The following is a 144,179-nucleotide window of genomic DNA, read 5'->3' on the forward strand; positions in this document are numbered from 1 at the left end:
TTTTAACACCTATTACTCGCATTGGTAAAGTGCAAACTAAATTTACACAAGAAAAAAATCTGTGAAGAACTGTATTAATCATTTAACCCTCCCTCTAATTAGCCCATCCCTCCTTCTCTTCTGTAATTCTGATTCTTGTTGCTTAATTCTCAAAAACTGCTAACATGCAACAGCTTAGATAATGTATTTGATTATTAAAACTGCTGACTGGGAATATAGACCCATAAAATTGAATCCCTGATGAATAAATGTGCTCCTTAACATACAGAGAAACCTTGAAGTACATCATAAGCCCTATGCTGTGTTTACAGGAGAAAATTGTTCCTGAGTCATCTCTAAGGCATATGGATGGGATTGCTTTAGATTTGCAGAATGAAACACTGTTTTAAAAGAGCAGCTATTGAAACATTGCTTTATTGTGGAAAGGAGAAAAATCTTTAGAACCTATGTATTAAATTATGCTTCTTCAAACATTTTTAAATTCTTTACTGTTAGAAAGGCTAATTTTATTTACTTATTTCTAAGAATTTCTGCACTGTTCAATTGTAGACTAGTTCTGAGAAGCATAATAGCAGCTGCTCTCTGCTTCTCCTACCCCAGGGGTAGGCAACCTTGGCCCTTTTGTGACTCGTGGACTTCAACTCCCAGAATTCCTGAGCCAGCCATGCTGGCTCAGGAATTCTGGGAGTTGAAGTCCACGAGTCATAAAAGGGCCAAGGTTGCCTACCCCTGTCCTACCCCATTATAGACCATCGGTCTCTCCTCCGAGGAAAGCAACTTCTCTTTTTTCCCCCTAACTTTTTCCTCCTCATCTCATCCTTGCTTCATTCCTCTCTTCTGTTTAGGTTAACCCACCTCCTCCTTTTTTCTTCTTTTGCAGTTTGTGTGGGAAGGGGACGAGGGAGGGGGGTGAGTGTAGCTCGTGCAACTCCTTGCTTTGAGGGGAGAAGGAAAAGGCCACAATGGCAAAGGTATGCTGGATAAATGCCTAGGTCTACAGCTGCAGCATCCTCGTAAGCAAGCAGAGGTGCAGACCTTGGAGAGAGAAAAAGACAACAAGATTTCCTGCAAAAGGTGGCTGCGGGTTAGGATTAATTAACCCCCACAGGCCAGGCAATGGGATAAATGGTGGAAGGAGAACCGATTTGGAAGAAGGCAGAGAGAGCTCGCCCTATCTCGGAAACATGTAAAAGAACCTGATTCTGGGTGGGGCAGAGTCCGGAGAGAGAGTTGAGACAGGAGAGAAAGAAGAGTGTTTGCAACTAAGCCACCTTTCCTGCATTGTGCAGCATAAAAGCTGCTCTGGGGCAACAACGAAGGAGGCCCGGTGGGAAGTTTTGGCCAAGGAAAAGCAGGGCGAGGATAGGCAGTCGCTTCCTCTTGGTGGGAAGGGCTGGGAGGAGATGCTGGGCAGCAGTTTGGAGAGGAAGCTCTTGAGACCAGAGACAGAAGCTGACAGAAGCCCTGCAGCCAAGGAGCAGCTCCAGGAAGCTATAGCAGAAGCTAGGAGAGCCCATTTGGAGAGTGGGCTGGAAAGTCGAGTGTTCCCCAGGCTGCCCCTCAAATACCTTACTGTATAGTTCCTGTTGTACCTCTTGTGTACCTGCACGTCCTGTCTAAGGAGAAAAATAAACACTGTAATAAATCCACAATTAGGGGTGAGATATTCCTTTTCTTACTAGATGGCCCACGAGAAGCAGAAATCACCTGGAAGGGAGGCAGGATTCATGAGAATAAGGCCATTAGTCCCAAAGGTCTGTTAAATCTAAATATGTTAATATGCATGCATAAAATGTCAATGTGCATGTGTATTTTATACATTTTATACAACAATCTCTGAGATGCAGATGATACAACATTGCTCGCAGAAAGCAAGGAAGATCTGGAATGGCTAATCCCAAGAGTCAAAGATGAAAGTGAAAAAATTGGACTGCACCTTAACATCAAGAAAACAAAGATAATGACTGCTGCAGAGAACACACAGGTCAGAGTGCAGCTGGACAATGAGAAATAGTAAAGGACTTCATCTTCCTGGGCTCTAAAATTGATGGACGTGGTAACTGTATCCCTGAGATGAGGTGTATGGCACTTGGAGGAATTATAATGTCTGCATGAATAACATCAGGAAGATAAAGAACAAGTGTATTATTTTGCTTAAAACTCTATCAAGATAGAGGAAGGCTTCCATGAACTTCAATTTCCTATTCCCCCCCCAAACTTGATCCCTTTGGGGCAGGCATGACATCCACTTCAAGCTTCTGAGTAAGACAGGAAATTATGGGGGACTCCAAACGGGAAAAGGTAGTTTTTCAACTATCCTAGCCGCAGATGGTTTGGAACTTTATAATTAAAATATGTGATCTTTAAGAGACATCAAAAAATCACAGCCTGTAGCTTTTCAGGAGCAATTTAATAATTTTACAGCAGTTGAACTACTCTTGCAAAACTAACAAAGGTTCTCTGGGAATCTATGCTCTATTTTTCTGAGAAGCTGACTTTCCATGAGACCACTGATAACTGGACTGCTAATGCAGAATTTCAATCCATATATGTACATTCTGATTTCTCAATAGGAAAAGGAAAGATTGAAATTTGGCAGGGGTTCAAGTTTAAGTTGGGACTATGAGAGAAGGTAAGGGCAAAAGTGTAAAAAATAGATTATAAAGCCGCTAAGGGCAAAAAAAAAATATAAAACAATCTTCCATATAGGAAGAGGAGGTAGGAGGCCAAACTGAGAGGAGAATTTTAACAGCTCTGAAAATACAGTAGGTTGGGAAGGAAGACAAGTTTGGAGAAGGTAGGGTTTGGGGGCTAAAATGTGAAGTAATATGTCTTCAAATTTGATCCAATATTGGAGTTTAACTTCCTGATTCCAGTTGAATTGTTGGCTCACTAAAAATGGTAACAGGCACAGCTGTGACATTTTAAGGCTCTGTTCCTAGCATCTGTCAGAAAAAAGGCCTATATAAAAGGTTAAATGGAGACATACTATAATGTAAGAAGTACACTATTTTAGAATCCCTAATATAAGAGGAGGAATGGTATTTGAAACTGGAAAATTGTTACAATGTTTCAAAATATTGGTATGATTTAATAGCAATTTTTGGTTTGAGCAAATGTATGAAAACAATAATGTACTGTGGCGTTTATTGCATTAGTAACATCCAGATTAAATGGAAAGGGACGCAAGGACAATGTTTCTGGGTGCTGTTAGGGAATATGATAGACTAAAAAGCATTCATAATGTATTAATAATGTTTTGAGCATTTTACAATTTAAAACCCATTCCTTTTGTTAAAATTATCTCCAGCTTCCTGACTGATGGGATCTTGAGATTTGTACGATGCTGCATAACATGTTCCTAATATTGCCTGGAAAGTGGTATATGGTATATAGAGACATTTAGAATAGAATAGACTAGAATAGAAATTAGACTAGACTAGACTAGAATATGGAAGGTGTATTATATATGTAAACAGTTAATATACATCAATTAGCAAGTTATTCCGGCTAGGAAAACATTCTGACAGGAGAACACGCGGGAACTTTGACAGCTGTCAAAGTTCCCCTCACGGCGCAGGCGCAACCACTGACAGCTCGCGGCTGTCAAAACACCGGACCATGCGGAAGCCTGAGCTGTCAAAGTGCAAACGACGCGGATTGGTCCGGATAGACGCGGCGCCAAAATGGACACTCCTGATTGGCCCTCGCTGACAGCTGCCGGCTATAAAAGCCGGACAAGTTATTCTACTGTAAGCTTTTGCTCTAATAAACCTGTAGTAACTAGCCTGTCGTCCCGAGTGGTCCTTCGGCTACTTCACTGGCGACGAAGGTGGGATCGCTCCGGAGCTAAGTCACAGCCGAGGAAGAGAGTTCCTGAGCTGAAGTCACGGCCGAGGAAGAGAGTTCCCGGCAAGAGCTGTCACTGGAAGTTTTAACTTCCATAGGAGCGACCCAGGACCGGACGACATGGCAAACTTCGGGCGTGTGAGGGAATTCGATACCCGCCATCCCGAGAGATGGCAATCACACCTAGGCCAGGTCGAGGGATTCCTTCTCGTCAGTAAAATCACTGACGACAGAGCAAAGGCCGCCGCACTACTATACATCAGCGGACCTCCAGTGTACGATGCTGCCGTGGGCCTGTTCAGCCCGGTGCCCATCACAGAGGTCTCCTACGCGGACCTGGTGGACCAGCTGAACAAGTACTATATGCCGGCTCGCTCAGAACTGTACTGGCGGGTCCAATTCGCTCAGAAGAAACAGCGTCCAGACGAGCCCGCCAACGAGTTCATCGCTGGGGTCAGACACGCCGCGCGGAACTGCTGTTTCCCCGACCTGGAGGACCGCATCAGAGACCAGGTGGTGATCGGGTTGAGGGACGAGAGGCTGCAGAAGAAGCTGACATCCAAGCCCGACATGAGCCTGGCAGAGCTGACCAGAGAAATCATGGCCTACGAGCACAACCACAAGAAGAAGCCGACTACCACGACCCCTGAGAGCCCAGCGACCGTCTTCCAAGAAAGCGCCACACTCAGCGACAGCGAAGAGTCGGTGGATTTCACCGACGGAGAAGCCCTGCAGCGCAGAATGGAACGCAGGCAACCAAGGAGAGGCGACACTTCGGACCGAAGTCCAGAAACCCCCCCCCGCCACCGCCGCATTACGAGCAACGGGCCACCTGCGCCAGCTGCGGGGGCAACCATGCCCGAGGAAGCTGCCGGTTTAGAAACGCTAAGTGCCACAATTGCGGGAAGACCGGCCACATCAAACCGGTGTGCCGCAGCAAGGGCCGTGACAGCATCAATGATTTGGAGGCAAACTCTCCAGGTAGGCCAGCTACCCAGGCCAGCAGAGAAAAACCGCCAGGGCCCCTGGTAGAAACAATTGACAGGGTAAACAGCCTAAGCTCAAAGGTTAAGATCAGGGTAAGAATTCAGGGGGTGCCCTGCCTCATGGAAGTGGATTCAGGGTCAGCAGTCTCCTTAATTTCGTTAAAAACTTATCAGGAGATCTGTCAACAAGGCAAGGAAAAAATTCCTCTGAGGCAAACCCAGGTCCACCTAGCAGACTTCCAGAAAACCCCCATTCCTCTGGAAGGGAGGGCTAAGGTTGTCGTGCAGTACAAAGGGTTCAAGGGTCCCTTAGAAGTCCTAGTTACGCCAGGAAACCGCACCAACTTGATAGGGCTAAACTGGTTCGGGCCGCTAGGAATCGCCATAACGGGGGTAAATGCAATCCAAGCACCCAGCCTAGAAGCCGTTTGCAACAAGTATGCAGACGTCTTCGATGGCACATTAGGGAAATACACCGGTCCCCCCATCTCCTTACAGTTAAACCCAGCAATCCAACCCATAAAGATAAGAGCTAGGAGAGTACCCTTTGCCCTTAAAGAAAAAATAGAAAACGAACTCGATCGCCTCATAGGTCTCGGGGTGCTCGAACCAACGGAAGGGGGAAGCTGGGAGACCCCTATAGTCACCCCTATTAAACCTAACGGGAAAGTGAGATTATGTGCGGACTATAAAGCGACCCTGAACCTAGCTCTCAGCCCCCACGCTTACCCGGTGCCAGCGGTAAGGGACGTATTCGCTTCCATCCGCTCTGGCGCCATTTTCGCCAAACTTGATCTCACGCAGGCGTATTTGCAACTGCCTGTCACTAATGACACCGCGGAAGCCCAGACAATTGTCACCCACCGCAGTGCCTTTAAAGTGAAAAGGCTCCAATTCGGCATATCGGCCGCCCCGGGTATTTTTCAGGGTATCATGGAGAAAACCCTGAAAGGAATACCCGGGGTCTGCCCCTATTTCGACGATGTTCTCATCGCCGGAGAAAACGAAGCAAACTTAGCTGACAGGCTGTCAGCTGTGCTAAGCCGGCTCAGAGAAGCCGGCCTCAAACTTAAACGGGAAAAGTGCTCTATTGGAGTCACATCCACAGAATTCCTAGGGTACAAAATAGACGGCCAAGGCATCCACCCCACCACAGAAAAACTAAGGGCTATTCAAACAGCACCAAGCCCAAGGAATAAACAAGAGCTCCAAGCTTTCTTAGGATTATTAAACTTTTACCATGCATTCCTTCCCCATAAAGCCACTATCGCTGAGCCTCTGCATAGGCTCCTGGACAAGGGAACTGTTTGGTCCTGGACCAAAATACATGAGAATAGTTTCCAATCATTAAAAAAGATTATTTGTCACAGCTCAACAATCACCCTTTTCAGAGAAGACACCCCAATATGCATCGCTTGCGATGCCTCTCCCTATGGAATTGGGGCAGTGTTAAGTCATTTATTCAAGGATGGTACACAAAGACCCATAGCCTTTTATTCACGCACACTGTCTAAAGCAGAAAGGAATTATGCACAAATAGACAGAGAAGCCCTAGCAATAGTCGCAGGGGTTAAAAAATTTCATGACTACCTTTATGGAAGGCCCTTTACTATATTTACAGATCACAAACCCCTTCTGGGCATATTCACGTGGAATAAAACTACACCACAGATTCTCTCACCGAGAATACTACGGTGGTCCACATTCTTATCGGCCTATTCCTATCAGTTAATACATAAACCGGGGAAGGAATTAGGACACGCAGACTGCCTCAGCAGACTGCCCATTCAAAGCAAGGACTCAGACCCAGCCCCAGCAGGACTGATTCTAGCAATCTCTCAACTTCCAGATTGCCCCCTGTCTGCAAACATTATAGCCAACAATTCAGCAAAAGACAAAATACTTAGCAGAATCCTCAAATGGGCCACAACAGGGTGGCCAGCACAAAACCCACACCCCCAATTCCAGCCATATTTTAACAGGAAAAATGAAATATCTACTCATAGGGGATGTCTGCTGTGGGGAAATCGGGTCATAATACCAGAGAAGAACATAAACCAAACATTACACATTTTACATGAAGGACATCCAGGCATTGTCAAGATGAAAGCTATGGCCAGAAGTTATGTCTGGTGGCCTGGCATAGATAAAGAAATAGAAAGATATGTGGGAGGGTGCTACACCTGTCAAGAGACCCGAAACGAGCCACCCCAAGCGCCAATTCACAAATGGGAAACTACGAGGAACCCATGGTCACGTATACATTTAGATTTCGCAGGACCTATCTAGGGGCAAAGTTTCCTAATTGTAGTGGACAGCTATTCTAAATGGCTAGAAGTCACTCCCCTTAGAAAAACAACGTCAGGAGCCACTATACAAGCCTTAAGGAAAATATTCGCCACACATGGCCTTCCAGACACCATAGTTTCAGACAATGGACCTCAATTCACCTCTCGTGAATTTCAGATGTTCACTATGAAGAATTGTATTAGGCTGGTCACGTCTGCGCCGTTCCACCCATCATCGAACGGGATGGCTGAAATTATGGTGCGGTCCACAAAAGAAGCTTTGAAAAAATTCGCAAAGGGGAACTGGCAGCGGCGTCTCAGCCAGTTCCTTATGTCACAACACGCAACTCCATGCACAACAACGGGCAAATCACCGGCGGAACTGAGATGGGGGAGGAGGCTGATAACGCGGCTTGACAGACTGCATCCTGACACATACCCGGAAGAAAAAGAGCACCCCTACCCAAACCGCACACTCAAACCAGGGCAATTGATATGGGCACGGTCATATACGGATAAAAACAAATGGGTCCAGGGGACAGTACTAAAACAAACGGGACCCATTTCCTACCTAATAGCCACACAAACTCACGGCAACATACGCCGCCATATAGACCAACTCAGACCCAGACACCCACCACACAACTTAGAACACCAACCAAAGGAACTCGATCTACAATCCCCCCCAGAAATACTACCTATACCAAACCAAGAAGAAGAACAGCAAGGAAACGAACTACCAGAACCAGACAATCCCCCACTTCCTCGCCGTTCCAACAGGGATCGAAGAGCCCCCGCCTACCTAAAGGACTACCAGTGGGCAGGTTCCGCCAACCAAGGGGGAGGGAACGCTCCAGGGGAGGGGTAAGGGGTGTATTATATATGTAAACAGTTAATATACATCAATTAGCAAGTTATTCCGGCTAGGAAAACATTCTGACAGGAGAACACGCGGGAACTTTGACAGCTGTCAAAGTTCCCCTCACGGCGCAGGCGCAACCACTGACAGCTCGCGGCTGTCAAAACACCGGACCATGCGGAAGCCTGAGCTGTCAAAGTGCAAACGACGCGGATTGGTCCGGATAGACGCGGCGCCAAAATGGACACTCCTGATTGGCCCTCGCTGACAGCTGCCGGCTATAAAAGCCGGACAAGTTATTCTACTGTAAGCTTTTGCTCTAATAAACCTGTAGTAACTAGCCTGTCGTCCCGAGTGGTCCTTCGGCTACTTCAGAAGGGATCTTGGAGGCTTTCTAGTCCAGCCCCCTGCTCAAGCAGGAGAACCTATACCATCTCAGACAGGTGACTGTCTAGTCTCTTCTTAAAAATCTCCAGTGATGGAGCACTCACAATTTCTGAAGGCAAGCTGTTCCACTGGTTGATTTTCCTCACTGTCAAGAAGTTTCTCCTTAATTCCAGGTTGCTTCTCTCTTTGATCGGTTTCCAACTATTGTTTCTCATCCTTCCCTCTGGTGCTCTGGTGAACGTGACCCCCTCTGCCTTGTGGCAGCCCCTCAGATACTGGAATATTGCTATCATGTCTCCCCTATTTCTTCTTTTAATTCTATTTATATCCCGCCCTTCTCCGAAGACTCAGGAAACCCAACTAGACTAGGAAACCCAAGTCTTGCAGCTGTTCTTCGTACTGTATGCTTTGGTCTCCAGGCCTTAGATCATCTTAGTTGCTGTTCTCTGGATTTTTTTCCAAACTCTCAACATCTTTTTTGTGTTGTGGTGACCAAAATTGGCTGCAGTATTCCAGGTATGGTCTCACTAGGGTTTTATAAAGCGGTACTAATATTTCACGTGATCTCGATTCTATACCTCTTTTTATACAACCAAGGACTGTATTAGCTTTTTTGGTTGCTGCTGCACACTGCTGGCTCCACTAGGACTCCAAGGTCCCTCTCACAGCTACTCTTTTTGAGCCAGGTCTTGCCCAATCTGTACTTGCACCTTTGATTTTTCCTGCCTAAATGACATATGTGATCATTTTACTAGACTCCCCCCCATGTATAACTGTTAGGTTTTGTTGCAGGGAAGAAAAAAAAGTAATTCTTTTTTTAGCTGAATCGGAGAAGACTATTGTAACGGTCACATTTTAAATGGTATCTTAAGAGACCAGTTTGTATCTCTAAATATCTCACTATAGATAATCCTCAATTTAACAACCATACTTTTAGTGACCATTTGAAGTTAAATTGGCCTTGAAAAATGTGACTTATGACCAGTCCTCGCATTTATAACCATTGCAGCAGCTGCATGCTCATGTGATCAGAAGTTGGGAGCACGGCAGCCAGCATTTACAATGGTTACAGCATCCCCGGATCACATGAAACCATTTGCAACCTTCCCAGTCAGTTTCTGCCGAGCAAAGTCAATGGGGAAGCTGAATTTGCTTAGCAACTGTGTGCTTCATTTAACATCTGCAGCAATTCACTAAACAATTGTGACAAAGTCAAAAAGTACTTGTAGTGAAAAATCACAAAAAATATCTGGAATTAAGTAGCAGTGGTTTTGCCAAAGTTGGCCAAGGGTCAAGTCTAGATCATGAACATAGGTGGTATGTTCAGGCCTCCATGAGGTCAGATCTGTTCCTGGATTCTGCCCCATAGTTGCTAAGGCTGATGCATATCACAGATTACTGTATTTCAGGAATCTCAAACTATTTTGCTGGGGAGACATATCACAAAGCAAAATATCAAATGGGGTATAGCAGTTGGAGGGTGCCAAGGGATACATTGGTCTCAGTGACATCATACTGAGGACTCCAGCATTAAGCACTATTGGAATTTGTTTGATTTAGCTTATACTACTACGTGGACTCAGCAACTATAGACTATAAACCTGGTATATGATTCAAAATTATTGTAAAACCCAACCATTCTAGTTTATTCAACAGAACCTAGATAAAACAAACCTTGGCTTCATGCAGTGCACGAATTACTGTCAGATGGAATGAAATAATATCAGAATAACAGAGTTGGAAGGGACCTTGGAGATCTTCTAGACCTCCATTATAATGACCTGATATTCTGCTAATTAATTTGCAATAATAATAGAAAACTTTACACTTGCAATTAGATGTAGCAAAAGGTAGATGTAGGAACAATACCAGAATGGCTTCTCCCATTCCTTTAGCTCCTCTGCTGCCCCTACAGCCCCTTCAGCTCCTCTGCTTCCTACTACCCCTACTTACCTTTGTTCATTTTCTGGGCAGGTAAACCCCATATCCAGGACTAGGCTACAGCACCCCATCATTATTTTCTGTGGGGACCATTTGGAACTCAGAGGCATTCTTGAAAATGCCCACCATCAACTAACAGACAAGGAATGGAAATGATGGTGGCGGCTAGTATATTCTCTGTCCCCAGTATTTGATATATTGGGAACTATATATATATATTAAAGTCTCCCTTTAATTCTTTGTTAGCAATCCAAAATATTTATGCAAAATAATGATTGTTGCAGTTGCGACTACCGCCTGTGGACGGCCTGAGTTTGGGCTGATAAAGGCAAAAAAAGATTTGGCCCGTATTTGGGCCGGCAAGGTGTTCAAAACACTCAAGACATATCTCACCTGCCTCTTCTCTCCCTGATGCAGCTGACAAAGTGAGAAAGAGCCTGTGGCCTAGAGGTTAAAACAACTGCCTAATGTGCAATCAGCCCAGGTTCGAATCTCAGAAGGGTGTGGCTGACTGATGAGAACAAATAAGTTTGAAATGGCTATATCAGTCTCCCTTTAATTCTTTGTTAGCAATCCAAAACATTTATGCAATACACACACACACACACACACACACACACACACACACACACTGAGATGTGATTCTTAATTGAGCATGCTTAAAATGTAATATGTATTTGCACTTGAAAAGCACTCCAGTGATTTAGGGAAATTCATCATAACATCCTGGTGTTCTGGCTTTCAACCAGATTTGACATGATTAGACACCCATAACGTGTACTTTTTGTGCAAAGCTAGAAATTAAATAGACAAAATTAGTAAAGTTATGTTTATGCCTTAAGGGCCGCATTTTGGAAGTGCTAAGAAAATTGCAGAATGTTAATTAGAGATATTTTTTCTTATCAGCACTCTTCATAGTTAAATTAGACTCTTGCTTTATGATGTGCTTATTCAATTGGATGTATTGATGCCTGAGGATCTTCACAGCTAGCTGAAATTATGGTAACTTTTTATGGAAGAGATAACATCCTTTCTGCTTTTGTCCCCAGAGGGCCAATCTTAATCAACTTCAAATGATAAAGGAGGATTGCAAAGAGGACTTATGTGAAAGTTGCTATTCCCAAAAATAGATAACTGACAGATTTATTTAAGATTATGATTTGGGGTAAGTTTCCAGTGCTTGACTAAAGAACATCAGAATAAGGCTGAAGATTGATTTCAATTTCCTAAAAACAGATAAAGGAAAGATGTAATTGGTCTGTTCTAAGCAAGTAATACTGAGACTCCATTCATCCAGTTTGTAGCACAGGACCTAATTTCCCATTGATTATCGATTTGTAGAAAACATTCACAATTTTATTTGCATTGCATTACTTAATATCCATAGAGAAACAGAATTATTGTATTCATATGTAAGATGACATTATGAAGTCAACTGAATTGGGTAAAAAATAAATCTAGAAATCTTTTTTTAAATGTTCTATACATTAAAGTTCCATAAGCTAGACAGGTTGGTTTTTGATGCTCGGAAGAAGAAATGTGGGACAGTGATAGAATCTAGATTAAAGTCTAGATCAAATGAACCAAGAAGAAAGAAGGATCAGATATAATAGAAGATGAAAACCGGAATCAAATGAAGCCTGAATTCTCTAAATTTAAATCTAGGCAAAATTGCTTAGAGCCATAGTTTGTATAAAATATTATTTAAATAAGTCTGAAAGTCTTGCTTGGAGGAAATGTGATCTGGTAGATCATAGGATGTAATCAACAGTCAATGAAAATCCAAAGAAATTGTGCCTTGTGAAATTTGGGTGTGACATCAGAAACATAGTGGCTAGATGACTTCTGAAGAAGGGAGGACAGATCCATGTAAGTGGAATTGACAATTGCAACTAAAAACAGGCAGGTGAATGAACAGTTCGCATTCTTCGACCCACTCTGGGCGAAGAGAGGATGCAGGTTCACACAAGCTGTGTTCCCATAGTGCCTATTCATAAAACTTCAAGGCAGCAAACAGGAAACAAGGGAATATAAACTGACACTTCCTCTGCCTATTAAAAATTGGTTATTAGCTACTTTAAAAAGGTTAGGTAAAGGTAAAGGTTCCCCCGCACATGTGTGCTAGTCGTTTCCAACTCTAGGGGGCGGTGCTCATCTCCGTTTCAAAGCTGAAGAGCCAGCGCTTGTCCGAGGACGTCTCCATGGTCATGTGGCCGGCATGACTAGACGCCAAAGGCGCACGGAACGCTGTTACCTTCCCACCGTAGTGTTCCCTATTTTTCTACTTGCATTTTTACGTGCTTTCAAACTGCTAGATTGGCAGAAGCTGGGACGAGTAACAGGCGCTCACTCTGTTACGCGGCACTCGGGATTCGACCCGCCAAACTGCCGACCTTCTGATTGACAAGCTCAGCATCCTAACCTTTAAAAAGGTTAAACACCTTCAAAATAACAAGGCTGGAAAGACCAAATGAATTCTTTCATTCCTTAATATTTCTTAAATTACTTTAAAAGCTTTAAGAATATAAATAGCAAAAACCAAGATGTTTAGAAAGTTTTAAACATATCAAGAGTTCTGAAAAGTTGGAATATTTGATTTTGAATATTAATATTCTGAAATAAATTCTAAAGAATAATTGTATTTTTGTGGAAAAGGAAAGCTATTTTCAATATTGAGACACAACAAGAGAAGTAACAAGATAAGCAACTTGGTGTTCAGAGACATTTTTGAGGAATTGCACTGGGACCCTGAATCATTGATGTCAGCTGTGTTGTTTGTTCTTAGGAACATTCTATTCCCAGATGAAACAGTTTACAGAAAAGGATTTGCAACATAATCTATCTGAGAATGTGAACAAGAATTTGTCATTAGACATAAAAAAAATCAGAGGTTTAAAAAAAAGGAAATAAGAATGCCAATCTGAGAAATTGGTATATTTTTTGCTGAACTTAGAAAAGAGGCTTTTTAAATTTTTGAAGAAATTTGAGACAAGAAACAACTATCATCTGAATGGATTAAAGAGCAAGATTGTTTTATGCAAAAAGTAAGAAACACAGTGTTAATTTATTCAGTCAGGGTTAAAATTGGGGCATATTATTTTGGGTGGTTCTTTTGGGACTTGCTGACATCTGAACTGGAAATGTGTTGGGTATTGGATTTGCTTATGGTTAATATGGTACTTGGGAGAGCCAGTTTTGTGTGGTGGTTAAGGCATTAGGCTAGAAACAGGGAGGTCATGAGCTGTAGTCCTGCACAAAGCCAGCTGGGCAATTGTGAAATTCTGAAAAACTGCCCCTAAAATTGCAGTTAAATTGTTCAAGCAGGCTCCGAAAATTAGGCACAATTGAATGGAAACGGGGGAAAAATGTTTAAGCCTTTAAACATGTTCATGTTACGTATCCTAACCTGACAGCATCTACATTGGCTTGTTTTTTTTATTTAAATTAAGAGAATTTTATGAGGTTGCTCTCTTTAAAGGAGATATTGTCCCCCTTGTCATGTTCAGTTTCAGCCTTTGGTTGGAGGTTGGGACTACTTTATACCTTTTAAATGTGGTTATTCTTAGTTAAGAGTTGAGATATAGAATGATGATTGCTTTAGATTCGTTAGGTAATATTATTTTAGAGATCTGTTTGGATTTTTTGCTTTCAGCTGGATTGGAAAAGATATTTCCTGAATTATAGTTCAATTATGGGATGAAGAGTTTTGTATGTGTTAAGAGGTGAAAAGAGAGAGTAATTGTTTACACTTATGAGAATGGGAAGTTGCTTTCTTAAAAGAGTTGCTCTTATTTTTTCTTTTCTTTTTTAGTTTGTATTACCTTTTACTATTGTAGTACTATTTCTTCATTTACTATCTTCATTCAGAAAAAGGTTTAGGAGATAATGGGAGAAAACCAAGCAATGTTCTCCGCAAGCAGATATCCTGTGATCTGTTCATATTACGCTGTTTGCAAATATAATAAACAGAATAACAGGTTTGATATTTTTCCTTGCAAAAAGCAGCCCCTAAAGGGAAACCAAGGAATTGTATTTGCCTAATTTGGGATTGGGGATATACTAACCACAAATTTGCTTTTTCAATTGTGGTCAATGACCAGCCCACAAAATATATTACATGTGTGGTTAACGCTGATTAGTTCATTAGGTAGAACGCTTTTTTGTAATCACACAAAAGTCCTTTTCTCTATACACAAATACAAATGAATCACATAAATCATGTTTGAATGCTTCTGAACAAAAATATGTTTCATATTAACAGCATATAATTTTATTTGTGGCATTTTAATAGTATACATAATTTTGCAGCACCTGTAAACAAGTCAGTAAATATTCCTGCTTGAAATAAATTTTATTCTTTGGAATGTTTGCATCCAGTCCCATTTCCCATTAACAGAGCATAAAGACAGACATTAGAGAGAAGAGCCATCATTAAAAAAAAAACCTTCATAGTGGCAATCTCTAGGATTTGTTATTATATCAGTCATCATTGCACTTGTTTCTTTATTGCTACAGGAAAAAAGACAATTTAATAATCAACACTTCTGAGTTCCATGATTGTCCTATTTATCTGCTATAGGCTTCAAGATAGAAAAAAACTGTTTTACAGCAACCTATTCTGCCTCACATTCAGGATCTCAATAAGGAGCATATAAATGACTTTTCTTTAATTAAAACCAATTCTTGTTTGCATAATCACTGAAGATTGTAAAGGAATTGGAATCAGCAAAAAAGAAAACCCTCTCAAATTTCAACACTCAAGGTCATTGTTTAATTTGGGATGGACCTGATCAATTAAGAGAGATCAGTACATACATCTATCTCCTCTTATTGAGTGTGCCGTTCCACTCTGCCCAGTTTCGGTACTGCACCAAAACCTCGACTTGTGGAACAATACAATACAGCTCTAGGGAGGAACAGAAATGTGTTTTGACTAGTGCAAGTAAGGCTTTTCTTTTTAAGGCACCATTTCTACTTATTATTTCTGCTTCTGCAAAAATATGAAGGGAAGAGGAAAGCAAGTATTTTTTTCCTTCAAGTTGTTATCAGAAGGAAGAGGTGGATCTTTGGTGGAAAAAAAATCCTTGCAGCTTTAAAAAAAAATCCCCTTGCAGGAGGAAAAAAAAATTATTTTCCTTCTGTGGAGGTATGGAATAAAGAAAAGATGGCTTTGCTCTATGCTGGAATGTTCCCAAGAAAGTATGAACTCTCTCTCATTGCTGGTGCTTGTTTGTTGTTTGTTGTTGTTTTTTTTTGGGGGGGGGGGTAAAACCCAAATTCACGTTTTAAAAATTCCCCATGCTTTCCCAATTTTGTAATGTGAAGTGAGGGGTGGAGGTTAAAGACAATAGAAAGTCAGGGCTGAAGCTGCTTTCAAAAAGCTACCTTGTACTGAAAAAAATAATACTTTAAATGAGCATTGGGAGAGAAAAGGCAGATGGCTTCTAAGCTTCTATTCTGCAAAATTGTGGTTTTGAAAGGACACCTAGAACGTGTAACTGCTGCTATTCAAGGAAATTAAAAAAAACTTGTTTTTCCTATGACCAAGAAAAAAGGGGGGGAAGCTTTTCTGACTACTTTTTAAGACAGGACAGCAGCAACAAAATACAATGGTACTTTAGGTACCTTGGAGGATGGGCAACTTTTTTGTCTGTCAGTCCACCATGCTTGTTGAAGAAGGTGGCTTGTTTTCTTTTTCTCCCAACTGAGCTTTACAGGGGATTGCTTGCAAAAGATCTGTTCCAAGACAAAACATCCCTCCCAGCTCTGAATTCTCTGCAAAATGAGGAGCTCAATAAACACACAAATGAATATTTTGTCTATTAAGCCAAGAATTATTAATCTCTTTATAAATTAGTATAAAATGAATCTTGAGCTAGAAGTTAATAATCTGAGAACATTATTTATTACTACGATTATTAAGGAAAACTGGCAACAGAGAATGATCATTAAGTGATATATTAGATATATGTTATTAGCTCTGTATCCATATAGTAAGCAAACAGTCATCATGATTTTATGCACCTATGTTTTCATTTCCAATTTTCATCCACTGATTTATATTTGGAATTAGAAATCTTATTCTTTTATGTTAAGAACACCAACATGATTTGCTCACATCCAAATAAGACAAATTATTAATGCCTTATAAAACAGGACATAGGCATCAAAACTTTCTACTCTCTTAAAACAAGCCTAAAATCATTCATGAAACATAAAATTAAAACATAAAATCATAAAATTTTAGGATAGCAATGCTAGAAGAAAAAAAAGGCTGAATTATATTTTTATCTTTGGCTTGAACAAAGCACTGAAGAAGTTCACTTTTTCTTTACAGAAAAAAAACCTGGATTTTAGGCTGTAGAAATAACTTAAAACAAGATGACTCAAAGAAACATTGTTCAACATATACAGTAATTCAATTTGAATTCCAAAGCATAAGCCAAATATTTATTTAAAAACTTATTACTGATTTACTGAATACTTTAACAACTATGTAGATGATATACCCTTATTTTAAGACTGCATTTAAAAACTGGCAGCTTTAAACATTTTGTTATGTTTTAGGTTATAGATTTTTAAAATGTTACAATTATTAGTGCAAAGCATTTTAAAGCTGATAAAATTGTAGTGTTAGATTATAATTTGTCAAAAGAAATTTAACACTCAAAGAGAATATTTAACATGTCACATTCTGTAATTAGAAAAAATGTCATACTGTAGGATTGTCTCAATTTTATGCCTTGATTTATCTATTTTAAGTATCCATGTGTTTGTATGTGTCCATGTGTCCTAATTATAGATTGTTTCCATAAATTCTATAGTGCAAGAATCACAGTACTGTACTCTGAATTCTCAGGTAAGGAAATATTACAATATCATAGTGCTAGGGTTTGGTAATCCTTCTGCTTCATAGTGAGAACAAACTCAAAAAGACCTGAACAATAAAACAGCATATGATTAACACCATAATCCCTTTAGCATGGTGAAAAGAGTAGTAACCATACAAAACTATACCATTTTCCTCTCTCCTATACTATATATTTTACAGTTTATTTTCAAAGTTATATTGCCTTTTTTATAGATCTCTTAAAATTAGGGTATATTCAATAAAAATATACTAAGAACCCCTCTTTTATACAGATTCAGTAGTATTCTCAAGCAAACCCTGCCACACTGCATGGTAAGAAATAAGGCCTCTCCTATATTGGCAAGAAACAAATGAAAAAGCTATCCATTTTTTTTCTCATAGCTCACAAAATATAAATAAGATTATATTCAAAAAATTTTAATGGAATGCTATCATCCGTTGGCTTGAGGTTTAAAAAAGTCAATTTCATTTCTGATTCTGCAATCCTGGCACATTAAGGATCAACAGCACGTGTCTTTCATGTAGTTATGACAGCTTTCTTGAGCTTTTCTATTTCCATCTGTGAATGATATAATAGTAAACATTAGTCAAATAGGGAGTTTCATATTTCATACACATTTACAACCCATCAAATATATTTTAAATTTAGGACTACTCTTCATTCTACTATATTCTAGAAATCTGTCACTGGGATAAGTCATTCTCTGCCATGACAGTCTCATGCAGCATCAACACACGACAGCTTCTACCATTTAAATTATTTATTTATTTATTTATTACGGCTGCCCATCTCACATAAAGCAACTCTGGCCAGTTAATGCAATAAAAGCATAAATACAATAAAAGGATGAAATAAATAAAACACAACAGAAAACAAGCAAAAATGAATACCAAGAACAAATACATTCAAGGAATTTCAAGAAACTGAATCCCAGTTTGTATGGTTCTGAAGGCTTGAATTCAGTGATTCAAGGCTTTGCTACTAATGAGTGTTTTGCAAAGTGCCTCATGGCTCTACTCTCTCCCTCCCCTTTTTAATATCTATATGAAGCCACTGGGGTGAGATTATACATTGGTACAGAATAAAGTATCAATAAGTGATCATACTCAGGTGTATGTTCTTGTATACTCAACTGCATAATGTGCAGCGGTTGCACCTGTTCCTCATCAGCAGGCTTTGCTTATGGTCACTGATGCCTTAGTAATCTCTTAACTGCAATGAGAATACCTCTGAAGACTATCTGAAGTCTTAATTTAGTCCAAATGGTATAGCCCAGAAAGTTATGGTGGAGCTCATTATGCCCATGTGTTACCACCACATTGTTAGCTCTACTGACACTCAGGAGGCTTAATCAAGGTGCTGATTAGGATTTTTCAAACCATATTTGGGTTAGGACCATAATATCTGCAGAACTATGTGTTCCCCAAAACATCAGTCTGCAGGACAAACTCCAGGTTCCCTTGCTTAAACACTGCACTCTTACGGGACCTAGGAAGGTACATCTTTCTTGTGCTCTGAAATAATCCCTTCCAATATATGATGGGCTCTAACTCTACTTGCCTTTAAAAAAGTTGGTAAGACTTTTTTTTTCCTCCAGGTGTTTGGGTACAGTTGAATTACTAATTATTTATTTATTTATTATTTATTAATTTAATTTGTATACCGCCCTTCTCCCGAAGGACTCAGGGCGGTGAACAGGGCAATACATAATAAAAACAAGATACAAAAATTAAAAATTATTAAAAAGTAATTAAACAGCAATGCCCGTAATAAATTAGTACAGATTAAAAGTTAAGACCAATTTATAAAACCCAACCCCATCCCATCAGGCCAGGCCAGCTTGTTCAAAAAGGTGGGTTTTAAGATCGCGCCGGAAGGAGCGGAGATCAGGCGCCATCCGGAGCTCGACCGGAAGATGGTTCCATAAATCCAGCGCACCCACAGAGAACGCCCTCCCCCTGGGGGCCACCAGTCGGCATTCTTTGACCGGTGGCACGCTGAGGAGGCCCTCTCTGTGGGAGCGTACTGGGCGGAGGGAAGTTGACGCCGGCCGCAGGTGCTCCCCAAGGTATTCCGGACCCATGCCATGTAGGGCTTTGTAGGTCATTACTAACACCTTGAACCTCACCCGGAAGACAACTGGAAGCCAATGCAGCTCGCGGAGCAAAGGTGTGACATGGGAGTGTCGGGAAACTCCCAACACAACTCTCGCGGCTGCATTCTGTACCAGTTGGAGCCTCCGAGTGGTCTTCAAGGGTAGCCCCATGTAGAGAGTGTTGCAGTAGTCAAGACGAGAGGTCACGAGCGCATGAGTGACCGTACGTAAGGCATCCCGGTCTAGATAGGGCCGCAACTGGCGCACCAGGCGGACCTGGGCGAAGGCCCCCCTAGTCACAGCTACTATATGGTCTTCTAGGGAAAGCTGTGAATCTAGGAGGACTCCCAAGTTGCGAGCCCTATCTACAGGGGGTAATAACTCACCCCCCATAGAGAGGGGTGGGATATCCTGAATATCCTGAGATGCCGGCACGCACAGCCACTCAGTCTTGTCAGGGTTGAGTCGAAGCCTGTTCCTCCCCATCCAGACCCGGACCGCCTCCAGGCAACGGGACATCACGTTGAGGGCATCACTGGGGTGGTTTGGGGTCGAAATGAAAAGCTGGGTATCATCAGCATACTGATGATACCCAACTCCAAAGCCACGAATGATCTCACCCAGCGGTTTCATGTAGATGTTGAACAGGAGAGGCGAGAGGACCGACCCCTGAGGAACTCCACAAACGAGAGGCCTCGCGGTCGACCTCTGCCCCCTTGCCAACACCGACTGCGAGCGTCCCAGGAGATAGGAGGAGAACCACTGAAGAACCGTGCCTCCCACTCCCAATCCCCTGAGGCGCTGCAGCAGGATACCATGGTCGATGGTATCGAAAGCCGCTGAGAGGTCTAATAGGACTAGGACAGAGGAATATCCCCTGTCCCGAGCCCTCCAAAGATCATTCACCAGCGCGACCAATGCCGTCTCCGTGCTGTACCCGGGCCTGAAGCCCGATTGGTACGGGTGTAGATAATCCGCTTCATCCAGGACCAGAGGGAGCTGATGCGCCACCACACTCTCAACAACCTTCGCAAGAAAGCGAAGGTTGGAGACCGGACGAAAGTTATTTAACACAGCCGGGTCCAAGGCAGGCTTCTTGAGGAGAGGTCTCACCACCGCCTCTTTCAAGGCGGCGGGGAAACTACCCTCACTCAAAGAGGCAGATATAACTGCCTGGAACCACCCTCGTGTCCCCTCCTGAGCCGCATAAACGAGCCAGGAAGGGCACGGGTCCAATAAACATGTGGTGGAGCTCAGCCTCCCCATAATCCTGTCCACTTCCTCCGGAGTTACAGGATCGAACTCCTCCCAGGTAACATTGACAAGACCACCCGTGTCCTGATCGTCCGACTCTGCCCAGTCGGAGTCCAGACCGGTCCGAATCCGAGCGATTTTGTCCGACAGATGTTGACTAAACTCCTCGGCACGCCCCTGCAAGGGTTCCTCACTCACCTCCTGATTAAGGAGGGAGCGGGTCACCCTAAACAGGGCAGCCGGGCGATTATCTGCGGACGCGATGAGGGCAGCGAAGTAGTTAGACCTCACCACCCTCATCGCTGCGAGATAAGACCTAATATGGGTTCTTAGTCGCAATCGGTCGGATTCAGATCGGCTGGACCTCCAACCGCTCTCTAGGCCCCGTCTCCGACGCTTCATCTCCTAGAGCTCCGCGGAAAACCATGGAGCCCACTGGGATCTGCGCCGGGTCAGGGGCCGCAAGGGTACAACTCGGTCAAGTGCCTCCGTGGCCGTCCTTTCCCAGGCTTCCACTAAGGCATCGGCCGAGCTGTGAGCAGAGGAGGCAGGTGGGGACCCCAGTGCTGCCTGGAACCTCTCAGGGTCCATTAAGCGCCTGGGGCGGAACCATCTAGTTGGCTCAGCACCCCCACGGTGGGGAGTGGCAAAATGGAAGACCAGCCGCAGGAGATGATGATCAGTCCATGACAGGGGCATAACAATTGGGGAGCCCCCACCAAGATCATCTAACCACCGTCCAGATAAGAAAACCAAGTCAAGGGTGTGGCCTCCCTCATGAGTCGGTCCATGAATTACTTGCGTCAGGTCCATGGCCGTCATGGAAGCCATGAACTCCCGAGCTAACTCAGATGCTCCTCCCAGGGATGGTAGATTGAAGTCACCCAAAACCATGAGTTTGGGGAACTCAATCACCAGCCCCGAGAGGATATCGAGAAGCTCAGGCAGGGCTGCTGCTGCGCGACTAGGCGAAAGGTACACCAGCAGCAAGCCCAACTGTGCCCTAGGACCAAACCTCAATAAGAGAGATTCACACCCGACTATCTGAAGAACGGTGGCCTCCTGCGGACATAAGGTCTCCCTCATAACCACAGCCACTCCCCCACCCCTACCCTCAGTCCGAGGCCGGTGTAGCACCCGGAAGCCTGGTGGGCAAAGATCAACCAGGGGGATACCGCCCTCTGGGCCCAACCAGGTCTCCGTGATGCAGGCCAGGTCCGCATGCTCACCCTTGACCAGATCCCGGACGAGAGGAGCCTTATTAGCGACGGACCTGGCATTCAAGTACACCAGTCGGAGCTCAGGTGGCTGCACATCCCCGCTCCCGGGACCTCGGGTCGAAGACAGAGGGTCGGAGCGCCTCACCGCTTGTAAATAGCGGAGATGCCCTCCCGAAGGTCGGTACGGCCCTCTGATCTTACACCTGTTGCCATTCCCTACCGTCGTGGGAATAGGCAATCCCACGACCCGCTCCAGAGCTCCGGAGGTGGCCAACCCTGGCTCCCTCTCTACGCAATCTATCCTGGACCTGGCCTGAACAACAGTTGGTGGATTACCCCCCATCTCCAACCAACCACAACCCTCCCCCCTCCCTAACCCCACAAAAAATTTGGCTAAAAAAGTAACCAGGGGCCTCTTATTAAATTTATATCTGAGGCCCCTGTTCCTGCCCAGCCATCTCTCAGGGTCCCAACAATCGGGCCCTTCATCAAGAGGCAGAGTGGAAAATGAGGCAGGTCGCACCCAGGATGGGGGGGCACCTCTGAGGGCGAACAGAACGGTACTAGGGTAACTAAGGCGCTTAATAATAATTAAATAAATCCAGCGGTCCACATTGGGCTATTTGTAGGCAGCTAGGTAGTTAGAATAAAGTTAGAATAGAGATGTTAAAGAATATTGTTGACCTTGTCAAGTCAGGGCGGCAAAACATAGAAAACCATTAAGCCAAGCCCGTCCAAGCCAAGCCAAGCCAAGCCAGCCAAGCCAGCTCTACTCTCACCCGAGCTGGCAACAGATATAAAGCCATAACAGTTCTCTCACAACAAATGGCGATACATCTGGGCAAAAACTTGGCTAAAGACAACTGGGATAAATCCACCTCAGCTGATCTCTCACATCAGAGGGTGGATTGATAGTTAATTGTTCTGCCCTCTCACTGCAGACAAGTCCCAGATCTGTCAGGGCCAATTCTTGGCCAACAATAACTCTTGAAGTTGCAGCTGATGCTCCATAACCAAGAGAGAGAGGGGGTGTCGGTCGGCTGCTCCGAAGCATCAGAGTTGGTTCCTAGCCGCCGTATCCCACAGTATCTTGCAACTCCGAAAAAGGGGAAGGTCTCCACGGCACAAAACAGCAGTCCAACAGATGATCCAGGGCCTGGAATCATAACCATCTCAGTCGGGGGAAGGAAGGAGAAATCTCTTCATTGCGGCATATACTGTGCTAGCTGAAACTCCACCAGCTGAGACACCAGCTGAGACGCGTAGTAAAACAGCAGGCAAATCATGACCACTGCTCAAAGAGCTCCCTACATCTCCACAACCAGAACTAATCAGCTGTTAATAGGTGGCAATTAGTTTGAATCGCCATATCATTCCCCAGTCTTAAAACTCCAAGAGGGGGGGGAGGTCTTCAGGTGCAAAACAGCACCCCACAGTTGACACAGACCTCAAAATCACCAACTCAGTCAGGGGGGGAGGAGGAAGGGAGAGGGGGGGTTTCCTCGCTGCGGCAGCAAGCAAGCTGAAACGCTGCCAGATGGAAATCGCGGCGAAGTAACAAGAGGTCTTCAGGCGAGAAACAGCAGCCCATAGATGATACAGACCTCGAAAATCACCATCTCAGTCGGGGGGAGGAGGAATGAAGCAGGAGAAGTTTCCTCGCTGCAGCAACGCACGAGCCGAAACGCCGCCAGCTGGAAATCGCGGCAAGGTAGTAAACACATCCTCAATCACCAGCCCAGCTTTGCCAATGCCACAACCAGTTCGAAGAGAGCCTTCACACCACGAAACGGTGCCCGGCAACCACACTACCCACACTCCATCCAGGAACAGCAAGTTCCTCAGCTGTTCAGCTGCTCAGCTGCTCAAACAAAAGCCCATTGCGGAGCTCACAAACTCAGCTCCCAACCGTGGCTGCCATCTTAAACAATTCTCATCTGGTTACCATTTTACAGTGTTTTTCTTTAACATTATATATTTTTGTTGTTGGTTTTTATTGACTTATTTTATTCCATCTTTGTTATTTTTAGAAATAACTCAAGGTGATGAACACACATAATATACTAATACACTTTCCTCCTAATTTTTATTGTTTACTTTTGTTCTATGCTGCCTTGTTGTTGTTCTATGCTGCCTAGGGATGCCCATTTTTTGAGTTCAATGTCTGCCCAATATTTGAATTGGTTATCTTAGAAAGGCATGAAAATAACCAAATAAATTTGAATCCCAGAGAATTTTCAGTTAACATCACAATCTTCTATAGTACAGTATAATATTTGTTCTTTGGAAAAACTATAGCCTGGAATACATATCAATTAAAGACACAATCTTAGAAAAAATCCTAAATCTAAAGTAGCTATTTTATTCCCTATTCCTAGTTTTCAATTGTGGGCTTGACTATTGCAGTTTTATAGAAGATTAAGCTTACCCTCAATTTCAATACCAGATTTTACAGGAGAGGATTTTTCCTCTTGCAAACTTGTAAGACTGTGGTTTTGATGGGAACTATGAGTGCATTGCCTAGAATCTTTGAAACCTCTTGATTTCTTCAAGATTTAACTCCAAGTGACTATGGAGACATGCAGAAATGTTTTTCAGTTTCTGTTTAGCTGTACCCTCGATACTGTAGTTCTATGTCATCTTGTATCCAAGTACTAATTAGACTCAATTCAACTTACGTTCTAAGCCAAGAAAAGATCAATCACTGTCTACATAACACTAATTATATTTTCTATCAATATATAAAAGTAAGTTTACAAAATGGAGAATACATACATTAAAATTGAATGTCATTTGTAAAGTTGGAAACAACATTAACATCTATCTAGTCTTTTACAATTCTCTCTTTAAAAATATTTTCTCCAAAACTGCAATTTATTTATTTATTTAATTTAATTTGTATACCGCCCTTCTCCCGAAGGACTCAGGGCGGTGTACAGGGCAATAAATACCAAATACAGAATACAAAAATTAAAAACAGATTAAACCACAGTGACCAAATACAATAAATAAATTACTTAAAAACAGTAATTAAAACCCCAAACCCATCAGACCAGGCCGGCTTGTTCAAATAAATAGGTTTTTAGGTCACGTCGGAAGGAGCGCAGGTCGGGAGCCATTCGGAGCTCAACCGGTAAACGGTTCCAAAGGTCAGGCGCGCCCACAGAGAACCCCCTCCCCCTGGGGGCCATCAGTCGGCATTCTCTGACCAGAGGCACCCTGAGGAGGCCCTCTCTGTGGGAGCGCACCGGGCGGAGGGAAGTTGATGCCGGCCGCAGGTGCTCCCTTAGGTACTCCGGACCCATGCCATGTAGGGCTTTATAGGTCATTACCAGCACCTTGAATCTCACCCGGAAGGCAACTGGCAACCAATGCAGCTCACGGAGCAGAGGTGTAACGTGGGAGCATCGGGAGACTCCCAACACAACTCTCGCGGCTGCATTCTGTACCAGTTGGAGCCTCTGGGTGGTCCTCAAGGGAAGCCCCATGTAGAGAGCGTTGCAGTAGTCCAGACGAGAGGTCACGAGCGCATGAGTGACCGTGCATAAATCATCCCGGCTCAGATAGGGCCGCAACTGGCGCACCAGGCGAACCTGGGCGAAAGCCCCCCTAGTCACAACCACCATGTGATCTTCCAAGGTGAGCCGTGAATCTAGGAGGACTCCCAAGTTGCGAGCCCTATCTACGGGGGGTAATAATTCACCCCCCATAGAAAGAGATGGAATATCCGAATAAACCCGGGATGAAGGTATGCAAAGCCACTCGGTCTTGTCGGGGTTGAGTTGAAGTCTGTTCCTCCCCATCCAGACCCGAACCGCCTCCAGGCAACGGGACATCACGTTGAGGGCATCACTGGGGTGGTTTGGGGTCGAAAGAAAAAGCTGGGTATCATCAGCATACTGATGATACCCAACTCCAAAGCCACGAATGATCTCACCCAGCGGTTTCATGTAGATGTTGAACAGGAGAGGTGAGAGAACCGACCCCTGAGGAACTCCACAAACGAGAGACCTCGCGGTCGACCTCTGCCCTCCTGTCAACACCGACTGCGAGCGTCCCTGGAGATAGGAGGAGAACCACTGTAAGACCGTGCCTCCCAATCCCAATCCCCTGAGACGCCGCAGCAGGATACCATGGTCGATGGTATCGAAAGCCGCTGAGAGGTCTAATAGGACTAGAACAGAGGAATGACCCCTGTCCCGGGCTCTCCAGAGATCATTCACCAGCGCGACCAATGCCGTCTCCGTGCTGTGCCCGGGCCTGAAACCCGATTGGTACGGGTCTAGATAATCCGCTTCATCCAGGACCAAAGGGAGCTGATGCGCCACCACACTCTCAACAACCTTCGCAAGAAAGCGAAGGTTGGAGACCGGACGAAAGTTGTTCAATACAGCTGGGTCCAAGGCAGGCTTCTTGAGGAGAGGCCTCACCACCGCCTCTTTCAAGACGGTAGGGAAGCTACCCTCACTCAAAGAAGCTGATATAACTGCTTGGAACCAGCTGCGTGTCCTCTCCTGGGCTGCATAAACCAGCCAGGAAGGGCACGGGTCCAATAAACATGTGGTGGAGCTCAGTCTCCCCATAATCCTGTCCACTTCCTCCGGAGTCACAGAATCAAACTCCTCCCAGGTGATATCGACAAGACCGCCCGTGTCCTGATCATCCAGACCGGTCCGAATCCGAGTGATTTTGTCCGACAGATAATTGTTAAACTCCTCGGCACGACCCTGCAAGGGTTCTTCCCTCACCTCCTGATTAAGGAGGGAGCGAGTCACCCTAAACAGAGCGGCCGGGCGATTATCTGCGGACGCGATAAGGGGAGCGAAGTGATTAGACCTCGCCACCCTTATCGCAGCGAGATAAGACCTAATGTAGGTTCTTAGTCGCAATCGGTCGGATTCGGATCGGCTGGACCTCCAACCGCTCTCTAGGCCCCGTCTCCGACGCTTCATCTCCCGGAGCTCCGCAGAGAACCATGGAGCTCGACGGGATCTGCATCGGGTCAGGGGCCGCAAGGGTACAACTCGGTCAAGAGCCTCAGTGGCCGCCCTTTCCCAGGCTTCCACTAAGGCATTTGCCGAGCTGTGAGTGGGGGAGGCAGGTGGGGACCCCAGCGCTGCCTGGAACCTCTCGGGATCCATTAAGCGTCTGGGGCGGTACCATCTAACTGGTGCAACACACCCACGGCGGGGGGTAGGAAAACGGAAGACCAGCCGCAGGAGATGATGATCGGTCCATGACAGGGGCATAATAATTGGAGAGCCCCCACCAAGATCATCTAACCACCGTCCAGATAAGAAAACTAGGTCAAGGGTGTGGCCTCCCTCATGAGTCGGTCCTGAAATTACTTGCGTCAGGTCCATGGCCGTCATGGAAGCCATGAACTCCCGAGCCAACTCAGATGATCCTCCCAGAGATGGTAGATTGAAGTCCCCCAAAACTATAAGTTTCGGGAACTCAATCACCAACCCAGAGAGGACATCGAGAAGCTCGGGCAGGGCTGCTGCTGCGTGACTAGGCGAAAGGTACACCAGCAGCAAGCCCAACTGTGCACCAGGGCCGCATCTCAAAAAGAGAGACTCACACCCGACTATCTGAGGAACGGTGGCCTCCCGCGGGCACAAGGTCTCCCTCATAACAACAGCCACTCCCCCACCCCTACCCTGAGCCCGAGGCCGGTGTAGCACCCGGAAACCTGGTGGGCAAAGATCAACCAGAGGAATACCGCCCTCTGGGCCCAACCAAGTCTCCGTGATGCAAGCCAGGTCCGCCCGCTCACACTCGACCAAATCACGGACGAGAGGAGCTTTGTTAGCGACAGACCTGGCATTCAGATACACCAGCCGGAGCTCAGGAGGCTGCACATCCTCACTCCCGGGACCTCGGGGCGGAACAAGAGGGTCGGAGTGCCTCACCGCTTGCAAGCAGCGGAGAGGCCTTCCCTGAGATTGATACGGCCCTCTGTTCTTACACCTGCTGCCATTCCCTAACGTCGTGGGAATAGGTAATCCCACGACTTGCCCTGGAGCCCCGGAGGCAACCGACCCCCGCTCCTCCCCCCCGCGATCAATCCCGGACCTGGCCTGAACAACGGTTGTTGGACTACCCCCCATATCCGAACAACCAAAAGAAGGTCCCACCCCACTCCCTAACCTAAAAAATTTAGCCAAAAAATTAACCAGGGGCCTCTTAGTTGATTTATATCGGAGGCCCCTACCCATGCCCAGCCATCTCTCAGGGTCCCAACAATCGGGCCCTTCATCAAGAGGAGGTGTAAAGAGTAAGGCGGGTCGCTCCCAGGACGGGGGGCCCCCCCTGAGGGCGAGCAAAACTGTGCTAGGATAAGTCAGACGCATGATGATTATTAAACAAGTCCGACAAAAAAAGGCAGCAAGGCAGACCAGATCGATATGGGAGGATCTCAACATAAGTCGAAGGCAAGTGACCAGAGTGCCAGCCCAGCTCCACTGCCACTAGAGCTGGGAAACCCCGAACAGATCGAATCCCGCCCTCTCACGGCGGTCGGGGCCGGGGAGCAGCCTGGTACATACGACCGGGAGGGAAGCAATACCACCCAGAGCTCTCACCTCTGGGGGCAGCAGATGTAAGATCTCAACCACTCTCCCACAGTGGTTGTAACCCGGACCTTCGAAAATTATAAGGGGAGGAGAGAGGAGGGAATTAGAGCAAAAAAAAAAAAAAGTCAGCGAAATACATCAGGGCTGATAAGCCTGTAGAGACATAGAATGGTGGGAGAGCTCCGGTTACACAGTTCAATTTCATATTGTAGGAAGACCAGATGATAGTCAGCCGGGAAGGGAAACCGAGACCATGGTAGTTCAACAGAACCACAAAACATGGTCTAGTCAGTTCTGGCGGCGCAGGGGTTAAATTGTGTCTCATTAACGTCCGAGGCATCAGCGTCCGCATTCCCCCACCAGGCCAGGTCGCCATACCAGAAAGGCCGCGGTAATCCACTCTCTCCGTTGCCAGCCATCTCAGACACCAACCAGGCAATATCTCGACCACTTCAACACTTCCACGCCAACACTGCTCCAAGCCGCGATTCATAGTTAATCAGTCAACACGCGGCTCCCCCAAGCAGCTGAAGATCGCTCCGGAACACCAAGCTCTAAAAAGTTGTCCCGGGCTCCACAGGCTTCGAGAATGCCTCCAGGATCCGCAAACTCCATCAGGGCCGACAGTCAGCTGGTCGGCGTAACGCAGGCCTCCAAAATCCTCCGCCCGGCTCCAACAAGTTCTTAATCAAGCTCTCAAAACTCTCCAAAAAACTCCCGGCCCCAACAGTCAGCTGGTCGGCGCCGCGTAGAGTAGAGCTCCGCAGAATATCTGGGTCTTCCAGGCACTCCAGCAGCCTCCATTAGAGTTCGCCAAGTCCGCAAGCCTCCCGACAAACAGCTGGTCCGACGAACAGCTGATCATGCAGCACGGAGCGCTGCTCAGCTCCTCCGCGTCCTCTAAGGCCTCTAAAAACTCTTCCGGGCTCAGATGGAAAAACCTCGGAGAGTTCAGGGCTCGCGGGGCCAAAAGTCAGCAGTACAGAGGCTCACCTCGTCCTCGTTCCCCATCCAAGTCCTTCACAGAAAAAATGTTCCTGTGAGGCTCCCAGGGTCGCCACATTGCTGGAGCTCCAAACGGAGCTTAGCCGAGCACGTCCGCCATCTTGGGCATGCTCAGTAAAAAAAAAAAAATGTTGAACAGGAGAGGCGAGAGGACTGACCCCTGAGGAACTCCACAAACGAGAGGCCTCGAGGTCGACCTCTGTCCCCCTGCCAACACAGACTGCGAGCGTCCCAGGAGGTAGGAGGAGAACCACTGAAGGACCGTGCCACCCACTCCCAATCCCCTGAGATACCATGGTCGATGGTATCAAAAGCCGCTGAGAGGTCTAATAGGACTAGGACAGAGGAACAACCCCTGTCCCGAGCCCTCCAGAGATCATTCACCAGAGCGACCAATGCCGTCTCCGTGCAGTGCCCGGGCCTGAAACCCAATTGGTACAGGTCCAGATGGTCAGCTTCCTCCAGTAACAAAGGGAGCTGATGCGCCACCACGCTCTCAACAACCTTCGCAAGAAAGCGAAGGTTGGAGACCGGACGGAAGTTGTTTAATACAGCTGGGTCCAAGGCAGGCTTCTTGATGAGAGGTCTCACCACCGCCTCCTTCAAGGCGGCGGGGAAACTACCCTCACTCAAGGAAGCAGTTATCACCGCCTGGAGCCAGCCTTGTGTCCCCTCCTGAGCCGCATAAACCAGCCAGGAGGGGCATGGGTCCAATAAACACTTGGTGGAGCTCAGCTTCCCCATGATCCTGTCCACATCCTCCAGAGTTACAGGATCGAACTCCTCCCAGATAACATCGACAAGACCGCCCATGTCCTGATCGTCAGACTCTGCCCAGTCGGAGTCCAAACCGGTCCAAATCCGAGCGATTTTGCCCGACAGATGTTGGCTAAACTCCTCGGCACGACCCTGCAAGGGCTCCTCCCTCACCTCCTGATTAAGGAGGGAGCGGGCCACCCTAAACAGGGCGGCCAGGCGGTTATCTGCGGACGCGATGAGGGTAGCAAAGTAGTTGGACCTTGCCATCCTCATCGCCGCGAGATAAGACCTTGTAAAGGACCTTAGTCGCGATCGGTTGGATTCAGACCGGCTGGATCTCCAACAGCTCTCTAGGCCCCGTCTCCAACGCTTCATCTCCTGGAGCTCCGCGGAGAACCATGGAGCCCACTGGGATCTGCACCGGGTCAGGGGCCGCAAGGGTACAACTCGGTCAAGTGCCTCCGTGGCTGCCTTTTCCCAGGCTTCCACTAAGGCATCGGCCGAGCTGTGAGCAAAGGAGGCAGGTGGGGACCCCAGCGCTGCCTGGAACCTCTCAGGGTCCATTAAGCGCCTGGGGCGGAACCATCTCGTTGGTTCAACAACCCCACGACGGGGAGTGGCAAAACGGAAGACCAACCGCAGGAGATGATGATCGGTCCATGACAGGGGCATAACAATTGGAGAACCCCCACCAAGATCATCTAACCACCGTCCAGATAGAAAAACCAAATCGAGCGTGTGGCCCCCCCACATGAGTCGGGCCCTGAATTACTTGCGTCAGGTCCTTGGCCGTCATGGAAGCCATGAACTCCCGAGCTAACTCAGATGATCCTCCCAGGGATGGTAGATTAAAGTCACCCCAAACCATAAATTTGGGGAACTCAATCACCAGCCCCGAGAGGATATTGAGAAGCTCAGGCAGGGCTGCTGCTGCGCGACTAGGCTAAAGGTACACCAGCAGCAAGCCCAACTGAGCCCTAGGGCCACATCTCAGGAGGAGGGATTCACACCCGGCTATTTGGACAACGGTGGCCTCCTGCGGACAAAGGGTCTCCCAAATAACTACCGCCACTCCCCCGCCCCTACCCTGAGCCCGAGGCTGGTGTAGCACCTGGAAACCTGGTGGGCAAAGATCAACCAGAGGGACACCACCCTCTGGGCCCAACCAGGTCTCCGTAATGCAAGCCAGGTCCGCATGCTCACCCCCAACCAGATCCCGGATGAGAGGAGCCTTATTGACTACGGACCTGGCATTCAAATACACCAGCCGAAGCTCAGGTGGCTGCTCATCCTCGCTCCCGGGGCCTCGGGACAAAACCAGAGGGTCGGAGCGCCTCACCGCTTGAAGATAGCAGAGACGCACTCCCAGATGTTGATACGGCCCTCTGTTCATACACCTGCTGCCATTCCCTAATGTCGTGGGAATAGGTAATCCCACGACCCGCTCCGGAGCCCCGGAGGCAACCAACCCTAGCTCCGCCCCGGCGTGATCAATCCCGGACCTGGCCTGAACAACAGTTGGTGGACTCCCCCCAGTTTCCAACCAACCATGAAATCCCACCCCCCTCCCTAACCCCACAAAAAAATTAGCTAAAAATTAACCAGGGGCCTCTTATTAAATTTGTACCGGAGGCTCCTGTCCCTGCCCAGCCATCTCTCAGGGTCCCAGGAATTGGGCCCTTCATCAAGAGGAGGAATGGAAAGAGAGGCGGGTCACACCCAGGAAGGGGGGCACCCCTGAGGGCAAACAAAACCGTGCTGGTATAGCTAAGGCGAGTCATGATTATCAGAATAGGTCCAGCAAAAAGGCAATCCCTTGATCGATCAGGAGGATCTTAAGTCAAAAGGTAAGTGAGTATCCAGTCTGCCTACCCAGCTCCACTGCCACTTGAGCTGGGTGAACCTCTGGAACAGGTCAACCCCCATCCTCTCACGATGGTCAGATCCGGGGAGCAGCCTGGAACGCACGGCCGGGATAAGGCGTACCACCTAGAGCTCTCACCTCTAGGGGGGGTAGCAGATGGCAAGTCTAGGCCACTCTCCCACAGTGGCTTTGTGCCCGGGTCCTTCTGAAACCTTTGGGGGGGGCGGCAGGCAAAAGAGTCAGCATCTATTGATCCAAGGCATAAAAGCCTGTAGAGTTGTAAAATGGCAAAAAATCCTGGCTGCAATGTTCTTCTCCACGTCAGGAGAGGGTCAGGCGATAAGTAAGCAAATAGGGGAGGAAACCAAGAAACCCGCAGAACTTCCGCTGGGCCGCAAACTTGGTCTAGCTGGCTTCTAGCGGCGTAAAGCTGGTTTGTGCCTCCCAACCGTCCAAAGCACGAAGCGTCCGCACTCCACCACTGGGCCATGGTCTCCACGTCGGAGCGGCCGCAGCGCTCCAACTCACCTCACTGCCAGCCGCTCCAGACGCCACTATGCTTCCACCAATTCCGCCATTCTAACGCTGTTCCAAGCCGCAGCTCCATCAGTTCCGACCATCAGCTGATCGGCACCTTACAGAGCGCGGCTCCTCCGAACTTTCTGGATGACTACCAAGTTCTCCCGGGCTCCGCTGGGCTCCAACGGCACCAACAATCAGCTGGTCGGCACCGCACAGAGCGCGGCTCTTCCGGGCCTTCTAGATTCTCCCAGGTTCCACTGGACTCTGCCGAGGCCCCTCCGAAGGTCACGGAGCTCACGGAGCTAATTCCCGAAACGGAGAATTGTGCAGCTGCCAAAAACAGCCACCAACAGCCTTTCGTCTGCCCAACCCAAGCCCCAACACAGAAGACATAAATACTTCTGTGGGACTCCCAGGGTCGCCGAGTTGCTGAAACTCCTCGCGGAGCTCAGCCGAGCACAAATGTCTTGCCACAAATATGAAAGTGAAATTCAAATATGTACCAAGTAGTCTGAATTTGAGGCTTCAGTAGAAGAACAGCTGAATGGCAAAATTCAAATAAAATACAGGTAGTCTTTGCTCAATGAGTGGTCACTTATTGACCATTCAAAGTTCCAACATCTGCCCCTCCCCCCATACATGTCATCACATTTTGTGTGCTTGGAAATGTACAATGACTTGCAACATCCCATGGTCATCTGAACAAAATTTCTGTCTTTTGTTGGAAATTGGTGATTACTTTTGGTTTCCAGCAAAATATGCCATTGAGAACAATGAGTTTGCTTGATGACTGTTCTGTTCTCTTTACAACAGCTGCAAAAGTGTTGTAAAATTAGGTTGGCCACATGACTAGCTTAATGAGTGACATGACTTATGACCATATTTCTCAGCTCAATTAGGATGATAAGCGAAGGGCTACCTGTCAGAACCCGGCTGTTGGGGGGGTTTCTTTATTCTCTGCTTCTGCGGGTTCTGCCATACTCCTGGGGGGAAGGGGGGAAGTGATGGGTGCTACAATGTATCCTCTCCGCTTTCCTCTATCTGCCTACTCTTTGATCTATTTCCCTTGATGTCAGCCTGGGGTGAGAATGCAATGTGTCTCCGGCCATCTGCCTTATCTCTAACTGTGGAAGAAGAGGCGCGAAGACCTAACAGCCTAACAGCTGTGGGAATGGCACCTTAACCCCATTCCCAAAGCGGCTTCACACCTGGGGACTGGGATGTTTGAACCGGCTGGATAGACTATTGGGGTGGGATTTGCTAGCTAGTCTTTTAACCTATTGATTTGCGTGGGAAGCCTTCAGATCCTGCCTTCTATGCCTGCTGTCAACTTTTCCTAATAAAAGTTCCTTTTGGAATGAAGCTGTTCCAGGAGTTCTCCTTTCTTGGGAAGAGGGAGGTCCTTACACTACCTGTAGATCAAGAATCATTGTTTCACAGAGCCATTCAGACAATACAGTGGTTCACTGTTCCTCTGATTTTGAGTTTACATTTTCTCACCAACTACTTTTCATAATACTTCAGAGGACCTCCCACCCCATGGCTAAAATCTCCCCAGAAAATCTCAGGGAATAGGAGGAAAATTAGCAAAAATACATCCTTTCCCTGCAATTAGATGCCTAAATAAGTCAAAATGCAGTACTTGACTATGACTGTTTTGTTATGTTCTTGCTAAGAATTTGCATTACTTTACTGAAAGTAATGGGAACTATAGAAAATAAAGCTTCCTTGGGCTTCTATTTAAATATTTTACCTCTAGGTTGCTTCGCATCTGCTTTTCTTCTTCCAAGTCTTTTTTCAGTTTTTCCAGTTGTTTCCTTTAAAATTTGCACACACAAAAAATGCAGTGAAAAAACATCCTTGCGTAGCTTGTGCAATATACTAACTAGATTTTGATTTAAAGGATAAGCAGCTTCCAAATAGAATATGAATCATCTATATTGAGAGCAGAAGTATGAGCAAGTGTTAACCACCTTAAACTTCTTCTATGAACAGAAGGACCATATTTATCTGAGTATCTTATCGAATTCTGGCATGTACTCATATATTACCATTAAATCATGAAACTAGCAATCAAAAATAAAGTCTCAGCTATTCCTGTTGCAGTACTTATATACATAGTTTTCATTTATGAACAAAGTAAAGTTGATTCAGCTAGCCCTTTATCAAGAAACACATTAGAAAGTACTCCGGAACTAACCCTGGAAATGTATAAAAACACTGAATCAATACTGTATGACAAATATAGTAGGTTTTTTCTATCTATCTATATAGTAGGAATTGTAATACATGATTCTCCAACTATTGAATTCCTGTCAACCCTACCCAACAAGACCAGTGGTATGTGATGATGGGAACTATAGTACAACAATACCACAAGAACTTGATGATGCCTAAATCACTTTAAAAAGCTGTTGTGAAAAAAAAATGAAAAGCTCTTACCCATGCTCTTTTTTCAAGTTTTCTACAAGCAACAGGAGATCAAAGATCTGAGACCTTAGCTCTTCCAGTGAATGTTTTTCCCCTTCATCTGTTTCCTGGCTGAGCTTCACTTCTCCAGCATTTATTACAATAGAACTTGGTCGTGGTAATGAAGTCAGAACTGGCGAAGTAAGTTTTGATGGCTGAAACAGAAGAACACCGGTCTAAATGAGGATGGCAAGAATATAGTCAAATCTATTCACTGAAGCAACAGTAATAGCACTTACATTTAAAATTGCTCCACATAATCACCTTGATATTCGGTAAACTTTATATTTAACAAACATTCACTAACAATTAAATTTTATAATCTATAATCCACATGATAACTTTACATGATTTCCTCTTTTCCCCATAATGTTCTCTTTAATGTACCTTAAATTAATACAATTCTTATTATTTTAATAAATGATAATTAAGTATAAAAGTTTTCTAAAATTTCTAAAAATAATCACAGCAATATACCGTATTTTCCGGCGTATAAGACGACTCAGCGTATAAGACGACCCCCGACTTTTGAGAAGATTTTCAAGATTTTTCGTCTTATACGCCGGAAAATACTTACATGCCAGTTGCCAAGTGTCCGACACAAGCCCGATTCAGCCCCGTCTGATGCAGATGGTGCAAAGCCTCCCTTTTGAAGCCCAAAGGGGCTTTTCCTTCCACCCACCCATTTGAGAGCACATTTGCAGACAGAGCAGCCGCGCGTCTGGAGCCAAGCCCCGCCCAGGAGGCAGTCAGCCAGGTGGGCTCGGAAGACGCGCTGGAGAGCTGGGCTTGGGGCGGCCATGCCGAGGCCGGCTGGCGAGGGCCACTGTGTGGTCTGTGGGAGAGAGGGGTGCCAGGCCCGCCGGAAGTCCCCGGACGTTCCTGGAACGGGCTGGCGGCAGGTGGGCGCTCCCTCCCCGACCTGCCGGGGAGCATCTCCCAAAGCGCAGCGTCTGGCGGCCGGGAGTACGTCGGCCTGGTCGCTCACGAGCTGGCCCGTGGCTGGGGCCGGGGCCCAGGAACCAGTAGCCGGGTGCGGGTGGGGGGAAGGAAAGCCAGGCGCGGGCTTCTGTGGCTGGTTGTGAGGCCGGATGCGGGCGTCTGCCAGATCGCCGGTGAGTAGTCTCGAGGCCCCGCTGAATGTCGGGCCTGCCGGGCCCGACATGCCGCCCCCTCTACCCAGGGTCCTCCTGCAGGGAGATAGCGGGTAGCAGGGCGCGCTCTGCTTATGCTCAGATGCCGCTTGGGTGAGGGGCTTCCTGCCACTCCTGGGGTCTGGCATTTGCAAGGGGGAGGGGAAGGGGCTTAGTGGCTCTTGGGGTTGGGAAGGGAGAGTCATGTTGGAGGGGGTACTGGACTAAGGAGGCTTGAAGTTGCTTTGCACGAACGGGGACGCTCGATTGATTTATGTACTATTTTCCGGCGTATAAGACGACTGGGCGTATAAGACGACCCCCCAATTTTTGTGAAGATTTTCATGGGTTAAAAAGTCGTCTTATACGCCGGAAAATATGGTAGTATTCCTTTTCTATCTAGTCATTCTGGTTGTCTCATCATATATCCTGTTTATAGTTCTTGTTTACATTTGTTTTTCCCATAGTGTTCTAAACATGTTTACTGGATAAGATTTTCTCAGAGTTAATTACATTTAAATATTTAAATCTATTTTTTCTCATGTAAACCAACCCAATACTTTTACCTTTCTTAAGGAATAATTAAAACTAAAAAGAGAAAGAAGAATGAGAATAAGAAAAAGAATAAAATGAAAAGATAATATACTACTTAAAATCCCTATATTAGTCATGATGTCTGTAGCTGGTCCAATTAAAAAATGTATAAAAGAGATGGTCTGCATCCATCCAAGAAAGGGACTGAGTTACTTGGCAATAAAATCACAGCTTTTTTGGAGGAACATTTAAACTAAATAATGGGGATAGTGAGTTAATTGATACAGAACATCACTGTCCCCGGCAATCTAAGAAAATAGGGGAAGCCAGGCACCACACAAGTCATGCAGCAAGTAAACACAGGGTCAGTCATAAAGGACTCAAATGTCTATACACCAATGCACAGAGTATGAACAGTAAGCAGGGTGAACTAGAAATTCAGGTAAATGAGGGCAGATATGATATTGTTGCCATTATGGAAACATGGTGGGACGAAACCTACAAATGGATCACACAGCTAGAGGGATTTAAACTATTTAAAAGAAACAGACTAAACAAAAGAGGAGGTGGAGTTGCTCTCTATATAAGAAATAACTTTATCTCTACAGAAATAGAGCACAACAATGACGAAAACTGTAAATGTGAATGCATTTGGGTCAATATAAAAGGGGGGAAAATAACATTGCCATAGGTGTATACTATAGGCCGCCCAACCAAGCAGAGGAAATAGATGAATTTTTTGCTAGTCAGCTAACTAAGGTATGTAAGAAGCACATCACAATAGTAATGGGGGACTTTACTTACCCTGATATCAACTGGGAGACAAACTCTGCACCAAGTGGAAGATCAAACAGATTCCTGTCAAACCTAGCAGACAACTTTCTCTCCCAAAAAGTAGAGAAGGGAACTAGGGGATTAGCCATATTGGATTTAATTCTCACAAACAGAGATGAAATGATAGAAGGTGTCGAAGCCACAGGAACCTTGGGGGGAAGTGATCATGCAATATTGGAATTCAACATTCTGGAGGCACAAGCAATAGAACACAGCCAAACTAGAGTCTTGGACTTTAAAAGAGCTAATTTCAATAAACTTAGAGAGACCATGGGAAGAATTCCATGGATGAGAATCCTAAAGGGGAAAACAACTCAAGAAGCTTGGGAAATTTTGAAAAGTGAGATAATAAAGGCCCAGTCTAGTACAATACCAACAAAGAAGAAAAATAACAGCTCTCAAAAGAAACCAGCATGGCTGCATAAAGGACTCTCTGATAAATTGAAAGATAAAAAGGACAAGTGTAAGAATTGGAAAGAGGGGCACATAACTAAGTCAGAATATCAGCAAATAGCCCGTGCCTGCAAAGATGAAGTGAGGAAAGCTAAGGCTCAAAATGAATTAAGGCTTGCGACCAAAGTCAAAAATAACAAAAAAATGCTTCTTTCAACATATAAAAAACAAGAAAAAAGTTAAGGAAATGATTGGTCCATTAGTGGGTGAAAGTGGCAAGAAGGTGACAAGCAATAGGGAGAAAGCAGAACTATTTAATTCGTTTTTTGCATCTGTCTTTACACAAAGGGAAAAAACAGTCCAACCTACCCAAACCAGTGCCATAAAAAACAGAATAGAAACACAAGTTAAGATAGGCAAGAAAATGGTAAGTGAGCACCTGTCCAGCCTAGACGAGTTCAAATCACCAGGACCAGATGGATTACACCCCAAGGTTCTCAAGGAACTGGCAGACGTGATCTCAGAACCACTGAACTATATTTTTCAAATATCCTGGAGCACTGGGGAACTACCAGAGGACTGGAAGAGAGCTGATGTAGTTCCCATCTTCAAAAAAGGGAAAAAAATAGATCCAGGAAACTACAGACCTATCAGCCTGACCTCAATACCTGGGAAGATTCTGGAAAACATAATCAAACAACAAATCAGCGAACACCTTGATGCAAACAAAGTCATCACTAAAAGTCAACATGGGTTTGTCAAAAACAGAACATGCCAGACAAATCTTATTACATTCTTTGACCAAGTGACAAAACTAGTGGACCAGAGGAATGCTGTAGATATAATTTACTTGGACTTCAGTAAGGCATTTGATAAAGTAGATCACAACCTACTACTTGATAAGATAGAAAAATGTGGGTTAGATAGCATCACTGCCAGATGGATTCGTAGCTGGCTGACAGGCCGTACTCAGCGTGTGGTCCTCAATGGAACCGCATCTACATGGAAGGAAGTGTGTAGTGGGGTGCCCCAGGGCTCTGTTCTGGGCCCAGTGCTCTTCAATATCTTCATTAACGATTTTGATGAGGGGATAGATGGGGAACTCATCAAATTTGCAGACGACACCAAGCTGGCAGGAATAGCCAATACTCCAGAAGATAGGCTTAAGATACAGAAGGATCTGGACAGACTCGAACACTGGGCACTATCTAACAAAATGAAATTCAATGGTGAAAAAAGTAAGGTTCTACATTTAGGCAGGAAAAATCAAATGCATAGGTATAGTATAGGTGGTACGTTGCTCAATAGTAGTAACTGTGACAGGGATCTCGGAGTCGTAGTAGACAATCACTTCAATATGAGCCAGCAGTGTGCTGCAGCTGCCAAAAAAGCCAACACAGTGCTAGGCTGCATTAACAGAGGGATAGAATCAAGATCATGTGAAGTACTAATACCACTTTACAATGCTTTGGTAAGGCCACACCTGGAATATTGCATCCAGTTTTGGTCACCACGATGTAAAAAAAATGTCGAGACTCTAGAAAGGGTACAGAGAAGAGCAACAAAGATGATTAGGGGGCTGAAGGCTAAAACATATAGGGAACGGTTGCTGGAATTGGGTATGTGTAGTTTAATGAAGAGAAGGGTGAGGGGTGACATGATAGCAGTGTTCCAATATCTCAGGGGCTGCCACAAAGAAGAGGGAGTCAAGCTATTCTCCAAAGCACCTGAAAGCAGGACAAGAAGCAACGGATGGAAACTAGTCAAGGAGAGAAGCAACCTAGAACTAAGGAGAAACTTCCTGACAGTTAGAACAATTAACCAGTGGAACAACCTGCCTCCAGAAGTGGTGAATGCTCCAACACTGGAAGTTTTTAAGAAGAGACTGGACAGCCATTTGTCTGAAATGGTATAGGGTTTCCTGCCTTAGCAGGGGGTTGGATTAGATGACCTCCAAGGTCCCTTCCAGCTTTATTATTATTATTATTATTATTATTATTATTATTATTATTATTATTATTATTATTATTATTATTATTATTATTATTATTATTATTTCCTATAGGCTAACACATATTTCCAAGAATTTTTCATTCTTTTTTTACCCTAATTGAAAATGTAATCTTAAAATATTCCCTTTAATAAACCTAATCCTCTAATCTTTTAACTCTTAATCAAAACATTTTTAATCCATTTATAATTTTCTTAAAGTCAATCACCTTTAGATATCTAAAACATTTCCTTTATATAGGCCATTCCAACTCTTTTATTTTGCTCATATCCAACAATAAAATAAAAGTAGAAAGAAAAAGAAAGTATGACGTTACTTGAGGGGGTCCTCCCTCTTAAAAGTCGAATTCAAATCCAATTTTTTTCTATTTCTCTAACCATTTTCAAATAAGTGTTTCTTCTTTAAATATTCTCTCTGATAGTCCCCATCATCTATTTTCTTAATTTTCACTTTAGCCTTTTTCTTTTGCCCAGTGCCTTTCTTAATCAATATGTTCTGCTGGATCAAAGAATCTTTCCATAGTCTTATAAATGTTACTGTAGATGTAAAAGGTAAGTCAAATGCAGTATGTTTATTAGAGGCATTTGCTCACTCATTTTTATTGGAAATCTTTTTCCTTCTTTTTCTCTCTGCTTCTCTTGTCATTTTTTGTCTCTCCAGTTCTAGTGGCATCTCTGCAGACCAATCTTTTTTCTTATCCTCAAGTTTATTTTGCAGTGTTGAAATATAGGTTGTCTTTTCCAAGTCCAGTGTTTCTTGTAAATTTTTCCCCACTTGGATTAAATCATACTTCGTTTTGTAAAATTCCATCTTTAAGTCTCTATCCTCAAATTTATATTCAATTATCTGTTTTATCTGTTCATTCTTTATTGTATTTTCCTGGGATATTTTTGGGAATAAGATTGAATTGGAGATGAGTTGGTTTATATTTTCAAAGTTATTTTGGATTTCTTTGTGGTTTGAAATCATTGTTATTTGAATTAGTTGCAACATATCATATGTCTCCTCTTGAAAAGTATTTACTTTTTCTTGATGAGTTCTTTCTATAAATCTCTGATTTTCCATGATGACCAGGAACCCAGATTTTTTTTCCCTTTGGTAATAGCTTTGAAGTCAGAGTGAAATAAATACTTGTAATCCAGAGAGTTAAAAGAAAAATTCTTTTTTTTTATTCCCTAGTGTTTGTAAGTCGCACTTTATCTACAACCCAGAATATATTTTGTCACAGCTGTTCTCTGTTGTTAAAGCTTTGAAGGTCACAAGTAGAGATTAGGGTTTTTTTTCCAGATTTTACCAACTCTTACAAGCCAACTATAGTTCTCATAATCCTCATCCACCAATAGGTGTCAGCATTGGTTCATTTTTCAAATTCTAGTCCTCCATAAAAGGTTCAATTCGCCGCTTCCCTTAGCAAAAGGGTAGGGCAACCCCCCCTTCACTTTGGAGGTTTTTTGCTTCTTGGGAGGTTTTTCCCCCCTCCCCTTCAGGAAAATTAATAGGTAGGATAGAGAAAATCAATGTTCTTACCCAGATTCAAGCACGCTGTTTACAATCAGCTTAAAATAGTGCTTTTGACTTCAGTTGCTTGAAGCTTGGGCTAGACTCTGAAATTAAACTAGCCTATCTCCTGTTGGTTTCTGGAACGTTTCTCCTGGACCAATCAGGTTGACTGCCGTCTCTCCACGGTCCCTGGGACTTCGTTCCTTCATTGCCACCTCTCTGGGGAGGCTTCTAGCCCATTTAAGGTCCCCTAACAAGAAGAAACTCAGCTGGAGGGCACAGAGTCCCGAAACCCTCAACTGCTGCGCTATGCATAGGCGCAAAGTCAATATTCTTACAAAGAATAATGGCTTAAAACATTAGCTGGTGGTGCTTGACTAGTACTTTGATGACTAGGGATAGACTATCAGAGGAAGCCAAAATTATTTTGCAATATGCTGCATGAATAAAGGATTCTAATAAAAATGTGGGCTCTTTTATTCTAGAAAAAGTGATATATTATAATCAGAAGAGCGGCACATGGCAATCTGTGGGCTGTGTATCTCAAAGAGTACCTGAGTACCTCATTTATACTGCCCAGAATCCTGAGACCATATCCCGAAATTCAGCAGCAAAATTTGTGCAATGTATTTTTCATAACTTTGATAAAGATGTGAAATTTGAGGAAAGCTGTTCTCATTTTCTTCTTTCAATTCTTTCTCCTCAAATGGCATGAAACTGTACTAGTTTTGCATCATTCACTCCTAAATTTTAGTAACATCATTATCACATAATCAAAAAGTGGTTGTTCCAATATTACCCACAACTGAACTAGATAGTAGATAATATTTTATTTATTCAGTGACAAAATTTGTGCATTTTTGTTTCATCAGGCTGACATAAAAAATATCTAACTTTAATCTCCCATCCCATAATTACTCAAGCTAAATCTGTACCAATGCATTAGAACAGTGATTCTCAACCAGTGTCTGCAGACCCCTGGGGGGGGCGCGATGTTATCACAGGGGGGCCGCGAAGGCTTGAAGAAATGTTATGATTTTAATATACACAAGAATGAAGAGAGACCTATCTGATGATTTAAAAGCATTGATATGGAAACCTGGCTGGAAAAAGAAGAAAGGTAGAATTAGGTTGAAAAAACTGCCCCCCCCCCCCGATTTATTAAAGAGGATTCTAAACTGTCAGTGGGCTAAAGGGAGATTTTGAAATAAAAGGAAATTTGAGTACTAGATTTAAAATAGTCAGAAAATAGTAAAAAACAGGGGATTAATTGGTTGACTATTGAAGGTTTAGATTAACACGGGAAATTTAAATTAACTATAAGAAAATAGGTTTGAATTACTGATTAGCCCAGATGATGGATCTGAACAAATAAAAGATACTCTATTATTAAGGTGGTGATCTATTAGGATGGGAAGTAGAAAATGTTTATGGAATAGAATAAGAACATATTTAAGTTTTAATAGGTGTATTTTAGATATTTCAATTTTTATGAAATAAGATAAAGGAAATTTGGGTTACCTGAAAGTTAAATTCTATGGATATTAAAGGTTAAATTCGAATACTGTAATTAAAAATTAAAATTGGTAAAATTTTATAATAGGACATTGATTGTCTATCGAGATCTATTAAGATATGTATAAGCAAAAAGAAAAAATGTATTTATAAATGTGATAATGAAATTTTTACTGAATTTTGATATAATTAGAAATTTATTAGCATAAATATGAAATAGCAAATGTCAAGGGAAACTGAGAAGAAATATTTGATGATGTAACCTGAGATACTCACTAATGATTGTATTACTGATCTATTGTTTAACCCAATTACCACATTGCCTTATAAAATGTTATTAACCCTATAAAATCTAATAAAATCTTTTTAAAAAAGAAAGAAATGTTATGACTTAAATCTTGAGTTAAGTCTTGGTGACCCGTGGCCATGTTCTGTGGCCACCCAAGGTATTTAAAAGGGATCCGCGGTGAAGAAAAGGTCGAGAACCACTGCATTAGTATATTTTTCTAAATGATTAAGATACTCATTTTGATTTCTTAGTACATATAAAAACAAGCAATGTCAACATACCTTTTTACCCTCAGATAATTTTAATTTGGCACTTTCTTCTTCCTCTTTATGCACCTTCACATTTTTTTCTATGTTTTGAGTCTGAGCAGGCTTCAACCAAGAAAGGAAATATAAAACAGAAATCAGCCTTTTTTGTGTATTTACTCTAAAAGCTTTTTAGTACACCCATTTATAAAATCATCTAGTACATTTTATTTTATTCCTAAATAAAATTCAAGATGTTGGTTAGCAACTGTTTCTTTACAAAATGTCTAGCTATGCTTTAGTAACCACCTTTTTCATCTTGGGATTCATGATCTGAGATCAAATGAGGGTTGCTGCTTCAGGGAACTCCACAATCTTCAATGATCACTAAAATTTATGCTATTACAGTTTTACCCAAGTGAAAACTACTAGGCATTGTGTCCTGGAATGTGGTGAATGAAGTCCATAACCCATTAGTGCTTTGGAAGGCAGAAGACACTATCTTATTTCAGCAGGCATTTGGTGGATAATATTCTCTCTTTTCACTGGATTTGATTTGATGCAATGATTAGGGGAGGGAGGATTTTCACATGTGGGCATTCTTTAACATGTTTTGGATATTTATTGCAAACTGACTTAAGTTTCACAAGCAAAATTTGTATATAGATGACTGTTTCTCTGCCTATCTATTTACATGACCTCTGAACACTTTACTTATAGAATTTTTATTTGTTAATGTGTTAAGTAGCTATTGAGTAATTTAAATCATTTTAGTATAAGTTGCATATCTATCAATTGGTTTAGCAATTGAAGGTTGCAACTTGTATTTTCTTATTCCATTAGGGGGTGCCATTCCTTAGATACAGACCAAAAGATGCATTCAGAAGCAAACCTATCGCTATTATTAGGTCTCTTAGGGACACTATTATAAAACATCTTCAAACAGGAACAAGTATGTAAGCAATAATCAGTGGAAAAAGTCTTTATTTAGGACTACACATGGCCTATGATTTCATTTTCTGCACTGTTAGGTTATTGTGAGAGGTAAAATAAATTGCAACTGATGAAACAACTGAACAGTACAACATTAAAACCAGCTGAATTGTGAAAAATCAATATATATTTTTAAGAAAGATAATGAATTGACAGTACATGAATATCAAACAACCTGCCAGAGTTCCAAGGCATTATATTTTAAATTGCCACTGGTCAATACGTTTGATCTTTACACGAAAATGATAGTCAGTGCAAACAGAAATACCACTCTGATATTTTTTATTTTAAGTTGCCAGTTCAATACCCAGCCTTCTCTGCCAAAACGTTTTTTACCGGTCCAATCCAGTCAGGCAAAATGGGGCCTGTCGACTAAGGAATGCCAGTTTCTGCCATAGCACTCACCTTCTAGAACATTCTCTCTTGGAGATCAGAATGATCCCAATGCTGCTAGCTTTGGGCTGGGCTTGGGCCCCAAAGCGTGCAGGGACTTGTTTTGTGGTTAGTTTAATCATTATGATGGATAAATTACATATAAGTGATTCATGTACTCACAGGATTATTGCCATTGAAGCGAGTAGGAAGTCTTCTGCCGGGCATCTTTGGTCTATTTGCAGTGGGATGTGATAAATTATCTGAGGTAGGTGTTAGATCATCAAAACTTAAAAGTTCTAGAAAAAATTAAAAGCAGAGAACATAATGAAAAATTAGGAGATTTCAACATCACATATCTACTTTGAGATGTTGCTACCAAGAATAATCTACATTCTAGCATGAAAAAGAAATGGGAGAGAGTATTAATGGGTTAAAAAATATTCCATCTTTAAAATATTGAAGAGGCAAGGCATAGGAGAGAAACTCACAAATTTCTATTGCAAGGATAGATCTTTCTTAAAATGCTAAAACAGCATGCCATTCAAATGGAGAAGTTACTGAGCCAGCTTCCACGCTCCAGGTTTGTGACATGTCTCCCACAAGACGTGATCCCGAAATATAGTTTTTATGCCAATTCATCTCATGCACACCTCTTCATTTATAATACTTTTACTCTGTTTATACATCCCTATCAAGCATATCAAAATTACGCCCACCCAAGCCAATTATACACATCCTTTATTTCACATTACAGGTAGTCTTCGGCTTATGACAGCAATTGGGCCAAAACTGCCATTGCTAAGCAATGCAGTTGTACTGCAAAGTGTGAAGTCACATGACTGTGTCACTTTGCAGTGGCAGTTCCAGCAATCTTGGTTGGTCTAATTAAGTGAAGATCTCACATGATTGCTATTTCTGACTTTCTGCTGGCTTCTCCACTGAATTTGTTTGTGGGTAGCTGGCAGAGAACTTTGGAAATTGTGATTATGTGACTGCAGCTTGCTTCAACAATCACGAGGCAGGTGGAGCACCCAGATCACAATCATGTGACCATAGGGGAACTGCTGGGTAATAAGTTCCCCTTGTTCAGCACCTTGTGAACTCTTGCTGAATGAATGGATGTAACCTAAGTACCATCTACAATATCTCCTTACTCACAGACAGAGAGTATACTTTCATACAGAATTTATATACTGCTCAAAAAAATAAAGGGAACAGAAAATAAGACATCCTACTATTAAATACAGTACATTGTGTTGTTTAAGTGTTTCCTTTATTTTTTTGAGCAGTATAGATACTTGTCCAATCTAACAGATTTTTCATAGTACTACTTCCCTCATACGTTCTTTCCTAGCAGCAGCACGAAGACAGTAGAGATATCCTGGAGTACAGATAATCCTCATTTAGCAACTGGGATATATAACTCAGTTGTTAAGCAAAATGTTACTAAGTGAAAAATCATGTGACCACAACTGTACTTACAATTTTGTACAGGACAATGCATACTTAACTGACTGGAATGGCAAACAGATGATGGAAAGAGAGAAGTTGTAAAGGTCAGAAATGCAGGTATTGATTGTAAATTATTTCTTTAGCACCACTTTAACTGCGAACAGTCACTGTCCAGGGCAGGCACTAAGTGAGTACTTCCTGTACTGATTATTTCTTTAAATTTCTATTTCACAGTTGTACAAATGGCTAAGATGGCTCCAGCTAAATTCTCATTTCATGATACTTGATTTATCAAAAGTGCTTTTCATTAATTGAAATGAGGATCCTCATAATTATGGAAAAGGAAATGAAACCCCTACTAAAAGATAATCTTTCTTTGCATAAATATAATGAAGGCTATTTACTAAGATCATTAACCATATAAAACAAAACCCCAGGAGAGATCAATATAGATCTCATATCAAGACTACCAGAACAAAGTAGGAAATGAGTTCTAGAATCTTAAAAGGACCAGAAAAATGTATTTAACAAGACTGACAGGCTGGTTGCTCCAGTAAGGAAATTCCACAAGCAAAGCTTCAGCACCTCCTCCTTAAATAACATCCATCAGAAATCTTCATCCACAGGAATGTTTGAAAGGCTTAAAACAAAAGGTTTATAGTTCAAGCAAATTCAGTCTACTGCAGGCACAGAAATAAACTGACAGCCAGCCACAATCTTCTTTTAAATACAGGAGAGATATTCCCAGAAAACTATTCAGGTTAATTTTGCATTTGTATTCTACAATAATTTCAAGAATATTATTAAATGGAGCCCAATGTTCAACATTCTGCAAAAATCTAAACAAAAGTTTACAAAAGTGTGGATAATTAAGGCATGGCTAGAGTTGGAAGATTATGTTTAGCTGATAAACACAGTCCTGATATCTAATGCTCTTCAGCTAATATACCCATCAACAGCAGTAGAAAAGGGAGGCAAGGACCACAGTAATCAGCAATAAAGTCATCTATCTTCAAGACGGGTTGGGATTCAAGGCACCAAATCAAGTTCCATTGCTACTTAATTTATTGAGGATATGGAGATGTTGGGAGGATATTAAGTACTCTATGTCAGGAAGTGAAACCCTTTGGAGTGCTAGGTAAAAACCCTTACTCTTATTCTTTGGAGTACTAGGCAGTCTAAGCCAGAGGTAGAAGGATCTGGCTATGGTTGCCTGGGAACATCTGTTAAGATGGTATTCAGGAGGACAATTAATATTCAACAACCTATCACAAATTGGCACCAAAATTGGTTCAGGAATTACTCTTAAAATTATTTTTTTAAAAAACTGGACATGTAAGACAATATTTTGTGCAGACTGTGATTGGCATTGAGTATGCTTCAACTTCATTCAACTTTCTTAATTTGGATATAACATTTAACCTAATTAAGCAGTTTTGTGCCAATGCTATTCTTTCTGGCCAGTTCAACACTTTCTGCCCTCTGAATATGAACTCAAAGTTCAACAGTATAGTTTTTTTCTGTTATTTTTGCTTGGAGTGTGTTTTAATCACCATAGGCACAATCACAAACAGGCACGAAGCTAAGAACAGAGCTAGCCCCCATGTGTTATGACTTTTAAGAACAGCAAGGCTAACAGTTTAACAAATGTTAATAAACATTTATTGTCTTTAAGTTAAGAAAGGGCTTTAGCTTATAAATTTTACAGGTCTGCCACCCAGATGAGTTTTACTTACTATCTAATAATGCATATATATGGATCATTTACAGTTCCTCCTCTGCACGTCAGTCTACTGTACAACTGCTTCACTTGAACAGTTCTGTAATAATATAAGCCTGCCATCAAACCAATTTTCTCTGCCTGGTTTAATCACTTAACTGCGATTACTACAGGACTAGACCTGCTAGCCTACCATCATCGGCATCTGCTTCTTCTACTAAAACAGCCATTTAACTCTGAGAGCCCCTTTCTCCTGATGTCAGCCTGCTTCTGTGCTACTCTAGTGCCAAGACCTGTCACTCTGACACCGAATGATGCACTACTTGGGCAGTCTTTTTTATACTTCAGATGACCCAACTAGACTACCTACAATGGTGCAATAAAAGGCTGTGTGTTTTGCTCCTGGGTATACCAGCCTGCTCTTCCAAAGCCTGCCTCCTCCATCTGTTGCAGTCACTCAACTCTGAGAGCTTCTGAAATCACACACTAACCATTTTGTCAGCAATTCTGATCTCTCGCTATAATAAAGTTAGGTAGGATTAAGCCATCTTCAAAAGGCAATCCAACTCATCCAGTGATAGTAAAACTGTGACATGCCACAACATTTTGAGTGAGATGCCACTTTTCATCAACACCTGAAAACAACTATTCTCAAAAGCCGACCGCCCCATTCCTGCATGATTTTTGGAGGTTGCACGAGAATGGGATGTGCTTCCATTTGGCCTCCAGAAGTTACATGGCCTCCAGAGCCTTTGAAAGTTGTGCAAGAATGGGGCGTGCTTTCACACAGTTTCAGAGATTGCATGGAAGAACATTCTTCAAAGCCGCTTCAAGAACAAACAGCTTGTGTGACCTAAGCTATCTTGGGTAGCCTGCAGGGCCTCTCAAGAAAAAATTAACATTGCCTCAAGGTAAGTTGTGTGTGGCAGATACTGTGAATCACACACATGACTGGACTGTATTTTTTAAAAAAATAAATGAATGTGTAAAGAATTATTTCTCTTTTGTGTGTGCGTGATACACCAGCAGTCAAGTTGGGCATTTTTAGAATTTTTGACAAGCCAAGCCCAATCACTGGTCTAATCTCTAGCATAGCGTACTGACAGAAAGTTACAGCTGGAATTAGTGTCACACTAAGATTATTGACCTTCCTACATCATTCCTCAAAATTAGTATACTTGCCAAGTCTAAAGAAGGCACCCCATGCCTGATGGTAAAGGAAACCTGGAAGTTACAACATGCACAAACTTGCAAAATGCCATTTATCAAGGATAATGAATTCTGCTAAAAAACAACAACACACAAACATCCCATCTGCCCAGAAAGTTTTTATTTTTAAAATAGAATTTTTTTTCAGCACAATCTTGTATAAGCTTATGACCACAAAGACTCGAGGCCGCTGAGCTATCCTTTCCATATCTTCGCTACCTGTGTCTTAAAGCGAACACAAGAAGAACGTTAAAAATATATATTGCAGTGGAACTCTTGAGTCTGAGTGAGCTGTCATTTTAAGAATATTATCTCTGCTAGTTTCATCTCATTCTGCCATTTTAATATCTTCAAAATATAGCCTAATAAAAAACGCCTTTAAAACAGAATCTAGAATTAGGTTGAATTCAGTTGTCTTTGAATCTGGAAGCCAGAAAATCAAATCAGATTGTGACAAAAGCTGAATTTCCAACCTGGGGTAGAATGGGTGGGGTTTAAACTGTGGATTTTACAACTGTGTTTTTAATGCTTTATGCCACCTGGAGTCACTGTGTGGGCTGGGCAGCTATATAAATTTGTTTAATAAAATAAATAAATACATTCAAATCAACTCAGGTGCCAGGCTTCAAACCAGCATTCAGTAGTATATTTCAGCTTTCCAGTCATTTTAGTCCCTTATTAGACAACCCATGTCCCTTTGGGTGATCCTGTCAGAGAATTTTTTTTTATCAGATTCCTTAATGCCTTCAACAATGACAGAACTCCTAATATACTGCCTTCCAAGACACATACTTTCAGAGATGCATCTGCCTTGAACATCGCCCATTGTCAAACATCCGCACAGGAAATGTTTTCTGACATTTTATATTATGTCATAAACTGTTTTATGATAGTTTTATGTCAAAAGTTGTTTTATAAAAAAAATTGAATATCAATCCCATGGGAGTTATGGGTCCAGGAATTTGGACACATTCTGTAAGTTAACTCATTTGAGGTATCTTGGTTCAAAAATGCACCATTTTGCTTAGTGAAAGGTTACAGGAACAAGATTTGGCATTAACTGATTGAAGACTGTCAAATATGATTAGATTATACTATTACTTAATCTATACTATTAAAATATACTATTACTACTAGAGAAAGATAAAGTAATACAACAGTTTATTTGTCTACTATAGGGTAAAATCATCAAAGCCTTTACCTATATCTACGTTCCATAATTTAAACCCTAGGCCTTTTTCTTGTTGCTTTTCCAAGTTAATGGATCTTGATGGCCTTGGGAAGCAACTGAATCATATATTATTCTCTTTAGCTTGGGCTTCGCTGTTTTCTGCCATCTAGCTTTAGTCACACACTCATCATTTATATATTTCTTATTTATCACACAACCACATGAATAGTTGCACAATAAATTCTATACAGCTACCTCAACTGAAATCTTGGTCATTGGGCGAAGTAGTTCACTGAACTACCACGATCCCAGCTCTCCCAGTTGTGGTAGTTAAGTGACCAAGTGGATTGTTAAATGGAGTGCCCGGGCAGAGTGCACAGGCCTCCCAACATGCCCTGGAGGCCCAGGCTCTCTCCCTGCCCTATCAGGGAGATAAATAACAAGAAAGCTGGCATTTGTTAGCATTTTTGCCAGATTAAACTGTGGTCCATTCTTCCAGCATGCCAAGGGATTTCCTCTCTCGATGGGAAATTCCTCAGCATGCTAGAAGAATGGAACTCAAATCTGGTAAAACACTAGAAAATGTCAGTATTCTGAAAGGCTCAAAATAGTATTCGTCTGATAGTATTTCCCTTCTGTAAGGGTGGAAACATTGGCATTCACTAGCATTTTCCCTTCCAGAGGTGAAAACACTAGCAAAAGCTAACATACTCACTAGTATTTTCCCCTCCAGAGGGGTGGAAACACTGGTATTTTCTAACTTTTTCCCCTCTGGAGGAGCAGAAATAATGATGTCCCTTCCAGAGGAGAAAACGCAAGCGAAAGCAAGCATTCTGAAAGGCTCAGAATGCTTGCGATTGACAGTTTTTCACTAGATTTGTGGTCTGTTCCTCTAGCACAAGGGACGCGGTGGCTCAGTGGGTTAGGACGATGAGCTTGGCGGGTCGAATCCCGAGTGCCGCGTAGCAGAGTGAGTGCCTGTTTACTCGTCCCAGCTTCTGCCAACCTAGCAGTTCGAAAGCATGTAAAAATGCAAGTAGAAAAATAGGGACCACTACGGTGGGAAGGTAACAGCGTTCCGTGCGCCTTTGGCGTCTAGTCATGCCGGCCACATGACCACGGAGACGTCCTCGGAGAAGCGCTGGCTCTTCGGCTTTGAAACGGAGATGTTGCCCTTTTTAGCATGTTTAATGTTGCATGTTCCATTAAAATTTTCTTATTTGAGTTGCCTTAAAGAAAAGTGTTTTCCATATAATTATATAAAAAACATTTTATTTAAGGATTAGTTGTACACCTAATAAGGGACGTGGTGGCTCAGTGGGTTAGGACGCTGAGCTTGTCGATCAGACAAGCCACATGCCGGCCACATGACCACGGAGACGTCCTTGGACAAGCGCTGGCTCTTCGGCTTTGAAACAGAGATGAGCACCGGCCCCTAGAGTTGGAAACGACTAGCACGCATGTGCGGGGGAACCTTTACCTTTACCTTTTACCCTCTAGCACATGTGAGGATTTCCTCTTCCTGTGTGGAGGGGAGGGGAAATACCTAAGCATTCTGGGGGAATAAATCTCAAATCCAAAGTCCCTTCTGTTTGCATTGATTTTCTGGACTTTCTTCCCCAATGGCTTTCTGAGTAAACTGGCAGAGGTGGTTTCAAATGGCGATCACATGATCGCCAGGCATTTGGTAACTGGCCATAAATGCAAACAGGCTGCAAATACCCAAAATGCGGTCATGTGACTGTGAGGGGTGCACATGGCAGGACATTTTACAACCGTCAAAAAATGCTTTGTGTCTGTAAAGCATTTGTTCCAAGGCTATTGTGACTGTGAACAGTCATTGAAAAACTAGTTATAAGTCAACAACTATCTTTACTCTTACCTTGACACAATACAAATTTATTTAGTGGGGCACGTTACGTTACGAAATAACAGATGCAAAAAACTGAACCATTAATAGCAATTTACACAGTAGGCAGATGTTCACAAACTTACTCTATGAATTTGCCCCAGTAACAGTACAATCTCCTCTTCCTGCTAGATCTTGTGGTCCTTTGCCAGTTACCCATGTTCAAAATCAGAGCACTTACATATCTTATTTTGCACTTTAATGAAGTAATTGCCTAGCAACTATACCAAGTAACCATATGCTGGACAGCTAACGAATGCCTTACTCACAATGGCCCTCTTTGGCCTTAACCATGCAAAGAAACTCAAAACAGGAAAAGAGAGGGATTCTACTATTACCAAAATTTACTTTTTATACAATGTTATAAAACCATCCAAATATAACATTTTTCACTTGATACAGTTCAGTGTAAATTTTTGAAAACATAAACACATTTTTTTAAAAAATTAATAATATCCAAGAATAGAAATTTAGGTTCAAGAATTAATATGGAACAAAAGGTGTGGATTGCTATATAGAAAGTTTCTTACCAAAATGGAGAAAGGGAGGGTAATTTCCTGACACGTAAGAAGGGAAACATGGCAAACAGGATAGGAAACAAAATCTGGAAAGAAAAGTCAAGGAGACGTATATCTAGAAAAGATTTTGAACAAAAAAAAAGTATCTTGCAGGAAAAATATGGCAGCATTATCTTCAATACATAATCAGGACATTTTTATTTTAGCAACATCCATTCAATTTCATTCAGGGGAAGAATCTATGCTATCTTTTAAAATATGCCAAATTGGTTCTGGGTGCATTTCTAACCACAATAGCTGTCTGGATCCATGACACTCTTTTTCCAGAAGTATTGATTCAGTTATCTCTGAATAAAGAGGTAGATGACAGGGTTTCTTGATTTCTACTTATCAAAGTATTACATACATCTTCTAAAAGCATATCAAAGCTTTTCTGCTAGCATATGGACTCTTGATTCCTCACAAATAGAAAATTTCATTAGGCAAACTGAAGTCCTGTCCCATAGTACTGAACAGATCTCCATGCATATACACAACATCAAAAGTTTACAGAAATGAAGAACTCAAGTGTAAGTATTTTTTACATTTATCTCAACTTTAAAAAGTTGGACTTAACTAAAATGAATGCAACAGTACTCTAGCATGGCTCATTTATAATTTATTAATTGGAATGCCTTGAAGACTGAATTAGTAGGGATCAAAAACAATATTAACAATACCAACAAAACGTTTACAAAAGTTACAAAGATATATTGTAGACTACAGAGCAAGGTTATATAACAGTTTAAGAATGAAAAGGAAATAGCATATTGTAATATGCAATGGGAAAATAGCAGGAAAGAAATGACTGAATGACATTTGATAGCAATCCATTATTAAAAACTATTCTATTGCATGACCCAAGCACTGATACCTCTACCCTGAGAATAATTAAAGTATTTAAATGTGGTATCTATATACTACCAACATTCTCATGTCCGTTTGCAACTTTGTAACCTTCAATTGGATGAAATTGGAGAATATATGGCAACAATTATTGAACCAAGGAACTGACATGGTCTAACTTACAGAATGCTGAGCCGTAACTCCTATGGAATTGAAATCTGGGAAAGTTGTGGCCGCTTCAGTGCCATAATACCAACGACAGTTCCCCAGAAACCCATAAGTTGTGTGGCACAAGGAAAGACTGTATTTCAACCCTGTGTTCCTCTGCCCCCTATGCCCAGTTGGCTGGTAGGAAGGCCCAACGAGTAAGTGGCTGTTTGGCTATGTTAAAAATAAGGCCAAAATTTGAAATCTCTTAACAGCGGTGGCAGAAAGGGAAGGACGAGGGATTGACTCTTGGATAGCTGCTGACAAGGTAGGACCAGCTGGAGATTTCCTCAAGCCTATATTCTGGAAAGAGGAAGGATGAGGGAGGAACTGATGTGCCTGCTGGTAAGGTAGGACTGGCTGGTGGGGGGGGGGCACTGGCATTGATTTATGAGCCCTCTTCCTCCCTGTAGGGAGGGGATCCTTGGGCACACACCAGAATGGGGAGCAGGGGTTAGGGTTAGGGTTCAGTTTATCTTGTGGTCTGCGACTTTGTTGGCTTCCCCTCCCCTCAGCAGTGGCAGGCAATTCATTGGATCAGCTGAGGAGGAAGAGGAGGCTTAACCGGAGCTCTCCTCAGGGTTGTGAGGTAAAGGGAAACTGTGCAAGCCTATATTGTATGTGGAAAGACTGACCCAATGGATCATGGGTTGTCTAGTATTCTTTATATATAAATGTTGTATGGGAATGAGGCCTGTTGCTCTATTCCTCTGAAACAGGAATCTTTCTCCAAAAAACATGCCTACCACATGTGCCGTGGCACATCTACAGGGAGTCCTCGACTCATGGCCATGATTGAGCCCAAAATTTATGTTACTAAGCATATTTGTCCCACTTTACGACCCTTCTTTACACTTGTTAAGTGAATCACTGCAGTTGTTAAGTTAGTAACATGGTTGTTAACTGAATCTGGTTCCCCCATTGACATTGTTTGTCAGAAGGTCACAAAAGATGATCACATGACCCAGGGACGCTGCAACCATCATAAATACGAGTCAGTTGCCAAGCATTTTAATTCCTATTGCGTGACTATGAAGATGCTGCAATGATCATAAGTGTGAAAAACGGTCATAAGTCACTTCTTTCAGTGCTATTGTAACTTTGAATGATCACTAAATCAACTGTTACAAGTTGAGGACTACCTGTACATTTCACCTTAAGCTCAGTTGGAAAGGACATTATTGGGGTTCAGAACGGAAGACAGCAATCCAGTCGGGTGTAGAGAAAGTCAGAAACCAGAAATATTTAGTGGAAAAAATTAATAAATATTTACACTACTGCTCTATCATGTCCTTTGTACATATTCAAATTCAATTAATATATGCATATATCAATATAAATATACCAAATATAAAATATAATATAAAAATTGGTATATATACCAAAATTATTCGTTTTTTCCAAATATTAAATCAGATTAAAAGTATACTGCAAATATGTACAAATCAAAAGGTATCAGCACTATTGCTAAAGTAGCAAAGGATGTGTGCCACTGACCCTACAGAATGCATGCACATAGCAGCAAATCCTTTAAAATGATATTCTAGTAATCTAAATGGCAGTTTTATAGGATTGTCTTGTAGAAAAATTGTTTCACTAGGACAAACTATATATGCAGTGCATGGGGGAGGGAGAGGGGGAAAGGAGGTTGGAAAAGCAATGTTTATAAACTGAGGAAAAAAAATCTATATCCCTATACCCATTTAGAAATATAAATGCACAGATATAGAAAGATATACTATGTACCACATCTCTTTAAGACAACTGATGATTTATTTATTTATTTATTCATTTACTGGAAGCTCTGTCTCATAAAGTGATGAAAGAAGTTGTTCGCATGATTCTCTACAAACCCTTTTTAAGCTTGTCCAGGCGAATAGGGTTTTTTGAATCCAACGATATACAAAGACAGCACTGTTGCTTACATCTCCCTGGATCGCTCTGGGAGATTCAGGTGACCTCTCTACACAAGCATCCTCAAGCAGGCTGACAGTCACTTGAACTGCAATGGTCAGAAATATCCCATAATTTCAACCCTACATGAAATACTCTATTGCTCTGGAAGTTAGGAGATTTTTAGTCCCCGTTCTTTACCCAACCAAGCATAAAAGGGATAGCTAGCTTTGATACATCAAGAACATTTGCATGCCCAAATAACAAATTGTATCCGTTATTGTATCCAATTATACTGGACAGTTCCCTTTTGTAATTTTAAAATTTCAACTATTTGATGCTTTTCTATTTGATTAAGTTGCTATAAATACTTCCATTTTTCTTTATTTCGTTTAAGGCATAAACTCTGATGGAATTTATGATTGATGAATAGCTGTGAATGTCCCTCCAACCTTTAGAGTCATTTGTTATGTTCAAATAAGTAAAGGCCTCTGAAAGAGCTCATTTCTTCCTGTCCTATTTTATGAACTTACAGATAGTCCTCAATTTATGACTCGTCATTTAGTGACCTTTCAAAGTTCTAATGTCCCTATTGGGGGGGGGGGGTACTCGTGGCCCGGATTTGAAATTCTGATGTTTGGGGGCCCTTCACAGTCATAGCTAAAACCTGGTATTTACTTCCAGTTTTCAGCAAAACTGTGCCCAAAGCAAACCATTGGTTCATTTAATGACATTATTTGCTTTACAACTGCAACATTCACTTTACAACTGCCACAAAAAAGGTCATAAAATTGGGTTGATTATATGACCAATCTGCTTTACAACCACCCCAAAGTTACAACCATGATGGGCAGGTTCGAAGACTAACTGTAATTCAAAGGCCACCTGTAATTGGACATGAAATATGGACCTCTACATTAAAATGGGTTACGCTATTTCTGACTGTTTGAAGGGAGAACATCTGAAACCGAAAACCCTTTTCTACTGGCCCATGGTGACGCAAGTGTCTCCAGAATTTGAAAAGGAATTGTATATGGTCTTTCCAGTTGTGCATGCCAGAATTCTAAAAGCTCTTCCTATTAATATGCAAGAATATAACTCAAAAAGGGGGGGGGAGTATATTTGTGTGTGATGTACTTGTGTGACCTCCTTGACCAAATTTGGGTACATTCTGTTCTTGCAGAAAAATCAGTATGTTGCTTGATTGTCTAATGATCACACCAAGTGTTTCTGAGACCTGCCTGATTTACAATTACAGATAAAATGCTGAAGTATAACGGAAATTATCTTTAAAAATAAGACATGTTAATTGTAATTAAAGAACATACATCCCTCATCCTGATCACTAAGGCTCAAAAGCTATTTCCTCAGATATAACAGACAAATGAAAATATCAAAAGGCCCCAAGCGAAAAAGAATCTACAACAGTGATTGTAAAGAAACCAGGCTTACGCTAGTATATAGTAACTATGAAAGAAGCTTTGTAATTTGCTTCGGTATTCTGATTTTGCTTTGCTTCTGTTTGTTTCTCAGATACCAATTTATTCTGCTCATTTCTGCAGACCCTGATATTAGCACAAATTATTGTAATACAAAACCTGTGAATTATTTTAAAAAACCATAAGATATTGTAAATTATTCCTGATAAATTTTATATGTATTGAACTTTAACAAAATAGATGCTTGATACCTTCTTTTGAAGCATAATAAAATAACAGGAGAATGAGTTCTATAATGTGAAAGAGCTTATGCTAAGGATTCTCTTTTTTTTAAAAAAAAAAAAGCATTATATGTAAACATTATTTTTTCCATTATCAGTTTGAAATTTGTAACGGGCATAAGCATTCTCAACAATATACAGTGCACCTCATTTCAGCTTTCCAAGTATTGGAATAAATAAATAAATTAATAAACAAACACATTGTTGCCTTGGTGGAGCAGTGGGCTAATGCCTCCTTAAGTAACACCAGCTGCCTGCAATTAGTGCAGGTTCGAGTCCCACCAGGCTCAAGGTTGACTCAGCCTTCCATCCTTCCGAGGTAGGTAAAATGAGGACCCAGATTGTTGGGGGCAATTAAGCTGACTTTGTAATAATGCCGCTTGGGGTGTGTGTGTGAAAGCCCTAATAAGCAGGCATATACATAGAATGAAGGCTACTGCTAAGCTTGTAAGCCGCCCTGAGTCTTCGGAGAAGGGCGGGATATAAATGGAATTAAAATAAAAATAAATAAATTCCAGAAACCTGTAGAGTCTATTTCAATAACTGCTTTTAACTAGTTCCAGAAATCTGAGGTAGGGAAAATCTTCCAGTATTTTTAAAAATTAATATTTATTATGCCATAAGCAAGACATAGACCACATTTGGAGTTGGTGGACACATCTAGAATTTTGAATGGTCAGAAATATCTGCCATCAAGAATGGAAGCAATGGCAGATAGAAGATTTCATTTATCGGAAGGCAAACTTCAGGGTACTCTTTTCAAAGCAAGAGAGTATGTCTCCAGGTAATGCACCATGATGCAACCATCCATTATTTCCATTTTCTAACAATGCCTAAAGGATCCTAAAAGGTACTCACAAGCATTCTTAGGATTAAAGAATAATGCTAAAGGTAAGTACTCTGCTTTGCTGCAAGACAGCTTCCTCTTTAAATTTCCCACTAAAAGTAGAGAAAAAAGTATGAAGGGATTCTGAGGGCCATTAAGGAAAATAGTTTCAGATAACTGATACCTATAGGTCCTCTGCTACCAAGCCTTACCACAGAGCTTTCCTACAACAGAATCCACCGATAATAAAGTATTCCTAGCTGAAGATGTTGTTTATTCTTTGTTGTGGCTTATTCTAATACTGTGAAGCAGAAAATTGAGATTCATTATGTACACATTTCAAACTTACCTATTTCTTTCAAGTTCCGTAGTGCAGCTGAGTCTACCTCTACTGATTTTGATTTCAATGGTAACTGTTCAGAGTCTATCTTTGGTTTCACGGCTGGCTCAATTTCAGACTTTGGCCTCCAGGATGCAATTTCCCCATTTATCCTATGTTCAAAAGTTAAGTGATTTTATCAGCAATTAAGGTAAAATAAAACACACATAACAAAAACTTTACATATACTTTTACAAAAATTACATGCGTTCTTCAAGAATCCAGTTCCCTCAAATTGTGGGCTGAGATATAGGCAGAGATGCACAGAATTTTTGCTCCCTTCTTAAATGCAGGTTCCCTCCTTCAGTTCTCTTTTATCTGTTACTACAACTCATGATTTGCACACTCAGCAATCTATAGTTTCAACATACACTTGGGAATTGAAGTAAGGACATTATCTTTCACTACTCCACGTGTCCGAGCAAATAATAATAAGGAAAACAAATTGAGATGGGAGAAACAAGTGTGAATGTAAAAACCTACAGCATGTTCTCCCAATCTTAAAAGCATCCTTTGGAAGGACGGGGTTATAAAAGGTAAATAAGGATGTCATAATACTTTGCAATATAGTTACAAAGAATTTCAAGCACAAAATAAGATACTTACTTAGAAACTGGTGGTTGCAAAACTGTCTTATCTGGCCATTTTGAAAGCAACACCCCAGCTTTTAATAGGCTGTTAGTCTTGTTTGGAGGGACAGGCTTTTTTGGTGGTACTCGGGGAGCCACTGATTTAGATGTCTTCTGATCCAACACTGGTTTTTCATCTGAAACAGAGCGAGTGAATAACATTTACCATTAAAAAATGCAGAAATAATTTATAAAAGTTTCTTGCATGGACATAGGCAGTTCTGGACAAATACCCCAATTTGCATTCTGGAAGCAATTTCAAATAAGACTAAGACAAAAACAGCGCACAGTTGAATCAAAACCAAGAAATCTTCCTTCCTTCCTTTAGTTTAGTTTCTCAGGTTCATACATTTGCAACGGACTCTTTTTAAACGGATACAAGTGGAATCCAGCATGTTATTCATAAACTCTGTAAAATGTTGAATTCCCTGGGCCACAGGATTCATGAGCAAAGTTTTTTTGCAGAAAAACATGAATTTATATTCTTTAGAATGTATGAGAGCCAGTCTGATCTAATGGTTAAGGCACCAGGAAGATGTGAATTCTAATCCTATCTTTGGCATGAAAGCTGTCTGAGTGGCTTTGGGCCAGTCACTCTCTCCCAGCTCAACCAACATCATAGGCTTGTTATGGGGGAGAATAGGAGGAGCAGGGAATATTAGGTATATTCACCATCTTCAGCTATTTATAAAAATAATAAAAATAGGGGGAAAACTCTAACAAATCTATTTTGGATGGAGTTTAAATTTCATTTTACTGCCAACAACATGAATTTTACATAGCATCTACATCTCTTGTCTGCTTCACAAAAACTAGCTATTTTTAATCTACATATTTTAATTTAATTTAATTTAATAATATTTCTATACCGCCCTTCTCCCGAAGGACTCAGGGCGGTGAACAGGGCAAGAATAAAAATACAGAATTACAAAAGTTAAAAAATACATATGCCTGTAATATTACACTGAATGGTATTTATAGTTAGTGCTTGCTACTTCAGGGATACACATTGTAGAATTTGTAAAATTCTACAAATATGATTTAGCTCTTTTCTAATCACCTGAATCATATGCATATATTCATACTAAAGTTGCTTTGTTTTAAACTACAGTCCTGAAAATTTATGTTTTTAGTATCATCTTACCTTTTTCTTCGTTCCTGAGATGAGGAAACTTCTTCTCCACAGGTAGAAGATCAGCCTTAGAACCTGCAGATAGAGCCAATGTTTAAAAATCACACTGCTTTAGTAGAGAAATTACTGTATAATTAATAACTAAAATGTATTTTACATCTATCAAATATGTGGCAGAAATAGAAATCTATTTAGAAGTGCTGACCAGCATAGGAATGTTAGTCTTTAAAAACAAGAATTGTTTCATGGCGTAGCTTTTTAAAACTTACACAACTGAATATATCATTAAAAAGATATAGGGAAAAAAGTTACACACTATTACAAGGAAGTACCATATGTTCAGTATTGTCTCATTTCTATTTATAGAAGTCATGAATTTATAAATAAATAATTGTATAAATAGGTCATAATTAATGAGTCTGAACAGTGCACAATTTGATTGTGATTTATAAAATGATACTAGGCTGCATTTAGTGTGAACCAAAATTAGGTAGTACAAGGCTAGTGCACCTACACTTGTGACTAGCACGTGAGCTGCTACCACTAAGATTACAGATGTGAATCTTTGGCTGTGAAAAATAGAGAAGAGGAAGTTTTCTACTCAGAAAAGAAAACGCTCATTTTGAAGAACTACAGCAGAATACAACAGATACCATGTATTCTTTGGGAACGGGTTTATCCTCTTTTACGGTTATATGGTATTTCATTAATAAACATATAAAAATATATTTAGAATTTTTGTCAATTTCTGTTGAACTGGAACCAATTACCTTATTTTCCATGCAACTATTACTTTGAATACTGTAGTGGAATCCCATTTCATGGGCTTTGTTAACTGCACTAATCGAGACCTAAGTATCTGTATGTATAGCAGAAAATGATGGCTTACAAGATGCCACATCATTGTTTCCAATAATAAAAACTGTCTATGTTTCAAGACACTTTGGGTACGAATGGATTTCATCTGATAGGCAACATGTTAGAAAGCAATAATTCTGATTGAGATTATTTTTTTCACTCAGAATATATTAATAATTTCCAATCAACTACACTCTCTTTTGCAATTATGGTCTAATAAAAGCCTATCAGACATACCTTGACCTTTTGCAGGAGGTGGTGGTTTCTTTGGCTTCTGCAAAGAGGACAAAACATAAATAACTAATATTCATGCCAAGTATTTTCCTGAATTAAGACCCAGAAGACCACAGGTATTCTCAATAACTCCATTGTACTGTCTATAGGGTTACTGGTGCAAGGATTACAAATAGCTGTTTAGGCAGTCCAAAGTTTTTGAAAATGATCAGAAAAATGATTCCTGGGAAAGCAGAGGAGGCAGAGAATAAACAACTAGTTCTCTTTCTCCTCTATTTTATTTGCTTATCTATCAAAATTGTATGCCATCCATCTTGCCAAAGGAGACTCTTCTTTCTCAGAAATCTCTCATTCTACATAAGCAGAAGTTTTATTACTAACCACTTAGAAATAAGAGAGTATCTGTGAAGGTAAGATTAATGTACAGGTGACTACTGTTAGCTACACTTCTCCAGAAAAAGGTGCAACTGACATAGAAGGCTAATTGAAAAAATTTGTAGGCATCCAGGAACAAAACAACAATGAACCCAATTTTTCAGGTTCACTGAATTGTATCTACAATAACAACTAGAGACATGACTGAATTTAAAAAATAAAACAAAACTTCTAACACAACATTCAGAACATTTCCTGGGCCTTGTCTACAATTTGCTGGTGAAATACAATTAAGAAATTGAGCAAGTTAGACTGATCAAAAGAGCAAGAATTTGAAGACAACATTTTGCCCTTAGCGATTCTTCTTTTTTTTTAATCTACAGTCTGACATTATCACGGCCATTTCACCTCTAACTTCAAATTGCTTTTAAACCCTTAACTAGTATTATACTTGATACCAGATCCTGGATGAGATTACCCTGAACTTCTCTGATTTGATTATTTTTCATTTATTCCTTATTCCTACTCTACCACCTGTCTCTGAGGTACCTGTCAAAATTTGCTCAGGGATCTGTTCTGTAAGTTTGTTAAAGTCATTTATAGAATTCCAAGTATACAATGTGTATTATAACACCTTTCCCAAATGCTCCTCGTCACTACTTGTTTTTTACATATGTACATTATTCTGTATGCTTTAGAAAGATTTCCGTAATCCCCAGTCACCACACCTTCTGATAACCCAAACACACAGTTCAAGAGTAACACATAGCCAGGAAGAAAAATTAAATTATTATGAGTTTAATTTTGCTGAGGGCTTTAAGGATTTTAAAGATCCAAGCCAGGATCTTTTTTTGAATTAAAAATATTTCAGAGCCAAAAATGAAAATACTAACATTACATTACATACATTACATGCATCACTTTGGGTTCACATTTCCAAAAGAAGCTTCAGAGTGATGGGAGTGCAAATGAGGCATTTGTCTGCATGACCTTAAAGCAGTGCAGAGCCTTTGTTTTAAGATGCTGAAGGGAGAGGTTGCATCCATGGCCCTGCATATTTTGAAGCACTTTTTGGAGATTGAACTTGAAGTGCTGAACAGTTCTAGTAAGTGTTTGTCTCAATCCCATTTTCCAAGATCACTTCATTGCTCTTCATAACAGATCTATGAGAAAGGTTAGGCCACATGATAATGACTGGACCAATGTCACCCAAATAAGATTTCTCCAAAGAGCTCCATTTTTATGGCAATGTTATATTAACAGAACAATTGCAAGGCCAAAAAAATTAAATGAGGAAAATGGAATGTTGAATTATGGAAAAAAAATCTGGGACAGCATATTTATGGATCTATAAAACAAACTACTTGGTTATTAAATCAGCTTTTTAAAGAAGAGCTATAACTTTTTTTAAAAACTGCAATAAGTACTTACAGGGAAATCTTTATCAGATTCATGAATCTGAACTGCAAAGTTATCTGGAAAAACTCCTTCTTTACCATTAAGAAAGCCTCTCCACCATCCTTCCTCCCCAGTGTCCTAAAACAAAATTACTAAATGTATATTCATTTTACACAACATATAAATTTTCAGACTTCATCATCTGCCCACCCAGTTTACATTAAGTTGCAGTTTTTTAGAAATTGAGTCACATATTGCAGTAAGCCATTACATGTGTGCTAGTTTTCAAGACTTAATATGGGTCATGCACATGATCACTGAATAAACAAGAATTTGCTCTTGGACCATAAACCAGCTTGGAACATGGTTTGATGTTAGCTTATTGGCTGAAAATGTTACTTTGCAAGAAGTGCAAATGATTATGCATACTTTGTACTTCCTGGTTTCATTTTTTTTTGCCATAAGCATATCCTTGCAGAAATACAATCTAAAACCTATGCATAGAATGAAGGGATAAACAAGGAATAGGTGAAATACACAATGAACAGTTTTGCCTGCCTACAAATCTAAGGCCTGATACGTGTTGGTTTCTTTGCTTTTGACTTGAGTGATGTGTGAATCCAACATGGCTTAGTCAAAAACCATGATTTAAAACTACCCTCTTTTTATTGGTATGCTTAGCTATAAAATGTTCATCACAGATGTGTTAAATATTATGTTGGAAGGTATCTCGTGATAATTAATGCCAAGCCAATGCTTTATTCTGTTAAGTAACTTTCTGTTACTTGATCTTTTCCTTCTCAAATGTTAAAACGAAACAGCTGACCAAAAATTTCCTTTGATAACCATTTCTAATTCAGTAAAGGATCGTGTTGGAACTCTTTCAATATGTGTAGAATCATGAGTTAGAAGAGATCTCAAAGGTCATGTAGTCAAATCTCCTGCTCAGCATAGAACTGCTAAAACAATTTGGCGAGATGGCTATCCAGCCTGTATGAAGACTCCATTGAACATATCATACCACTTCATGAGGTAATATGTGTACACATGCTGTATAACTACGTACGTTTATATGCACATATAGATAGCCCTTGTTTAAGAACTGTCCACAGTTATGACAGCAATGAAAAGGTATTAATGTTCACATTTATGACCGCTGCAGGTCTGTAAAGCAAAGGAAAGTGCACTTTCACTTAGTGACTGCTTTGCTTAACTGCGTTGTCAGTCCCAGTTGTGATTACTAAACAAGCATTACCTGTAATGCCCTAGCTTTTCAAACATTCTTTCAGCTCAACTCTTGTTATTGAGTGTAACTATATTACCAGTGTGGGATATAGTGGAAACTTTCTAGAGAAGCTGACATATGAGAGGGAATGAAATGTGTGTAAGTAATAAACAATATTGGTGTGAGGATTCAGCCTTGCTTTACTCCTGATTTTGTTGATGTTGCTTCAGTGAGCAATCTACATAAATCTATTTCATTCAGGTAAATATAACCGAAGAGAATTGCTGCAAAAGATACAGCAGATTGTTATCTATGCTAGTTAACTAATTTCATCAATAACCTACTTCTATTGAGTCAAATATGCAGACAAATTTGTAATTGCTACATTCAAAGGTTTTGTAGTACTGCTCTCATATGTAGAAGATAAAAAGAAAACCTGACAATTGTCAAACATGCTCTGACCCTTCCTGAAATCTACTTGTTCATTATAAATAATCTTGTTAATCTCCACCCCGTCTTCCAGTTTGTCTAATACTGTCTTGACATAAAATTTAACAGGAATATTTAAAAGGCTGATTGGTCACTAATTCTTGGGATTTTCCTTGCTTCTTTTTTATGATATAAGTGTTAATATATCTAGGCTACAGCCCTCTAGATAGGTTCTGGCCACAGAAAATATGCTTTATGACCTGTACTCAAAATTACAACCATTGCACTACTTCTATGGTCACATGATCACAATGCTGGCACTTACGACCAGTTGCAACATCATGCAGTCATGTGATCATGATCTACAACCTTTTTTTGCTAGTTTCTGGCAAAAAACAGCAAAAGTCCATTAGGGAAGCTGGATTCACTTAATGACCATGGTAAACATGGACATAAAATTGGATCCAATCATGTCATAACTCATTTTTATGACCACCATGACTTACAAGAGAAATTCTGGACCCAACTGAGGTTGTAAGTCAAGGACAGATATTTAAATATAAATAACTTACCTTATTTATTATTTGGATAATATCCCCTTCTTTAAAATTAAGTTCATCCTCATGAGTACCTTCATAGGCAAACAAGGTTTTGCAGTATTCTTTAGCTTAAAGGAAGGAAGGAAATTTGTGAATACTGAGCACATTCCAATGGTTGTTGCTTGAATACAAACATCTAAATTTTATAATAAGTAATTAATAGGGAGATCAGGTGTCACTTAAAGTGGAATGTTTATTAAATCTGAATGGGATCTTGCACATGCATATGTGAATTGAATGTTGTGCATATGTATTTTATGGATTTTATGCATGCATATTTTACACATGCACAAAATCACTTATAGGATTATGGTAATACATATACAGATATGAATCACAGAAAGATTCTGTTCATTGTATTCACAGTCCACTAAACCAAGATTACTTCAGTCCAAGGTTTACTATAGTTTATGTATTTAATCTGTATTGCTTTACCATGACATATGGCACATTGCTATTAATAATTTAAAAGCTATGCTAGTAAAGGATACAGAATCACTCCACAAAATCATTAGGATGGGACAGGAAGATTATGTATTTGACCTTACCCTTGTTATGAGCAATTGAAATAAGACAAGGAATTGGCTGAGGAATAATAGCATCTAAGTTATTGAAATGATTTACTGAAGTCCTCAGTTCAGAAAAGGGAAAATCTAACATTCTACTAGATAAACCAAGATTTATAATGGAAAATTATGATTATGTTTTTACTACATGAACTATCTGACAAGTTGCTTTGATGCCTTGTCATGCTTAAGGTATTCTAGCTGTGAAGGTAGGATTCTAGCAGTGTGGCAGGATTACACTACTCAAACTCAGTGAAGTCAAATGGAAATTACTATTAGGATATATATTCCTCGCCCAGGTTGTGAGAATATTTTCTTCAAAAAGCCAGGAATAAATTATCTGCCTTTTGACAAATAGCTTTTTTTTAATCAAATAGTTTATATTTAAAGATTTTAAAATTAAAATAAAGTAGATATAAAATCATACGTTTTTGTTTGCTTTCCGTTTCTATTTTTGCTATTTCTGTTGCCATTTCTGATTTTGTTGTGCCAGGTAGTGAGGTTACTTTTGGTCCAGATGGAAGATTAGGTAATGGCTACAGAACATGGAGATAAAAACAAGAATTAGGCAATTGCCAAATGTATTTTAATTTGTGATCTCTGAATCAGCTCAGAAGAATAAATTGTAAGTTATAAATCTTACAGAAGAAGAAGTTAATAAAAGATTTATTTTCAATGCATTTAAATGCAATGAAATATATACTGCTTCTAAATGAAAATATTATCAATCTATTAGAAAGACTAATAATAGGCTGCAAGTCAAAGTATATTTTATTTAGGTAAAGATAAAGGTTCCCCACACATGCGTGCTAGTCGTTTCCAACTCTAGGGGCCGGTGCTCATCTCCGTTTCAAAGCCGAAGAGCCAGCGCTTGTCCGAGGACGTCTCCGTGGTCATGTGGCCGGCATGACTAGACGCCAAAGTCGCACGGAACACTGTTACCTTCCCACCGTAGTGGTCCGTATTTTTCTACTTGCATGTTTACATGCTTTTGAACTGCTAGGTTGGCAAAAGCTGGGATGAGTAACAGGCGCTCACTCTGTTACGTGGCACTCGGGATTCGACCCACCAAACTGCCGACCTTCCGATAGACAAGCTCAGCATCCTAACCCACTGAGCCACTGCGTCCCTTATATTTTATTTAGATATAATCTATTTTCTGAGCCAGCCTTCAGATTTCTGTGGATATCAGCTCATCTTCTCCAAATTTAGCACATTAACATGTTTCATCTTTATTAGCATTCCATGTTTTGTCATTAGATGTTATTAATGGGTATTAAAGTTTCAACACTACTGGAATAACAACAGCTTCATCTAATGACAGATGGCAACATTAAATATAAGAAATCATACAAAACAGACAAGGCAGGACAAACCTTTGAATAACTGGAAGGATATTACACACAGCAATAAAACAAAACTCTACTACCTGCAAAAGATTTCTAAAGTCTGTTTTGCAAATATTTTTATACAATTATACAATTACTCCTGCCAAAATATATATACAAACATGTAGGTGTAAAGTGGTTATATATAATAAATCCCAATAATACACACAAAGACTTAACATATTTTAAAAAATAAAGAGATTACATATAAGAAGAAAGTATAGAACAAATGGTAGATATGTCTATACATGGTTGGCCATAATGTTTAAAAAGTTCAAGTATCCTTTAAAAATTAGCTTGGCTTGTGATAAAAGTTACAACTACAACATAACTTTTCCCCAAATGGATTTTGAGCAATGGAAGCACAACTACACAAGGGCTATTTTTCCTGGGATGTAGAAGCAAAAAGCCTTTACATACTTTTATTATCAGCTGACCCAATGATGCAATTAAGTCCATCATTTACAGAACAGCAATCTGTACTGCTTGATGTACCCAACAAATAGTCAGACTAAGCGAGTGCTTTCACATTTCTCCTTCAAATTTTGAAAAATCTAGTCATCCTATGGAAGATTCCCACCCATCCCCTGCCATTTCTACTGCCATGCTCATGTACTATTTTACTGGTATAGACATGAAAAGGCATTTGGAAGCTTTTGCTTCTTTTTAATGACTTATCCATCCAATTTGCCTGACTCCCAATGAGTTCTTTGCTGCAGCTTGCCCTACTCTTGAAACCCCATAATCTCTTTTCAAGTATGATAGTTTTCAAATGATAATTTATGCAGGATTTTTTACTGTAGCCCACCTTTAACTAAGAGGGAAAAGTAGGTATACAGCGATCTCTCACTTTATTCCTTAGCAACTTGAAAGGCGGTTTGGGCTAAGAGTGATTGTGACAAAGTTAGTGAGCTTTTGTGGCTAAGGATGGACTAGAACATGTTTTCCCACTCCTGGTCAAACAGACCATACTGGCTCTCAAATTTTCCCAAATTATACCTAAGAATAGAATTTGAAAGATCTGGAGAATACAGTAAACTGCTTAATGTAAAAAGGTATCAATGAGATGGTGCATTGCACCCATTACTGCAGAATAATGTTACTGTGAAACTTAAGAAGAGGCAGAATAAACTTCGTCAAAAAACAAAACAACTTTGTTTTTACAAGTGCACAAGGTACCAAACTTTTTATCACAACATATATAATTGCTCCATTTTGAAACATGTATCATTTAGGCCCATTACCTTATCTTGCTTTTTTTCTTCTGAATCATTACTAGACAATCTCGGCTTAAGTTTTACTGAGCCTTCTTTGAAAATATCTCCAAACCCAACTCCTCTGATTTTCTTTGGTTGTGCTATTTGTGGAGATTCGCTACCATTCCCTGGTGAGGTTGCAGGAGACTGTGGTCCATGAAAAACAGATTCTAAAAATGGAAAAACTAGGTTAGCACTTAATTTAAACTGGACCCCCCTAAGTATGTGTTAGCACTGGGATTTTCAATGCAGGATCTCTGTAAATTCTATAGGAATATTAGTTCCATTTACACTCTGTCCTTAATAATATGTACATTCCAAAAAGAGTCAGAGGATTTAATAATAATAGTAAAGTTGGAAGTGACCTTGGAGGTCATCTAGTCCAACCCCCTGCTCAGGCAGGAAACCCTATACCATTTCAGACAAATGGCTGCCCAGTCTCTTCTTAAAAACCTCCAGTGTTGGAGCATTCACAGCTTCTGGAGCCAGGTTGTTCCACTGGTTAATTGTTCTGTCAGGAAGTTTCTCCTTAGTTCTATGCAAATAATCTTCTAGAAGATTCAAAACCTTTCATTACTTATTTTGGGTCCCTTCAAGTGAGTTTTAACTCCTGATGACTACCTGGACATTTCCCTGCAGTTTTCTTGGCAAGGTTTTCAGAAGGGTTTGCCATTGTCTGCTTCCTAGGGCTCAAATGTTAGTGACTGGCCCAAGGTCATCCAGATCGCTTCATGCCTAAAACAGGACTAGAACTCAAAGTCTCCCAGTTTCTAGCCCAGAGCATTAACCACTATTGGTCTCATTTTGGTAGTTTATGTTATACTTTATTATAGAGACTCTTTGTTATGTTGATGTTTTAGCTCAACCATTTGTGTTGTATACAGTAGTCCTCAAGTTACGATGGCAATACGGACTGGGATTGTTTTGTTAAATGATGTGGTTGTAAAGCACATCACTTAGTGGCAATCCTGGCAGTGCCAGTTGTCATTGTAACCCCAAGAAGTGCAGGTTGTTAAATGGGGAGCAGGTATGGAGGCAAGGAAGACCCAGTGCAGGCCATGCACAATCACAGGGAGGTAAGAAAGTGCAGCACTGTGCAAATGCAGGGAGGACAAAGAAAGCAGGGTGTGCCACCATGCGAGCGTAGGGAGGCTGGGAAAAATACAGGGAGGCTGGGGGAAGCAGGATGATTGGTGAGGGCACAGGGGCCAGGGGAACCTACCAGAATGACATGTGACCTTCTCTACCAGCTGTCCCATTGACTTTGCTTGTGGGAAGCGAGTTGGTAGGTGGTGTAATGGCCGGAAGGTGGTGCAATGGCTAGAACTTCAAGGACCAGTTGTAAGCAGGGCTTTTTTTCTCATAGAATGCTCAGAACGGAGTTCCGGCACCTTTTTTGGATGGAACCTTGTAGGGTACTGTAGGCAAGGCAGGTTGTATGACGTGTGAGTTCTGGCACCTTTTTCTTTTACAAAAAAAGCACTGGTTGTAAGTAACACTCATTCAGCTTCATTGCAATTTCAAATGGTCACTGAACAAGTGATCAGTAAGTGCGGACTGCCTGGATTTTTAAATTTGGCTGGTCACTGACCCAAATAAACATTGGGTCATGTGGATAAAATGTGCTTTAGGAAACATCTCTTGTTTTCTGCCAGGCTCCCAGACTATTGTAACATTATTGAACCTCCCAGGGGAAGCAGCCTCCAGAAGTTTGAAGCCAAAGCTTCCACAAGGCATAAATATGAAAAACTATTCTGAAACAATCAGGGGTGTTTTCACAAGGATGTTCTTGATCTCAACTCTGTCTCAGATCTAACGTTCAGGTTCCATTACATGGTGTTTTTATGGCTGTTACCCCAGAGCAAGGGAGGAAGGAAGGAAAGAAGGAAGAAATTGAGAAAACTTAAAAAATAAGTTTTTAATTTATTTTAAAAATCACAGTATAAATCCATAAAATTGTTATCAACAGGAACCATTCTCCCTATTACTTGTGTAAAGAAATGAAACACTAAAATGAGGTGAACAGATAATGATGACAGGAAGAGAAAACTTCACCATAACTTGTATTTTTCTACTCTTTGGTTGAACATGCTTTCAATCTGAGTATTAATAGTTTACATCTATTAAGACAAAATTAGGGATACAATTCAAATATTGTAAGATTAAAGATGTGGAAGCATTAAAATTATTTCCATAAATGTATATGTAAATTCTTAACATTCAAAATTTTACAAGACATAAAAATACTTATTTGACAGTATATGTAATACATCATGCATATACATTTAATTAGGGCCACTTAATCAGAGAGATATAATTTAATTAAAATTTCATTATCGTGGTTAATTCTGGTGGCAGACCATGCTTTTATATGTGGGTACAGCCAGAGCCCAAAGTGAATGAAGTGATAGCCATAACTTCAATGTGATTTACTTCTCCAAGTGTGATTCTCCTCCCTTCCCAAGGCTGTACGTGACATGGAAGAAGCAAGTATTAATAACTGGAATTAACCTATTCAGGAATGTGGCTTGAAGACAATTCAGGTATAGGCTAATCACAAATGAGTGTATCCTTGGCATATGTAGTCAAATGTAGCAATACTTAATGACAATCACACTGTCATGACTGGGCTGCTGGTCAAAACAAATTTGGATTTCACTAAAACTATACAGTAACGTGTAATGAGGAACCTCATATCAATTCGAATTCTTCAAATACTTCCACACATTTAGCTTTGAGCAAACGGTATCTCTAAATAGACTTATAAGAGTGCTTGAGGTTAAACACCACATACAATTAACTAAAACTAATCTTTAATTGCACTCCATAGAAGTGATACTATTACTAATTTAGAGTAATAGCAATTTAGAACTGTCAACTTCAGAATGACTCTGTGAAGCACACACTTAAAAATAGAAAACAATTTTTAAAATTATATGTTTCTGAACAAACCATATTCTATAACCATGAAATAAAACTAGCAGGAGCTCCACAAACACCCTGCTCCAAGGCCATGCTTTTAAAGACATCTAGAACATCATCCAAATGTGGATCACTGGGGGAACAGCATTTCAGAAGGCAACCAGGCAAAGAAAACTATGGAAGATAGGTAGCCTCTCAAATATACCATGGAGATACAGATGATTGCTAGCCTCTTGGCTCTTTGAGCAAAAGATGTGAGTCCAAGACAACCCCAAATTGTTTTCTAGTGCAAGTCTATTTAAGACTAGGAAGGAAAGTCTCCAGGTTTGGGAAAATAAAAAAATGCACAACTACTCAGTCTTGACATAAGTGAGCCTGGATGTCTTCCTCTCCATCCAGACCTACGTAAGTAATTCAGACACAGACACAGACACAGGACAATGAAGCATCACTTGGCTGGCTAGAAATGTACACCTGAATATCATTCACATATTGATGATGGATGTGATTGGGGTAAATTGTAGGGGTGCACAGAAAAATGATTTGCATTTTATTTATATAAAGGATTTGTATGGCTGTCCATCTTAAACAAATCTGGGCAGCTCACAACAGCAATAAAATCCCATAATCATAAAATATAACCATAAGTCCAAAAAATGGTCAAACAAAAATAACAACCTTAACCAGGCTTCCAGTTTTGCGCAGTAGTGCAGCAGCTGAGAGATCGCAAGGCTCTACACCCTACGGCTGATTTTCTGCCTGTTAGGGGATCCTAAATGGGCCAGAAGTCACCCTGAAGAGGCGGCAAAGAAGGAAGTCCCATGGACCACAGAGAGACAGTGGTCAACCCGATCATAAAATGAACAGAAAATTTTTGGAGATAAATGTATATTACTTTAAGAGGGATATGTATTTTAAGTAGTATATTATTTTTTATTCTTTTCTCTCTTTCTTTTTTTTGTCTTTTTTTTAACTTTTTAAGACCTGAGAAATGTAAAAGTGTTGGGATGGCCTGTACAAGGAAAATAGATTTAAATACTTAAATGTAATTAACCCTGAGAAAATCTTAACCAGTAAGAATTGCAATTTTTGAGTGATCTTCAAGGGCAGAAACACATTGCAGTAATCCATTTTATTGATTTGTGTTTAGATTGTAAGCCGCCCTGAGTCTTCGGAGAAGGGTGGGATATAAATGGGATTAAATAAAATAAATAAATAAATAAATTTATGTCTTTTACTCTATTTTTTCAACACATGATCTTATTACTACTCTGTATCTTGTACTGCCTAATGGCCTATTAGCTAACCAGTAAAGTATTACACATACCAGACTCCAAAATTGATGAATGACATCTCCTGCAGCTTCATGTAAATGGTAAACAGAAGGAGAAAGCATCGATTCTTAAGGAATCCCACAATTGAGGGGCAGAGGGCACAATCTTGGTTGGACTAGAAAGCCACCAAGGTCCCTTTCAGCCCTATGATTCTATGATTCCAGTCAATGCCACCTGGAACTGACTGCTGAGAAAAGGTGGAGAATCACCACATTACAGAGCCTTCGCCTTCTAAGCCCTACAGTTGGTCCAGAAGGACACCATGATCAACAGTATCAAAAGATACTAACAGAACAAAGAGAGCAAAGATGCATACAACACTCCATCCTGGCTCCACCAAATCATCAGCAAGCATGACCAATGTTGTCTTTGTTTTGAATCCCAGCCTAAAACCGACAGAAAGAAATCCAGATAATTAGTCCATCTTCTGATTGCCTGCATTTATTACCTGTGTCTTCTAAGTTTTCTTGTATTTCTCCATCATCTGTTATCTCTAGTTCTTTTACAAAGTTAGAAGGAAAAAGGCCTGTCTTGCCATTTAAAGTCCCACTCCACCAGCCTTCTTCCACCTGTGGAGAAAAATGAGGTTGGATTACCTCTAACCTGAAAAGAAAAGATGCTCACTGTTCTTACCATCAGAGCAAAAATACCATCAGAGATATGCAGAAATTCAGGAGTACATTGAATATGCAGAACTAGTACATATACTTAGAGCAGGGGTGTCAAACTGCCAGCCCGCAGGCCAGTTGCATCATGCAGAGGCCGCGCCCACCCCAGGCTCCAGCAATGTGGAAAAAGTCACAATACATTGTGACACATCACGTGACACAGTGAGCTTGACACCCTTGGGTTAGAGCACGTGAGGCAAGGAATAGTGATGTTGGACAAGGGATAAGTCACTCACAAATGCATAGAAATTGCTCTACATAACCGTATGATACTAAGAAAACAGAGCAGTGGGTAATACCGCTCTATTCAACTTTATACTGAACATAAAACATGACCAAGATCCTTTCTTACAAATAACAAAGCAAAGACATTCTGGGCCAATGTCTTGCAACCAGTTTTTTATGGAGAGAGAAAATACGATGGCAGCATAAATTGGAGGAAAAAAGAACAACCTTTAGTTTTCTTTTCCCTTAGTCACTGACTGTAAGTTCTAAGGAGTTTAAAAACTACCGTAAGCAAGAAGTTTAGAAGGTAAGCTTGATGAAGACTCTAAGAAGGCTGAGAAAAGAATTGTTTCAATGGCTTGTAAGATTGGTAGCATATTTCTTTTTCCTGAGGATGTACAACTGGTGCTTTTGAAAAATATGCAATACAAGTACTCCTCATTTAGTGAACATAATTGGCACTGGCAACTCAGTGGCTAAGTATTGCGGTCATTAAGAAGAAAATTACGTGACTGCTTCTATGCTTACAATTTTACTTCAGTATGGCTTTAGCATTACTTCCCTGCCCTTTGGAATGCTCAAACCAGCACTGGAGTAATTACCAAGATGAGATTTAATGTTGGTATTTACATTCACTGGAGAGGGAGGGATTACAAGAGAGTAAACAGGCACACAATGGGGAATACACATGGAAAGGAATGTGCTAGCAGCAGCTGTCTGCCTAATGCATCTGTGGCTCCAAGTACGCATGGTTAGGAGGCAAACAAAAGCCCAAGGTGTGAAAATGTATTGTCAGTTGTAGGCAGCAGCTGGGAGCAAGATAATTAAGATAACAGAACTGAGCTTGTTAACTTGCAGTTAGCACCTTTTGGAGAAGCACTGCAGAAAAAAAACAGCTCAAGAAGAGATCACTTGTTTAAGCAATCTCTTCACTCTGTCAGAGGGGAAGGAAAAAAAATGGGTCAGACACAGAACAATGTGTACTAACTATAATGGCAAACATGTGACCAAGACAAACATGTTGAAGACCGTCAGTGCATGCCTTGGTCACAAAGTTATTTTTTCAGCACCATTGTAACTTTGAAGTCACACAAGGCAGTTGGTAAAGATATTTATATAGAGTGAATTGTAGTCTTTTATCTTTTTCACAGTGAAAACAACACAGAAATGAAAATATCTAAAACAATTTTCTATTCCATTTATACTAATGCATGAACTTGAATTGGTTTCATAAGGTTCTTATTTGCCCTCAGTTTTCTTCTTAGAACAGACCTGCAAGGTTAATTAAACTGGGAGATACTTTTAGGTCAGGATAGATATTTGGGTCTCCCTAGTCTTAATAGACATTGTAGAAGGAGAACTATATTAGTCAACGGCAGACAAAAATCCTAAGTGTGATTAGCAACTTTTGAGACTAACATATTTTTATTTAAAACTTTTGATGAGCTTCTCATTTCTAGTATTTTAATTACTACAGTAAATCTCTGTATAATAACATTATCAGATCTAACTTTCCTATTTCAATTTTTCAAAGTCCTTCAAGCATATATCATAAATAAGAACTATAATAACTGTCTAGTTAATTGTAAGATAAAAATCTCCAGTCATTGGGCTGCGCGGCGCCGGAGACAGCCTTCCCGGGCTGCCCGCGGCTCAGCTGAGTGATTTTCGCCCAAAACAGCGCCGATCAGCTGTTCGGGCGAATTTGAAGCCCCCTCCTCGGGAGAAGAGGAGGGGGTGAGGCCCCAGGTAGGGGTTGAGTTCTACGGGGCCGCCTGAGCTTGTAGCTTGGGCGGCTGAAGGATTGAACTCCCCCGTAGCCTGGGTGGCTCCCAGCTGGTCAGCGTCTCTGCTCCGGACTTCATGGAGCAGAGCCAGGCGTCTGCGACCACCCCTGCCTGAAGGAAGGACTATGGAATAAAAGGAGCAGGCAGAGCGGTACAAGAGGAAAAGGTGAAGAGGATTATTATATTCTACTCTCTAGCTTGATGGACTTTTTAAACTTAAAGTGAAAGTGCGTCACAAGTGAAAAAGATGGCGGCTAAACCTCCCTCAAAAACTCTTCGGAGTGCTGGAACTTCTCCGGTACAACAATCATCATTGCAGGCGTTGCACCTTCCTGATGTATTGACATCGAAGGATTTACAAGATGCTCTTGAAAAACATGCCCAGGTAATTCTGGAATCAATGGGTGATAAATTTGCACAGATGGAGGCGAAATTGGAGAAATTGGAGGAGAGAATGGAAGAGAGGATGGAACAGAAGTTCAGGGTGATGAAGGTAGACATTTTGTCCTCAGTGTATAAAGTGGCTGAATGTGTGGAAGAATTGGAGGAAAAAGTGGAAGATTTGACTCAAAAGAATGCTATATTAGAAGCAAAAGTACTGGAGAATGAAGATTTAAGAGACAAAATGGACAGAGAATTGAGTCTTGTTCAATATTATCAGATGCAGTTTGCTGTTAGAATTAGAGGTTTAAAAGAGAATATTAAGGAAGATCTAAAGCAGCTGATTTCTGAGGCTCTGGAAGTGGTATTGAATCAGCCAGCATCTGAAATAAAGGGAGGCATGGATAAAGTGTTTCGTGTGAATTCATGGATTGCAAGACAGAGAAAGCTGCCTAGAGATGTGGTGGTTTATTTTACTAAGAGGGAAATTAGAGATGAAGTTATACAAGTTGCCTATGATTCTAAAGTGGTGATTGCTGATCAAGAAGTTTTGGTTTTAAAAGAAATTCCTCCAAAGATTTTAAGGAGAAGGAAGGATTTCATATTCCTCGTGCAAGAGCTCAAGCAACGAGATATAAGGTTCAGATGGGAGATTCCAGTTGGGTTGATGGTGATGTATGAAGGTAAAAGGTACCGTCTGATTACTGTGATGCAGGCGCGAGATTTTTATAATAACGTTTTAAAAGCAACCTCATTATCACTTCTGGAAGCTGCAAAGGGATCTGGAGAAGGAGAACATCAAGAGATTGAGGATGGACAGATAGAGGAGAATGGTGCTGAAGGAGATCAAGCTACAATTTCTTTGGATGATCCTGGAGAGCGGAGGGTGACGCGTGCTGCTTTAAAACGATCAAAAAGAAAATAATAAAAGAGCAAGACCAGCAGAAGTCTATGGAACTTCTACAATGAACACCTAGGAAGTTATCGCAATGGACACGTGGGAAAAGATTTGGGTTAGGAACGTAAAGAGAGAACTTTTATAAAATGCTTTATAGATGGCATTTAGATCCTAAAAAGTTTGCAAGTATGTATCCGGACTATCAGCCAAAATGTTGGAGATGTGGAGATCAAGGCTTTTTGGATAAAAATTTGGTGGAATATGTAGAAGATTTTTAAGCAAAGGATAAAGTTTTGTTCGCAAATTTTTTGTTTTGGTTTTTTTTTTTTCTTTGTTGGGGATAATTGCGGACGTTACGGTTGTGGATACTAATTATGTGAAATTTAATTACGGCAGCAAGACTTTTGATAGCTTAGTAATGGAAGAAAGAGGAACTGCCGATTATAGGAGAGTGACTTCAAAGATTTTTGACCTGGCAGAGATGGTGTAGATTTTGGCCTAAGATTTTTCGCAAGAACGTTATATTATGGAATGGAGAAAATGGATTTATAGGGTTAAGAAGTTTCATGTAGCATTTGAATAAGTCTTCCTTCTTTTCTTCTTCTTTTTTCCTATTTTTGTTTTTCTATATATATTTTATATATATATATATATTATCCTATATAAGCTAGAGAGTGATGGATTTTAGAGTTTATGGATGTTAGTATATGGTTGTTTATGATTGTTTTTTTTTATATACCTTGTACTTAGCTCTGGGAAGTCGGGGGGGGAGGGGGGGAGGGGAGAGGTAGGGGGGGAGGGAGAAGGGAGGGGGAGGGGGGATTTTTAAAGGAAAAATTGTATGTTAAAACTTTTTAATAAAAATAAAAAAAAAATCTTCAGTCATTGTCTTTTTGATAGTTTGGAACTGTAATAGCAAAACAGAAGTTTCTAGTGTTCAATTCAATTATGACTTTCAGATTTAATTTTTCACAAAAATTCTTTAAAATACCTTACCTCTTCATTCATGTCTACAATGTCACCTACTTTCAGTTCTAACTCATCCTCATTCTGAGGCGTATATTCAAATAGAACTTTACACGGTCGCTTTTTTGACCCTGTTGATAATAAGAAAACTTATTCAAAATAAAGTTTCATTAAAGCATCAAGATTATATTGTTATGAAAGATACTTAAATGATAAAGAGTAGATGTAGAACGTTCACTGCTGTATAAAAGAAGTAAACTGATTTGTAATTCCTTTAAAATTATACATTTATTTTGGCATAAAATTTGTAGCACGCTATCCTCCCAGAGTGAACACAGGAATTTAGAATCTTTGGAAGCAAGCTGGGTACGAAGTACTGTAAAAAGGCTTCTGCTCCTGGCCTAAAGAGGTATCACCCTCTCTCCTGTGGGAAGAATCCAGAGAAAGAAATATTTTGGGAAATATTAAAAAGGCAGAATATATTTCCCCAAAGGGATAATGGAGAAGATCTTTAAAAAAAGACAGAAACCAGCCCCCAGAAATCAGCCCAGCCCCTAGCCAGAAGCCAACTTTTAGAAATGCAAATTCAATAATCCTTTCAGCAAGATTGGAGCCTTCCAAATTAGGAAGACAAAGACCCTTAAAATCTACATACCCCACCCAAACTCTTCAGATAGGACATAATAGGATTAACCCAACAATACCAAAAGGGCACACTCAGACTCAGGTCAAAGTACATGACACAGGAAATACAAAGCCTCAAACAGAAACAGGAAACATCTTCAAGAGCTCCAGAAGGTATAAATCCCACCACTCTGCCCCATGTGGTCAGTTTTTTCCAGAGCCATCTTTCTGTCCGGCTCTCCTCTTCAATAAACTACAACCTTTCTAAAGCAGTCTCCATTTTGATTAATCCCGCCTTGGACTGGACCCTGATGAAGATTTTTCTTTCAATACTCCCCAACACCATGCTCTGTGTTGTGTTGAAAGAGTTGTGGGTGATTGTTTCCTTTTCCTTCAGAGAAGTTAACTCCATGCAGGATATATTCAGGAGCTTATCACTCCCAAATATTCAGACATGGAGAAAGGCACAATATACATAATGAAGGGAGGAACAACCTCATGTACATGGAAAGAATTCCTTTTTTATTCTGCAAGGAAAAAAGACTAAAGTAGAGTAGTACTTTAGGGAATAGCTTTCCCTTTTTGAAATCCTACCAGAGATATCAGCTAGTCAATTAGAAATGGATGGAGAGAATTTGGACAATTTACTTCAGCAACATTGAATCAGCTGGAAGGATGACCAACTTGCTGCAAGTCACCACTTTCTTATTTTTCACCTATAAACAACCTCACACAAAAGGTCTGTATGCATTCAAAAATGCTTAACACTGTATTATGCAAAAATTGTGTTAGCATCATTTCACCTAGGGGATTCATCGAAATCTACAATTTGAAGGCCAAATACCTAAAATTTTACATGCTGGAAAATAAACTCTGGAAAATGGGGTTTCCTTCTTTAAAAAAACAATGTTAGGATTATTCAACATGAATACAAATTTTGAAAAGGGTCATGATTAATTAATTTGAATTATTAAAGCTAATTTTCTTTCATATCTTAAAGAGAGCTGCCAATTGCCACTCAGGGAATGAATTTTTGAATGTTTTTCCTTTTATATATGTGTTCCTTTCTTGGAAAGTAGCCTAAGAAGAAAAACCAGAAATCACCTACAACATACAGTGGAATAAGAGCTACTATAATTAGTCCTTACATAGTTAAGAGTTATAACAGCTTTTGGAAAAAGTGACTTGCAACCCATCCTCAAAGTTACAATTCTTACATCACCCCTGAAATGATGTGATTGCAATTTGGGTGCACGGCAACTAGTGTGCATTTATGACAGTTGCAGTGTCTGAAGGGATGTCACATGACTGCAATTTGCAACCTGCCCAGTCAGCTTCCAACAAGACAAGTCAAATGAAAAAGCCGGTCACATAACTAATCACATAACTATGTGATTTATTTAAAGACCACATGATTCACTTAATGACCATGGTGATTTGCTTAACTGTAGTAAAAATTGGTCATAAAATCGGGTTTTGTCATGTAATGACTCACTTAATGATTGCATTGTTTAATGACCAAAATTCTGATCCCAACTGTAATACTATATCAAGAACTCTGTGTAGAAAAGACAGACGGCAGAGTGCTTCCATGAATAGCAAGTAGCAAAAAAAAAGACACAATGAAAACTCCTGAATCTCACAACACATGGACAGACACAACCACAACTCAGAAACTACAGGCATCTTAGACCAAGCCAAATCTCCAAATGCTAGGGAATTACTGGAAGCTTGGCATTCAGATAAATGAGCCATCAATAGAAATCTACTACTGTAGAGATAAACCATATTTATACACTATTCAAAAGAGCAATGAAACCCCCCCCAAAAAACAGAACATATCCTCTCCAGCAGCCAACACCCAGATAAACAAGCAGGGATTAACAACAATCAATACTTGAAGCAAGGAACTACCAAGAAGAAAGGCCTACTCCCACCAAAACTGGCAAGGTGTGATGGAGAGAATCAGTAGATAAAGAGTTTTAGTAAATAGAGCTTTCCCAGGGAGAGGCCCAGATTAAGAGGGTGTGCAGTACCATGCTGGATGGGGCAGGGGGGGAAGGGAATAGGGTAGCCATACCTTAGAATCTCTCTCAAGATATGTCTAGATTAAAAGATTATAGTTTTAGTTTGGCAAGATTCTGTCCATTAGATCTAAGCAAATAAAAGTTTAGACTCAACTGGATCTCACTGCATAATCTTTGGGCTTGTGCCTTGGGCAAGCTACTATAGTTAACAGGGGAGCAAACTCCACACTCACTCGTACTGATGATGTTACCTAGCTGGATAATAAAAACTCTGCAAGCAAACAACTCCACATTTCTTAGAATTATCTGGAAAACAAAGATCATTGGCAGACTGGAATGGCAGACTGGAATGTTTAATATTACACTGCTATAGCTATCTCAGAACCTCAGAACCCTCAACAAAGGATAATGCAAGTTCAGAATACCCTGTAAGAAGGGACATCCCTTTTTGTTTTTGTTAGAAGGCTTGAAAGAAACAGATAGGTCACTCTGACTTGTTTGTTTTTGCAACTTCTGGATACTTAAAAGGGTTTCTGTAAATAGAGCTTTCAAATTCCCTACTTTATGAATAAAGAGACCAATTCAAAAATACTATAGTACTTTCTCTAATCTAATAAAGATCAAATTAAAACTCTCTCCACTCCTTTGTGACTTTAGGAATGTGTATGTTGTGTCTGTGTACACACATACATACATACATACATACATACATACATACATACATACATACAAAAAGTACCATACATACTTCTTCTGAAGCCTTTGCCCTGAGGCTGGAATGCTCCGGTTGGAAAACCATAAGTACTCATACGCTGAACAAGGGTGGCCACATTTCCATGCCTTTCCCTTTTGACTGGCAAACCATCTTCTTTAGATTCAGTTTCTCTCTTAACTTCCTGGTAAATATAAAATGGGAAATTAATTGCCCATGTTAACAACCATTGGGTTCATAGTAAAATATATCTAATATGGTTAGTAGCTAGGCACAACTTTCCTGCCAAACAAATATAAATTGCAAAAATGACCCCATTTAATAGACACATATCTAGAAAGCAGGTTGAACAGAAGCAACTTAGCCAAGGATTTTAAGTTCACATGCCTCTACTCTCCAAAATCAGTTTCGGATTCCCTTATATAATACTGATACATAATACAGACAATCCCCTTTGAAAGGAGTGTTTTTGCATGACATACTTTAGAATATTATTTCCCCCCAAAAAAGATATTAACATTTTGTTTATGAATATATTTTATTTGTTTAAAACACTATTATGGCTTAACTTTTACACAACAACACCAGGCAATTCACAACAATAAAGTATAAAAAGAGGCTATATATATATATATTTTATGACCCAGCAAGGCCAGGATGGATGTACCAGCCCTAGTCTGAGCTTTCCAGAAGTCATCTACACATACCAACAATACTATCTTAACTTGGCCTGAATTGTAATTACAGATAGTCCTCAACTTAAGACATTGGCACTGGAATTTCCATCATTAAGTGATGCAATCATAAAATGTGACCACATTGCTGCCATCACTACTTGAATCCCAGTTGTTAGGCAAGGAAACTTCCTACTGGTTTCCCAGAAAATGGAACACTGGAGACTTGACAAAGATTTCCATTGATCTTGGGTTCTAGGATGGTGTCTTAAGAAAGGGGTGCACCATTACCCTTATCCATGCATGAGGCATTAACTACTCCCTGGACCCATTCTCATGCCATCTTCTTGGAAACCTTAACCAGCCAGGAGGAGCACAGATCTAGAACTTAACTAGCAGAGCAAGGACCCTGTCTACTTCCTCAGGATTCCCTGGCTCAAACTCTTTCCAAATAATCAAAGTAAGATATATCCTTATCACTTCCACAAGATACGCCCATCATGGCCCATGACTCACTCTGCTCTGGCTAAACCCTTGAAATGTCAGCCTTAGCAGATTCCAAGCCAGAAGCCACCCAGACTGATCAAATACAGGCACGATCAGAACAGCTGGATCAGATGATGATGTACAGTCTCCAAGCTCTAGATTTGCAAAGTAAAGTAGAGGCAGAGCAAAGATGCTCAATGAGACTCCTTGCCAAGCAAGGAAGTAACTGTCTTGAAAGAGCACATTTCTAGGGGAGATCTCCTCCCTCTGTGCCCAATCAGGCTTCAGGAATACATGCCTTATAAAACAGTGTACCTTTAAAAATGGGAATATAATATTCTGATGAATTCTTTAAAATAATTTAAAAAATTGAGCTATATTGCAGTGCTTTTAGGAAGCAGTGTAATACTTTGATTAAACTGACTGAGAAATAATATTAGCACATGATTTGTTGAATTATATTCTGATAAATTTATGTGGGAAAACTTCAGGAAACAGTGGAGAGCAACTGAACAAAAAAATATGATTTCATTTCCATTTTTCATTTAGGGCTTTCTTGTTTGCTTTCACTGTGTTATGGCAGGATACAACAGGTCTTGAAAACATACTAAGGTGAACAACAGTCACCTTTGCCACATCTTTGGGAGGAGAGAACTGATAGGAGCAGAGGGTAACAGAGTTTGGGAGGATAACCACAGCTTCTTCAATCCCAATATCCTGGTAAATGCTGCAGCAGTATGGTATGCCACAATTTATACAGAGCTCCTTTTTCCATTTTTATGCTACAAGCCTGTGAGATAGTCTGGGCTAATGTAAGTCAGTATGATTGAGTGTAGCCTAGAATCTTAAGTATCCCAGTACCAATTGTTTGTCTTCATCACAATACCCTTCTGCATGCATAATGGGTAAATTGCAAGACCTCAAAAAAAACTCTACAATAGCTCCAGGAAAGAGTGGAACTCAGAGAAATAATTTCCAGGTGAACGTTGGTTTCAGCTCTCTATATAAAGAAAAGGTGATGGTGTGGGGGTTGGTACTCATGCGACTATAGTAGCTTATGTGCTTTTGTGCAGTGTTCTTTTTTGCTTTAGTTGACATAATCATCATAGTTTAATTAAAAAGTAGGTAAAATATTACGCCCTTAAAAATTAATTAATTTCACATTAACTATATTTAAGCATATTAAGAAAATAATCTAGAGTTCTTGATTTCTATTTGACTAAAAAATTTACTCTGCCCAAAATATGGAAACCTTGCAGCAGGCTGAATAACATTTGACCTCTGGAAGAAAGTAATTTCTATGCCAGTAGGGAAAAAAAAGATTCCTAGAACTTCTCTCATTTCCATTCTCCAACAAATGTAGGTAAGTAATCCTTGTGGCTTTATTTCAAAGACTGTCTTGAAATACCTTTCAATACATAGGACTATACCATCAGGAGTTGCCAATTCTTGCCACAGAAAAAGAATACCACACATGTATATATATAAAGCTATGGTTAGGATGCTGAGCTTGTCGATCAGATGGTCGGCAGTTTGGCGGGTCAAATCCCGAGTGCCGCGTAACAGAGTGAGCGCCTGTTACTCGTCCCAACTTCTGCCAACCTAGCAGCTCGAAAGCACATAAAAATGCAAGTAGAAAAATAGGGACCACTACGGTGGGAAGGTAACAGCATTCCGTGCGCCTTTAGTCATGCTGGCCACATGACCACGGAGACATCCTCGGACAAGCGCTGGCTTTTCGGCTTTGAAACGGAGATGAGCACCGGCCCCTAGAGTTGGAAATGACTAGCACGCATGTGCGGGGGAACCTTTACCTTTACCTTTTATGCAATAACAGCCTACTATGATAAATATGTTGAAATACTGTTGAAGCACAAATCACAATGCACTCTTTTAATTTCCTTATGCTATTGTCTCTTAGTAAGAGTAAGGCCAAGTTATCTCCAGTCACTGGGTGGGGAGATGTGAGTTGAGCCAGGGAAGCTCAAGCTCTCACCCACAATGTGTAGATAACAAATAACAGACTAACAGAATTACAAGGGATCTTGGAGGTCTTGTAGTCCAACCCTCTGCTCAAGCAGGAGACCTTGTACCATTCTGGACAACGTTTATCCAATCTCCTCTTAGAAACCTCCACTGATGGAGCACTCACAACTTCTGAAGACAAGTAGTTCCACTGGTCAATTGTTCTCACTGTTAAGAAATTTCTCCTTAGTTCTAGGTTGCTTCTCTTCTTGGTTAGTTTCCATTTTTCTTGTCCTGCCTTCTGGTGCTTTGGAAAATAAGCTGGCCCCCTCTTGTTTGTGGCAGCCCTTCAACTGCTGCAACACTGCTATCATGTCACTCTTACTCCTTCTTTTCACTAAACTACACATATCCAATTTCTGCAACCATCTTCATATGTTGTAGCCTACAGCTCCTAATCATCTTTGTTGCTCTTCTCTGCACTGTTTCTAAAGTTTCAACATCTTTTTTATATTGTGACCAAAACTGGATGCATATTCCAAGTGTGGTCTTATCAAGGCAATTATAAAGTAGTACTAACACTTCATATGATCTTGATTCTATCCATTTGTTAATGTATTGTAGCAATGGCTTTTTGGGGAGTTGTAGCATACTACCGGCTCTTATTTAGGTGGCTGTCTCCTAGGACTACTAGATCTTCTCACAGATGATGCTACTAAACCAGGTTCCACCGATTCTATATCTGTACATTTGGTTTTTCTTGCCTAAGTGTAAAACCTTACTTTTCTCCTCATGGAATTTAATTTTGTTACATAAGGCCCAGTGTTCAAAGATCCTTCTGGTTGAGCTTATCTTCTGGAGTATTGGCTATTCTTGCCAGCTTGGTTTCATCTGCAAATCTGATGAGTTCCCCTTCTGTTCCCTCATCCAAATCATTTATGAAGATTTTTTTTCATGTCAATTCTTTTTATTAGTTTAGAATATAAAATACAAAAATACAAAAACAAATAATAGGAAAAACAGGGGAGGGAAAAAGGAAGAGAAAAGTATAGAGAATAAGGGAAAAAGAGAGAAAAGGGATTGACTTCCAACTCCCTTTGGTGCAGTAGAAACAAAGTAACATTGAACCTCAACTTTTTACTTTTACATAATAGTATAAACTAGCCATTTTTATAACAACAGATCTATCTAATCAGTAAAACCCAAAATCAAAGTTTAATTTTTTCCCCACCTCAAGCACAAAGTCCAGAAGTGGTTTCCAAGTAGAAACAAAAGTACTTGTATTTATTTTATCAAAGCAGCCAATATAGTCATCTCTGCTAACTCCATCAACTTTTGCAACCATTCATTGAAACCTTCTTCCATTTTTGTGTATGAAGTAATCTTGCTGCTGTCAACATATATAAAAGTTCCAGATTTCCCCCCCAAGTCTTTTTCCATTAAACCCAAAAGAAAAGTGTTCTGTCCCAGCCTACTTCACAAAGACAAACCCTTCTTTTATCAAGTAGGCTGGAAAACCAATCCCTTTTGAGTTACAGGCCTGCTAAATTGTCCCAAAAGCAAAAGAACACGTTTTCCAATGGAGAATTGTTCAAAACAAAACAGAGCACGAGTCAAACAGGAAATAGTTCACCGGCAAACAAAACATGATCTCTTGAAACTGGAGTCCTTTGCAAACGATTGCCTTCAGCAACCAGCACCGCCCACACATTCCCTTTTTGTTATGCAGCCCCAATTCCTTTTCCTCTTCCCTTGGAGTTGCCCCATTGCCTCCCTCTGTCCTGCTCTTGTAACCTGTCTGTGTTTATGAGCGTTAACAATGTTCTCCAGCTGTGCATCCTCAAAGTCTGACTCAGCTTCCCAGCACAGCTGGTTCTCATCCTGAGCACAAGTGGAGGGGCCAGGTTCTTCATCACTTTGTAAGTCCTGTAGCTCATCAGAGACTTCCTCTGACTCTGATGGCTCCCCAGGCCCCTCCTCCTCCTCCTCTGATTCCCCAAACTCAGCTGCTGGGATCACAGGCTGGCACGGAATCACAACAAGAAGTTTCTGGTTTATCTTTATACTATCCTATTCCAATATTTCTTTGCTTTACCACATATCCACTATAAAAGTTAAAAAGTCTTTTTTTTACATTTGCATTTCCAACATTCATTTGACATATGTTTATATGTTCTTGATAACTTATCTGGTGTTAAATACCAACAATAAATCATCTTATAAAAAATTTCTTTTAAATTGTAATTTAGTGTAAATTTTAAACCTTTTATCCACATATTCTCCCATTGTTCAAACTTCATATTATATCCAACATTAGTTGCCCACTGAATTATACAATGCTTTACATGTTTTATAGACCTTAGCAATGATATGTTCATCACTACCACACAGTAGGATTTCCAATTTATTTTTAACAAAGTCAAACCTATGGCTCTTTTTGCTTAATTTAAATCTTTCTTTCAGCCGAAAGCATGAAAACCAGTGGCAAACATGTCCTTCTGATTCTAGTTCTTCCTTAGACTTGAGGATAGGATTAAAATTAAAAGATATTATTTTACCATAAGTCCACCAGTCTGGCTTCACCAACATTTCTTTTCTAAAGAAAGCTTCCTTGGGGGAGGGGAGGGGGACACCTAAAGAAGCATCCTTGTAGAAAATCTTATTTTATATTTATTCCAAACTCTAAACTGTTTATGAAGATATTGATGAATACTGAGCCTAAGACAAAACCTTGGAGAACCCCACTGCTTATTTCCCTCCACGTAAATGTAGTTCCATTAAGGACTACACGTTGCGTGCGGTTTGTCAGCCAGTCACGAATCCATCTGGTGGTGATGTCTATGTATTTTATGGCAACCTCAAAGGCCTATTCAGAGAGTACAGGTAGTCCTTGACTTAGAACCACAATTGAGTTCAAAATTTCAGCTGTTTAGGCAAGAACGTTGTTCAGTAACTTTTGCCCCATTTTATGACCTGTTTTATCACAATTGTTAAATGAATCACTGAAGGTGTTAATAACACGGTTCTTAAGTGAATAAGGATTCCCCATTGACTTGCTTGTCAGAAGGTTGCAAAAATCACATGATCTAGGACACTGAAGCCATTAGAAATATGAACCAGTTGCCAAGCAGCTGAATTGACCATGGGGGTGCTACAATGGTCATAAGATGAAAAATGATCATAAATCACTTTTTTTTCAAATACAAATTACTTTATTAGTTTTTAAAAATCCAGAACTTTCAGTAATAAATAAGGAGTGATCAGTTCTCATCTTTTTGGCTAAGATCAAGTGTAGCATCACTTTTTTCAGTACTGTTGTGACACTGAATGGTCACTAAACAAATGGTTGTAAGTTGAGGATTACCTGTAAAATCAGAGGGGGGGAGAGAAACCTTCTCCTCTTTTCATTTCTTTTTTACAGTATTATTTTTTTTCAGTTCAATAACAACCTAACTCCAGCAAAACAACATGATCCCTGTCTGAACACAAAGTGAAATCTGCAGCCTCTGGAGTGCTTCTTAGAATTCCAGGTACTGTATTCCAGTCTACTCCATTCCTTTCCATTGTATTCTGTTCTACTTCCTACTAATTTTCCATTTTTTTGCCCTTTCATTCAATATTCCTTAGTCACTGAACATGCTCAGTTCTTTGCATTACTCTTTTGGCTGCATAAACAATCTGGGTTTCCTGATAGGAAATGCTTCCTCCCATTTCAAATTATGCACAATTATTAGGCAACTGAGTATTTTGACCATATCATCATTTTTATGTATATTTTCTATCTCCAAGCTGTATAAACTTTAATGCTTAGTGGATATAAGCATATCAGGTGATGTGTATTTGTGTAATGAGGGACGGTGTGGCCTAAGGAGATCAACACACTATATCAAGGTGTGCATAATTATTAAGCAGCTTCTTTTCCTCAGGCAAAATGGGCCAAAAAGAGATTGTAAAATTCTTTCAGAAGGATGCAGCACTCTTGAACTTGCTAAGATATTAGGGCGTGATCACAAAACCATCAAACATTTTGTGGCAAACAGTCAAAAGGGTCACAAGAAACATTTTGAGAAAAAAAGATGCACATTAACTGCCAGTGATTTGAGATGAATCACACATGAAGCTATCAGGAACCTCTTATCCTCCAGTGCTGTTACAGTATATTCCAGAACTGCAACCTACCTAGAGTGCCCAGAAGCACAAGGTGTTCAGTGCTCAAAGACATGGCCAAGGTAAGGAAGGCTGAAACCTGACCACCACTGAATAAGACACATAAGTTGAAATATAAAGGCCTTAAAGATGAAAGAATAATGACATGGCCCCCTTCCTCACTTGACCTAAACCAGGGGTAGGCAACCTTGGCTCTTTTATGACTTGTGGACTTCAACTCCCAGAATCCCTGAGCCAGCATGGCTCAGCATGGAAACCTCTCCCTTCCCCTCAGCATGGCTGGCTCAGGAATTCTGGGAGTTGAAGTCCACGAGTCATAAAAGAGCCAAGGTTGCCTTGTAGGTCCTTCTTAAATGGGAGATTTACAGTGAAGGAAAACAGTGTACCTCTCTGAACAGTGTCTGGGATGCTGTGGTTGCTGCTGCACAAAACTTTGATCGTCAACAGATCAAGAAATTGACAGACTCCGTGTATGGAAGGCTTATAACTGTTATTGAAAAGAAGGGTAGCCATATTTGTCACTGATTATTTATTTATTTTGAAATATCAGATATGTTTGTTAGTAATTTTGAGTTATTATTTTCACTTTAACACAGGGGTGTTGAACTGCTGGCCTGCGGGCCGGACACATTATGTGGAAGCTGCGCCCATCCCATTGCTGGCAATGGCAAAACAGTCCCGATACATTGCGTGACGTCATGTGACGTTGCGAGTTTGACATGTCTGCTTTAACAGATGCAAATAAACGAGTGAGGTGGGCAAATTTTCATTTTTCATTTAGTTGCATGATAATTCTGCACACTAATAGTTTCCCCTATAATTGTGCACACATATTCTCCTAATAAAGCCAAAACCTCACTTTTACTTTCTTAAATATTGAGGTTTGAGGGATTGACTGAGAGCACTGTAGTTGTTCAGTAAGAAAATTAATCCTCCAAAATACAACTTACCTAATAATTGTATCCAGTGCACACATTTCTGTGTATTATTTATATTGTTACATGACATCTAAGTCAGATTATTAAAATTAGCAATGTAACAAATAACAACCAGCAGGTTATCCTGTGCAAGCATGTAAGCAGAGAACGTTTCAGCACTCCCCCGTGTTATTATTTAAAGTAATATTGGTACCTATAGACTGCATCACACTTGCCAGTATCACCTACATAAGTCACTGATTCACAGTATAGATTTTATTACTTTGTTTATTAAATACCAGCAAACCCATCATCAATGCCTTTCTCCATTAGAACTCAGGAAGAAATAAAAAAATCTCTAATATAGGAATAAAAATAATTTAGAAATTGCAACATTAATTATTGTTTCAGTTACCAACAATACAATTATAAATTCCTTACTAAAAATAACAGTTTCCCAGCATACTGCAAGGAAGCTGATTTAAATAACTGGATGCAAAACAAAATAAAGCATTCCGTTTGTTCCAAGTTCAACAACAGTTAGAACTGGTCAGTTCTTTTTTCAAAAGAGCTTTTATTTGAAAACACCTTAAAAATTGCCTTTGCATTTAATTCAAACCAAATTTTAAAAATTTAAATGGGTGGGGGGATTACTCCAGTATACAGTACAGTAAGTACAGTTCTGTAGGGGCACAAGAGCTGAGAAAACTGCAAATAGGCATGCTCTGATTTGTTTTCTCCTTTCAGCAAGGCTAAAACAGAAGTAAATGCACAGAATAATCAATACGTCAATTCTGCAGCATAATTTTACCTTGCCAAATTCATTAAAGCCCATAAAAATTGAAGCAATATCTAAATCCATATCCCAATTAAAATATTATCTAAATCCAAATAAACAAAGTTTAAAAAAATAAACAGCTGTCTGAGCCTGAAAAAAATATAATATTCGCAAACAGTCTTTCAGACAATGCCATGACATTACATAATTACTTAAATTATTTTAGAAATCAAAACACAATGATTTAATAATTTAACTCAGTTTAGGTAGTAACTTCTAGCAAGGAAAATTTGTAAAAGAACTTACTGGCTGTAAAGACATATTTGCTTCAACACACCCAGGTGTGTGTGTTTCAGAAATTTTTACCTACTTGTTGCAGTGGCCAAAGTTCAACTATTAACTAGAGCAAACGTTTCCTGGTTTGCCTAGGCTTGTAGCAATACCTACTTATATCAGTGAAGGAAGATCAACAATTCTCCACCCCACACGCACATACATCTTATTATATTACCCGTTTGTACTCAGTGGTACAGTTCTCCTAAGAGAGGATCTGGCCATTACCCTTTTCCCAAAATACTTCTTTCCATAGTTTCTTTTACAGTAGTTGGAATGCCATGTAAGAACTTCAACAACGAAATAAAAATTGTATTTATCCAGTAAAGCCTTAAGTAAAAAATAATAATCTTGATCATCAGGAACTTTCTAATTATACTTCTCAGATCTTTTCCCATCTCTTTTCATGTAATGCAAAGATATGCTTTGTATTTCTTGCTTTTTATGTCTGTGAATTTAGGATCTGTGAATATAAAAGGATTATTAAACATATTTTTTTAAAAAAAGTTAATTCAACCAAAATGCTTGCCTAGATTTCTTTGGTCCTGCTATTTAACCTGTACTAGTATAAAAGGAATACCGGTATATATGCTGTCCTTCCTATGGGTGCTGTGTGACCCAGTCACTGCAGTTGCTAAATCATGGCTTCCGTTATATGCAAACACAGGCAAAGTTGAGGCCTGCAGAGTATGCTAAAGGCACCTTCCTATACAGCATGATCAAGTGCTCCAAGGTTTTGCTATGTGCTACAAATGCACTCTATTGCCTCAAGGATGGAAAAGGACAAAAAAACGGTTTCTGTGCAGCCCTGATGATCTGCCTCCTCAGTTAATAGAGGTTGCACTGCAATAACATAGATCCAGATTCACAAATGCATGCTAACTTCAACTTGGACAGATAGAAATTTGGAAGGAGTTGCAATGCTCTATTTTGGTTAAATTACTTGGTTTGATCAAGGATGTATTAGATACAAAACAGTGACAAGGCTCATGCTTTGTCCAAAGCAACTTTCAAAACCCAAGAGAGACTGCAGAAATCATCTGCTAAAGCAGGCATGTCAAACTGCAGGCCCACGGGCCGGATGCATCATACTGAAACCGTGCCCAACCCATTGCCGGCAATGGGGAAAAAGTCACGATACATCGCGCAACATCACGTGATGTTGCGAGTTTGACAGGCCTGTGCTAAAAAGTTTATGTCCTGGCCATGAATATCATTTGATCTAATAATGGAATATTTCATGGGGAAAATACTGGAATACTGAATTATTCACCTGTTTTATATTGCTGCTAACCACCCAGAGTCATTGGGAGTTGGATGGCATATACATTTAATAAATTATTTTTCATAATGTGCTCTTGATTCCCCCACGTTTCCCAGATTAAAATAGTCTGAGGATTCTTTTGGGGAAAAAGATATAATTACTATTAATTTAGTAATTAATAATAATTAATTTTATTTTAGATCCAGTAATAAAAACAGAATGTTGAATTTAAATGCAGTTTTATTGTATGGTTCTTCCTGTCAAAAGATCATTGGAATTTGGAAGACAAGGAGGATTCTTTGGCTAGATAAGATTGATAAATTCTGGACTTTACAGGGAAGAAGCATAGTTTTGCTTGTGAAACTTAACATTGTAATACGAAGAATTTATTTGATGTGAATTAACACCTCTAACTCAAGAGCTGCACTATTATTGGTTGGTTTCTGGGTACATTAAATGTATTGTTTATCACTTTTAAAGCTGCCTGGACATTTTTGGGATGACCTGATCTTAGTGGTGTCTGCCCATCTACTAAGATTAGGAACTGAGGGCTGAGTTTTGGTCCCCCCCACTCTGGAAAACAAGGGCCTTTTCTGCTGCCACCTTTCTGCTATGGAACAGCATTCCTCCTGTTGGCAGTTAGAAAGGCCATTACGGCACGGTTTTCTTCAAAAGCTATAAACGATCACTATTTTGCATGAGTTTTTTCTTGCTGTGATACCACTGATTTTTAAATTATTCATTACATTACTTTTAGGTAATGCAATGAATAATTACATTGTTATGCAGTAGTTTGCTCCTGGTTTCTCTCATTTCAATATTTCCAATATTTAGGTGAACAGGGTAACTGTATCCATATTTTGAATGCTGCATGTGCAACTAAGCCTGAATCATAAGCCATGTTTCCTAGTTTAAAACTGTGGAAGCACTAGAATTTTGAATGTTTATGAAAAGATAAATAACATTTGGAGTTATATTTCCAGTTATATTTCTGGAACCGCATCTACATGGAGGGAAGTGTGTAGTGGGGTGACCCTGGGCTCGGTTCTGGGCCCAGTGCTCTTCAACATCTTCATCAATTATTTGGATGAGGGGATAGATGGGGAACTCATCAAATTTGCAGACAACACCAAGCTGGCAGGAATACCCAACACTCCAGAAGACAGGCTTAAGATATAGGAGGATCTGGACAGACTCGAACACCTTGCACTATCTAACAAAATGAAATTCAATTGTGAAAAAAGTAAGGTTCTACATTTAGGCAAGAAAAATAAAAAGCACAGGTAGGTGGTACCTTGCTCAATAGTAGCAACTGTGAGAGAGATCTCTGAGTCCTAGTGGACAATCACTTCAATATGAGCCAGCAATGTGCTGCAGCTGCCAAAAAAGCCAACACAGTGCTAGGCTGCATAACAGAGGGATAAAATCAAGATCATGTGAAGTGTTAATACTATTTTACAATGCCTTGGTAAGGCCACACTTGGAATACTGCATCCAGTTTTGGTCACAATATAAAAAAGATGTTGAGATTCTGGAAAGAGTGCAGAGAAGAGCAACAAAGATGATTATACCCAGGAATTGGGTAATTTAATGAAAAGAAGAACGAGGGGTGACATGATAGCAGTGTTCCAATATCTCAGGGGCTGCCACAGAGAAGATGGAGTCAAGGTATTCTCCAAAGAACCTGAAGGCAGGACAAGAAGCAATGGATGGAAACTAGTCAAGAAGAGAAGCAACCTAGAACTAAGGAGAAACTTCCTGACAGTTAGAACAATTAACCAGTGGAACAACCTGCATCCAGAAGCTGTGAATGCTCCAACACTGGAAACTTTTAAGAACAGACCGGACAGCCATTTGTCTGAAATGATATAGGGTTTCCTGCCTGAACTAGATGATCAGGGAGGGAACTGTTTGGGGCGGCTGAACCACCGGAGCTGACGCCAATTAATGGATCCCTCCATCCTGCCTTCTGCCCATTCTCACCCATCTTTGCCCATTCTCTCCCCACAGGACATAACGGGCCTGGGTGCTAGCCACGGTGGCAGAGTGGCTGGGCCATACACCTGCTACCCCATAGTGGTGAGAGCTCTATGGGGTATGCCTCACCCAGAGTACGTTCTGGACCACCTCCGGAAGCAGAGACACAACCCATCGTGAGAGGATGAGGAGTGGCCTGCTTCTGGGGGTTCGCCCGGCCAAGTGGCAGTGGCAGGGCGACGATCCAGATACGCACCTACCCGGCTCGACCCTCCTGCAAATTCACCATCCAGGGGACAGCCTTCCCGGAACCACCTGTGACTATGCCCGTTCAATACTCTAGCATAGCACTGCACGCCCTCAGGGGTTCCCCACTCTCCTGGGTGCGACCCGCCTTCATCACATCCAATCTTGATGACGGGCCCAACCACTGGGCCTCTGAGAGATGGCCGGGCAGGGTCAGGGGCCTCCAGCACATTCCCATCAAGAGGCCCCTGATTAAGTTCTTAGCTAAGTTTTTTGTGGGGTTAGGGAGGGGGGAGGGAGGAGACTATGGTTGCGCGGGAAAGGCACACCTTCCAGCCACCATAACGCATGCCAGGCCCACGGCCGTTCGCGACAGCGTACAACGAGGGCCAGTCGCCGATAACACCCAGTGGCGTACTGACGAACGTCCCATCCCTAGGATGGTGGGGAATGGCAGAAGGTGCACAGACAGAGGGCCGTATCGTCACCGGGAGTGTCATCTCCGCTCTGTAAAGGCGGTGAGACGCTCCGACCCTCTGTTCTCCCCCGGAGGACCCGGGAGCAAAGGTGCGCACCCTCCCATGCTGAGGCTGGTCTACCTGAATGCAAGGTCCGCAGCCAACAAAGCTCACCTCATTCGTGACCTATTGGAGAGTGAGCATGCGGACCTGGCCTGCATCACGGAAACCTGGCTGGGCCCAGAGGGGGGTGTTCCTCTGGTTGACCTCTGCCCGCCAGGTTTCCAGGTACTGCACCAGCCCCGGGCTCATGGGAGGGGCGGGGGAGTGGCAGTTATCATCAGGGAATCCCTTAGCCCGCGAGAGACCACCGTCCCTCAGATGGTCGGGTGTGAGTCTCTCCTACTGAGATTCGGCCCAGGGGCGCAGCTGGGTCTGCTGCTGGCGTACCTACCACCTAATCGTGCAGCGGCGGCCCTACCCGAGCTACTCGATGTCCTCTCAGAGTTGGTGGTTGAATTCCCAAGACTCATGGTCTTGGGCGACTTTAATCTACCGTCCCTGGGAGGATCGTCCGAACTGGCTCGGGAGTTCATGGCTTCCATGACGGCCATGGACCTGTTGCAAATAATTTCTGGGCCGACTCATGAGAGAGGCCACAACCCAGACTTGGTGTTCTTGTCTGGACGGTGGCGTGATGATGTCGGTGGGGGTGCCACAACTGTTACGCCCCTGTCATGGACCGATCACCACCTCCTGCGGCTAGACTTCCCCCTTGCCACCCCCCACCGTGGGTGCACGGTGCCAGTCAGATGGTACCGCCCTAGGCGCCTAATGGACCCTGATAAGTTCCAGGCAGCGCTTAGGGACTCGCATGCACCCCCTGCTCACAGCTCGGCGGAAGCCTTAGTGGAAGCCTGGGAAAAGGCAGCCACGGAGGCTCTGGACCGAGTTGTACCCTTGCGGCCTCTGACCCGGCGCAGATCCCAGCGAGCCCCATGGTTCACCGAGGAGCTCCGGGAGATGAAGCGTCGGAGACGGGGCCTAGAGAGCCGTTGGAGGTCCAGTCGATCCGAATCCGACCGATTGCGACTAAGAATCCTCACCAGGTCTTATCTCGCTGCGATAAGGGTGGCAAAATCCAACTACTTTTCCACCCTCATCGCGTCCGCAGATAATCGCCCAGCTGCCTTGTTCAGGGTGACTCGCTCCCTATTAAACCAAGAGGTGAGGGAGGAACCCTTGCAGGGTCGAGCCGAGGAATTTGGTCAATATCTGCTGGATAAAATCGCTCGGATTCGAACTGGTCTGGACTCCAACTGGGCTGAGATGGAAGAACAAGACATGGACAGTCTTGTCGACGTCATCTGGGAAGAATTTGATCCTGTAACTCCTAAGGAAGTGGACAGGATTATGAGAAGGTTAAGCTCCTCCACATGCTTACTGGACCCGTGCCCTTCCTGGCTGGCCTATGCAGCTCGAGAGGCGACACGAGGCTGGTTCCTAGCGGTCATCTCTGCTTCTCTGAGTGAGGGTCACTTCCCCACCGCCTTGAAGGAGGCGGTGGTGAGACCTCTCCTCAAGAAGCCCACCTTGGACCCATCCTCTTTGAATAACTTTCGTCCAGTCTCCAATCTTCGCTTCCTTGCGAAGGTTGTTGAGAGCGTGGTGGCGCACCAACTTCCTCAGATCCTGGATGAAGCGGTTTATCTAGACCCGTACCAATCGGGTTTCAGGCCGGGCTACAGCACGGAGACGGCATTGGTCGCTCTGATGAATGATCTCTGGAGAGCCCGGGACAGGGGCCATTCCTCTGTCCTAGTCTTATTAGACCTCTCGGCGGCTTTCGATACCATCGACCATGGTATCTTGCTGCGACGCCTCAGGGGACTGGGAGTGGGAGGCACGGTTCTGCGTTGGTTCTCCTCCTTTCTCCAGGGTCGCTCGCAGTCGGTGCTGACAGGGGGACAGAGGTCGACCCCGAGGCCTCTCGCTTGCGGAGTCCCTCAGGGGTCGGTCCTCTCGCCTCTCCTGTTCAACATCTACATGAAACCGCTGGGTGAGATCATTCGCAGTTTTGGAGTAGGGTACCATCAGTATGCTGATGACACCCAGCTTTTTATCTCAACTCCAAACAATATCAGTGATGCCCTAGACGTGATGTCCCGCTGCCTGAAAGCGGTCCGGGAATGGATGGGGAGAAACAGGCTTCAACTGAACCCGGACAAGACTGAATGGCTGTACGTACCGGGAAACCAGGAGATTCAGAACGTCCCACTGCTTAACATTGGGGACAAGTTACTTCCCCCTGTTGATAGGGCCCGCAACCTGGGTGTCCTCCTAGACTCGCAGCTCTCCCTGGAAGACCACATTGGAGCTGTGACCAAGGGGGCCTTCTCCCGGGTTCGACTAATTCGCCAACTACGGCCTTATCTGGACCTGGATTCCTTACGTACAGTCACCCATGCCCTTGTGACATCTCGCCTAGACTATTGTAACGCTCTCTACATGGGGCTGCCCTTGAGATCCACTCGGAAGCTTCAACTGGTGCAAAGTGCGGCGGCACGGACACTCTTGGGAGCCTCCCGATACTCCCATATCACACCTCTCCTCCGTGCGCTGCACTGGCTTCCGGCTGCCTTCCGTGTGAAGTTCAAGGTGCTAACGATGACTTACAAAGCCCTACATGGCATGGGTCCGGACTACCTTCGGGAGCACCTTCTGCCGATGTCAGCACCCCACCGTCCTGTGCGCTCCCACAGAGAGGGCCTCCTCAGGGTGCCACCGCTCAAGGAATGTCGGCTGGTGGCCCCCAGGGGGAGGGCATTCTCAGTGGGTGCGCCAGCCCTCTGGAACACCTTACCAACAGAAATCCGGATGGCCCCTGACCTCCGCACCTTCCGTCGCGACTTAAAAACTTTCCTGTTTCAGCAGGCTGGCCTGGCATGATAGCGTTAATTGGGGTCCCAGTTTGTGTTCATTAGTGTTTCTTATTATTTTTATTGTTCGATCTGTATACCTTCCTTCCTCTGTACACCGCCCCGAGTCCCTCGGGAGAAGGGCGGTTTATAAAAACTAATAAATAAATAAAATAAAATAAATCTCCAAGGTCCCTTCCAACATCATCATCATCATTCCAGAAAATCAATTTTTAAAAAGATGTTTGCCTATCAGTGAAATAATATCTACTAGTAAAACATATTACTTTTCTTTAATACCTATCAGGGCATACTGATGTCACAATTTCCTATTAACTTTATTATACTCTATTATTTGCGATAGGAAGGCCACTGAAGGCAAGCACATATTTTTATCATGACCAAGTTGGCATGAATTGAATACCTATTATTCTACTTGCAGTTCAACACACAACTAGCATCTACATATAAAAAGGATGAAGTGATTACTCACTACAGAAATATTAACAAAAGGAAATGCCACCCGCCTTAGGCATGAAAGCCAGCTAGGTGACTTTGGGTTAGTTACTCAGTCTCAGCCCAGCCTACCTCACAGGGTTATTGCTCCACGGAAAATAGGAGGAGAAAGGAGTATTAGGTATGTTCAGCCTTGAGTTATTTATAGAAATAATAAAGGCAGGATAAAAAGCACACTGAAATATCTTACGTAAATATGCTACGTCATATCATTCTTCAAATACCCTTTTCTGATTCTTTCTGATCTCTAAGCTAAACTCCCACCAATATAGATATAATAATTAAAGTTATCCAACAACTTTAATGAAGAACAAATGCTTACCTTAACAAAGTTATCAGGGAACATGCCCCTTTTCCCATTTAGTTCTCCTTCTAACCAGCCTTCTTCTTCAAGCTTTCTCACATTCCTTATGATTTCACCAGCTCGAATGGTTAGCTCATCATCATGTACAGCATCATAATTATATTCCACAACATATTCAACTGGGATAACAAAAGAAAAAGAGTCAGTTTGGTTCAATAAAACCGACAAAAATATTTTTTTTAAAAAAATGTAAGCTATAAGGTGAAAATGAACACAGGGCTTTTATACAGAACATTCAATAAGGTTGCTTTGCACAGCATATTAGCGCAAGCAAAACACTCCTTGAAGTTAAAGCAATCTTATCTTCTGGGAGTTAAATGACTGCTTCAAAAACTGCATATATATATACAGGCACCAGATATAAAGATCATCCATAAAATGAAGTGACTATGTGTACACAGAGAACAACCTGGGGAAAGCTGCAAACTTCCCAAAGAACTTGGTTACCTTAACATTTCAAGATGGGATTGTTTAATTTATGCTAATGTACCGGTACTTTGTGAAATCCCTCTTACAAATTACCCTGATCTTAGATAATGGTTGCAACTGTAAATTTAGTTGTTAAGAAACAAATAGAAGTATGATTTCCTGGTTAGAATCAGACTACAACGTATTCCTAAATAAATTACCCAACACAACAAACATTCAGTTGCATCTTTTTGAAACTTCAATCTATTCAAAAGGAAAAGGCCACATACCCATCTTTTCCGTTCTAAGGGATTTACTTCACAATCATAAAACTAAATCAGAATGAGGGCAGTAATTCTTCTCCTCTTCTTGGATATCTCAAATTTTAAAAAAGCATCAAGAGACAACATAATCACTGTTGCAAAGATTGCAATGAAGCATATACAGGATAAGCAAAAGAAGTTTTCCAGTCATTCTAAGTCCTTTCAACTTTTTGGGGGGATGATTGAAAATTTTCATCTCAGCCCTATCATAGCTTTTTAAAACTAAAAATATAAAAAGAAATGTTACTGTATTAATTCCTTAATGTATCCCCATATAAATTGCTTGTTAATTAGCTAGCAAACCAACTGAGGTTAGGGTACAATCTGAAAATATTTTCTGGCTGTCATGAACAAGTTATTATTATTGTTATGGTTTGTCACTCAGTCAGTCAGGTGGATTTGGCATTTTTATCCCACCTATCAAGTCCTTCCCAAGGACCCAAGGTAGATAGATGTTGTTGCCTGATGGTGTTAAAGGTATTATTGCAGGATGGAAGCTGTTCCAAGTAAAGCTACATTTTACAATTAACTGATTGTGATTTTGTTCATACCACAACAGTGTTTTTATATGGTGCTCTAGTTATTTTGGAACTGGACACTACTTATATGGACAAGCTTGGATCAAGTATGTAATTGGAAGTAGAAGATGGAAAAATGTGATCAAGTCAGCCAGGGTGTTGTCCAGTGTAGATTGCAGTACAGACCACAAATTATTGGTGTCAGATAACTTAGAAAATTGAAAAAGTAAATATGCCAGACAGATTTGACTTAGAAGGGTTAGACCATAAGATCAACACAAGGAACAGATTTGGTACTTTTAATTTACATGAAAGAGAACATGAGGAAGAAGGGAAGGCACAAGAAATACTATGAAGGCTGGAGACAAAAAAACCCCAAAATCGAAAAAAGGTTAATGTGGTTTTTATAGCAAGTTATTATAATAGCACAGGAAAGATGGAGGATAAATGCTTTCAACAGCATTTCATAATTAAGATCCCAGCACTGCAATAGCATTGTCCTGCAAATATCCAGAGAAAGCAATTTCTTGTTAAATGAAGATAAATAGGGGAACAGGAAAAAATACCGTATTTTCCGGCGTATAAGACGACTTTTTAACCCATGAAAATCATCTCAAAAGTTGGGGGGTCGTCTTATACGCCCAGTCGTCTTATACGCCGGAAAATCAGCGAGCCCGGGAAGGCATGCCCTCCCCTCTCACTGTGGAGGAAGCAGGGCAGGCTGGCGTCTGGCGGGAGCCAGCAGGGCAGTCCTGCGCACGCGCGCGCTCCCCAGCTGTTAAGGAGCACTCCTTAGCAGCTGGGGAGCACGCGTGCGCGCAGGACTGCCCTGCCGGCTCCCACCCGACACTCTTCCCTCTTGAGGCAGCATCGCTCCCCGGCTCCTAAGGAGTCCTCGGGGATGCTGCCTCAAGAGGGAAGAGAGTCGGGTCCTGCCGGCTCCCGCCCGACGCTCTTCCCTCTTGAGGCAGCATCACTCCCCGGCTCCTAAGGAGTCCTCAGAGATGCTGCCTCAAGAGGGAAGAGCGTCGAGCAGGAGCCGGCAGGGCAGTCCTGCACACGTGCGCACTCCCCGGCTGCTAAGGAGTGCTCCTTAACAGCTAGGGAGCGTGCACGTGCGCAGGACTGCCCTGCCGGCTCCTGTCAGACGCCAGCCTGCCCTGCTTCCTCCACAGTGAGAGGGGAGGGCGTGCCTTCCCGGGCTCGCTGATTTTCCGGCGTATAAGATGAAAAATCTTGAAAATCATCTCAAAAGTTGGGGGGTCGTCTTATACGCCGGAAAATACGGTATTTCTCCTATACAACAGAACATGCCATTTTGAACAATAATTTAATTGTATATTTTCTCCCAACTTTCTTTCCAAAATTCTTCTCTCAATGGAAAAAGTCCAAATGTTCTCTTTTGAGTTAGGCATCCCTAACAGCAATTATATTTCAATTGCTTCAAGTTTATCAACAAACCAGTACTAGCTAGAATTCACAAATTCTATGAGCAAATTTTGTAACTCTATTTTTACAGCCACAAACATTCACCAGAAATATCACTAGATGGCACTAGTACTTGTGGGAAGTCACACACCCACCCCAGAGAAGAAAATATTAAAAGGGCAAAATATTATATTTCCTCATAGGATCTTGAAGAGGCAGAGAAGCATGCCCAGTTTTTCTTCATAGCCCCAGGTTTCCCTCCCCCAAGCAGAAACCAGCTCTGTAGAAATGCAGATGTAATATCCATTCAGGAAGGTTGGAGCCCTCCAGCTAGAAGCTCAGAAATACAAAGACACCTAAAATCTGCATACCCCACTCAAACTCTAGGACAGGACATAATAGGATTAACCCACAGATGCCAAAGGGGCACACTCGGACTCAGGTCAAAGTACATGACACAGGAAATACAAAGCCTCAAACTCCAAACAAAAGCCCAAGAGGATATAAAACCCACTCCCTACTACATGTGCTCTCTCTTTTCTTCCAGAGCCATCTTTCTGTCTGTTTCTCCTCTTCAATAAACTACAACCTTCTTTCTAAAGCAGTCGCCATGTTGTTTATTCCCGGCTTGGACTGGTCCGTGATGAAGACTTTTCCTTCAACATACTCATTTAACCTAATTTTTTTTAAAACAGATTCTTAAGTACCAAATTTTTGCAATATTTCTGTTGTGTGAATTCTTCTAAGATTTCAGCCAAATTAGTTCTTTGTCTAAAATATTTTTTAAAAAATAGTATTTTAGACAAAGTATTTTGGGCTATTTCTCCTATTCAAAATTATCAAAGTCACCTGTTTGAAAAGCTTGCTAATCCCTGCTAAAATCCCTCAAGTATTAACAAGTACTTGAAAAGTCAAGCGTCTCTCTCTACTCTCCACTCACTCACTATCTGCTATTGAAGAAAACACGCAAGGGAAAAGAAGAATTAGTTCTTAATAATTTTTGCACATTCCTACCTTTATGGAAATCTGTTAAGTGTAAATTATTGTACAAAACTGATCCCTTCTTCTCCTTCATATTACGTGTACTACCGTAATATATTTAATTGCATTAAAAATATGTCTAGAGGGAATTTACCAAATTATTTTAAAAGACATATATTGAATGTTGGAAAGGTTCTGAGAGTCACGCTATGACTACTTCCTTTATATGATACTGGTACTGAATATCACATCACAAAACATCTTTTATGTTAACTCCTGTGCTGTTAACACATCCAAATGATCTTAAAAGTTATCTATTCTAGCCGCTGATCTCCGTGTTTCTAGTACTGCTTTTCTATTGTGCTCAAAATTGATCAGTGCGTAGAAAAACTGCTTTTTCAGTTATGAGTTATACTGGATATAATTTCTTAGGAAATGAAGAAACCACAGCACTGGTGTAAGCTTATTGACTGATATAACTTTTGCCACTAGGAAAATATTTCCCTGTGTAAGTTTGGAGCCCATCACAGTGCTTGCAGAGAACGCCTAAGAAGAAAGCTACAACTCCTTATCATATAAACATGAGACTTCACTACTCAATTCTACAGATTTGTATATCAGTAAAATAAAAGTTATCATTGGTAGCTACTTCTGTTCCAAATCATATCCTTAGAACTATCCTGTCTATGTTCCAAAGGTGCTTTTTCAAGAGGCAACTAGACTTTCTTGTTTTTCTTTAAAGATGTTTCACATCCGAGCTGAAGAAGCTTCTTGGATGAGAAGCGAAATGTCTTTAAAAAAAAAACAAGAAAGTCCAGTTGCCTCTTGAAAAATCACCTTTGGGACACCATGACCTGGATGACTGATGACTGTGAATATCCCTAGACATTTCCTGTCTATGGAAGTCAATAATCAACGAGTTAATTTTAGTTGTCTTTGAGCATCTGCCATTTTTTCTACCACATAAAAGGCCACAAACATTTATGCATAGGCCACTGCTTCCTGTTCAAGTAACAAGCAATGTTTAAAAAGAAAAAAAGGAGGTGTCCAAGAATTTTATATAAATATGGATTTTTCCTACTTAAAAGACAGAAACACAATTTTAAAATACAACCAAAGTTTATTCCTAAAACTTGCATGGTAATACAGAATGCTAATCCTATAGTAGTCAACATCTGGCATAAGGATGATCAAGCAGAAATACTGGTATTCACGTGTTCCTGCTTATTTAATATGCACTATGTTATACTATTTTGCAAAATGTTGTCAAAATAAAACTAACTCTACTTGAGTTATCTAATAGAAAAGCCATCAACAGAGCTAAAATCCCTCTACACTGAATTTGAATTATTCATAAAAGTATGCCATTGGAACAATCTAGAATTAAACCAAATTTTGGGAAATCATGGGTAGGAAGCAGCAGCATGGGTATAGAAGTGAAGTGATAACATTAATAATCATTTAAAACCAAGAGCCAGAACCAATCCACGATCCTTGAAAGAAAGAAAAATATACAAATAGTATACAAAGTTTGATGGATGAAAATTTCTCCCACTTACATTAATTGAAGTACGGTAATTATTTATTCACTGGCAGTAATGTAAAGTATTTCTGCCATAGAGTTAGTGCCACATCTTGAGATTACATGAAATAATATTGCCCAAGAAACTTGACAAAGTGCCTGACAATCTGTAGATCTCTTTTTCAAGCTCCTCCACCCTATTCCGAAATTACTGTTAATACTGCACTGCATGCTATCTGTATTTAGTCAGAAGCAATTTCCACTGTTCCCTATGCGAACTGCCCTGTAGAAAATAAGTGAGCCTTTTACATTTCTAATGTGTATCCCAAGGCTGAAATGTTTATTTAATTTTGAATTAGCTACTAAATTTCCACAATATGAATTGAAGTATATATAATTTGCTTGTTGAAAGTATTACTGGTAATAGCCTGAAATATGCATTGTAAGATAACCAAGTAACACTGCTGGTTGGAATGTGCTTACCTAAGGTAAGGTAAAGGTTCCCCCGCACATGCGTGCTCGTCGTTTCCGACTCTAGGGGCCGGTGCTCATCTCCGTTTCAAAGCCGAAGAGCCAGCGCTTGTCCGAGGACGTCTCCGTGGTCATGTGGCCGGCATGACTAGACGCCAAAGGCGCACAGAACGCTGTTACCTTCCCACCGTAGTGGTCCCTATTTTTCTACTTGCATTTTTTTTACGTGCTTTCGAACTGCTAGGTTGGCAGAAGCTGGGACGAGTAACAGGCGCTCACTCTGTTACGCGGCACTCGGGATTCGACCCGCCAAACTGCCGACCTTCTGATCGACAAGCTCAGCGTCCTAACCCACTGAGCCACCGCGTCCCTCGGTGCTTACCTACTACTCCCAAAATGATGCCAGGCTCCCTGCTACTTCAACAAGACAACATTTATAGCACCCAGACAGACAATAACACAATTTGGCTATCTTTGGCCAGAGAGACTGTCCCTGCTTAGAATGACAACAGCATTCATTATAAGAAGAATTATCACCAATTTTTCAAAAACTTACCTACAATATAGCATGTCAGATTTCTCCAGAAAACGAATGAATTCAAATATCAATATTAGGAGGATGAGGAAATGACTTTTGCTACATCCAGTGTACAAAACTGTACTTAGTTTTCCTGGAGTAAACTAGTAATTTCAAAAAACACAGCTTCAAATTTTTCATTTTTAAGATTTATCACTGCATAAAAACATCAATATTATAAATAAGAGATTTAGTAATATATAAGACCTAGCAGTGTATTGGAAAAGCAAATATAGTTTATAGTTTGAAACAATGGTCAGTTGACTGTAGACAGGACTGTATATGATTTGTTCTGTTTGGGTACAAAAATTTATGTGAGAACTGTAATAGTCTACTTCTTGGGGAAGCAAAGATGTGCTTGAAAATGTGCACCCAATGCTTCAAATACAACAGAATCTAGGAGGACTTCAGTGCATCATAATCACTCCTCTTAGGTATGCAAATAAATAATAAAATGAAATAGCATGAGATCTTGTGCAAGAGTATGAAAATATTGTGGTTTCTTCGTCCTTATATATAAAACTATAGCCTTCTTTTGAGATTTCTGCCATTAAAAAAATTAATGTTCATATATTTAATGTTGGAATGCCATGGATACCAGCTAGGATTTTATACTGCTGACCCTTGCAAGTAACATAAATGGCAAGTAACTTGTTATATTCTATTCATTTAGTAATTGAAGCCCTACATTTTCTATTTTGAAGAGCTAGTTTCTTAACAATAAGAAGAGAACACAGAATCCATTTCCATTATCCAGTCATGTAACAGGTACATAGTTAAAAAAATCTGGACATCTGTAAGTATTTAACCTTGTCAATATCATATATTATTGTGCATATATATCCTTAGAACAAAATTCCTTTAGAGCACAGCAAGAACTTATGTTTTAATAAAGTATTATTCTCATTGCATCTCCAAAGACATGATTTACTCATTCTTCTTTTATATAAATATAATGGCCCAATAAATGTGAAAGTTTGGTTATGATATTAAGTCTCCTACTGTGTAAAATAAATGGCATCTCCTATTCTATTCCATTCTTTAAAATTTGCTTATCAAATTTATGTATATTGCCTGTCAGTCAGTCAGTTAAAAAACTATTTTGGGCAGTGTACAACAATAAATAAAAACAACAAATATTAATTCTGCTCTTTTTTATGTCAAGAGAATCTAGTGATCACTTCTAATAAATTAGGTGTCTTTAAAATTTTAAATGCCACTGGTCCAAACTGAAATGTTACAATACAATGTTAAAATACAGTAGAGTATCATCATTGGGTTGCAACGAAAGTTATTTTTCCATTAACAAAGAAAATGGTACCATTAGCATTCAACAGTTGTCCTAAAATAAAACCCACATCTAGACTTGAAAAAAATGCTATCTATTTTATGCTACATCACACACACACACACACACACACACACACGCACACACAGTGCATTTTTTGTAAAAGAAAAAGGTGTCGGAACTCACACTTCATACAACCCGCCTTGCCTACCCTACAAGATTCCATCCAAAAAAGGTGCCGGAACTCCGTTCTGAGCGTTCTATGACAAAAAAAGCCCTGGATATATATATAGTCATGTTTATGCAGTGTATATTGGAGGTGGTTACCCTTCGAGAGCTGTATGCGACAAAATCTCATTTTAATGTATGCTGCTTAGCATACATTTAAAGTAACAATAGTTATTCTATACCTATTTCTATATCTTTTATTGTTGATAGCCGCCCTGAGTCCTTCAGGAGATAGGGCGGCATATAAGTCCCATTAAATAAATAAATAAATAAAGAGACAGGAATAATTGTGGTAGTAATTCCTGGACAATCTAACCCTAATATTCTATTGATTTGTTTGAAAGTATCAAGGACTAAGACTGACACAGCCCATATTAATGTTTCCAGAAACAAATTGTCCAGACTTTATTTACATCCATTTTATGGAATTTTTATACTTTTATATAGGTAGTCCTTGACATACAATAATTCATTTAGTGATCGTTCAAAGTTACAACAGCACTGAAAAAAGTGACATGACCATTTTTCACAGTTACGACCTTAGCAGCATCCCCATGAACATGGGATCAAAATTCAGATGCTTGGTAACTGGTTCATATTTATGACCGTTGCTGTACTCTAAGGTCATGTGATCCCCTTTTGCAACCTTCTGACAAGCAAAGTCAATGAGGAAGCCAGATTCACTTAACAACCAGGTTACTAACTTATCAACTGCAGTGATTCACTTAACAACTATGGCAAGAAAGGTCGTAAAATGGGGCAAAACTCACAACAAATGTCTTACTTAACAACAGAAATTTTAGGCTCAATTGTGGCCACAAGTCAAGAACTACCTGTATAACAAACATCTAAGCGTCTATGAAGAGTGGGAACAGAAATATTTTTTCCCTGATTTTCTAATAAAGCTAAGAAAGGTTCTCATTTCAAATCAATCATTTTCCATTAGGATAGCTCCTTGATAAGCCTGGTTTTAATACTAAATATGGCCAAATCCAACTCACACACCTTCCTCTTTCCTCTGTTATCCTATTGAAATCAATGAATCCATTCATTTTTATACTAATTTCCTCTGCACAAAATACAGTTAAGTACTTGCAAATGTATTTCTATTAAAACCAGTTAATATTACCAACCGCCTAAAGGTTTTGTGTCAACTGTCTAAAACTCCAGAAACTAAATAAAGAGTAATTTCTCATATTATTTTTGGGATACTATTTATTTAAAAAAAAAACCTTCAAACTTTGAAAGAGAATATTTAAAATAAGGTTCTAAAATTCTGGCATCTGACTATTCTAGTCTTATTTTCTTTCACTATTACCAGGGCTTTTTTTGTCATAGAATGCTCAGAATGGAGTTCCGGCACCTTTTTTGAATGGAACATTGTAGGGTAGGCAAGGCGGGTTGTATGACATGTGTGAGTTCCGGCACCTTTTTCTTTTACAAAAAAAGCACTGACTGTTACTAATGTATATTTTGCATTTCCTGATGAAGATAGCACACCGCTGAATGCAAAGGAGCTCTCAACCCTGATAAAGAAACAAGGGAACATATTAGATAAAAGCATGCACAGAAACAGGAAAAGCAGGAAATGAAATGTAGATAGGGAAGAGATGTAAAACAGTTTTAAAAACTTGCCTCTCAACTGTAAGATGGCAGGGAAAAATGTGACAAGATTACAACAAGCCTAGACTATAGGAAAAATCCTGATATCTGATTATTGGCCAAATATTGAAGCTCTTAAATCTACTTCTGATCCTTTTGCTGTTTCTGAGCTGCAATATAGTTCACACTCTTGATGGAGGCAGTGGAAACTGGATCTCACTTATGCCCCACATCAAATAGTGTCCAGACGGGAAAGGAAAATAACTGCACAGTAGCAATATGAATTTTATATTCTTCTAGTACAGACTTTTTATTATTCTGCTTTTTTGTAACTATTATGGCAATTTTGGCTATGGTCGTGATTCCCCCCTTGATTCTTCATTATGTGAAGTTTTTTAAAATATGTTTTACACTATATTTGGATATAATAAAGTTAAGTTTCAAATTTCACTGCCAATGAATATGAAACGGGTGACTGATGTTATCCAATAGAAGCGCATCTCTGAAATCTAAAACTGGCACGGCCTTACACATTTTTCCCCACACTGTGTTCTATCTATGACATACTAAGATTCCATGAGAACCTGAAAAATTAGGGACAAAATAAATAATTAAAATGTAAACAATTTTCTATCACCAGAACTTTATATAAACATGGCCAACATGGCTGTAGAACTTGCTAGATTTAAAAAAAATAATCCCAGAACTCTTGATGATTACTCATATTTGAGGACTGGAATTGTTCAATGCTAATGATGATACAAGTAGTCCTTGACTTACAACAGTTCATTTAGTGACCGAAGTGACAATGGCACTGGAAAAAGTGACTTATGACCACTTTTCACACTTATGACTATTGCAGCACCCCCATGGTCACATGATCAAAATTTAAATGCCTAGCATTCATATTTATGACATTTGCAGTGTCCTGGGGTCATGTGATCACCTTCTGCAACCTTCTTACAAGCAAAATAAATGGGAAAAGCAGATTCACTGAACAACCAGGTTACTAACTGAACAACTGTAATGATTCACTTAACAACTGTGGCAAAAAAAAGTGGTAGAATGGGGCAAAAGTCACTTAAGAACTATCTCGCTTAACAGAAATTTGGGCTTCAATTGTGGTTGTAAGTCAAGGACTACCTGTACATGAAACTGATTACAGAAATAGTTCAGGAACTGCAGTTAACATTTTAGTGACTACACTGCATTGGGATTGCCTATAATGTCCTATTAAGCCAATGTCTATATACACTTGTCTGTATTTTGGGGATCAGAACCCATTTTGATATTCTCTGTGTAGATAGCAAGAAACAAGTCTAAACACTTGTGGTGATACCACAGTTCTTGAACATTCTCCTGTATACCTTCCTTCAGGCATTCCTTTTGGCATATTTACAGAGGCGGTTAACCTATTTTGCAAATCCAGTGTTTTTTCTCTTAATGTTCTAAGTCAGTGATGGCGAACCTTTTAGAGACCAAGTGCCCAAACTGCAACCCAAAACACACTTATGTATCCTCATCTGCTGTGTGGGCGTGGCCCATTGGGTGGGCGCCCATTGGATTGGCATGGCATTAAAAAGCCCAACACATTCATTAAAAATTCTAAATGGCCATCTGAAAGGTTCCAGTGAAAATTCATGAAAATAGTAGGCCTGTATCCCACCAGGGTTAATATTCTAGGAGTGGTTTTGCATAAGATCTGTGACATAGAGCAAATGTATCTTGCTTCCTTAAAATCAGTAACAAGAGAATTGTAAAATGTATACACACATAACACTTGAAAGAAGAAAGATCACCACTATCCCACACCACCTATCCTAGCTTTTGTCCCAGAGGGCAAAGGATTTACCTAGTTATTTCCTCAACTTTTATGTTAAGTATACTGATAACTTTATTATCAAATTTATCAATTCATGCTATTAAGAATAAGCAGGAGCCTTTTCAAAATATTATAGTCTATGTAAAATGAACAGTGTTTTTCATTTTATGTTCTATCAAAATAATGATCATGTTTAAGATACTGAAGAAAGTGTAATAGCAAGATGTTACTTAGTTTCAAATAAGACAGGATAAGTTAATTTTCAGACCAAACAAGCTTACATGAATTTTGAAAGCACTTCCACATCAGTATATATTTACAGAATGTTTTCCTTTGCATGTAGGCAAGCATATATATTGAACTCCATCTAATTATATAGAATATTATCACAAGAATGATCACGATGGAGGATTTGGCTTGTCTGAACCAGGTATCTTAGCCATAAACGGACTGTAACACCAGGCAGCCAGCCCTATGTAGGAATACTTTTGGATTAGAACTTCTCTTGTCTTCGCAAGCAATACATACAATAGGCATCAAGAAGTACACTGAATATTATATGAGAAACTAGCTAAAATATGTGTGCATTATTAGAGAATATATTTGCATGCAAAGAAAAAATTTCAAGAAACAGCATATAACTAAGCATTTACACATTTAACACTACATTTGTTGCACTAAACAAATATTTATAGCATTTATCATAAAAAATTGGTTTTGCTTCACCAATACCAATTTATAAAGAGTCACATTTAAAGTGAAATTTGTAGGCAACCACGTCATTCCTAACTGGGAATAAAAAAAAACCTTCAGGAAATATTATCAAGCAACATTACATAATTTTTCCAGAGAAAACAACTGTTGAAGTAGACCTGAAGCAATTACTAATTAATAACAAAAGCAGGTTTTAGGTTTTAGCAACCACTACCACTTCCTCCAATTACAACTGTCAGTTTTTGTTATATAGCAATAAATCAAGTACTTTGTTTTCAAAAAATATCCAGATTCTCCTTTAAATATACTGTACCTTCCATTCTTCATTAAGTAAAAATATCTACAATTTTACTTGCCACAAATAAAAATCAAGTTACAAATCCATCTGATCCGTTACAGATCTTCCTAGAGATCCAATATTCTTGTTTCAGACATGTATCATTTTTGTATTTATCAACTGTGAAATGCATGCACTACTTAGCAACTATAGTGTATATTCCTCAGCATGGAGAGGGGAGGTGCTATATTTCTGGCAATGGATTTATTTATCTCCACAACTAATACACCAAATACTCAGGAATAGTCACACTAGATAAACTGGATTTATTGTACAGTATTTCTAAAGAAGCATATATATTTTCAGGCTGTATATGCCTTGCAGAAAAAAAAATAGCAATCCCTTTTCACTTTATTTTAAAGAAACTGACACAAAAAACCAATACATAAAAGCATATCAGCCATACAACCTATCATAACACTTATCCGCGTAGCACAGAAGTAAGGCAAATGTACATAATGTCTCAACTGTAATCCAACAAAAATCAATCATAGCGCCTTGCAAAACAGCAGCAGATTTTCACTAGTCCAAACATGCTTCCACATGAAACAAAAAAGCAGGCCATAACATTAACTGCACCTTCACCTGAATAAATGAGTTTCCTTTCCCATCACTTTCCAAGGTAAAAAAAAAGAAAAAAGTCGACAGCAGTTAGTAGGATACAAAAGTTCCTACTTATTTTCTAAATATAGGAAAAAGTTTAGAAGAACCAGTAAGTCAACTACGTTTTCCAGCCTTAAATTGGCAGGAAGCCCATTCAAGCTTCCTGTCCGGTATCCTACCTGTTCGCGTAATTCTGACTAATTGGATACTCTGGAGCAGGGGTCTTCAAACTTGGCCCTTTTATGACTTGTGGACTTCAACTCCCAGAATTCCTCAGCCAGCAAAGCTGGCTGAGGAATTCTGGGAGTTGAAGTCCACAAGTCATAAAAGGGCCAAGTTTGAAGACCCCTGCTCTGGAGTCTTCCAGGATGAGAAAATATGCGACTGAGCCAGCGTTAGCGCCCAAGGACTAGTTGCAACCTTTGATGCCGGAGGAGGGGTGAACCGCAAAAAAAGCTACTTTCCTCCCATCCTATTTGGGTCTGGCTCGGGGGAAAAGAGCGAAACCAGCCAAGAATGCCCAACCGGGGGAGGAAGGGGGGGAGACCAGCCTAAGATTTTTAGGGAGCGCCGGGAGGGGTTCCTGCCCCCCCCCACTCCGCCGCCAGTCCCGGGTGAGGGCTGCGGAGGGACGAACCGTCTTGCGAGGCGTTTGTTCTCCGCTCCCAGCAGGAAACGAAGCAGACTTCTGGGGCGGCCCCCGCCCCAAAAGCCAGGAAGGAAAGGTCATTCCATCGGAGCAATTGGGGTGAAGGCTCCCTCCTCTCCCGCCTTACCCATGCTGTGCGAACCCAGCTGGGCTGCAGCCCCGCCACCGCCGCCGCTGCTTCCTCAGCCTTCCGGGCCTGACGCTCTAGCAGCCGCCAAACTCAGGCCGGACTCCGCAGCTCCCCATCGGCGCTCGCACCACGCGACTCGGGAAAAGGAGAAGTCGGGCTCGCTCCGTGGTGGCGGCGGCGGCGGCGGGAGCAGCCCGCCAAATCTGCGCCGTCCTCAGCGCTCGCTGGCGGTCTGGTCCGAGTCTGCTCGTGCTTCCTCTTCCTTGCGTCCCGCCCGCCCGCCAGACACGGGTATAGGGGCCGGCCTGGGGGCGACAAATCCCGCGAGACCTCGGCGGGCCCGCTTCCCTTCCCTCCCGTAGCGCCGGGCAGCGCTGCCAGCTGCCTGCGGTTGCCAGGTGCGGGCGGTGCCGGCTGCTCCTCCCGCACTGGGGAAGCCGCGCCGCCTCCGCGAGGAGGGACAACAGGAGGCCGTTCTTGGAGCACTTCGCGTGTCCCGGCCTTTCCATTGGAATCTCTTCAGTATTACATGGAAAACAAGACGGGGAAGCGGACGCGCAAGGGTGAAGCGCCGCTAATCCTGGGGCCCGGGGTCAACTTTGTACCCGGCCTTTCAGCACGTTAAGGCTCCACATAACTTTATAAAGAGGAGCCCTATCAGGCAGAAGGAGCCTGGTGCGAGGGATGTTTTTGAGAGGCTACAGACGTCCTCCGGTGAAACGGCCCGCATGGGGAAAGAGCGTGGAGCTCCCTTACGGGTTTTATGAGACAGCCCCACGTGCGTGGGAAGATTCCTGTTAAAAGGGAAGATGTAGCCCACGATGGGAAAGAAGTGTGTCTCTGGAGAGCCGGGTGGGCTGGTTGGAAGTAAAACTCCCGACCTGTTATCAGCTGTCTCCTACTTGCTTAGAAAACAGCACTTAAGCTTGCTTAGTAGACAAAATGGGATAACCCTCTTATGAGGGAGGGCCTTTAGTGTGGATGGATAGATGCAGGAAGTTAATGTTTTGGGCAGGCACGGTAAATAACAGGATCCCTGCCTACTCTGTCATTCTTCAGCTTGTGATTTTCGAGGCCATCCATTTTAGGACTTAACAAGGAGAGTAGGTAGGGCCTGTCATTACACAAAGTAAGGCAGGAGCAAGCTTACAGCAGGAAGTGACAGACAGCCATTCAAGAAGAAAGTGTATACTGCACACCAGATCTTCTATTCTAAACCCTTCGAGATAGCTAAGAGGAATAAAGAAGCTTGGCCTACTGCTGAACTGAAATGCATCTGCCAATCCAGGCACCTTTTCTAAATTGAATATAAGGAAGTCTTTGGCCTTTGCTGTAGGGACCAAAACGTCCTAGGACTGTGACTCCCCCCATTTGCCCCCAAATGAAAATTCTGAACAGGAATATTTACTAAATCCAAACTGTAAATTGATACGGTAATTTCATTCATTTTGCTCAGGAGATCCAATTATTTTCTAATAATCTTAGAACCAAGCATTAGGCCAGACTTTTCTGTAATTTTAAAAACAACCTATAGAGGAACTGAGACCGAAAGCAGACAGCGAGCTGCCTTTACAGCAAATCTTATGAGGTTAATGATTTTAAAAAGATGCAGATCCAGAAACTATTGGAATATTAAAATTGACAATCCTTGTGCTCAGACTGTTTGAGCTATATGATTACATACATACGGTTTATATTACAGAATTGCCATCAAATTTTGATGGCTTCTTTACAAAGAAACAAGCTGAATGATTTCTTTTTTTATATACAAGTTTTATTGATTTTTTAATATTTACATAAACATGATTTTGTGAAGCAGTATGGTGGTTGGGTAGTCAAAATAACAAATAACAAGTTGTGAATAGTTCAGGTTGCATCAACAGGGATTCCCTCTCTGATTCCCTTAGTTATCACATAGTCAAAATAGGCAAGTTAATACACTTCTAGTTGTAACCTAGTCAATTAACAAAATTTTCAATATATTTTCACTAATACATATCAATATCCTATTTTTAAATTTTATCTAATTGCAATAGAATATTCTAGAATAGCCTATAATATACGAAAGAAAGCTTAATTTTTGGGTTACCCGCAATTCCCTATTTCAATAAAGAATAATTCTCTTGTCTACAAAACTTACATTGTTCATTACAAAACATTCTTATGTTTTACCATTAAAGTCTAGTTTTCATCTTAACAAATCACCAATTATTAGAAAGATAAACGTTTAACAATTATTAAAATACTATCTTTTGTATATAAAGTTCTAGATTCTATAATATAGTTCAAAAGTAACAACTAATATATTCTATAAGTCGTCTTAACTGTGCATCAATTGTTAAAATATTATCCTTTGATATATCATTCCACATTCTATAATATAGTTCAGAATTATATTCTAAAAGCTTGCTTTTGTTTTCCCTTACAGATCTAAAACCTAAATGTAAAATCAGTTATATATATTTTAGAGATTCCCCTTAATCCATTGGAAGGTATTTTTATACTCTTATCTTTAGGAATCCCAAAAAAGAAATAAGTTCAGTTTTTTAAATCTAACTCTTGCCTTCCTTTTGTGCCAATCAGGCTTCCCTTTTGGCGTCTTTCAATTCTCAAATGTATCTCCCTTTCTTCCTATACCCTTATATGAATCCAGGGAAAGTATCCAAATGACAGCTTTGCAAAGAAAGTGTCCCCTTTGTAACCTTTGAAGTTTTGCTTTAATAATTCAGTTTTTGATGATTGATATAATATAGTTGTCATTAGATCAGTCACGTCTTTTTCTACTTCCAATTCCATCTGGATTAGGTAGAAAGTAGTAGCTGGTTTTATGGTTGTCATTTGATTAGTTGAATTCTCAATATAGTATATTTGAAGGCTTTTAGTATCTTCACTCTTAATATTGCTTTCTTCAGGTGCTATTGTTTTTTGAGTTGTAAGTTTTGTAGTTGACATTGAAATTTGGACTTTAAGATTCTCTGTAGGTTGCATTTGTTGTTCTTTGAAATCTCCTATTTTAGTGTTAGTTTCCACTTTTTCTATTTGCTCTTGAATTATCATTTCCTCATTTAAAGTCAGAATTTGATTTGGTGGCTTTAAGTTGTCAGATTTTTCTTGCAGTTTGGCTTTAATTTGCTCTGTCATTGCCAAAATCGTGTCCAGTATCAGTTTATAATCAAGTGGTGGGATATATTCATCCATTTCATTGTTTGCAGCTAAATCTTCCATGGAGGCTATTGTCCAATTTTTTTTCCTTAATTCACAGCTTAGAGAGGAAATAGGGTAGTAGATCCCCATCAAAAAATAGGAGCTTTTTAGTAAATAGAGATAACATTACTTAATTTCTTTGCTGAATTACTTGATTTTCTTTAAGGCTTTAAGATTTGTTCCCAAAGTAAATATTCACCGTTTTTTCAAAAAGTGAGGAAAGAAATTTTCAGGAAAGTCCCACAGGAAAATAGTTAAGGGAGTAAGAAAGATAAAGTCTCACCCAGGTCCTCCAGATTGCTTCTTAGTGCTAGGTAGTGCTTTCAGCAAGGAGCGGCTTAATGATCAGCCATCTTTATGGCTGGTCTCTTTTTCTTTGGGCCAAAGGAGCTGTCCCGGATTCAAGCGGAGGGCTGCCACCCTTCTGCAATCACAGGGAAGGCCTCCTCATGGTAGTCACCCCTCCAGGGCAATTTTTGACCCTTTTCAGGGTCCTCCAAAAAAGGAAGGACGGCAGGAAGCGGACTGTTCCTGCGCATCCGGAAGCGCCGTGCGCACAAACCGGAAGCCAAGCTGAATAATTTCTGATGTCCCCCACATTTTCACTTAATAAAAGTTGGATTTGCATATAATATTTATTTGGATGAAAGTGAGAGATCAAAAGAAAAATTCTGTAAGTTTTCAAAATGTGAAATTTAACTCTTTTATGCTCCAGTATGTATTACATACAGAACCCTTGTTCATGCCATAAAGAGATATTTTGTGACAGTCATTTTGGATTGTAAACTATGATTTACAATTTAGTGTGAAAATCCTATCCATAAACCATCTTTAGCATGGTGCACAAACCATGGCACTGGCTAAATATACAGGGATGCTGGTTAAACCAAATCCCTGGAGTGCCTTTAGCAAAGTTATTTTCTTTTAATCAGCAAAAGGTGTCTTTGTTCTAATCCTCACCTTGTTTGCTGAGTATCACTGATCCCACTATTTCTCTCTACAGTTAAATTGGCAATTATTTAGGTATTTAAATATGCATAAATGAGCTTGGTCATTGCACTCTTCCCCCAAGTGGGGAACTCTCCAATTTGCAAAGGATCAAGAGAGCTGTGGGGAGGGCAGAGAGAGGGCAGCCATGCTCTCTTCGTCACTAATTCACTCTCTTGGCTTTATCCACCTATCCTTCCACCCATATTTGCAGCTATGAAACTGTTCTCTCTCCCATATACTTCTCAAGGAATAAGCAGAGAAGCAGTAGGTCCAGCTCGTGGCTCTCCAGGTGTTTCTCTTCACAGTCTTCAGGTGGTCATGAAGTTGCAGATGCAGAGCAACTCGTGATGCCTTGAGCAAGATCTTACCATCAACATCACACGGTTGACTAGCTCTTTCAGTGAAGAAAAAACAACCGTTTCATCATGAGACCAGTAGAAAAGCCATGCCAGCATGAGGATACAGCCATAGGAAAAGCAATCAGTAAATCAAATAATGACATGATTAGCAGATAAAGGCCGCAAAAACCAGTTTCACTGGTTCTAGGGCAGTCCTAGCTTTTTCTGAGGTCTCCCCAAACCAACTGAATGAAGCATGTTTGGTTTGGAATCAGGAGAGGATAAGATGTTTATTCTCCAGTGATTTTATGTCTGTTAAATACAAATTAAGAATCATTTATTTTCCCCAAATGAATAGATAATCTCTCCCTTGCTCGCTTTTCAAGCTAAATGAAAAGGCTGGAGCTCAGGTACTAAGGAAACAGTAAGGACATCCCCAGCTTTGTCTGTGTTGTCCTGCCATTGTCAAACATATACCTGGCCAAAAGTAGGTCCTTCTGAGAAGCAGCAATTGAGATGTTCCCTTTCTATGGGAACCTTTACAGATCCATGCTGTAGGTTTTTCTTGATTAATAAGCTTAATTAGTTGGCCCTTGCTTTAATGTTATTAATGCTTCCCTCATTACTGTATTGTACATACTTTTTAAAAAAAATACTCATTAGACTTTAAAAATGTGTACTATATTATATGTGGGTGGATGGATGGATACTCTGAAGACTTTTCTTGGGGGGAAAATCCTCATGGCTAAATATTTAAATATACAGTATAAGGCCTGGGGGTTCCTTGTACTATATTTGATATTTTGGGAGTACAATCATTATTTATAATAGTTTCATAGAATATTGGAGTGTATGGTGTGTCCAGGGAAAGATAGTGCCTCTGGTGGAGTGGCCTGCCATCTCCATCTGCTATCTTTAGTATTGCTTCTTCAACATCTGCCGTTCAGCTCTTACCTGTGGCCACACCCCAGTAAACCATCTCAGCAGACAGGCCAAACAAGGTGAGGACAGCTGACAGGACTTTGACCCTTAGTGAGGTAGGGGGGTTGTCTATCCCAGAATGTGAAATTTATCCTGATAGATTGAGCAGAAGAGACCAGTCCACAGTCCAATAATCAAGAAGGCAAGCTGAGCAGATGTTGTGAAGTGCTAAAAACACAAGATGCTTAGACATCCTGGTCACCTACTGCAAGAGAAGAGGTCTCTAGCCGTAACATCTGTTCATGCCACTGAATTAAGGTCTCTTCTGCCAAGACAGTGGGAGCCTTGGTGGAGCAGTGGGCTAATGCCTCCTTAAGTAACACCAGCTGCCTGCAATTAGTGCAGGTTCGCATCCCACCAGGCTCAAGGTTGACTCAGCCTTCCATCCTTCCGAGGTAGGTAAAATGAGGACCCAGATTGTTGGGGGCAATTAAGCTGACTTTGTAATAATGCCGCTTGGGGTGTGTGTGAAAGCCCTAACAAGCAGGCATATACATAGAATGAAGGCTACTGCTAAAGTTTGTAAGCCGCCCTGAGTCTTCGGAGAAGGGCGGGATATAAATGGAATTAAAATAAAAAAATAAATAAATTATGCAATGGCTATTCCATTTAAAACTCCATTACTCACTGGGTTTTTTTGTGTGATTCATCTCAGCTCAAACTTAATTCAACAGGTGCAGATGACCACTGGCAGTTGTAATCACAAACTTTCAGATAGGTGGTCTTTTGACCAATGGTCATTTATCTCTGTACCTAGGGGAAATAGAGATGTCTGGTGGTATCCAGGGAGATTGGGCAGTCCTTTGTAGGATGGTACTGCTGACCCTTGTATGAGAGAGCAGGTTAAAAAGGTACATTAAACATTTCCTGTCTGACATCATATGGCTAACTAACCAAGTGGCAGATCATCTCCCTAGAATACTACCAACCAAGCCATACAGGTAATTTTTGACATATGACCATAATGGAGCCTGACCATTACGGTCACGTGTCATGACAGCTGTTAAATGAAATGGCCTAGCTTAACTATCTCTACTTTCTGCTCTCCTTGATGTGGCCATTAAATGAATGTGTGGGCCATTAAGTGGAACAAGGGATGCGTTGGATGGCAGAGACCCTGGGAGGCCTAGTGCAGGCCCGCTCTTCAAAAGGTGAGGAAGGTATGGGCCCTGGTGGGGTGAGAATCAGGCCTAAGGTCTGTGTGGGGATAGTGGGAGGGGGGGAAAGAAGGGTCTATTGGGACTCAGTGTGAGTGGGAAAGACCTGCGGGGAACCCAATGAGGGAGTGAAAGGCCTGCAGGAACCTAGTGGGGGGAGATGGGGGTGAGATAGACTAGTGTCCCTGCAATCATTCATAATGTTCACCACCATGAATTAAAATAAAGGTAAAGGTTCCCCCACACATGTGTGCTAGTCGTTTCCAACTCTAGGGGCCGGTGTTCATCTCTGTTTCAAAGCCGAAGAGCCAGCGCTTGTCCAAGGACGTCTCCGTGGTCATGTGGCTGGCATGACTAGATGCCAAAGATGCACGGAACGCTGTTACCTTCCCACCGTAGTGGTCCCTGTTTTTCTACTTGCATTTTTACATGCTTTCAGACTGCTAGGTTGGCAGAAGCTGGGACAAGTAACAGGCGCTCACTCTGTTACGCGGCACTCGGGATTCGACCCGCCAAATTGCCAACCTTCTGATCAACAAGCTCAGCGTCCTAACCCACTGAGCCACCGCGTCCCCTCTGAATTAAAATAGTGATAAATAAATCTTCATTGAAAGTCATTTTTCTTCTAAAGCTTTCCTTTGAATATTTTCATTTTAAATGTAATAATTCGAAACCACTGGATATTCTGTGCATGAACAAAAGGCATATTCAAGTACAGGTTTATAGAATAAAATTCTGAAGCTTCTGTGATGCAAGGCATGTCAATTAACAGTGTTTTTCTAGACTTTAAAAATAAATTGTTTGTGAGTTTACAGCGAAACATTTCCAGACTGTAATTACAGAATCTTTTATTAGAAGGGAGAAAAATGTGACTGTCCCAACAGGAAGACAAGAGGAGGCAAAGTCTTACTCTGTAATTATGCTTCAGGAATGCCAAGTATCTACCTTTCTGGCTGTGTTTTAATATTGACATCAACCAGCACTAAGCTTTGCTAAATACATTCAAAAGCATGAGTGGATTTTCTGAAAGACGAATTTCTGATAGCAGAAATAGGTTCTGTTTTACTACAAACATTCTGGCTATTACTGCTGATAACGAGTAACCACAAAGAAAGTGACTGGATTGTTTGTTTAATTTTTTTGTGCAGTGTTTAGTGGACATGGGATTCAGTCAAGCTTTGGTTATAGATTCTTGCAACATTCAATGTTCTCTGCTTTGTGTCCAGGAGAAAAAATAATACTGCAGAAAATGTGTTTCAAACTTATTGGAGAGAATTTTTTTAAGATGACTGGAAGATTTTTTCCAGGAACTTATTAAGAATAACCACTGCCTCTGATGAGCAAATCTTTTCCCCCTCCAGACTGGTCATCCATTTTGAACAAACAGGTTTTTCAGAAAAATGTACCAGTTCAAAAGCTTGTGAAACTGCTTTAATCAAACTATAGTTGAAGAAAAGATGCCTGTATATCAAGAGCTCTTAAATAGCTGGTATGATGTATTCAATTATCTTTTGTTTTTGCATCTAATATGCTATGCATTATATAATGCATAGATTCCCAGAGGAGACAATGAAGACAATGTCCACATTGAAATACAGCTCAGCATTACTTCCATTAAAAATATTGTTCAGTGCAATGATTCATCTATTTCTTACTAAAATATTTATATATTGCAAGCAGTGCTCCAGCATAAAACTTAATTCTAGATATCAAAGCAACAAGAGCATCAGATAAAATGATTTTGACAACAGAAAGATAATTGAGAGCCTGACCATAAGGCATTCCAGGGCCCGAGACCTGTGTCTGGAAAGCCTCTCTTGCATTTCCTCTGAAGGTGTGGCAAGACAAGAAGGGATTTCCCCAAGATCTTAAAACAGGCTCGTATGGGAGAACAGACATTTAAAAATTGTCTAGTTCCAAACCATGTGGAACTTTAAAAGCCATAGCTACTTCCAGATATTGAGTGATAACAGTGACGTGCTATAACGAGAGAAGGCTCTTACAAGATTCAAGCTTGTATTCACAGATTCATGGGCCATCTAGGTCAATTGATGGAGAGATTATTAGAAAAGGGAATCTGTTCTTTGTCTAGGAATGCTTACTTTATATTTTTTTTATATAATATGCCTCCAATTGATATCTCACATTCTCACCAATTACAGCCCCTGGTTCTTCTTGATACACTCTGCCCACTTTCTTTGCAGATACTTCTTGCTACCTTTAACCTACAGGTAGGCTAGATAACTTAGGCTTTCTTATCCCAATGTTACTTCCAAAACATTTTTTCTCCAGAGGTTTCTACGAATATAATACTCATAACTTTGTTTCTACACATTTTTCTTGTTGTACAAAGCTATCTGCCTCAACAATTAAACGTGTCTTGTGATATCTGAATAGTAACTGGAATAGTATTGCCCCCTAGTGGTATAGTGGAGAATAAAACGAATTCCAAAATTTGGGCTTGAGTGAATTTCCAGCATACAGTATCATTTTCTCTATTGACAACTATATTAACCTTTTCAGTATGATTTGTGTCTATATGTATTTAAATTGCTTACAAAAATACACAAAAATATTTTAAAAATCTAAACTTTCTAAAAAGACTATCAAATTAAAAACTAGGGTCAACACTAAACAAAGTATTTGCAGGATGTTTGCTACACTTTTCAGAGGTACTGCTGCTACTGCCTGTATGACCAACAAGAAAATGCAGGAATCTGATTATAACAGATTTCGGTATAAAAAATACAGTACTTTTTTAAAGCTTTACAAAGAAAAATCTTAAAAATCCGATCCACATGGATTTTTACTGAGTAAGCAAGCTCATCCTCAGGAAGGCAAAACAAAACAAAAACTGAAACAGCTGTCTATTCAGCCACTAAGAAGTCCCTTGCTTTCAAAATAAAACAAAATGTAGAATTAGCTAACCTGTGTCTTTTTCTTAGATGATTTTTTTAAAGACAGATTCCAGATTAAGTTGTAACCTATAATCCTTAATTACCTAAAACTTTTCATGCTGTTCTCTATTTTCTCCATCTCTCAATTCTCATCTTGCTTTTTCTCCGTGCTGCAATGGTTCCTGGAACTTAAAACACTATGCTGCATAATTAACTCATCAGGTTTCAGGGTGTTTCAGATGAACATGCTAAACTAAAAGTGGGACTTTCTGCAAGTGATGTCAATGCCTTCCCACTAAGCCACTAGCTATCTTTGACAGTTGTGAGATGGCCTGATTTAGATGCCACCAATGATCCCTGCTCTTAATCAAATAAAAGCCTGGTTCATAGTGGGGAAATGGTTATAGATGTGTCCCAAAATGTTATCTGAATGAACAGATTTTTTTGTCAGGAAGGGAGAAAGTAGACTCTGCAAAACAATTTAAAACCCAAATGGTACTAGGTAAAGGTAAAGGTTCCCCGCACATACGTGCTAGTCGTTTCCAACTCTAGGGGCTGGTGCTCATCTCCGTTTCATAGCCGAAGAGCCAGCGCTTGTCCGAGGACGTCTCCGTGGTCATGTGGCCGGCATGACTAGACGCCAAAGGCGCACGGAACGCTGTTACCTTCCCACCGTAGTGGTCCCTATTTTTCTACTTGCGTTTTTACGTGCTTTCGAACTGCTAGGTTGGCAGAAGCTGGGACAAGTAACAGGCGCTCACTCTGCTACGTGGCACTCGGGATTCGACCCGCCAAACTGCCGACCTTCTGACCGACAAGCTCAGCGTCCTAACCCACTGAGCCACCGCGTCCCTCAAATGGTACTACGTCCCCACTAAAGCTAAAACAGGAACAGATATGTTAAGCATGCAAAGTGCAAAGTATAATACAAAGTGCACAAGTTTGGGTATGTTGTTGAAAGCTATACAATCTATCTTTTCCAAAACAAAATGTTACAACTGAATTTCTTCCTCACAAACTTCCAGAAGGATGCTGCCAAGATAACTTCTTGTCAGTGAAAGGATATTGACTTAAGAAATTTAAATGTGGTTTACTTCAGACAAATGCTAGGGATATTATTTAGATGTTTGACCAGCACTGTAAACTAGTCTCCTTATGCTCTTTTTTTTTCTTTCAGGGGATGCCATATGTGTGTTGTCCAGGTAAACATAATAGATAGGAAGCAATAAATGGACAGCTTTGTATTAAAAACACTCTCTGTTTTTGTTCCCATGAGGACCTGTGCTCTATTCATACATCTATTTGTCAACTTCTTAGCTTTCTCATTACTGCTCACTCAGTAATAATTCTGCGCATTCAGGAGAACCCCAGATCATCACTATGCAAGGCAACACTACCTTGAGGAAACTATGACTCTGGGCTATCCTTTGCTGCAAGCTTAAGCTGCTGGACTGTCAGGTATAAACCAGTTAAGAAATCCTTTTCTGCATATCATCCCCTTTGCCTGCTTTTCAAACAGATGTGCAGACCTGTCTTAAAAGTGGAGCAGTATGAAACATATCTAGTAAAGTACATTGTGTAACTGTAAACGTATGAACATGGGAAATCTTGAAATATTAAATATGTAAGACTTCTTATGGATTCTATAGAGTAATATTCTAAAATCCTGGACATCAAGTTTTAATTACCAGCTACTTGGCAGGGTAGTTTATAGGTATATTCTTTCATTAGTAAAAACAGCAGTAACAACTCCAGTGAAAATGCATTGTTAATAAATACTTCAGAATAATTTATAACTACGAAGAAGAAATATGAACAATTACAATTACAAGGTGACTGCATCTAGATATAATTTTACAAATCAACAGCTTTCATGTGAAGAATACATCTTGTGAATCTTTGCTAATTGCAGGAAATAATTAGCATTATGCTGATAGCTGATGATTCCATTTTAGGCATATTGTTGGTTAATGGTGTATGATGATTGCTGCTTTTTCCTAAATGGCACCAACAGTAAAGAGATCAATTAGTGCTTTGAAAGCCAGTCATCAGAGTTTGGAGAAGGTAAGACAGCTCCATCTGATTGGAGGAAACTATATAACCTTAGGAGTCTATAGATGATACAGAAGTGGCATCATAATTTTGGTAGTAATTTTAATCCTTTCCCTCCATATTTTTTTTTCAATTCCTTGCTGTTGACCAATGCCTGTATGTGTTAATGCAAGGGACCAAATAGCTTTCTCCAGGCGAGTGGGGTGGCCATTGTTGGCTTTGGGACAGCATGGTAGGCAGACACATTAGTTTAAGATGTGTAATTAAGATGATCAAAGGCCTTAGACTAAAACACGAAGAACAGCTGCAGGACTTGGTTTTGGCTAGTCTAAAGAAAATAAGAAATAGGGGTGACATGATAGCAGTATTCCAGTATTTGAGGGGCTGCCACAAAGAAGAGGGGGTCAAATTATTCTCCAAAGCACCAGAGAGTGGGACAAGAAACAAGGGTTGGAAATTGATCAAAGACAGGAGCAACCTGGAATTAAGGAGAAACTTCCTAACAGCGAGGGCAATTAATCAGTGGAACAGTTTGCATTCAGAAATTTTGCACATTCCATCACTGGAGATTTTTAAGAAGAAACTGGACAGTCACTTATCTGAGATGGTGTAGGTTCACCTGCTTGAGCAGAGGGCTGGACTAGAAGACATCCAAGGTCCCTTCCAGCTCTATTCTATTCAAGCATTTGGACTGAGTTAGCAAGCTAAGATTAAGTTAACTGTGGAGGAGTATGTTGTGTGAACACAGCCTGTGGGAAGAAAATAGGGAAGAAAAGAGACTGCTATCAGAAAAATGGCACTACATAAAAAATTTGATAGTCCATTCTATACTGACATGAACTGAACTGTCACTGCTACTGTATTTACTATTTGAAAATCAGAAAGCAGAAATAAAAGGGGCAGATTTTGTAATGGCGAATCCAACTCCAGATATCTCTTCAGGATGCAGAATATTTTTCTGCAGAAAGATTTGAGAGAGTAGACTTGCTTCATTACCTAACAGAAGGATTTGCTGTTTTTCTCTATTTAGTTCATTTGATAGATATAAGAAATCTGAACTCAAGAGTTTTAAATGATTATGAACTGAGGCTCCCAAAGCATTTCCAGTTTCCCATCCTTCTTCAGTGTGATGGCCTATAAAAGTCTTGAGTGGTGTCTCCCAACTGGGCATTCATAAAGTTAGAGTTCCAACTCATTCCTATGCACTATGCATCCATCTTCTAAATTCTGTAAATCATAAAACAATTAAAACTCAGACAGAAATATTTATCCAACAATAATATAGAATCAGAGGATTATAAGGGACCTCTAGTTCAAACCATTTGCACAAGATAGGAGATTTCATACCATCTTGGACAAATCTTTTTGTGAAAACCTCCAATGATGGAGCATTCACAACTCCGGGAAACAAGCTGTTCTATTGCTTGATAATTCTCAGTGTCAGGAATTTTTTCCTTATTTCCAGATTGGATCTCCCTTTGATAAGCTTCCACCCATTTCCTCTTGTGTAAGGATCTGCCTCAGCTAGGTCTCCCAAGAAAGCAGAACTCTTGAAACAGGCATTGTTTCAAAAGGAACTTTTATTGAGAATTAGTGATAGCAGTAGAGCAAAGCAAGGTCTAAAGATTTTATGTGTGAAAGGTTATATCATAATGCCCATTAAAAACTCCTCCCCCCCGGTTTCCAACAGTAAGCTTGAATTCCAGCCAATCCATAGGTGCTAAGAAGTTTTGAGAACCTGGCAATTTAACACACATCTCAAGGTCTCTCTCAGTTTTGTTTCCCAACGGTCCCAGGCTCCGCTATCTGGAAATAAGGCAGATGTCTTTAGGCCACATTCCTTTCTCATGGAGGGAGGGCGACTCAAAAAGCAATCAAAGTGAGTACATCCCCCAGCAAGCAGCCCCCCTCCCACCAGAATGGCAAACCTCGAAAATGATTAAACAAGAAAATGATGAAACAATCAAAGCAGTAATAAAATGCCAGCAGGTAAAATAGAGGGGTCTGACACCTACCCTCAGATACAATGGTGAATAAATCAATGTAACTTCCTTGTGTCAGCCATTCAAGTATTGGAAGACTGCTATCATACCTCCCCTGAATCTTCTGTTCATTAACCTAAACATACCCAATTGCTTTAGCTGTTCATCGTATGACTTAGTCTCCAATCCCCTAATCTTCTTTTTTGCTGTTCTCTGCACTCTTTCTAAAGCTTCAGCATCATGCTTGTATTATGGTGACCAGAACTGGATGCTGTATTCCAAATGTGGTCTCACCAGTGTAGTGTAGAACAGTACTCTATGATTTCTCTTGGTCTTGATGCTGTCCTTTTGTTGATATAGCCTGGGACTGCATTGGCTTTTTTGGCACCTGCAACACACTGCTGACTTATTGCTGGTCCACTGGGATAACTAGACCCTGCTCATAAGCAGTACTGTTGAATTAGTTATTGCCTATCAGATCCCTGTATAGCTGATTTTCCTGCCTAGGTGCAGGACTTACTTTTCTTTCCATTGAACTCTATCTTGTTGGATAGGGCCCAATGCTCAAGTTTGTCAAGCCCCCTGAATCTTGAGTCTGTTTTCCAAAGTGGACTATACCAAAGTGGACTAGTCCTCTTATAATCTTGGAGGTAACTGGCACTGATTGGCTACAGAGGCAACAAAATAAGGGCAGGAAATAGAATACATAATTTTCTAGCATTCACACACATGTTTTTAGTACATATTTTATGAAGATGTGTCTAGTTCAATGTTTCTCAAACTTGGTAATTTTAAGAAGAATGGACTAAAATTCTCAGAATTCCCCAGCCAGCATGGGAATTGAAGCCCACACATCTTAAAGTTGCTAAAGTTGACAAACACTCCTGTAGTCACATAGTCACTTTCCCAAACCCATTGTATTTTCAATGTCTTATATATCTTAATTTTTACATTAAATTCATTTTCACTAGTAGTTTTATTCCCATCTCCGCTTACGACTGTTGGTGCTCCACTCCATTATATTACTGCAGCCACTAGAGGTCACTATGCTGATAGTCAGATTTTGGAAAAGCAAATTGGATGCTGTAATACAGTGATGGCGAACCTTTTAGAGACTGAGTGCCCAAACTGCAACCCCAAACCCACTTATGTATTGTCAGGTGCCAGGTGAGTGTGCCCCATTGGGTGGGTGTGGCCCATTGGGTGGGTCTGGCTGTGGTGGTAACAGCAGACTGGGTGGAACTAAAAAGTTCAATCAATTCCAACTTTGCGAGATTTTTTTTCCCCAGCAAAAAGTTGAAATTGATTGATTGAACCTTTTTTTTTTGCACATGGTGGCGGAGGCCAAAAGTGAAAAGGTTTTATAAAACCCAGCTGAAGGCCTAGGACTGGGGCGATGGTGTGCGTGCCCACAGAGAGGGCTCTGCGTGCCATAGGTTCACCACCACAGCTATAATATATTTTTATGTTGCAATATTTTATTATTAAGGTATAAAGAGATTAAAAATGAAACAGGTGAGATATGGTGAAAATTGAAAGGTCTGTTTCTTCAAAAGAGCAAATTCATGGCATGTGGTAATTAATTAGGGGAGTCAGCTATTAAAAATTTAAATAATACATTTTAAAAGGGCAATATTCTCAAATATTGTTAAGGAAAACGAAAAAAGCAACTAGCAGTAATTTTAATACTTTCTTGTTTTTTAACAATATGAGAAAGATATTTTGTATCTAAATGACACTTTGGGAAATAAGTGCTTATAAAATATCCCCTGAGGCCTTTATCCTTAAAATGATTTAATTTGAATTGGTATTATTTCACATAATGATTAACAAAACGTTCCCATGGAATGTTTCATTGAAAAGTTCAGCTCTTGGAGAACTTGCAAAAGAAATTACTTCAGAAAAAAAATAGAGAATTTCTTTTAATATAACATTAAATAGCACAATTTTTAAAAAGTTACTTTTACTTAATCATTACATTATGCATATTAAATAAAAATTGGGATTTTATAGTTTCTTAAATTTACTGTATTCATGAAGAACTGAATTTCTCTGGCACTTTCATAGAATTTAAGCCTGCAAATGAGGAAAGTGAAAGTATAGATGCAGTATATTAAGATGAGACCTTAAAAGCGACAAATATAATGAAATAATTTAAACTGCTTTAACACAATTATCCTTTATATTTATAAAATCTGGCAATTTTATATATATTTTTAATAGAGATTCCATTTGCAACTGTGGGAAGAATCCAGAAAAAGAAATATTTTGGGAAATATTAAAAAGGCAGAATATATTTTCCCAAAGGATTTTAAAGGCAGAAACCAACCTCCACCCACCCCAAGTTTCTCTGTCCCAAACAGAAACCAGGTCTGCAGAAATGCAGATGTCATAATCTTGTCAGAAAGACTGGAGTCAGGAAGCTGAGATTAGAAAGGAAGATCCCCAGAATCAACAATCTCTCACAACAAAAATCCAACAGTCATCAGCGACAGCCCCAGAGAAGCAGGATATGATCTTTGGGACATAATAGGATTAACCCACCACCATCAGAATACCAGAAAGGCACACTCAGACGCAGGTCAAAGTTCATGCCACAGGAACAACTCCAAACAAAAGCTCAAGAAGGTATAAAACCCACTCCCTACATGTGCTCTCTCTCTTTTCTTCCAGTGCCATCTTTCTGCCTGGCTCTTATCTTCAATAAACTACAACCTTCTTTCTAAAACAGTCACCATGTTGTTTATTCCCAACTTGAACTGGAGCCTGATGAAGACTTTTCCTTCAACACAACATTTCACCTAGTTATGGATAAAAATCTAGATAAATTAAACAGGTCACTGAAATGTATTTCTTGATCACATTTCTGTTAAAAATGATAGGTAGATAATTAGAAAATCTATAATATTCTAATCACCATCTAAAATATTTTCTTCTCTCCTTTGATTTACAAATATTTATAGTAGAACTTACATTTAGCCAACATAAAAAGGTAAAGGTAAAGGTTCCCCCACACATGCGTGCTAGTCGTTTCTGACTCTAGGGGCCAGTGCTCATCTCCATTTCAAAGCCGAAGAGCCAGCGCTTGTCCGAGGACGACTCCGTGGTCATGTGGCCGGCATGACTAGATGCCAAAGGTGCATGGAATGCTGTTACCTTCCCACTGTAGTGGTCCCTATTTTTCTACTTGCATTTTTACGTGCTTTCAAACTGCTAGGTTGGCAGAAGCTGGGACAAGTAACAGGCACTCACTCTGTTACGCGGCACGCCAAACTGCCGACCTTCTGATCGACAAGCTCAGCGTCCTAACCCACTGAGCCACCGCGTCCCTTAGCCAACATAGATAATGGGAAATATTGAAGATATCACTATCACTAAATATGCAATGATTTTATTTTGGTACTTATTACACATTAATAAAGAATGGAATTGCTTCCTCTTTCATTCATTCATCATATGTTTCAATACTGGCATCCACTCCTTTCCCCACTTTCCTCTTTTTGCTACTGCCTTTCTTCTGATTCCCCACTGCACACATCTCACAATAGCTTGAAAGAGAGTTTTGCACATCTTGTGAAATGAGAAGGAACAACTGATTACATGGAGGAATGCTAATTTATAACAGAACTGTGGAACCAGATCTACTTTCCTTAAAGAGAACTCTTCACTATTGATGTTTCTTAGCCTTTTGTATTCATTTTCTCCTATACATCTCATGATAGCTGGCCTCCATCTTTTATGAGAACTGATCAGCTTGTTGTTTTTTATGCTTTGATAATCTGAGATGGCATATGTGAACATAAATATTCCACAGTTAAAATCTAGCTTTCGTTATTAAAAATTCTATTTAATTATGAAAACCTGAATAGAACTGAGAAAAATATGTTCGTATAACACTAATTAGGTTTTTTTTCTTCCCCCAAGGTGGATCTTTTCAAGACTGGTGGTCTCTCCTGAAAATAAGACAGAGTCTTTCCTTCCTCAGGATGAGAGCCCAGAGCAATGTCCAAAGCTCCCTTTTATTTACAAGGAAATTCACTCATTGGATTGAGCTCGTGTACAACAAAAAATCCTACTTTTCCATTGGCTCTGAACCTGCATGATATTCCCCTGGCTTGGTTATGTCAGCTGCATTTTAATAGCTAACAATTAACTGATTGACCTTGTGCTGAACAGGTGGTTTCATTATGGCTCATCTTCAGGAGACTGAAAAACAATTGTTTCAGCTGCGCTTATTCTAATGGCTGCAGCCTGCAATAATTTCCCTACATCTCCTCCTTTCTTGTTTAACTGCCATACAGATCTTTATGTTGTTTCAATAGTTTGTAGGCGTATAACTGCCTAAACATAAACCATAAGTTTGGTAAGCATTGCATACAACAGCATAAACCAATCAGCAAACATATAACTCCAATTATGATGGGGACAATTTGTCGCACCCATCCAAAGTCAGGTAGCCAAGACCATAACCAATCCCATGGATTTGTCACTGCAGAGCCAGTATAAACTAAGGAATTTTTCTTTAACCATCTTTTCCATAACATCAATTGTATGAGTAATATTAGCATGAAAATCAGAAATATAAACACAACAGTGACTATGAATTAAAGCACACACCCCTCCTTTTGCGGCTAACATAATATCTAAAGCCATGCGATTCCGCAATACAACATCTCTAATGTCTGAAACTTCTTGTTCTAACAATTTAAAGTCTTGATAGTTTGATTAAACATAGCTACAATCCAATGATTCAAATATATGCAAATCTCTATAATTCATGGCAACTCCCAATGGTGGTATAAGTCCTCTCGCCATTTGCGTTTCAATCCTTCAGCTTATTGGACTTTGACCAAAGTTCATGTTTCTTCTGTTTCTTAAACAACCAAATGGCAACTCAATCGTTATGTAGATTGAAGGTGCAACACATATACATTATTTCCCCAGGCTCCTTGCTCCGGTTTCCCTTTTCCCCAATTGAACTGAATAGACATTGACTTCATTACACAACATACCTAAACAAATCCCAAATATTATACATATAAAATTAACAAACATTTCAATTTTAGCTGAATGTATAATTTCCTTCTCCACATCGTTTCCAAGAGTTTTCTCCTTATGCGATACAGATTGTTCATCCTGAGGTGGAATTTCCTTTGGCATTTTGATTGTTATCCTTTGATTCTTTTGGAAATCCGGAATAGGATCGTATAACCCTTGATGCCATGGGTTCATGATATGGTCTCACACACCTGGCTGGAATCCAGACTGGACCTGTTGGAGCAAGCACAGCAGCATATCCTCGCCCCCATGTTAACAAAGGCACAGGACCATGCCAAATGGGATCAGGTGGAGTTCTATACCAAACTTTAGCCTTTTGCACCTCTAACTGTTGACCAAAATGTCGTTCCACAGCTGTGGAGTCCAAAACTGAATCTAATTTTCTATATATTTAAATGATTTAAAGTAAATAAAGTTAAAGATAACCATTCCTGCAACACTGGTAAATTAGTCACAGTTCCTCCTTTTTTGTTTTTATGTTTGTCAAGAGCCTCCTTTAATGTCCTATTTGCTCTTTCTACTATTGCTTGACCTTGAGAATTGTAAGGAATACCAAATTTATGCAAAATATCCCATTTATCACAAAATTCCGCAAAAGCCGCACTGCAATATGCAGATCCATTGTCCGTTTTAATTTGTACAGATTTTCCCATTATTGAAAAACTTCTAATACAATGATTGATCACATGTTTCACGTTTTCTCCTCTTTGAGGAGAAACAAAAATATACCCAGAACATGTATCAATAGAAACATGTAAATATTTCCAAGGAGCAAAAGGAGGATATTGAGTAACATCCATTTGCCAAATTTCATTGGCTTTCAATCCTCTGGGATTGACACCCATAGAAGGACCGAAAACATTCTGACCACAGGATGTACACTGCTTAATGATGGCTGTGGCTTCTGACATAGAGATTCCAAATTGCTTACACAAGGCTTTCGCATTTTGATGAAAATAAGAATGACTCTCCCATGGCGTAATCGTGGCCGCCAAAACAACCCCTGCTGTAGCCGCATCTGCCACTCTATTGCCTTCTGAAAGCCATCCAGGAAATGGTTGATGACTTCTAATATGAGACACATGTAAATAATATCTTCGGCTAGCTAATAACTGCTGCAGTGTAAGAAAAAGAGGAAATAAATTGTCCTCCACCCTGGGAGAAATATAAGCATGAGAAAGATTCTGAATAACATTAGCAACATGCAAACTATCAGTAATTAAATTAAATGCTTGATCTTTAAACAATTGCAAAGTCAAAATTACTGCGGCTAACTCTCCCCTTTGCGCAGACTTCTGAGGAGGGGTAATTTTCGTTTTCCATTGGCCTTTTTCCTGCCAGGCTACAGCACCCCACTGTTTACCTCCATCAGTAAATACCGTAAGAGCATCAGAAAGAGGCCACACTGAAATTAAGGAACGAAGAGAAAAATGCTCTTGTTGTAACAAAGATATTTTGGAATGTGATATCCATACTTACCCACAAAATCTGCCAGCGCTAATTGTAATTCAGAAGAAAAAGATAGACTATTTTCCCAAAGAATGAGGAACTACTTTCAAAGAATGAGGAACTTTCAAAGAATGAGGAACTACTATTACCACCAAGTCTAAGCCTAACATTTGCATACTGCGATGTCTTCTTCTAACAATAAGTTGAGCATATAAAGTGTTAATTGAACTGATCGTTTTTGGCTGAGAATTGCTCAAATGAATCCATTCTATAATAAACAATTTGTCATTGAAGTCTGAAACTTGGCATAAAATCCCAGTAGGCAATTTACAGGTATTTAAAATAATTAAAGACAAAGGAATATTATCTTGACATCTGTCAACCCAAATCATTTTAATCTTGTAATTTTATAACTGCATCAAACTGTTCTAACAAATCTCTTCCCCATAAATTAACATGAATTGGCAAAATCACTGGTCTTAATTTAGCTGTTCTGTTTCCTCTTTCCGTTGTCAATTGCAACCAATGTTGACTTTGGCGAGCAGCTTGAGAGCCACCCATACCCCACACAGACGGTGCAGAAATGGTTGGCCACTCCGGGGGCCAGTCAGATGAAGCTATGACTGACACATCAGCTCCAGAATCTAAAATTCCAGAAAAAGGCCTCCTGTTAATAAAACAAATTTGCCTAGGTTTCTCCTTTTGTAAATTTTTTATAATAGCTAAGATTTGAGGATCCACAGTATCTGTAGAGCCAAACCCTCCAGTTCCTCGAATCCGATCAGAATTCCCTCCAGGTGTTACATAAGAAAGCAGTAATAATTGAGCCACGGAGTCCCCTTTACTTGCCAATTGAGGAACTTTCACCATTATTTGAATCATAATCTGTCCTAAATAGTCCAAATCAATTACTCCAGGAATTATGTGAAACCCTTTTTTCGCTGCTGAGGAACGAGGAAGGATTAAACCTACTGTTCCTTTAGGCAATGGTCCCCAAAGTTGAGTTGGCATACAAGTCACAACGTCAGGAAAATCCAAATTAATATCTTGCTGATTAATCAAATCTATACCTGCACTACCCTTGGTGGCTGTGGGAACGTTCTGAACAGACAATTTTTCACAAATAGGTGCAATGTTGCCCTTATAACTTTGTTCCTTTTGGCAACAAGCAGCTTTACTTCCTGGGCTAGCTGCTAGCCCGCATTCCAGTTTCCCGAAGTCTTAACATTTCTACATTGGTTTGCCCAATGAAATCCCTTCTTGCATTTTGGACAAGGCTGTTTCGGGCGAACTCCAGATTTATTATTTCCCTGTCTACTTCCAACACTATTCCCTCCTCCTGGAGCTCGACATTGTGCCTTAAAATGACCAGGTTTCCCACAGTTGAAACAATTACCCGTTTGTTGACCAAATTTTCCTTTTTGCAAAGTGTTAGCTAAAGCACCCATATTCCACACCCCTGTTCCCACAGAGGAACATGCTTTTAACATATCTGCTATTCCATAAGTTGGTTGACTCACTATATTAGTTAGAGCTTTTTTACAGTCTGCGTTTGCAGCTTCATAAGCCAATTTCATCAAAAGTTCTTGAACTGCTTCTGCATTATCAATTTGTTTCTCAATAGCCTCTTTCAATTTATCAATGAATTCTGGATAAGGCTCAATTAGCCCCTGTCGGACATTAGTAAAAGACTTAGTGGGTTTGCCTGACTGAGGTACCTTTTTATACGCGCTTATCACACAACGGCCAATTACAGGATAAGCGGCATCAGGAATTCCTTCTACTTGTTGTAGAACAGTGGCAAATTGACCAGAACCATAAACTTGATCTGGAGTGTAAGCTCCTCCAGAGTTGTTTCCAGCTACAATAGCGTTACGCTGATATTCAGAATCCCAAACTACACATTGTGCCGGTGTTAAAAGCATTCTCCACAAATCCTTCCAATCTTGTGGTACCATATTATATCCTGTAAATATCCCTTCTATGGTTCCTTGCACAAAGGAGGAATGCAATCCTGTCTCAGTTATACTTTTCCTAATATCTCTCAAAATAGAAAAAGGCAACGGCTGCCAACGATATTGCCTATTTCCTTGACCATCTATATCCACTGTTACGGGAAAAGCCTCCAAACCTTCTACCAATTCCTCCGGTGACAATAACCCTTTCCCTTGAGCTTCGTCAAATCCTGCTCTAACTACCCCAACTGCCCCTTGACACTTTAAAATTTTTGTACTTGCTTCATCAACTTTTTTGGAACCCTCCAAATTGTTAATTTCAGGTCATGATGTATACGACTTGGATATTAACTTAATCTCCTCCGGAGCCTTTGGGGTTACTAAACGAGGCATCGGAGTTAACACTTAAGGTGACGGAGCGGAAAGTTCCGGTAAAAGAAACAAAGGATTAGAATGTGCCATTAAAGCTTCCAAAATTTTTTCCCAAAGAAGTAAATGATTAATTGAGGCTCTTGGTTCCTCATGTAAAATTTTCCCTATCCTTTTCCAATCCTGAACTTCTAAAGTACCTTGTTCAGGATACCAGGGACATTGAGCTGTAATAACTCTGAGTAAGTTTTCTATGTCTCCTAAACCTACTTGACAAGAAGCAGAAAACTTATTCTTTAAGATCTGGCGTAACTCCTTCGCATGGAGTCTTTGTGACGCTGAAAAATCATTCCCCATACTTACGAATATTCGGTCCCATCCTGCAAGATCCGATGAAGTGCACTGTGCCTATGCCAGGCGTAAGTCTGAGGGTCTCAAAGAATCACATCGGGGTCACATGTGGTGGTCTCCCATGAAAATAAGACAGAGTCTTTCCTTCCTTGGGATGAGAGCCCAGAGCAATGTCCAAAGCTCCCTTTTATTTTCAAGGAAATGCAGCCTGCAATAATTTCCCTACAAAGACCAGAACTCTTACTACAGACAGCTACCATCTTAAAGCTGAGGTAAACATGGATTTTTAACAGCATCTCCACTGTTTCAGGAACCCAGTTAAAGACTGGATTTCATCATATATCCTCTAAGAAGTTTTTGGATTGAGTTTTGCATCTTATCAAATTATTTATTAATTAAGTTTCAATACTAAGTAAGAGGATGGAATGGAATAAACAAGCAGCAAACAACTGCTTGTTATGTGTAGCAAAAACCATTGTTCGTCTTCATATATAAAGCACAGTGAATTTTGTCACTAGTATCAGTTCATTCTTCTACAGACTTTCTGAAACACAAACATTTCTATCTACTTTTTTTTCTTTTTATGACCCTCTAATCCCTTAATTGGGGTAGAGTGTTGGGGGGATGTCTGAATGGAGCCATTTATTGCCTATATGGAATTTGCAGCAGATATTTTCTCTTTGTGCCCTGAGGATTGAACTCTCAATCTTCTGTGTGGGAGGCAGGCATCTATACCTCTAAGCCACCACACCTTCTGAAACACAAACATTTCTTTCTATCTACTATAGTGTCAAAACAATGAGATGTGTGTTGTAATGTCATGAAAGAAACTCCAGCTTTTTAAAACTTATTTTATGATGACTTATAGTAATGTAGAAAATAGAGATTGTGTCACAATGTTGAAAATGCACATTTTGTTACTTGTTCCCCCGTTTTCCTGTAGGCCAAAGAGAAAAAAAATCCTTAGGTATTTGTGGGGTATCTAGAACAATGACACATTTTTTACATTCTGTTAGGGCTATATATCAACAACAATTTTCCTTGTAGCCACCTTCTGAAAGGTTATTCTGAAATGGTACTATTTCTTAGGGATGTGCACAATGTGTAGGGATGTGTATTCTGTTTCTACCTCAAAATAGATCAGCTCCATTTAGAATGTTCTACTAGAGACACATAGAGAGAGACTACAGAACAACCTCACATTAGCTCTGCATTCTGTTGCAAGGGGGGGGGAGGGGGCAGGTCACAAACTCTGTCTTTACCCTGAAGCACTGAACCCAATGTGTAATGCATTTACCCAACAGGATTCCTAGAACCAATGCCCTAAGCACCAATCAACAGCCAAACCAATGCATATAATCATTTGTAGTTTCTAAAATGTAGCTTGACCTGAACATCAACATGGCAAAAAAATACATTCATACCAACAATTTGCCAATCAACATAACCAAAAGTTTATTTTGCATTTTTAAGCCCAGTCTGAGCTAAGGTAGAGAGGTCTGCTGTTCACGCTGTTTTGTCCTCCTATGGAACTTTCAGGATGCTTTAAAAATGAAAGGAAATTTTGAATGTTGAATCTTCCTTGGCCTCTAATTTTGAGCTTTAATTATATTTTTGGTTATAACAAATGATTTCTATGAAAAGATCTATCTATTCTAAATGGTAGCTGCCTAGTATTATCATTTTGAATTCTTGATCATGCTATTAAACTAGCTTTCCCCAAACCTTTCGGCTTTGGGGTCTGGGGTGGGAGGGGATGGTTCCACACAAGCAGTAGGCGAGCATGTCCATGCATGCAGCTCCATTTGTACAAGTGACGAGCACATGCACCCACTGCTCACACAAATGGAGCTTCATGTGCATACATGCTTGCCCCCTGCTCACACAAGTGCTCGTGAAAGTGCAGCTCTGAGCCCATGTTCCCCCACTGTTTCTGTGGCCTGGTTCCAAATGGGTTGGAGAAACCCTGTATTAAACAGCTCAAAAATCTTTTATATGTACAGGTGAAACTCGAAAAATTAGAATATCGTGCAAAAGTTCATTTATTTCAGTAATGCAACTTAAAAGGGGAAACTAATACATGAGATAGACTCATTACATGCAAAGCAAGGTAGTTCAAGCTGTGATTTGTCATAATTGTGATGATTATGGCTTACAGCTCATGAAAACCCCAAATCCACAATCTTAGTGAATTAGAATATTGTGAAAAGGTGCAATATTCTAGGCTCAAAGTGTCCCACTCTAATCAGCTAATTAAGCCATAACACCTGCAAAGGGTTCCTGAGCCTTTAAATGGTCTCTCAGTCTGGTTCAGTAGGAATCACAATCATGGGGAAGACTGCTGACCTGACAGTTGTGCAGAAAACCATCATTGACACCCTCCATAAGGAGGGAAAGCCTCAAAAGATAATTGCAAAAGAAGTTGGATGTTCCCAAAGTGCTGTATCAAAGCACATTAATAGAAAGTTATGTGGAAGGGAAAAGTGTGGAAGAAAAAGGTGCACAAGCAGCAGGGTTGACTGCAGCCTGGAGAGGATTGTCAGGAAAAGGCCATTCAAAAGTGTTGGGGACTTTCACAAGGAATGGACCGAGGCTGGAGTCAGTGCATCAAGAGCCACCACACACAGACGGATCCTGGACATGGGCTTCAAATGTTGTATTCCTCTTGTCAAGCTGCTCCTGTACAACAAACAATGTCAGAAGCGTCTTACCTGGGCTAAAGAAAAACAGACCTGGTCTGTTGCTCAGTGGTCCAAAGTCCTCTTTTCTGATGAGAGCAACTTTTGCATCTCATTTGGAAACCAAGGACCCAGAGGCTGGAGGAAGAATGGAGAGGCACACACTGCAAGATGCTTGAAGTCCAGTGTGAAGTTTCCACAGTCTGTGTTGATTTGGGAAGCCATGTCATCTGCTGGTGTTGGTCCACTGTGCTTCATTAAGTCCAGGGTCAACGCAGCCGTCTACCAGGAGATTTTGGAGCACTTCATGCTTCCTTCCACAGACAAGCTTTATGGGGATGCTGACTTCATTTTCCAGCAGGACTTGGCACCTGCCCACACTGCCAAAAGCACCAAAACCTGGTTCAATGACCGTGGGATTACTGTGCTTGATTGGCCAGCAAACTCGCCTGACCTGAACCCCATAGAGAATCTATGGGGCATTGCCAAGAGAAAGATGAGAGACATGAAACCGAACAATGCAGAAGAGCTGAAAGCCGCTATTGAAGCATCCTGGTCTTCCATAACACCTCAGCAGTGCCACAGGCTGATAGCTTCCATGGCACGCCGCATTGAGGCAGTAATTGCTGCAAAAGGGGCCCAAACCAAGTACTGAGTACATATGCATGCTTATACTTTTCAGAGGTCCGATATTGTTTTATGTACACTCCTTGTTTTATTGATTTCATGTAATATTCTAATTTTCTGAGATTGTGGATTTGGGGTTTTCATGAGCTGTAAGCCATAATCATCACAATTATGACAAATCACGGCTTAAACTATCTTGCTTTGCATGTAATGAGTCTATCTCATATATTAGTTTCCCCTTTTAAGTTGCATTACTGAAAAAAATGAACTTTTGCACGATATTCTAATTTTTTGAGTTTCACTTGTATAAATTATGGATCATATGGATTCTATTTAAGAAAATAGCTTAGGATTTATTCCTGTTATAACTAACTGAAAAAATAAAACAAATATGCATATTTGTATCGTGTAAATCAAAAATTACAGGGAAGTGGGTGCTTCTGAACCAGAAACAGGGAAATTTGAGAAGTGGATAGGATTAATGGGCACATTTGGAATTTTGAGAACACACTGAGGGCATCCTTACAAAAAGTATACCATGGGGCACAACATTCACACAACACCATTTTCTGTATGATAAATTGGTGAGGTTGCAGCTCAGATCCTTGCTATCCCTTTATCGGTCTTCTTTGGGAACAGATGGGACTGTTCCAAATCAAGCTTAGAGGCAGAGGCATACGTCATTTTTATTCTCTTAAATATCAATGAAACATATTCAATTACATGTATTTTTTTGATAGGTTGCTTTACAAATGCCAGATTCCAATGTGTTTCTTTTAAAAACAATATTAATATAATGTGGGATGGAGCCTCTTAAACAGCAAAAGTAAGGGAGGTATGAACAAATATATAGTATTTTGTATTTTAAGTTATGTGATGGATGTTTATGTTTTATATTACCCTGTGAATACTTTAACGGTTATTCTATAAGGTGCCATTGGTCTATTTGGATCTGGCAGCATTCCTATTGAGGGAAGTCAGCTCCCCAGAGAAGGAAATATTAAAAGGGCAGGAAAATATATTTCCTAAAAAGAAATTGAACCAGGAAAGCATGCCCAGGTTTCTTAATAGTCTCAGGTCTCCTTCCCCCCACCCCGAAGCAGAAAACCAGTTCTATAGACATGCAAATGTGAGCTTAGGAAAGACAAAGACACCCCAGCCCCAGGGAAGCAGGGGTTGGGACATACCGACAAACAGCAAGATTCCTAGAGGGGCCCACCTGGACCCAGGACAGAATATGTGACACAGGAAGTAGCCACACAGGAACAGGAAATCACTCCAAACAATAGAGTCTAGGGGGTATAAAAACCCACTACCCACATGTGGTCAGCCCTTTTTTTCTCCTGGATCCATCTTACTGTCTGGCTTTCTTCTGCAATAAACTACAACCTTCTTCCCAAAGCAGTTGCCATGTTTATTCCCCGCTTGAATGAACCATGATGAACTTTTCTTCCAACACTATCCAATAAATAAAGAGGCCTAATACAAGTATTGAGAACCAGGTTGGTGTAGTGGTTAAAGCAGTAGGCTAGAAACTGTAAGACCGTTAGTTATAGCCCTGCCTTCTGGATGACCTTGTAACAGTCACTTTCTCTCAGCTCTAGGAAGCAGATAATAAGAATGCCGACTGGTGGCCCCCAGGGGGAGGGTGTTCTCTGTGGGCATGCCGGATTTATGGAACCACCTTCCGGCCGAGCTCCGGATGGCGCCTGACCTCCACTCCTTCCAGCGCGATCTCAAAACCTACGTTTTTGAACAAGCTGGCCTGGCCTGATGGGATGGGGTTGGGTTTTATAAATCGGTTTTAACTTTTTAATATGTATTAATTTATTCATGGGCACTGTTGTTTAATCGCTTTTAAGTTTTGTATTTTGTTTTTTAATATGTATTGCCCTGTTCACCGCCCTGAGTCCTTCGGGAGAAGGGCGGTATACAAATTAAATTAATAAAATAAATAATAAATAAATAATGGCAACATTTCCAAAAAGCCTTGCCAAAAAACCTGCAAGGATATTGTTAAGTCGTGGGCTCTTGGGTGCAGGAAGGAAGACACGAGGCTGAGTACAAGATAACACATTCTTTATTCTTGCTAGAACTGTACTGGAACTTGGGCTGCAACCAGCCATAATATATAGTCCAGCCCCTAGGCAGCAGCCAATAGGTTTGAACCGACTCTTGCCGCCTGGGGCTAACCAATTGCAGGACTGGAGACAGCTAGTCTAGGTTGCTGGAGAGCCGTTAGCTGCTCCAGCAACACACATGGTATAACACCACAAGCCCAGTACATAACACCCCTCCCCCCTTAGTTCAGACTATGACAACCGCGATTTAGTCTTGACAGCTGTCAAGACTTATTAATCAACTCACAACTGTAGTGATAATAATAAAAATATTAAATAATAATAATAAATTCACTGTGGCTACAATGAGATTAAACAACGTCTAATGAACAGGCTTACATTGCAGTAATGGCAGTTTCACAATGCACAAGTTTCTGTAGTTAGTGGTACAAGTTTTACAACACTATACATCACTTTATTTTACAATGTAATCTGTGAGGTACGCAGGAGGCTTGTGTGGTGTAGAGGAACATCTTGGAGTTCCCATCACTTTGTGGTCTACCAGCTTACCCAGTGGGCTGGGTAGACCCATGTCCCTTTGTGCTCCAGTGTCAAGGGGAATCAAAATGCTCTGGCTGGCCTCACCAGGTTGGCCCACCCCAGAGTCAGTCTGTTCTGCACAGTAGGCACAGCAGTTGCTGAGGTTCAGCTGGCTCGCTTGGTCAGGGGTTCCAAGTTGCACTACCGTGCTCCCCGGTTCTTCCTCAGATTCCATCTTCGCTGAGAAGGAAAAACCCTGGTGGTTCCAGTGAGGGCTGGCTTTGCCGCAAGTTTGAGGACCTTGGGAGGGACTTATGATGCAGTCCTCACTACGTGGCCATTCTGGAAACCTTTTCCTAAGTTGATCAATATGCCTTCTGACAACTTGCCCTCCCTACAACCCCACTTCATAAGATAGGGGTCTGGATGCCTTGGTTATTTGACCAGGAACCCATAAATTCCCTTGACCATAGTTCCTGGCCCAAACCCAATCACCCATGTGCAGCCCCCTCGGAGGCTTTGGTCAAGAGGCTTCTGCTGCCACTCTGTCTGGATGCAACCTGTCCAGTTTAGTAATTAAACACCTCCCCCAACGTAGTTCTGCAGGACTTTTACCTGTGGCCATGCAGGGTGTAGAATGCTGGCAGAGTAAAAAATCTGCCGATCTGTGATGCCAGTCACCTGTGACAATCAGCTTGAGTGCCTCCTTCATTGTCATCACCATGCGTTCAGCTTGACCATTAGAGGATAGATGAAAGGGTGCAGACGTTGCATGTCTGATGAGATTAGCTCTAAAGAAACCCTGAAATTCAGTAGCAGTGAATTGGGCCCCATTGTCAGAAACTAAGACATCAGGCTGCACCCAGGGGGAGAGCATTCTCAGTGGGCGTGCCTGCCCTTTGGAATCAGCTGCCGGTGGAACTCCGGATGGCCCCCGACCTTTGCTCGTTTCGCCGGGACCTAAAGACTTGGCTATTCGAGCTTGCCGGCCTGGACTGAGGGTTTTTAAGGTTTTTAAGGTTTTATTTTTTAGTTTTTGGGGCTATCTAATTTAATTTTTATTTTAACTTGTATATATTGTATTGTTTTTATCTGCCCTGTAAAGTGCCCTGAGTTCTTCGGGAAAAGGGCGGTATATAAATTGTTGTGTATGTAAATAGTTGCAAACAGGGAAGATTGCAGATTGCAAAGGTAGTGGGGTTTGAGCGGGAGATTCTGTTGCAATCATTGGTTGCCATAAACAAGAAGCGGGAAAATAGTCTCTAACGATTGGTTACAGTTCAAGCAGTTCCACTATAAAAAGGTTGCAACATTTGACAGTTGGCAGTTGACTTTGTGTATTCAATAAACTCATTCCTTGTTAAACCACTCTGAGTCCTCGTCTATCAGAACCAAACAATTGGCGACGAAGGTGGGATAGACAGAAGACCAGAGAATTGGCGGAATTGTCGCGCAAAGGCGGCAAATTCGAATACGTGTCAAAGTCAACCGAGCGGCCGCGGCAGAATAAAAAAATTCTCCGAATGGCGCAGATTGGGTCATTGAAGGAATTCGACCCAAACTTCCCCGAAGATTGGGAAGAATACGTCGGACAGGTCGAAGGGTTCCTGCTAGTGAACGGAATCACCGACGACCGGAAAAAAGCGGCAGCATTACTGACGATTTGCGGCACACCGGTCTATCGAGTCGCTGTCGGTCTGTGTCAACCGCAACCGGTCTCAAGCGTGCCGTATGCCGATCTCCTTGCCAAACTAAAGGTCCACTTTACACCTAGGAGATCCGAACTATTCTGGCGGCGCATCTTCGAGAAAAGAAACCAGAGGCCGGGAGAGTCCATACAAAAATTTGTCGCTGCCGTCAGGGAAGCCGCAGTACGATGTAAATACGATAATCTTGAAATAAGAATTCGTGACCGTGTAGTACTGGGCTTGAGGGACGAGCAGCTACAAAACAGAATTATATCCAAACCCACTGGCGATCTGCAGGAGGTGATCGACGAACTTCTAACGTACGAATCAACCGGGTATCGCGACCCCCCCCGCAGTAGCATGGCAGCATCGTCCGAGATCAACCAAGAGGGCTATGTGGACTGCGGGGAGGCGGACCAGCAGTGGGAAGAAGATATCGCCGAAGTCTCCAGGCGATTCGGAAAATTGGCGCCAAGACCACCCAGAAGCGAAGGGCCCGAACCTAACCGACGTCAACAACCCGCAACTCCGCAAAGACAAGCGACAGGGCCACAACGCCCATGGAGGGACACCGCAACCAGACCGCGCGAAAATGAACCACAGAACCGGTGCGGCAGCTGCGGCGGCAACCATCCCCGCGCATCTTGCCGATTCCGCACCGCAAAGTGCAGGGCGTGTGGGAAGACCGGCCACATCCAGGCCATCTGCAGGAGCCGTGCTCGAGACAACCGCCTCCACGAAGTCGATGTGTGGCCCGAAGGTAAGGTAACCCCTAACGTTAGTGGCAAGGAGTCCCTTAAACCCTGGGTAAAAATTCCAAAATTAGGGGAGGTGGCTCGAGTCAACCGCAGGAGAATTGGGAAAAATGGCAATTTTCCAGAAGGAAAATTAAAAATCATAGTCCATCTGCAAGGGGTTCCTTGCAGAATGGAAATCGACTCAGGGGCTTCAGTATCAATAATTTCCAGTGAAACCCTTGATAGGATTGAACAAATAAGTGGAAGAAAAATTCCACTTAGTTCAACAAAAATTCAATTAACCGATTTCCAAAAAAGCCCAATTAAAATTAAAGGGAAAATTAGTCTTCGCGTAGAATTTAAGGGATTTAAGGGGAATTTAGATTTAATAGTAACTGAGGGTCATAGGACTAGCCTAATTGGCATTAACTGGTTCCCTGCCCTGGGCATTTGGATCGGGGGAATAAATTCAATAATTAAAAATAAGACCCTCGAATCAGTCTGCAATGAATTTGCAGACGTATTCGACGGATCCCTCGGTAAATACAAAGGACCCCCAATTAAATTCAATCTAGACCCCTCAGTAAAACCTATCAGGCTTAAGGCCCGCAGGGTGCCTTTCGCCCTGAAGGAAAAAATCGAGGCCGAGCTCGAGAGGCTTGTAGGCCAAGGCGTGTTAGAACCTGTTGAGGGTGGTTTGTGGGAAACGCCGATTGTCACACCCCTCAAACCCAATGGGGATGTGAGAATCTGCGCTGACTACAAAGCCACCCTGAACATTGGAATGAAAAAACATGCTTACCCGGTCCCGACGGTGAAGCAGGTCCTCGCCACGATCCAGGACGGCGCCATGTTTGCCAAGCTAGACTTGGCGCATGCGTACTTACAGTTGACTGTTTCCGAAGAGGCTGCAGAAGCACAGACGATAGTTACCCACAAGGGGGCGTTCCGAGTCCACAGACTGCAATTTGGCATTGCAGCAGCTCCAGGCATCTTTCAAGAAGTGATGGAGAGGACCTTAAAGGGCATACCAGGTGTATGCCCTTACTTTGATGATGTCTTGATAGCTGGGAAAAATGAAGAAATGCTAGTGGAGCGGCTGGAACAGGT

General features: G+C 40.8%; 1 protein-coding gene across 2 annotated transcripts; it reads right to left on the reverse strand.

Moving 5' to 3' along the window:
* Positions 1–15,553: 15,553 nt before the first annotated feature.
* On the reverse strand, positions 15,554–112,348 carry CD2AP (CD2 associated protein). 2 transcript variants are annotated; one of them, XM_081346732.1, is made up of 18 exons: positions 111,954–112,347; positions 98,314–98,474; positions 81,329–81,476; positions 77,960–78,060; positions 73,453–73,573; positions 68,737–68,918; positions 66,532–66,640; positions 65,512–65,606; positions 63,319–63,423; positions 61,516–61,552; positions 60,433–60,495; positions 59,266–59,425; positions 58,630–58,772; positions 44,951–45,066; positions 43,439–43,528; positions 34,922–35,103; positions 34,233–34,296; positions 15,554–17,740 (listed from the first exon to the last, which is right to left on the reverse strand). In XM_081346732.1, exons 1-18 carry the CDS (start codon positions 111,955–111,957, stop codon positions 17,699–17,701), a joined length of 1,923 nt encoding a protein of 640 aa, XP_081202858.1. In that variant the 5' UTR covers positions 111,958–112,347; the 3' UTR covers positions 15,554–17,698. The 2 variants fall into 2 exon arrangements, 1 of the variants encoding a protein (XP_081202858.1); XR_014028795.1 differs by lacking the exons at positions 15,554–17,740; positions 34,233–34,296 and adding an exon at positions 38,282–38,521 and having other exon boundaries at positions 35,000–35,103; positions 111,954–112,348.
* Between the last annotated feature and the right edge of the window lie 31,831 nt (positions 112,349–144,179).

Source organism: Vipera berus, assembly GCF_964194415.1.
Source record: "Vipera berus genome assembly, chromosome: 1".
NCBI lineage: Eukaryota > Metazoa > Chordata > Lepidosauria > Squamata > Viperidae > Vipera > Vipera berus.

What these genes read in the sequence shown, in the direction of transcription:
- CD2AP (XM_081346732.1), bottom strand. An exon ending in GGGCAAAGGCTTCAGAAGAA is followed by an intron (nt 78,061 to 81,328) that starts GTATGTATGGTA and finishes TATTATCAACAG; the next exon opens with GGTCAAAAAAGCGACCGTGT. An exon ending in AATCTGATAAAGATTTCCCT is followed by an intron (nt 61,553 to 63,318) that starts GTAAGTACTTAT and finishes TCCTCTTTGCAG; the next exon opens with AAGCCAAAGAAACCACCACC.